Raw genomic sequence first — 144,179 nt, 5'->3', positions numbered from 1 at the left:
AACTCATAACACATTAGTGAATACTAATAAAATTTCCAAATAATAATTTCAGATGGTTGGCATAAACTTTATGTATTTTTACAGAGGACAAACAATAAACAAGCTTATAAGCAAAAGAAAGGAGGGTTTGAAAGAGGAGGAAAGCCAGAGTCAGAGAGAGGTAAGAGCAAATCAGGGCTGCAGGGAGATGTGCGCAGGAGGGGAAATATAGGGCAACATTTGCATTGAAGTACAACAGGAGAACGAGCCATGTGTGCATGCTAAAAGACAGCTCGGCCTGTGCCTTTTCTTATCTTCCATGTGTAGGACTGCATCTCTATGAGCGAGGGGATGGAAAGAGGGAAAACTGTTTTCCTGAAAATTTTGAGGGGAGCTGAAGGAGAAGAGGGTAGGGGTGCGTGTGAGTGACAAGAACTTCCTCACCTTTGGTTGAGGGTGTTTTTGCGAGATGCTATCTGTCTGAGAGAAAGATATGAGAGAGAGAGATAAACTATCCACCGTTCGCTTACTGATAAGGAGCTTCACAGGCTAAGATCAGAGGCTGCTGCTGCACCTGGTGCTGCTCGACCTGACACACACACTCGTACGCACACATGCACACACCCTCGCAGTGCCTCACTAACTCACTCATTCTCTCACAAACACATACACTCACATTTTTCTCATTAGCTAAATGTCTTCACTAAATGGGTGTAATTGGTAGCTCGGCTGAATAAATGACATTTTGTAATTAGGATGTAGAACATCATGTTAAGATATCCATCTGTGTGTGTTTGACTGATCCACTCTGTGTGCGTGTGTGTGTGTGTGTGTGCGTTTGTATGCGTGCCTTCTGTGTTTCTGCCCGCATTGATTAGTGCAGTGTGCCTCTCTCAGGGCTGAGTGTTGCTTGGCAGAGGTTTAAAGTCGTCTCACTCTGCATCAAATACATCCTGACACACACTTCTGCACTGGCTCTCTCTTGTTTGTCACTTCTGCACGTACTTGTCACACCATCTGACAGCCCTCTGCTCTCCCTAAATGCACTGGGGCAGCAGGGCACTGTGCTCTTGCTCAACATACAGCATTCAGCAACACCAAATTGACACGCACCGGTTGGCCAGTGGCTACCCCTGGACCCGATATGGGGTTATGTCTGTACAGCATTATAATCTATAGCTCTGTCCTGTATGATTTGTAAGTAGTGAGTAAAGGAGAGCACTTTCCTGTAGTTTATGCTGACCTTGACTCTTGACCTTCCTGTGGCAAGGGGGCAAGGTAAAATGTTTAATGCCCTACAGGGTTAGAGTTAGGGTTACACTAAACCATCAAAAAGAATCATCACTTTAAAGTTCATATCTCCTTTTCCATATCTTCATCCCTTAGCTTGGGGAAAAATCTACTTCAACTTTTTAGATCTCACCATTACTTATCCCTGACATTCCTCTCCTCTGAGATCACTGTGGACAATGAAATTGTCGTGCAACTGTTGCTATGGTTTTGATTTCTGCCCTTCTGTTCATTAGTCACCTCTCTCTGTCTCTGGTCTAGGACCTGAAGTTTGTTATGTTACCCTGAAGTAGCTCCTAAAGTAGCTCCTGGGTATTATTGTTGTAGTTGGGCTATCGTTCATATTGGTAATAGTAAGAATGCACTCACAAGGTAACTGCCGAGATTTGAGACACTGCAGCATCACTAAAAAGGAAGATTGGGCAAGAAACACAAGCAGCAATGATACAGGTTTTAAAGCAACCGATAGATGAGTCAAACTTATTTGGATAAGAAAACATACCTTTCTAAATACCGTAAATACCATTCTTACCATAATTACACACACTGTTCTTGTGTAACCCGATATTTCAGGTCCCTTAACGTTTCCATTTTATCTCCATTTACAGTAGATAATCTAAAAACCAAACTGTATTCTTGTTTACAACCTGCTCTGACAACTTGTTTCTCAACCATCATTGTAGCAATGTCTGTGTTGCTTAGTATTACTTTGAGAAACCTTGCTAATTCCTCAACAACACTAAATAAAGAAAAAAAAGGGAGGCTGTGGCTGAAGATAATTACCGTTTCTACCAGCCTGTACACTACATTTTATAATACAAACGGCCAGGTTTGAAATCTCCTGTTATGCCTTATGGCCCAAAGAGGGATTGTCCACTGGTGCAAAACAGGAAGACATAGATAAAGCTGTCAGAGCTTCTCACAATGGCCGATGAGTGAAAAAAAATCCACTGAAATGTGAGTCTTAGTGAAAATTGAGAAGAAGAAAAAATGCATATGGAACAAGTACTGTGGGCAAATATTTATAACTCTACAGCAGTAAATCCCAGGACTGAATAGAAAATGTAGCACTAAAAATGATGAATACCACCAGTATCAGAGGTGTGGGATGAGCCTGCCAATCATTGTGACCCTCAGCTCAGTTGTTCTCAGACTCACAGTCAAATTTAACATGGACATAAATCACTGTTTAAAAACACTTCATACCACTTGTGCTCTGTTGATTTTAATGACTGATAGAAGCAGGAGGACACAAGAAAACAGAGGGACCACCCTCAGTTTCCTCTTGTGGTTATTTCTGTTTAACGCAGAACAATATGCTGTATACACTCTGTGTTTGTCTGTGTGTCTAAATGGCTGCCAGAGTTTCCCCCCTTGTGTTGTCTGTGAAGCCAAATCAACCCGCTGGCTCTGCTCGGGTTACTGCGCTCCTCATGGGATACCTAACTCATGCCTGTCTGTTTTTCTCATAGAAATCATACTACATGTTTTTATGTGTTTTCGCCATCTCTCTTGTGCTCTTCTACACCACTCCTGCCTCTTTATTTGCATGTTTCCATGTTAGTTTTATCGTCTCTTCATCTATCTGTCCCTCTGCTCTTCAGATTCCCTTCCCTCTGCTTGCCATTTCCTCGTCTGCGTTTCTTGTGAATGTCTCTTTTTATGTCAGCTCCTACTCTTTGTTTTATTGTCAGAGCCTTTTCTCTCGGTCTCTGTCCGTCCCCTGTTTCCATTACCCTACCTCTGTTGTGTCCATGCAGTTTTATTAGCTCCCTCTTGCATTCTCTGGCCTTACTTCTCTCTCCCAGAGCGTTACTTACCAAACCTTGGCTCCCTGATAGTGTTTGTTAATGATGATACTTCAGTGCCTCGGGTGGCTGCCGCCCCCCCCCCAAAAAAAAAAAAAACCCACCTCTGAGAGTGTATAGAAGTCATTATCAAGCTGTATTGCTGCAATGTAGAGGACCAGGTTGCTCTATATGGTTCTTTCTGGGCTTTTTATACAGTAAAATTGCTTTATTTGTTTGTTTGTTTCATTAAGGCAAATGTTGTTTTCTTTGCTTGGTTTTAAGGAGCTCTACAGTACTTCCTGTAGGTTATAGGTTGGTGTTAGATTCTGTGGCGTCATATTGTTTTTTGTTCGGTTAAAAAGCTAATAACAGAGGACTATAACAATACTTTTTCTGTATGCCACATGACTTTTCTTCAGTCTTCCCCTGGGCAGCAGTAAAGTGTATCCATTTGTCACTCCCTCATGTATAATTCAGATCTGGTTGCAACGCTCTGGATGTCTTTCCAAGACCATGCCGTTTTTAACTTGGCCTGACCAGATTGAGGGTTAGCATAGTTGTTTTTCCTCTTCCCCCTCAGCCATTTCTCCAACCTGTTCTTCTGAAAAGCTTCAGCCGTGCAGCATTGATTTCCTCCCATTATTCCAAAAATGTCGTTCTTGTATGAAAGAAGGACAATTAGTCCCACAGCCTCTGACAGATGACCTTAGTCCTGCCCAACTTATCTTAGCTTAACTTAGCTCAGCTGTCATGTGTTGATTTGCTTTGGGGGAAATTGAAATCAGCCAATTAGGACACCAATGTAATGTGAGCCCAAGGGAGGGTGATTAGTGGTTTCTAATAGGTTTAGTGCTCCGTAATGATGATTGCGACTGTTTGAGTGATGATGTCAGTGTCGGTTTTGATTGCGATAATGATGAGATGGAGTCAAATGCTAATCATTGCCTTCATCAGAGACATGGGAGAAAATGAGAGTGTGTAGGTGGAAGTGTATGTGAGCCAAGGGAGCATACAACCAGGGAGCAACAAGCATAACTTTCGTCCTCCGTATCCATTACACACCTCGCACACATAGTGTACATTTATCACATATTCCACAGGGAACCTGACGAAATAACAATGACTTCTCATCTTCCCCTCTGTCTTCCCCTCCCTCTCCATCCTCCCATCCTTCCCTCAGTGTCTCTTCAGGATATTACCATGAGAAAGGCTTTCAGGAGTTCCACTATTCAGGACCAGCAGCTGTTCGACCGCACGTCGCTGCCCATCCCACTGCAGGAGACCTTCCAGACCTGCGAGCAGCCGCCGCCCCTCAACATCCTCACGCCCTACAGGTCTGACTCCAGTCACTGACTTTAAGTTACTGCAAAGAACTTTGAATCTACGGCTGTGCTGAGACATTTTAAGAACCTCACTCAGTGGTGTAGTGGTTAAGAAAACAAATGTGTTAGCAACATATTTTCTTTATGTTAAAATTACATTGTGATATTTTGAAAAGAGAAACCTCATGTCACTGCAACTGCAAGTTGACTGAATGACTGAGTAGCAGCCCAGCATGATGCTAACTACACTGACCCTCACATACATTAGCCCTTTTCCAATCTCTTGTCTTGGAGATGGGAAAAGTGAACACATTAGTATGTTATTGATACACACAAAGAAAGAATGATTGCTCCCCACTGTTTTAACAAAAAAATACCTAAATGGCCTTAAATTCTGGCTTTTATTCGACCTCTTGACAGTAGTGCACCATACGGAGGCAATACAAAAGCCTTTTTAGTGCATCTCTGAGAGCACCCAGATGTGTTTGGTTATATTATTACAGGCATACTTGTGCCTTTTTCACACCAGGCGTCTCTCTTGGCTCTTGAGGTTGAGCCGGGCGAGCAGAGCGATAGAAGGAGTCATCTGAAGATGAATAATCCATAAAAAGCTCTGCTGGCCAGCACCCCCCCCCCACTTTTATTTCTCTGCTTTCTCACCCTGCTGGTTTCTCACTCTTTTTTTTCCCTACTCTCACTTCGTTTTTTTCCCACCTCCAGCATCTTACATGACCCTTCTCTGGCTCATACTGTCATCCTGACCGAGCCACCTGAAGAAGGTTTCAGGCCAAACGCAATCTCTTTACTTTCTGTGTGTGTGTTTAGACACATACTCATGCACTGTACGGAGACAGATGCAGGTGTAGGCTGTGGTATTTAAATCTGTTGTGGGCATGTTTTTAACCTCTGGGCTTTGACATGGCCTCAACCAACCAAAAGGCAGGTGTGGGCGACGGACGATGATATCCGTGATCGACGATCATCAGAACAATCGCCGATTGGTCACGCCTTTTCAAATTTCAAGGCGATATTTGACTTGTTTTCCCATTGATATAATAACTTATTATATGTAGAATTAAATTAATACTAAGCTGAATTTGCCTGCCACAGTTTAACGTATATAACCACATATAACTGATGCTTGCAACATGCCTGCACACACTCTCTGATCGACTGATTGTAACGAAGCGTTTTTGCAAATACATGTTGAAACTTATTTTGTAAAAATTCATATTCGGTGTCTCTCCATACAGATACAACATAGGCCTACAACAGTGCTACTACAACACAGACCAAAACAACAACAACAATAACAAGGTCTATAAAACACAGAAACTCAGTAATACAAATGCATTGCAATAGCTCACAATAATGCCATAGCTTTGCAATACACACGTCCAAAAGCCCATTGCGCACGACACACAAGAACATATCCAATTATGCATATTTCTTTTCAACAAAGGTATATTGGTGATGTTTTAAATTATTAAATTGTTAACTGCTCAGCAGCAGCTTACAATACTGCACCATCAAATGTATGCTTCTAGACAATCATATCGTCTATGGGCATTTTCAAAAGCTGACAATAGGATTATCGGACTATGGTTAAGATTGTACCATCCCTGTTGAAATGTCCAAAACCCAAAGATATTTACATACCTACTTTTGTAAGACAGAAAAGTGGGAAATATTCACATTTCAGAAAAGCAGAACCAGCTAATTTTTTGAGACTTTTGAAACAATTAATTTGTTGCAATTAAATTTCTGTCAGTCAATTAAATGATTAAATGTTTCAGCTCTAACTTATATTCTGCCAGAGACCGTTGAAGAAGAACAAGCACAGCAAATCATCACTGGATTAAAAAGAAAAGGTCATAATGTGACATATTCTGCTCACTTTGCTGTTTCTTCTTCAATGAGTGAATGAATTTTAGTTTCCACTCCATGCAGTTCTGATCCCAGAGCTGATTTTGTTCATCAGCACTGAATGGCTGATTGGGATTATCATGGGTGATGGTTTCATTCTTATGATTCATAATTTAAGATACTGTACTTTGATCTTTTCACTTGCTTTGCCATTCATTCTCTCCCCATCTTACATCCTCACGCCTTCTTTTGCTTTTACTCTCTCTTCGAATTTTTTTTTCTCCTCTCTTTCCTATTGTATCTCCTCCCCTCACATCACAGCACATCACACCAGGAGGCTCCCTGGGATCGAGCACACACACAAACACACACCTCAAATATACACACCATGCATAATCATTTACACACTTGAACGCTTGAATACTACCCACAGCCCACACACACACACACACACACACACACACACACACACACACACACACACACACACACACTACAGTGGTTGTCTGTCCACCCTTGCCTTTTCCCATTATTTAATTCAGTTTTCTTCCCTTTGTTGTGTTGCATACCATTAAACTTTCCACTCCTGTCTTTTGAAGCTTTTCTTTTTCATGCTCTGTGTTCTTGCTCTTATCGGTGTCATCACCAAATAATTGCCTCCCAAAGCATCGCAGACACTGGATGAGGGCAGCTGCACACGAGTTCAAGTTGGGGTTCAAAGTTGAATTTAAACCACTGAATGGTCCGGATGCATCAAATATTTCTTTGTATTATTTTGAAGTTTAAAGGCAGACTTGAAACGTCCTTTTACGTGCAGATAAACACTCATGAAAAACTGTTTGTCTTCTGAGGGAGATGCTGTTAAAAATTTGCACCGCACAACTAAAGAGTTTATCCTTACTCATTTGCAGAAACTGTATATAAAGAGAGAGGTTGTTTAAATAGGAGAATTAGCATCACCAGTTGTTTATCTCTATACGCTCAACTCACACAGATTTATTTGCCTGTTCTTTTGGAAACTTTTGGGAAATTTGTTAAACTTGTTCTACATTTCAATGGGAAGCTAGATGTTGCTTATAGGTGATATGTGTGTGTTTGCACATGGAAAATATAATATTGTGTTGATCTGTGACTCAGATTTTTGGACTTTAGCAACTGAGATTTTTTCCATTTTGCATTCATTTGCAGTTCCATTGGAGGAACTAAGAACTAAATTAAATTTTTCTATAATGGTTAAAGCTGTAAAAAAGAAGTTATAAAAATAACTGCCCTACTCCGGAGTACTTAGAAAGGTGATTAATCAAACAGATCTGGCAGCTTCTGTACAGCTTTATTCACAAAATAAGCAAATTTGAATATAATTGGGTCCCAATGCTGCGGCCTTTGACAGACCTCTGATTTATTGCATACATCAATCTGTTTTAAATAATGTACATGGAAAGAAAGACGTTTAAAAACTGTCGAAGGAAGAGAATGACATCAGCGAGGCTTATGCCCATGTTGGTATGAAATGACATTTCCGGACAGCATGTGTGGGCATTTCTGCTTGATCATTTCATTGTCAAGATAACTTTCTTTGATGTGATAACTACCTGCATCTTTTTTTCGTTTCCCTCCCCATCATCATGGCGCCGTTCCCTCCAGTGAGCGCCAACCACAAAGGTCTCTGTAATGAAAGCAAGGAGGAAAGAGAACAGAGCAGAGTTCAGAGGGAATGAATGATAAAGCAGGACACTAGCTATTATTCATGACAAAGGGTAAACAGATATGATTTTATGAAGGAAAGCAGACTAAGACAGGCAAGGACAGGAGTCAGGAAAAGAAACCTGATTATTATCAAACAAGGCCTTTACTCCCAGTTTCTCAGTTGTCCATATTTTACAGCTGTCAGTCTGCTTCATTCATTTTAACTGACAAAGTAACCAATAGGTATAATAAAGAGGAAAGATGACGTTACCCTTCAAATGTCTTCAAATGTGAAATATGAAAACTAACATACTGTAAATGGTTTTTCTCCATAAAATATTAATAGTTCTAAATACCTGGTGGTGATATCTTCAAATGCCTTGTCTTGTTCGACCAACAGTCCAAAATCCAAAGATACTCAGCTTACTATGATGTAAAGAACAGCAGCAAATATTCATATTTTAGGAGCTGAGACAGCAAATGTTTGGCATTATTGCTTTAAAAATAACAAGAGCATTTATTTATCAAAACAGCTGCAGATTCATTTTCCACTAAATTAATTTCACTAATCATTATCACCCAAAGGTTTTTAGTTATTAGTTAATTTTTTTCACAACATGTATGTTTTTATTTGGTTGTAATTTAGCGTCTTTGAAGGAAGAGAACTACATCTCCAGAATACCAAGCAAAATGTAATGAGTTTCCTTTTGTCCGTCCACAGGGACGATGGGAAGGAGGGTCTTAAGTTCTACACCAATCCATCCTACTTCTTTGACCTGTGGAGAGAGAAGATGCTGCAGGACACGGAGGACAAGAGGAAGGAGAGGCGGAAACAGAAGGTAAGTCTTGAGAATTACCAGCACAGGGCCCTGACAGTGCACATTTTAGTTTTTGTTCATGCGTCAGTTGAGGACGGCGTCGACGAGTTGCAGCAATAGACCGAGCTGTTTGTGAGACACGAAGTGAGAGTGACCAAGAGGCTTCCTGAATTCTCTGTAGCTACAGATTGACGTGTCCTGCTTGAATAAACTGACAATGTGATTCACTGACAGATTCACAGGCCTGGCTTCGTACCATGTAGTCTAATGCATTAATTAGCCAGCACTCATAGATTAATCAACTCTTCCTCTAGTCAACCCTCTTAGTTATTACTTGTGCGATCATTACATCTAATTAATGGGAGCATCTGCTGTTCACTTGCCCCCGCACCGTGCGTCATCTCTCTGCCTCTTGACACACACACACACACATACACACACACACACACACACACGTACCCTCAAGAGGACGATCTGCACACACACATGCAGTCTGATGAGCTTGTGTGTGTTTAATTTTGATTAACACAGACACACACCAATTAGATTAAAAGAGCTCTTTCACATCCATAGAATGCTCCGCTCTGACCCAGCCCACACCAACCCCCGCCCCCCTATCCTACTCAAAATAGAGGGGTTTCCCACCCTCACAACCAGGAGCTCTAATCAGCACCAGCTTCCATTTCGCTGCATGGGAAGCAGGGCATGCTCCATATTTTGCCCCCTCGCAGTCAATCAAAGCTCATTACAGTCATGTCAATGAGGAATAAGGAGAGTGATTTTTGCACAGAGGGCTCATGTGAATGAAGAGGTTGGTTGTGAGTGTTTTAATGATGGTGGGAACAGTGCAGAGAGGGCAGAGGGCGAGTTTAGCCAAGAATTAGTTGGAAGGATGGAGAGAAATTAATGATATTTATATGTTGCTGTTTTGTAGCTTAGTATTCATCAGCTTTATAATAACAAAAGACACATACATGGGTTCTTTTGTTCTAAATGTAAAATAATACACAAAGCTCATTTGCAACAGTAAACAGACCTTATTTACTTCAGAGGGTTAGGTTGATGCGACCGCTTGTAGCCAAAGCTCATTCCAGTGATTTCATTCTAATTAAAGCCCCGGGTGGGCTCAGCTTGTAAAGCCTTGCTCATTTCCCTCTTCACCACACTGGCAGTTAGACAGACCCCATGGAAAGGCCTAGAAGACATTCACAGGGAGAGCAGGATGGATTAGAAGGATTATGCACACATATTTGTTGGTTTGTGTAACCATCATGGCAGATAAATGGTCTGAATGAGGATCAGGGTAAATACAGTGTGGAGAAGTTATGTGTGTGTTTATGGAAAGCATGCAGAATCAGTCACTGAAAGGGTGAGGAGTGGAAAATAAGAGTTATGCACACATACATGCACACGCACATATATACGCTCAAATGGGTGAAATTGAGTGTGTAAAGCATTGATAGATTTACACTTCATCAGTTCGCTCATTGAGTGATTCTGCCACATCATCTTAATGTGCTTCAGTCATGGTTTTCATGAAGTGTGTGTGTATGTGTGTGTGTGTGTGTGTGTGTGTGTGTGTGTGTTGCTGTAATTATGTATGCCCTTTGTACTCTGCCTTATTATTTCACTAGTAGATTACAGACATCCATATCATTCTTTGCCTTTAAACTTCTAAATATTTTTCACAATGACAGATTTACCATTGTGAACTTGGACACACACACACACACACACACACACACACACACACACACACACACACACACACACACACACACACACACACACACACAGGCACTGATATGGACAGACAAATGCTTAAAAGGATCCAAATCGACCATGATCTACCATGCAGCTGCGGCGTCGAGGGCCTGACAGGCCGCGCCAGCTGTCAGTCAGTGTGAAGCTATCTGAGATTGGCTGCCAACACATTTTGTGCCGTGACAGGCAATGTTCCAGCTCTCTCCCTCACTCTCTCTCCTCCTCAAAGTCTGTCCTTCAGCCTTCACTCTTACTTGTTCATCTCCTGCTCATGTTAATTTCGTTTTTTTTTTTGTTTGTTTGTTTTTTTTGCAGCTTCATATTATGAGTTAGAGAAATATGGTCAAAATTGATATTACAATCCTAATAAGAAGATTTTTTAGATATGATTAAATAAAAACAAAGGGAAAAATAAAGGATTCAAGGCTCAATGGGAAACATACATTGAAGCCTTAGCCTAGAAAATATATGTATGAACACATGCATGGCTGCAGCAATTTCTAATGTAGAAGAAAAGTAATGACACTTCAGATAGAAGTTCCTGTGTGTTCAATAAATATACATCAGCTCTTATCTGGAGAGAACTGAAGCTTTGTGTAGCTGACTCTAAAAGTTTTTCTAAATACATCACCCCTTGAATCCACTGGACCAGGAAAAGAGTTTTGGATGCCTTCCAGTGAGTAGCAGGAGCAATTGAATTCAGCCGATGCACAGGGAGGCACAGTCCAAGAGTTCAGGTCAAAGTTTCTTACACCACAGAGGAATGACCGCAAATCAAATATTTTAGCTCAGGGCATTGAAGGAACAGATATGATAGAGAGGTATAATTTACACACTTTGAACAGTACAAGTAGTTAGATGTACAATACCTCCTGTCCAACGGTTTTTCAGAGATTTACTCTAAAATAGATCCTCAAGTAACCTTGACATTTTCTTCATTTCCTTCCAAGTCTTAGTACACCTCCATTTATCTAGCTGTTTTTTAAATTTACATAATCCAATGTCTCTGTGTTTCTGATATGAAAGCGTAGAACAACTAAACAACTGGACTTGATTCGTCCAGCAGCCGAACAAACTTATGACGTTCTTTCTCCAATAGAAATGAAATATTGTTCAGAAAGTTTGTGCAAACACTCCTGCAGAAGTTGAATGGAGACTGTGCTGCTCTTCCATCATATGAAGTCTATTCTGCTTTCCTCTAATGTTTTGGATTTTAAGATGAGTCCCATGACCAACTCATCTTACTTCCAATAGATGAGTTTCTCACTGTTCTTGGGCCAACTGTTGCATTAGCTTTCAAGGCTCCATTTACTTCCACTGCAGCAGGAAAACTAACCAGTTTCTTTATCCCTGAAACAGTTTTTGGTGACCTATCTTCTGAACAGCTGAACTGCTGAAATTTCAATAAAAACTAGAGAAATGGGATTGTTCTAACACCTTTGACCGGTAGTGTATATTCTAATGGAGGGTTAGGGATTCAAAGTCTCGATGCAAAGTTGTATGAAAAAGTAAAAATGTTCCTCTCAGTATAAAAGCCTAGTATGAGAAGAAAAAAAGGCTTTCATCCATGGCAGAGTAAAAATGTGGAATCAGTGTGTGGAAATTGAAAGACGTGGTTGAAAGTAACAGCAGAGAAGCTGCTTGAATGCTGGCACTTTATCCTCTGCTTCATCTTATTCGACCAGCACACATTTTCTCAATGAGTCATGTCACTGATAGTTAGTTACACTACATTACAAACAGGCACACACACAGATTAGCAGCCGGTGATAAATGAAGAGCAGCACAGGATAGAGGGAGAGGGGAAAAGAAACCCGCAGTGTCCTAATCTGATTAGCTCCTGTGTTAGCCTCAGCCTCACTGGATTAGCAGTAGACTATGTGCTGAGCCAGTCAGGGAGAGACAGAGCAAATTAGAGAAAAGTCCCAGGGACACATGAGAAAAAGAAGACAGAAGAGAAAGTTGGCAAGATAGTGGGAAGAGAGAAACAAAACATCTCTATGAGATCAATGTTTGAGTCGACACTACATCAATGTTTGTCTTTAGCATTTGGCTCCCCTGTGGAGAATCCCCTATGGCTCTTCCTCTCCTATTCCCATCTCATTATAGCACTCACAAGCATCTTAATGGGTAACACTGACAATTAAATTTCAGCCTGTTTTTTTCTTACTTAATATACTAAATCAGGAATAAATGTTTTCGAATTTGCTTTGGCTAAAAAGTATCGGTGCTAGTCCTCATGCTAATGCATGCTAATGAAACAACTTGATTCATTGACGTACGACATTACCATACGTTAAAGTGTCATAAGATTACAGGAGCTTAAATCAACTAAATAATGAAGGAGAACAGCCCAAGTTGTTTGTTTGGGTCAGTAAAATCTGATTTTTTGTTTACAAGGAGTTAATTACAACAAAAAGCCTCTTGTTTGTGTTTTTTTGTAACGCTCATGGGATACACACATAATCTTCTTGTGAGTGCTTAAAATTAAGAAAGGCAAAATATCTTTGTGCTGTATGTATCTGCTGAGCATGAAAATTAAACATAACAAGAGAACTTTGAAACTTTTTAGTTATTAAGATTTTTGCTATAAAGCCCTTTTTGATCACATAACTGTGAAAGACTCTTCAGACTGTCGAATTAAGCCACACATGATGGTCATGAGTGTCGTTACAGACTCGTTTGTGCAGCTATTTTCACCACAGCTTTGAAAAAATTAATATACAGTATCCATTTCTGCCATATATGTCGTACCAGATGTCATTCAGCTTGTTCTTATGAAAGTTTCTAGGGTTGGATGCATCACAAAAAAGCCAGTTTTAGGTCTGACCTGACGGAGGTCTTTTTCACATCTAAAGCTTTTCAGTTCATCACTAAAAGCTTGTGTAGGTTGTGTTTTTTTTTTCTACTAGAGCCAAAAGCTGCTGTAAATACCATGAAATACCAAGAAGACGTCTCCCTGCATCCTCACTGCAAACGTACATGTGGTAGCAGTAAGCAACGAGCGTCACGTCTCCATCATTTAACAGCTTTCTGATACAAATTTACATTAAATTCCCCTCCCCACAAAAGTCACTCAATCCTTTTTACCCCACTTGCTGCGGTTGCCCTGGCAACCACTCCAGTCCATTCGAGAGAGTGAGACAGCAGGCTTGGAGCGGTGAGACGCAGAGATGGAGCGAGGCCGACACCCTGAACGGTGCCCTGCTACGGGCCACAGCAGCTGCACACATCCGAGGCTGCTCCGCTGTCAACACAGACACACTGAGCCGTTTGTGTGAGGCTGGGAACAGTTCACCTCTGGGGGATATTTGAAGTGGGAGATCGAAAGGGATCTGTGAACTACAGTAGACAGAAGAAAAAAAAAAGAATGACTTTTATCCAGACTATGGCAGACAGAGTGTTAGAGCTGAATGTGCAGATTCTTTATTGTTCAGACATTTCAGCATAATGCAATTAAATTGAGAAATTGATTTCATGTTAAATGCCGACATTTCAAATTGATGTTTTGGCAGAATATTGCACTGAGTACATATTGTTTACAAAAATCATTATCATCCAGCAACTGAATATGCATGTTAAGTATTTCAGCCTAGTCCACATCACACAGCACGTTTCAGACAGCTTTAATGACTGTGACTTAAACAGCAGATTTTTTCACTTAAACAACACCTTTTTACACACGTGGGACCGAGAAACATCTAATTATTAAAGCAGCAATTTGGATGTCAGCAAAGAAAGGTATTCACAAATCAACTTCTCCTACTTATTACTCTTGTAAACACAAACTTCGCCAGCTGCACAACAAGGCACAGAGATTTTGAGCTAGACAATCTGAATTGTGCATGGACACAATGGAAGGACACTACCTTGTCTTTGCAGTTATTGTTACACATGCCAAAGGGCCTGCATCATTCAGTTGCTTTTCTCCGAGAGACATGCATGAAAAAGTGATGACTTCAAAACCTGATTGCTGTCGAATCACATTTAGATGGTGCAGCGTGTCAGACAGTTTAAGAAGCTAAGAAAGTGGACGGGGTGCTGCATGTGCACACCTCAGGAGAGGGATTTCTCAAGCTGTGTGCCAACATTATCCGACCTCCTCGTGGCTTGTCGCGAGCGAATCATTGCAGGTGCAAGAGCAGCTCATGAAAGTGAACTACTGTGCTCGTCGTTTGGAAATGGCATTCAGCTAGCTAACGCTTTGGACTGATTCAGATCAAGCGTGACGAAGCCATATCCAGCCATTGCAGACAGTGCATTTACAGTAATATATGATAATACTACTCCTCTTTTTCACTACCTATATACGCGAACTCATGTATACGTTTACAAGTTACAGCTTGGATACAGTTTTTATGTCAATTAAAACAAAGAAAGTGGTAATGTCACCTATTTTTATCCACGCAAAGACAACAGAACATATGTGTGATATTTTCTTGTGTCTCAGTGGTAAATAGGTCAGTGCTAGTGCTGTACAATGTGTCATGGTAGAAGAAATATGTCTCTCTTCCTCTGACTTTGTTCCTCTCAACATTTTCTTTACATTCTCTTTTCTGGATCCTGGTCTAACTCTGTCTAACTCTGTGCAGCTGGAAATGCCTTATCTTGTGTGTCCCAAGGGCCCTATAAGAGTCCTCTCTGAAACCCCTCCTCCCCTCCTCAGTCCCCCAGAGGTAAGACCCCGTCCCACCCCACCCCACCCCTCCTCCCTGCCATCCACGAGAGCATCTGCTCCCAACGTGGCAGCCTGCAGCCCTCCCTCCCTCCTCTTCCTCCTCCCTCTTGGTTTGCTCTGGATAAGTGAGCTTCCCATCTCCAACCCGTTACTAACAACCCTCCAGTATTTACCTGTCCTGGCTGCATCCCAGGTCTACTTTAGGGGTAAGAGTCCAGGACTCCTAGTAAACCTCTGTCAGAGAAAGAAATCTTCCCAAAAAAAAGGGGGAAATCAATTTGACACCCCTCTAAATTTCATTTTATCCTAGCCTTAGACTTCTGACTAGACGTCTGATTAGGTCTTCGCTACTGAGTTTTAAATGTACTCAGTGGCCTCACCATGCACGGAATTCAAACACAAGGTAAACTGGTTCACTCTCAAAGTCAGAGTAATCTTTTCAAGTTCTCCAAAAATGCTGAAGAGTACCATGTATACAGAGAGTTGTGGCTTTAACACACTGCAGATGGTCGATGCTAAGTCTAAGTCGATGCTTCAGTCCATGGAGTTTTTTTTTGTTTTTTTTTTAATTGCTCAGCCTGAGGCAAAGCTGCATATTTATAAAAAAAAATCATAATAAACTCAGTCATGGTGTGTTTCAGCCACACCAGTCTGCATGTCTTAATGTCTATGAGGAAGAACTGGATTACTATGAAAATGAGAAATTTGGGACACAGCCATGGAGTAGACACTGCACTAACAACAAGACAACTCACATCCGTCACATTTTGTCCAGCTAATAGTTGTTTTGAGATAACTGCACCTTGCTGTGGAGTGAGACTCTTCTTCAGACGCCCTGTTTGTCTCGTTGGCTCTGGTTTAGTGGTCAAAACTAACTCTCTGACACACGTTTGAGCAGAGATATCTTCGAGTGGATTGTTGTTGCAGATAACAAATCATAATAGCTACATTTGCCTCTGCTCATGCAACATTTGTATTTTTTAATTGTCTAATGATTACTTTATTAGTGTCATTGGAAAAGTCTGTAGCTCCAGATAAATACAGTGCAAGTACAGAACAAATCCAATAGAACAGTGACAGCAGTAGTGTGTGTATTGTGTGTGTGTGTGTGTGTGTGTATTGTGGTGTGTGGGGGGGGTGGTTTGTCTTATTGTCAGCAGCAGGGGGGTACAGTGGCCGTGCGCCTCTGCGGGCCTCCCTGTGGGGGTTATTTACTGGGTAACAGAGATGCAGTTCTGCTGAGTCTGTCACATTGAACATGCACTCGAAATGCAGACACACACATGAGAACACACAAACTGCACATACACGGTTCACGGTTGTGTATATGAATATGGGCACAGACCATCACATGCGAATGCATTCTGTATATAACATAAATCTGTTACTGCTGTATTAGACACACTCACAGCGACACTTCCTCTGCCAGGACCAGTTCATTCAGATGAAGGATGACCACCCAGCACAGGCACACGCAACCTCTGAAATTAGACACATTTATAACAGCTGTGACAAACACGCACAAACACAGAGATGCACTGTTTCTCATTTTCTCTCATAAACAAACACAGTTTACCTCCCTCCCTTGTTTACTTTTTGCTTTTTTCCATCAACAAAGACTGTTTTCACCTTCACAGTGCTGTGAAGCTCTGTTGGACAGATGGTAGTTTGATGGCCTTATGAATCTGGATGCTTTACCTGTGTTTTATCTGTCTGCCACCTGTCCTTCCTGCCACTCCTAATTGTACTATCAATAAAGCCAAAATCCCATAATAATAGTCTATAAACCTCTGAGTAGTATTGTAGTATGTTCACTTGTTTTTTTTTTTGTTTTTTTTTTGCTGATGGTGTTCTTTAATACCTGTTTAAATAACTGCCAAGAGACGGTGCCTGCAAACCTGTCAGGAAGTCAGAGGTTAGTCAGAGTAAAACTAATCTTCCAAATTATATGGCAGACATGCAGCTGAGGCTCAGCACAGTTTGGAAAATAATAAGTTAAAATATCTGATCTTCTGATGCAACTCCTTCTGCCACAGCATACAGTGTTGTTAGGACACAGCGCTGTCTCACGTTTGTCAGTTCAGATATATGAATGTGTGGGAGAAGGTCATTTATCTGAGTGTGTGTGTGTGTGTGTGTGTGTGAGAGAGTGCAGAGGCTTCCCCTCAGCCAATGCCTCATCAGGGGTAATGGGCCATGATGAATCAGAACCTAATCAATGTGCATTACCATTAGGATTTATTCCCACGCTCGCTTTCAGCCGCCCCGCCACCGCAGTGGACGGGCGAAAATCAACATCATTTAGTCAAACCCGACCAGATGCTGTCCACATCCCATGTTGTGTTGAATCAGCCAGCATGTTTCATTTGAAGACCAGCATGTGGCGCACACACACACACACATACACACACACACACACACACACACACACGCACGCACGCACGCAGTGTGGTATAAGCAGGGTAGGCCACCCTGGAGGATCTATGGTACATAAAAGAGATCGATTAGTATTGGTTTTAATGGAGCGTACCGGTGTCGCAGGCACTGAAATTACATTTCAGAGGCCTTTTCTTTACCTCGCCTAGAAACTTTTCTGGGGGAAACGATACACGACAAATACGCACTCACACAAGTACACAACCTCTAGTGGTGTTTCTGCAACCAGAAATAGAATTGCAATAATTGTTTGATTCCTCAGAAGCTAGGAAGTCAACAGGGGAAAATGTTGTGTGTTTGTTTTTTTTGTAGAATAAGTTTTATTTCATCCAGTGTACCACAGTTTGCTTCATACCTGACTTATTAATAACCACAAGTCTTTCCTTTCTAAGCTAATAACCTACCCTTAAAGGATATGTCTGGCAATGTTATATATTTTGCTTCATATTAACAAATCACATGAAAAGACCAAAACCAGCAATGAATTCATTGAAAAGTATTGAGTCTGTAGCCAAAGCCTGACATGGCTTATTCCTCTGTGTGCCAGAGCTCTCACAAAAACTATTAAAAACACATAAACTAGCCACACTGTTGCACTGGGTGACATGGTTATTCATTATCACGAACATGGACACTGACAAGTGCACTATTTACTCCAGTTTTAGAAATCTACAATACCCAGCTGGTTTAGGAAATGTTTATGACCTTTACAAAAAAATGAAACCATAAATTTGTGACCTGTTTTTGAGGATTCACATCTTCAGTATGAAGCAGTGGGCTTGAAGCCGAGTGCCGCAGGCAGGCCAGGGAAGTCAGAGTATTGTTGATGCATTGCTGTTGTTAGTCTTGTCATGGATTTGTGGACATAAAGAAAAACATAGAATAACACCATCTCCATCCTTATCCTTAAAATATGTACTAATACAGGTAGACAATGTGTTTTCAAATGAACTGTTTATGCCAGGATTGCAAATCATTTACTAATATGAATGCATAAGGTGGTTCAGGATAACTCAACTGACTGAGAAGGCCTTTTCATGCATATCAGTATTTAGTTACACTGTGAAATGCCCCTAATTCATTTTAGTGTCTTCCTTGTGCCACAATCTGCCATGTGTTATTTTGGGTTAACTCTTGCATGTTGTGTGTTTGTTTTGCATTTCATTCTTCAGCGTGCGTTGTTGTCGTTGTAGGTTTGAAAGTCTTTCCCACATGTAGAAACACACCTTTGTAGTTTGTCCTCCCATTCCAGTGAGATCTCTCCCTTTCTACCTGAGTCTCCTTTCTTTTTGCGCGGTTGCCAGTGTGTGTGTGTGTGTGTGTGTGTGTGTGTGTGTGTGTGTGTGTGCACTAGACCATGTGCACCGCTGTGTCCCACCTGCATTGTGACGTCCCCGGGGCTGTGCACGTTGTCATTTTCTGTTTAACAGCACTTTTCTTTTCCCCTCTTTCCCTTTTGTCCCACTTGCTCTCACCGCCCACTCTGTTTTTGTCCCTGTTGACTGTGTGCAGCGGTGTTACGCTCAATCCTGTGCCGTGTTGATTTTTTTGAACCCCCCTCCCCTCACCCCTGGTGCTTCTCTTGTGGTTTTTGTTTTTGTTCTTGTAGTTGCAGGACCCCCGCATGTATGATCAGGTCTATAGGTACTTAGACCTTCCAGGGCAGGTATGTGAAAATACAGCGATTATTTCAAAACACTGTGTGTGATTTCTGCTACAGCAGCTTGCTGCTCAGTTTCTTTGCAACCCTGTAAAGTGTGTGTTGAAAGTCAGTCATGCTGAAGTCTGGGAGGCAGGGAGTGCTGTTTGATGATGGACATGAGATTATCGTTGTTGCAATATATAAAAAATGTTTTCAAATTGTCACTTTATTGCTTGTGCTACTTTTCCAAAGTTCCATGCTTTCGATAAAGTTACATGCACTACGATGATTTGATCAGTCACTGAGCACTCCCTGTTCCCAAGCTTGTATGACATATTTTCTTTTCTGTGAAATGCTTCTCCTTAAAAAAAAAAAAAAACTGTTGTGTCTTCAGAGAGCTAGTTCACTACACTGTCAAGTCCACATCCCCTAGTTTAAGATGGATAGACATCTCTCAGGCGATTTGATTATAGCTGCCAAATGAAAGTGAGTTGTTTAAGAGGAAGGCTTTGGTATATGGGTATTTATGTGGATGTAGCAGTATTTAGTAACAGAAAACAGCCAGAGGGGGCAACTGAGACCCATGTTTAAAATTTGGATTGGATTATATGTTTGGTGTTCTACTTGAAATAGTCAGTTTCTTTTACTCGTGTTTCTCATTTTACTTTTAAATCTGACTCACCTTTTCCTGTTGTTGTAGTGTAACAGGCAGTCACTGTATGTTTTTTTCATATAGGATGACATGAAATGTATTTAACAGCAGCTAATCTTACCTTCTCTCTCCTCCTCCTCCTCTCTCCCTTCACTATGTTCTCTCTCTCCATCCCCCAAACTATCTCTTGTGGGCTCGTCCTCCGTTTGACTCTCACCGTCTTCCGCCTCTTCCCTCTAACCCTCTCGTCCCGCACCATCATCACCGTCGTCTCATTCTGCCACCTCATCACCCTCCTCTGGCGAAGCTGAAGGCGATAGACCGTCCACAGGAGCCGGAGAAGGTACCGCGGGCGCCTCACGACCGTAAAAAGGAGTGGCAGAAACTGGCACTGGGTGCAGAGCTGGCCCAGGACATACCTGAAGACAAACACAGAGAGGCCAACGGATCTGCGGGTTACCACAACAACCGGTATGTGAAGGTGGAGGTTCGGTATTCATCACACATCTCATAGTCGGAAATGAGTGTTACCATGCTAAAATTCTTTAGGTGTGTTACAGGTGTGAAACTCACATGCGCATACTTCTTGGAAACCGTAGAACATCTAATTTAAAATCTCAATGAGCTTCAACAGTGCTGATTGGGTAAACATTGATTTGTCAGCAGGATGTCATCCCTCCATCGACAAAAATAAATTGTGCCCACTCCACCGAGAACGGGTTCTTGCAATTTACACTCCACTGGCACCGAGGAAAACGCAGCTACAACAGCAATGATTAAGGTCCCCCTCGCAGTTGTGATTGCATTTATTGTGCCTCAAAGCTCCAATGCCACTCATATTCAGTAATTTCCCTGCCAGTCAATGTGATGAATAAGAAAAGATTTTATGCAAATTGGTGGTTTTCTTGGGTTTGTCAGTGCCATGAACAGCTGTCACAAAATCCTTTCTCCAAGCGTAGATGAGGATGGATTTCTTGAATGCATGCTAAGGTTTGCATGATGGACAAATGCGCAGAGCAGCACTGCCATAGCAAAAAAAGTTGTTTTTTTTTTTTTTGTAGCTATGGCACATTTGCATTTATTCTTAGGTTAAAAAAAAATAAAAATATACAAAGCACCAGATCAAACCCAGCTGGTGTGAGCAATTAAAAATGAAGTAGTTTTTGATGAAGGCTAAAATAAAGCGTGTACAAGTGATGGATGGTGGGCTCAACTTCTTTTACATGCAACAATAAGCTGAAACAATTGGGAACCGTGGGCTCTATTCTTCACCACAATGTCTGATATTTTGTTTAGATTATTTATTTTGCTCATGTTTACCTTACGAGAGAAAAGGAGGATTCGTGCACCAGCATAAAAACAATCATTCAACCCAGAAAAACCAGAAGAATAAAAACATAAGACGAGTCAAGGACAAGTGAGAAAATGAAAACGTAACTCTCTGCTCAGGGCTCCCTTGTACATGGAGCATTTGGACGGGCATTTCTCGCTGGCGGCGCTGCCCTACAGCCAGATGAACGAGCTGCTGAACCGTACCGGGGACAGAATGTATTCGCGGCCCCACGACCCTCCACCGCCACCTCCTCCCATGCACCCACTGGGAGAGATCAAGCCACCCTCTGTGATCAGGTGGGACAGGAAACCACACACACACATTCACACACATAACCTCAGTTTCATGTCCCCTCAGAAACCTTAGTTATTACTTTATGGTTTTGCAAAGAAAAACTAAAAAGTTGTAATAGCGATGGGTGTTCTACAGAAAGTCGCTCTGAGATAAAAGAGTTCCAAGCAGATTCAAGTGTCAAGAGTCATTTGTAAATACTCTTTCACCTTGTCTCTGATTCACGAGCGCACACACAAAACTGCAATCCTCTTTGTTTCATTCATGTCTTGTTTTTTTTCCTCTTATGGATCGATTGGCCATATGTTTCTTTTTTGTGAGTGTTTATTTTGTTTAAGAAGATGAAGCTTTTTCGCTCTGTTAGAGCTTAACAGAGAAACACAGCGGAGGAGGGAGGAATAGAATGATAGATGGATGGATGGATAGATGGAGAAAAAAGAAAAGGCTCCAAGAAGGGCAGGATCAATAAAGTGTTAAGGCCACTGAGCGTATTATAGGTTGTTTTTCTGCTTCACACTTTTGCTGCATGTCACTGTTTGAAGGGATGGAGAGATCAGAGGGAATGATTAAGGCTGTGGCTGCAGCACTAGAGGAATATCATTGATTTTTTTTTCAGAAGTCCTTGCAGCTCTCGTCTCTTCTTACTCTCAAAATCCTGTCCATCCCCGTCTTTGCCTGTCCCCCGTTCTTCTTCTTCTTTACATTTACTTTTCAATCCTTTTCTGACCTTTTCATGCTGGTGTCTCTCTTCCTTTTATAACTCACTATCACCATGTTCCACATCTAATTTTCTCACTTTACCACCTCTCAAATCTTCTCCACATTTAATGTAGCACATTGTGTAGATATTGATACAGACACAGCCTCGAGCGTGCTCGGAGGAAATACTCAACACATTATTTTCCACACTCTTCTCTCTCTCGTTGCGCTTTTTGTCGGCAGCAATTTTCTCTGTAGGAAGAAAATTGTGTCGGCCTTTGTGTTGCAGTGTCCTGGTTAGGGGCTTGATACACCCACACAGCTTCAGCATCAGTGAACGGCCAATACTCTGTTTAATGTATGAGTTAGCTGCTCTGGGACTTCAATACTTCCCCCTGATATGCAGCATCTTTTCAGGCAGACATTCTTTGTCATACTAGGATTTCCTGTATATTACAAGGACAGGTGGAAGAGTTAAGGACCCCCTACGGCGCCATCATCACTCCAGCCAAACTTCTAAACCTCTCTGGCAACACTGCAATTTGAAAAAGCCACTGTGTGTATGATTATGACTTCCACCAGTCTCAGCCTGTGTGAACATGTTGCGCAGCGGCCGAGTCTGATGCACCGCTGCACATTTTTAATTGAAAAGAAACTATTTGTCTTATGAACTAATGGAGCACTTCATTTTTGATGTTGTTGAGCAAAACTGAAGAAAATCATCTTGATCTTCATTTGCACTCCTTGAATAATACTCGTGAGTTGACAGTCCACTGAGCCCTGCCCCCCTTTAGTCATTACACTTCAGACGTGATATCATACTGAGGCTAAAGCTGCATCCCCGGCAAAATGAAAGTACCCTCAGCCATTGATAATCCTCGTAGAAGCAGTGGAAATAAAGAGTCAGCATTGGTCTGTATAACAAGGAAATGTGTAACGTCACACTTTTCATTTATTTTAACTTTTTGTCTGACTAACTTTTCAGCTCTATTTCCCCATCATCATCTTTCTTTCTCTCTCTCTCTCCCTCTTCTTCCCTCCAGCTCCAGTTCGGGTTTTTCCGACAGCAGACCCCAGTCTCCAGCCCGGACAGCAGGCCTCAACTCCAACACTCCTCCTCCTCCGCCTCCCCCTCTTCCCCCTCCACCTCCTCCCTTGCCCTCCACAGGCCTGCGGGGTACCCCTCCTCCTCCAATTCCTCCCCTGCCAGTCCAGCAGCAGCCCCCAGCCATCCCGCCGCCCCCTGCTCCTCTCCAGATCGCCCCAGGGGTGCTCCACCCGGCCCCTCCGCCCGTGGCGCCTCCCCTCCACTCCTCCTCCCCGGCCCGTCTCCAGCAGGTCCTGGACAAGGGCCCACCCATGGGCTCTGGGACCCAGTCAGATGGCACCATCCTGCCTCCTCCCCCGCCGCCTCCCCCTCTGCCCCTCCCCGGAGCGCGGAGCTCCTCACCGTGTCCATCAGGCCCGCCACCTGTGCCGGCCTTCCCCTCAGCAGGAGCCATGGCCTCGCCGCCACCCCACGCCATCCACGATGTGGGGACCAAGAGGCACCATCCAGCCAATCTGCCGCCCATCAGCGATGCACGCAGTGTCCTGTTGGAGGCTATCAGAAAAGGTGGGTGATGTTTTACCAGAAATGTTTGAAACCTTCCCAAGCCAGAAGAGTCGTGGATGGGAGGCACATGCTGGCAGTTCAGGAGGAAGTTTGTATTTTGTTTGATTCTGCATGTGCCTTTTGGACGCCAAAATTAATTTAAAAAATACATCAAATCTATAAAATTACATCAGAAACAAGTAGTTGAAGAATCAGTTGGTTGATTGTCATTAAATTATTTTACAAAATTTCTTGATAATGACTTATTTGTCAAATTTCTTTTTTAAATCAAAAACACAAAAAATTCACTGGTTCCAGCTTCTCAAATCTGAATATTTGCAGATTTTCTGAGACATGTAGGATAGTAAATTGAATATGTTTGAGTTTGGGACCGATGTTCAGACAACTTGGGAGATTGAACTTGATCAGTGAATTTTCTCTGTCCTACTTTGTAATTTCAGCCGATAAGAAGGTTGTGTATGTTCAAGTTATACTTTTTCTGAACAATTAAATTATACTTTTGTAAGCCTTGATATTAGATCATCAGAAACTGAAGTCTTTGTCTCTATTTTCCTGCGCAGGCATACAGCTGCGAAAAGTGGAGGAGCAACGAGAGCAAGAGGCTAAACACGAGCGAGTTGGCAATGATGTGGCCACCATCCTGTCACGCCGCATCGCTGTGGAGTACTCCGACTCCGAGGACGAGTCTGAGTTTGACGAAGGAGACTGGATGGAGTGATGGAGATGGAAAAAAGCAGCCGTGGCAGGAGAGGACAAACATGTTCAGGTGCCCCCCACCCCCCAAAAAAAAAGCCTGCACTCCACACCTCGCCATCAAAGAGTCCTTTCTATTCCGGAAAGAAGAGGAACATCAGTGTTTCCCACTTTTTCTCTGTCAAGCTTTTTTATCTCATCATATCTCTGTCTCGTTGTGGTTTGTGATCAGACGAGTCTCCACGTCGCCCTCGTCCGTCTTTCTAGTGTTCCAAGTTCTTTGCATTCATTCTTTTCTGCACAACCACACAACCTTGTTTCAGCTGGATTTCCTACAATGGAATCCCCCATGTTTACTATTGTTATACATGAAAATAACTTTTTTGAAGAACCACTTGTTTTTGTTTTTCTTATCTGTACATCAATATTAAAAAAAAAGGAAAAAAATGGAGGCATGTTGCATCTATCTTTAGTTCTCCAACACAGTTTTGCCACCTGGTGGCTGAACATGGCATCGAATGAATGCTGTTTTATTTTATCGTCTTTCATTTACCCTTTTCTGCTGAAACATTTGCGGTTTTAATAGGCCAGTAGTTGCCGATAGTGACCTCTACACGAATGGTCACTCAGTATGAACACCAGCTGAGTCGTTTTTGTTTTCTCTCTCGTTATCAGGACTGACTTTACCACTAAGAACAAGCAAAAGATTGTGTTGGTATGTCATGTGATGATTGTTGTATGGTTGAAAATGAGGACGGGGAAGCATATGGCCGCCTTTGGCAACGTGTGTGCATATCCATCCACTTACATCTAACCTTTACCCCAGGGAAATGTATGCCAAGAGATTGAGCTTTTTCGTCTGTCCAGGTTCTAAGGAACCACGAACGCTCATGTTGACATCAGGCAATGTCTAAGATAAACACTGAGCCATGGGTTTTTAGTATGATGAGCTCGTTACGTTATTTGCCACAGATATGGACACTGGAAGTGATTAGATGCTGTAGATGTACATCAGATTTCCTGCCTCTCTTATTGTCCCTGATTAATATTCAGTGTGCCGAGGAAAAATTTTGAGAAGGTACCCATGATAAGGTACAAACCACTCAAAACTACAGAAGGCAGCTTTTCCCTCAGATCCCCCTTTACCGTGTACCTGCCCACTAACGAGAAGCCTTACCTCGTTTGGTTCTACAGCAGCAAAAGAATAAAATCTGCGTGATACTGCCTTTTCAGGCCTAAAAGAGGAGGATACATCATGCCTTGTTCTGGCTCATTTCAAAGAAAATGTCTGCCATCTTTTTCTGTTTGTTTGTTTGTTCGTTCTTTCTTCTACTTGCCTTATTGTTCGTACAAAACGTATCGTTGAGTTGATGAATGTATTGTGCTGTTACTACTTACTTGCCTGCGCTTGTATGGATTTGCTGTTTCTATGTTTGGGGGACAAAGGGACGGGGGGACAGAAACCCTGGTTTAAAAAAAGAATAAGATTAGATCAATACTGTATACCATGTAACTTATGTAACTGTTGACTGTAACAGTTTGCTTGAATTAATAAAAATCTAATGTTATGTTTCAGCTCTACATGTTATGGGTTTGTTGTTGTTGAGCTGAGTATGTCTCATCTCCTGTTCTTTGTAAATAACTGAACAAACCTGATCTGATTGTTGGGGATTTGACTCAAGTGTGGATTTTTCAGTTCAGCGTTGGCTACAAATGTATCTGTAGCTGTTTTCATAGCAACAAAGCCTAAACCTGCAAAAGTGCAGGTTCATTCGCAGTTGGCTGGATTCATGACCAAGTCTAGTCAACCCCATATATGAGCTCAATGAAAGTAAAATTAAAATAAAAAGGTTCATGCAATTATTATTATTGTAAATGCACATATTTAGGTTATTGTGAAACCCAATCAAGCTAAACTAAAAGTTTGTTATTAAACCAATGGAACCATTCATAAACCATTCATTTGAACACTAAAATGTCTTAAATGTATTTGCATTACAAGCACGAATTAAATATTTTGATGACTTTATTTGATTTTGACAGGGTAGCGTATTTGTGTGCATACATTATATTTTACACACACGCACGCACACACAATTAATTCATAGAATTAATTTAATTTAAATATTTAATTGTTTTAATACAACTGAATTAATTCAACTCAATTTAATTGGGTGAATTTCATTTAATTTAACTACACCTAATTTCATTCAGGAAATTTAATCTAATAGTCTAATAAACCTTATACCTTTTATTGAATTCCTTCAGTCTTCTCTCTCTCACACACACACACACACACACACACACACACACACACACACACACACACACACACACACTGCAACTTGACTGATTGGCAGAGATATACAACCACAAGGCAGCAATTCTAGCGTACTTTATCGGGTTTAACTTTTTATTGTTAAAGTTAAAATGCAATCATTCCACCAACAGATGGTAATGGTCACTTTCACCTAAAAACAACCTTGGTAATGAATCACATTAACTGTGAATAAACCTGTACTTTACAACGTGTTTGGGCCTAAGGACATTGGTATGAGAGCTACTACAAATATATATACACATTTCAAGCAAGAGTTATAGAACTGAAAAATCCAAACTTATATCTAATCATCAACAAGCAACAGCTAACTCTTAATCCAGGTAGAAAGAATGGGGCCTTTTCATTTATCTCGGGGGTTTTTCCCAAAAGAATCCACTTCTGGACCCAAGAACCATCCTGTTAGAAACTGTCTCAGATTTTATTTGTCAGATGTAGATAAAGAATGAAGATTAAAGTTACAAGTTCACTTTCACCTCCTTCTATTTGCATTTCTCTCGTCGTATTCTCATTCTACTCATCTTTCTCTACTCATTTCCTCGGCTCTTTCTTCCCTATTGTCTCTCTAAACAGAAGATGTTCCTGGACTTTTCATGTTTATTATCTTGTCACTCTTGTTATAATTTTTTTTTTTTTTTTTTTACCTGTCACTCTTTATCCTCTAAGCCTGCAGTTTCAAAGACGCTTCGGGCATTTCAGCTTTCATGTCAGGGTGGCACATGACATCATGTCAGCTTTGGGACTGCATGAAATAGAACTTCAATACATTGTGCAGAGCTCTCATCACAGTATGCAGCACACTGGTGGGAGGAGGCCTATTAAAAAGTGACTGTGTGTGTTTGTCTAAAGGGAACTGATGAAAAAGAGATTTAATTACCAGATACAGTGTGTTATTCTATTCATACTGGGAAGGTGTCCAACAGTTTCACCTTGGAGGAAATTGCCTGATTTGTTTTCTTCCCAACATTAAACTGTAGTCAACAGACCTGAAATAGATTTTGCAAATAATCATCAGCTGGTGTACTGAAGTGTGTACTGATGGGTATTGGCACGTTGGACAATTAGTTTTACAGCTTCGTACTTGATTTATGCTTGATGAATATCCACCTGCTCCTCATAATTTACTGTAAAACGGGGGGAAAAAAAACACTATGTTGCCCTAATGCTGAACTGTTTGTGTGTGTTCCTCTTTGTTGTAATCTATACTACAGCAGACAGTTCTTTGGAACAATTTCCAAAACTAGAAGAAGTTTATATAGAAAGTCTTCGGTGCAATAAACTGTATATGAATTGTTTACTTTTAGAAGACAGTGTAAGGGACTGCACAATGTACTCACATGCTGTCAGGCGCTGGGTGTATGGAACAGACCGATACAAAAAGGCATATATCTCAGCATATCATCTGTTTATTTTAAATGAATACTGACCACTTTCTATTGAGACTATTCTATCAAGGTGTTTGAAAGATGTGTAATATATAACAAAAAAGTGATGATTACAGAGACAGAATACATGGAAATGTGTATAAATACTGTATAAACACAGTTGCATCAAAACACTAAAAAGGAGAAGGCATAGCATGAGCATCGAGTGTTTCAATGATTACAGATGAATAAATAGACTACCTTACTCAAAAAGCCTTTGCTTTACAATTTGTAACAATTCAGTATTAGCATGATCTAGATCTTAAAAGTGGTGTGCATGAAAGGGAATTTAATAAAGTGGAATGTTATTGAAATCCTACCTGTCTATAATTTTAATGTTATGTATAGCTATTCAGCACCCTTAGTAATGCCAGGCTTAATTACACATTAACAATGTGTATTACAAAGTATCTGCAGCTTCAGCCTATTTATGACATTTAGTGCTACCAAGATCTATTGAAAAACAGAAATATAGCAACAATGCTGGCACAACCAACATATTTCCTAATTAAAATCACTACTAAAACCATCAAATCTGCAGAGTAAGGAAACTGATATTACATTATTACTACTATTATTTATATAGTTTAGGATTTTGATATTATATGCAGCACCAAGTAACCTGGTGATAAATTAAGATGTCTAATGACCACAATAAGTTAGTCTGATATTGTTTAAGGCCGTGAACTTTGATTGTCAATCTTTCAAGAGCCCAAAGATAGTCATACATTTAATACTAATGTAAAATAAAAACAAATTAGCAGGTATGCATCTTAAACTCTTAAATCTGCTCTATCGGCATCACTGTTAAAGGATATATTCTGCCACAGCAGCTGCTAAGGATGAAATCTTTCTCTGTCTCATCACTTAACTTTGAGGGTGTTATTCTTCTTCCGCGGTTGCTCCTTCTGCACCTGACGGGCTCGTGTGCCTAATCCCAGAGACTGCAGGGACTCGGTGATGAAGCGCTGCGTGGGAGAGACACACAGCATCACCAACAACTTGGCATCGCCACCTGATGGACAAGATGGGGAAAGACAAGAGGAGAAGTTAATATGAAAACATTAGATACGATAAACATAAATAACACACTTTGTACTTTTTTTTGGGGGGGTATGGACATTTACTCTGTATGTGTATGTTCAGGTATTTTAGTGTATGGGTTTGTTCATGTTTCTGCATGTTTGAGAGTACTGATGTGTGGAATCTCTAAACTGGATGGGAAGACACTGGATTTAAAGGAGACATACGAAGCATCTGTCCTACACAGAAGAAGGAAAGTTAGAGAGAGAGAGAGTGTGAGTGTGTGTGTGTGTGTTTGTACCTATGCTATCCTGAAGTAGATGAGTCAGTTTGCTGTTCCTGTATGGGACATGTGGCCTCTGTTCAGCCAAAGCTCCCAGGACATCAGACAGAGCAGAGAGGCTGCGATTTATACAGGACAACTCCCACAGAGCAGCACCCGAAACTCCAGACATACCTGAGACAAACACACAGTTTACTCATTTGATATTTCATGGTTCAGATGCTATAAAAACAGAAACAGGCTGTGTTTAAAGTCTTTCTGCACTAAGCAGCATATTTAGCTTGAAGTAACTACAAGTGGTGACAGAAAACTGTTCACATTTAACTACCAAACACTCACATAGCCAATCTGTCATGTCATCAATCTCAGATTTATGACACTTCATACCAAACAATAAAGATGTATTTTTTTATGAATCCAGCTTGCTTTTCATGGAGTACACTCTGGTGTTTAAGAGTCAGGCTCTGGCTTAAGAAAGATCTCATCAGAGCAGATGACAATTGAATTTTCATTTTTAGCAGCAGTCTATCTACAACATGGCTAAAGCCCCATTTTGCAATTTTTATATTCCAGTTAAACTCATGCTTTGTGTATCTTCAAACACTGAGGGACCAGTGTTCATCTGAAATCTACAAATTCAAAGAACCCGAAACATTGAGCCCCTCTTACCAACACACTCACTCCCTGCCAGGTCCACCAGCTGCAGCTTGGTCCTGAATGGAGCCTGTGTGATACTGTTCCTGGGGGATGGACATGGGGAATAGGAAGGTGAAGGGCAGGGAGAGGAGGCAGAGCTTGCAAAGAGTTCGTCAGATGAGTGGCGGGCAGCAGGATTGGCACGGCGACAGCGTGGACTCCACCACTCCTTCTGGTTGGATCGTTGCATGTCCTTCTTGGCACTCTGTAGCCTACGGGCTGAATGGAAGTGGAGTAGTAAAGTCACAATGCAGGAATATGTGGCCAACAGGTGTCATGTATGCTAATGTGAGTGTGTCTGTGAGGTCCGCAGGTCCTCCTGGCTCCACAGCTGCAGCTGTAGAGTCTGGATCTGCAACTGCGAACCACCTACTGCCCCCATGTTTAACACCTTGCTAATCCTGCTAAAATTTACTATAATTAATAATGATAATTATTAATTTTATTAGTTGTCATTACTATTTTTATCAGTAGGAGCACTACAGTTGCCATTACATTACTATTTCTGTCACTGCCACTAGTATCCCCTATTATTAATATTGTTATCATTGCACGTTCTTGCCCCTTGGTGGGAATTGTCTCTGTAAATAATATTATAAAAGAGAGGGTCTAGACCCTTCTCTATTTGGAAAGTACCTTCAGATAACTTATGTTGTGAATTGACTTGACTTGTGTGTATGAATGCATCTCACCCAGGGCCAATGCATTGGGGCTCTTGGAGGAAATGGTGAGGGTTACAATGAGATGAGAGCGTGAAGAGTCGGTATGGACAAGGGTGGGACAGTGAGCCCTGAGTTTCAGAACACTGCTGATGACCTGCATCACTTCAGAGGCGCTACACACAGGCCTGTTAGAGAAAGTGATTAAAAAATTAAACACACACCATTTCCTAGCACTTTACTAATCTGCTATAATCAATATTTTTTATATGAACACTGGATCAAATGACTAGGTGCGTGTGAAAGGTCTTGTTCATAGTGACAAAGCCACAGTGAATTATAGCCCAACTTTGCAGCTCTTCTCAGCTCTATGGAGTTTAGCGTCTTTTAACTTTTGATTTACTGGTCTTTACAGTTTGATTAAGTCTCACCACTGTCATAGTGTTGTTTTCAGCCACAGCTGTTCTCAGTGAAGAAGCTCTAAAAACCCACTGTACACTAGCGACTCAGCCCTAAATAACATACAAACTCTGTGACTAGCTGGTGAACACAGTGGAGCATTTAGCAGCCAATCCTGAAATATGACTGCACATGAATGCTAATGTTGCTCTATATTTGCTGATGTTCCAACAAGTTCACCATATCAACTTAAAAGTTGACATTAGGGTTGTTTTTACAGTTTTAGGATGAACTGATGATTATTTGTCCAATCCAGCAGCTGCAGCACAACATTAGTATTCAGTTGGACTTGTGTCTCTGGTCCTCTTAACAAAGTTAGGACATACCAAAATTCCCTCTCCATTAGTCATTTTTTGTCACCACCAACTACTGACTCTTTATTGTGTTTAATGCTCAGTAAACTTTGTCGATCAGCAGTTTGGTGCTGGGCAGGTTGCATACAGTGGCTTAATCTTAGCCATGTAATTTGCAAGCTGTACAACATAAAACAAAATAGTTAGAAAGCCCCATTGATCTGAAAGCAGCCCATTTCCAATTACACATCATTTGATAAATTTTTCATATAAAAAAAGTATTGATTAGCTTTAAAAATTTCCACCAAAACATATAATTTTTTCATGAACCTGGCAGTCTAGCTACAAAATGTCACATTTTAGGCTAAACTAAATTGAAGCACAAATAAACACTTTCTGCACACAGTCACCTAAGCTCTGGCATTACTCACACGTATGTAAGGGAGGTGACCTGGATGGCACCAGAGGAGGTGGTGATGACGTCCCTGCGCTGGCCGGCAGCGTTCCCCTGCTCATCTCTGGCCAGCAGGTCAAACACCTCATTGTTATACACTTCCATCACTGACACCTCCACCGTGTGGCTCTCTGCAGGCTTCTCAGAGATCAGCCTGGGTCACACACACGGGAACATATACGCAACATTGGACAGATAAAGAAAAGAAGGGGTAACAGTTCAAGACAATTACAGTCTATTTTAGCTTTCAGTGCACATTATAAATTAATAGACAGATTTTTTTCTTTTTTTTTTATGATGACCATCACCTATGGTTTTTATCATTGACACACATTAAAGGCAGGACCAGACTTTCTTCTTGAATTTAATCATTACCTGTTGTAAATTTTACACAAAACAAATGAAGAGTCTATTCTCACTCACCGAAACAGCTCAGCAGCAGCCTTAGGGATAATACCCTGCTGTGCCTCCTGCTGTGTCCTTGAGTGGTCATGTAGTGGCTGGGATCCCATCATGGTGTGAGTCTTCCCACTGCCTGTCTGTCCGTACGCCATGATACAAACATTGTAGCTGCAGGGTAGAGAAAGAAATGACATTCAATTAATGCTGAAGCCCTGCAGTCATATTATGCTGTTTGACATTTATTTCATTCAGTTTGTTCTTAATTTGAAATCCCACGTTGACACAGGACAGTGTTTAATGAAAACAGTTGAATGAATACACTTGAATGACATGTTATTTGATATAGTCCTGTTTGTATTGTTTAACACTTACCCGTCCAGCAGAGATGTAAGGAGTGGCTTGACTTCCTCAAACACGGCATCCTGGGAATCCTCTGGTCCATGCACCCTGGAAGAAACAAAATCACCACAGTGACCTATTGATGAAAAAACTGGAGAAAAAAAATCACGCTAATGTACACTGCATCATTTCAGTATTTTACCTCTCAAACTCAAACATCTTGTTTTGCATTGGCATCCCTGTTTTCAGGCCATTCACCATCACTGTGTCCTGAAAATACAAATAAGGAATAACGAAAAAGTGAGAACACTGAGGCAGGTTCACAGCAACCACATTAAATTTAAGAGTCAATTAAACTCACATCACTGATTGCATAAACCACTTCCTCTGATGACGCAGGCCTGATAGTGAAAAAGAGACAACTGTAACATTAGATCATCTTAACTTTTCAAGCACAGAGCAACTGTGCTCACACATCATTTATCATACAGTATTTCGTGGTGTGGACAGATGATGCATTGTGTTGTTGACCCACCCTGATCCAGATGTCGAGGACTGGATGTGGTCAAAGGGCAGAACTGGTCGCACCCTGCAGTGAACTCTGATGTTACCTCTCAGCTCCTGTAGCAAAACAAAGAATGACCAAAATCAAAAATTATATGATTTGCAGCAGTTTTTAATGTGCATATAATCACTCGAGGGTATAATACTTTGCTTCTGGCCAATATGGCGATAAAACATCTGTCCTCACCACCAGTGTGTTGTGAAGTTCTTTCCTCCTCTGGCGCTCTGCCCTGCACTTCTCTTTCTCCTCCTCCAGAGAGCGCTCCAGACCTGCAACATGGGCCTGTAAATCTGAGTCGGGAAGGCAGAAAATTAGTAGAAAATATTTTATTACATTATAATGTAATACATAAATATATTTATATTAAAAAAAAACTAATTTTTTTGAAGTCATTAATAGAGGTTATAAGGTGCATTTTTGACATTGTTGTGCTGATTGTAAGAAAAAAAAGAAAAAAAAACACTGAAAAGCCTCCACTGGCTTCTATGACTCATCAGACATTGTTAGCCACCAGCTCAGATTTGGTGGGGAATCTGGTGCAGTGCAGTATAAACTCTGACTTTTAAGCTGTAAAACAGTTTCGTGAATGAAAATCTGTGTCACAATCAACTGCAAAGCCAGAGGCATCTGTTCTCTGTTGTAAATCTTTGAATTCAGGCCAAGTCTTTAATCCTGCAGCATACATGCACACACACCTGGCACCAAACACCTCCATTCACACACAGGACAGGATGAGACATTCAAGAATAGGCTGGCCTGAAAATAAATAGAACAGAATAGTGTAGAATGACTAGGATTCTCTCTCTTCTCTCTCTCTCTCTCTCTCTCTCTCTCTCTCTCTCTCTCTCTCTCTCTCTCTCTCTCTCTCTCTCTCTCATGATTATTTGAAGCATTAATTATTCTCAAAAGTTTCAGCAAATTTAGTTTAATGCATCACACAAGAACATAAAAAATGGGTGCTGTTGCTACATCATAGTTTCCCAATCATGTGATTAAAAACAGCTCCAGGATTTGTCTCTTCATCTGGGTTTGAGATGATTTCTACCAATCATATACTTGTTGTTGATACTAACTTGGGGATGTACCAAAAAAGAAACCTGTCCAATTCTTACAAAAATTGACCAACTTGTTCAGTGTTTTGAAATGATAGATTTACACTTTAATAACCTGACAGAGGGTTTACCAACCTACCACACAGCCAGTGAATCTCTAGAAATCTTGAAATATTCAAAAGGATTATGGTAAAATAGCTGTTAAAAAATAAACGAAAAACAAATAATTATAAGTAAAGTAGCAAATAGTGTGCAAATAAAGTGCTGCATACGTGTAATGTAAGAAAAACCCGTTAACTCCCAGTAATTTAAACGACGACCCAGTGTGGTTGTTGCTAACAGGAAAGAAAATACTTTGTGCAGGTAAGTGGGTACATTTCTACATTCTTCCTCAGTTCTATCAGCTGACATCAAAAATAAAAGGTCAAGAAAAGCCACTATGGAGCAGCTTGTGTTATGCACTGAACAGCATGTGCTGAGGCTTACGTGTGCCAAAGCATTTGACAAGATCAGTTTCCACCTATCGTCAGAGCCCTGATGACCAGCTGACTTGCAAGACAGTGTACAACAGAACAGTCAACCTTGGACAACCTCGAAGGGAGGAGTAAGAGAGAAGAGGGAAGGAAGTCTGAGAGGATTACCAGCACACACACCCTAATGGAGATACAGCCATTACATAGCCTGTAAGACACTTCAGAATGGAGTGTGACACAAGGTAATCAGAAAAGAACAGTCAGAAGTAGTATGACGTAGAAAATGTGAGACCAGGAAGAAGGGATCAAAAAAAATGTTCCTGTAAAAAACATCTTCAAAGGTCATTCAAATAACATGCATGGTCAGGTGCACAGCTCACATGTTGTGCTCTTACTTCCACAGTACAAACTCATTGCAAAGGACATACGCCATTTGTTTTAATTTTGGTAGACCACCATAAAGTTGGATTTTCTAACTCCAACAACTGCCTAGATAATGCCAAACAGTAAATCTAAATCCCAACTTCAAAACATTCCCTCAGAAACCTATCGATGACGTCAAAGATGCTACTTACTCTGAATCTCGTCTCCACAGTGACTATTTAGGGAGGAGCTGACTTGCTCGACCTTCCCCATTAGCTGCTTGCTCTGTTCCTCCAGCTCTGTGGCAAAACTCACATAAACTGCAAACACCTCACTCAGGTCCTGCTTCACAGCCTGCCACAAACACACAGGGAGAAAAAATAAAATGTGTGAGTATACTCTTTGTTGTATATGTCTTTCTGTGTTTCCATATAACCTACTTATCTTGACTCTGGATGCCATTTGGTAAAACATCAACAAAATAGATATAAAGACAACTCAAAACCTGCCATGCGAACACACACGCATTCAATTCACTTCAGTGCATTTGTACCTGGACCTCAGACAGGAGTTTGGTGAGGGCTGACCGGGTTATATTCTGTGCATCCCGCTGGTGCTGATGATGGTTCAGGGCCTTGATCTCCTCTTCTCGCTCCCGACGTAGTTTCCCCAAACACTGAAAAAGGACATGACATCAACATACTTATTCTGCACTAACTTAATGGATAAAATTGTTTGTGAACTGTTAAGTAGTTAAGAACATAGAAATCAACAAACTGCTCCAATAGATGGTTTGGTCAAATGTGCCATATAACACACTAAATGTTGAGACCAATGTTGAGCTCAATCTAGCTATGTTCATTTTTTATGCATCAATTACTGGACATAACATTTTACAGACAACACAATAGATCTGCCATAGTATGAAAAGCACATTAATGATGGCCCTGTTCAATTCAATTAGTCCAACAAGTCATGTCAGTGAGACATCATACACAGCACTGGAGTTGGCATTGTTGATCATTATTATTGCATACAGTTGTGTTTTCCCTGCTATATTTCCAACTGTTCAAGGTAAAACAAGCCTATAAAACCCAATTAAACATCTCAACTTTTGTGTATCATAATTTAACAGAGACACACAGACCCTTCAATGAAGTGGCAAAAGGCTTACACATGTGTCTTGATACATGAGAAAAACAGTTAGCAAAACAGTAGTCATCTGCTGTTTGCTAGCATTTCTGTCAAAAAATTTACTTACCATCTGCCCAATGCACCAAAAGAAAGTTATACCCGTACAACACTAATGTCATCAAATTTTGTGCTGCACTACTTCTGAACACATTCCATTGAAATCGTATCACATCATCCAACTGCCAGAGCTCTCAGCCAGGTGTAAAAAAAACTGTTGACATTAAGTCAAGTGCCTGCAACATGCACACACTTGGCACAAGCCATTCAGATAAAACAGTCATTCACACAAAAGCCTTCTTAAGCCATTCAGAAGGTCAAAGAATAAATATAACAGACATAGCTCATGGAGAGTAGATAGATAGAACAGAATAGAATAGAAAGGCATAGAATAAAATAAAATATTTAAGCCTGTACTGTAAATAATGAATGCCAGAAATGTTCAAACCTCTGCAAGTCTTAAATGAAGAATAGCATTCTCTGTCTCCAGCTCCAGTATTCGCTCTTCTTTACTCTGAAAACACAAATAAATATATCTTAAATGTGAATTACAAATATTGAGTGTGTTTAATTACTGAATAAAGCTAGAAGTCGCTATTCCAATTCTCTAATACTAATAAACATTCATAAAAATTTAATTCAACTGTAACTTACCCTCAGTTTGTGCTCCAGCAGATGTACCTGGTGCGCAAATATTTGATCCCGGTTTATAAAGAGAGGCATTTTCCAAAAAGAAAAGACGCTAGTAGAGATGAGAATCCGAAGCCTCGTCTCTTTCCTTCTCAGATGAACAAGTCGTGTCCTCTCATGTCAAATAATCCGATTAGGGACGGTCAACAACAACTCTGTCAACTCTGCTCACCTGTCTGCGTTTGTGTAGTGAGGCAGCCTCCTCCAGCCTGAAAGATAAGGAAACGCAGTCGGGCGAATTTTTTGACAACTTCTGACAGCGGAATACAGTCTAAAGGTCGCGTAATATTCATGATTTAAAGTGTCATTTCAGTGTGGCTGCTGTTGACGAAAGCCCGACTATCTTGGTCTAATTTAATTCAAAATGCATTATGTGAAACAGCATGACAGTAACTTAGTTTGCAGGAGGACGGGGCTTCAGCACACAGGTGGTGTTAATTAACCATCAACCACTTGTGACCATAGACTGTATTCTTCTTCTTCTAATGGATTTCCGGCAGGCTGTACACTGAAAAGATTGTGACTTTCAAAGTAACAGGCAGAGGGCAGCAAAGCCTCCGAGGAGTGATGTTTGCAAAAGGAAGACATAAACATTGCGAAGAAGAAAAACACTTCCGCACAGTCACAGTGTACATGCAGCCAGCCTGTCAACTGTAGGACCTGTTACAAAATGGCTAAACAAAAAGACAAAAGACGAGAGAAAATCAGCGTCGCCACTGAGGTCTGACTTAGCAAGACGTTTCTTTGCCTTTAGCTAGCTAGTAGCTCTTTAGCCAACGCTTGCCAAGTACTGTATGTAGTGTTAACCTCATGTTCACAGCTTGTATAAATGTCATTCCTTCACTCACTGTGCTGTCTGACCGCTCTCCTGGTGAAAAGTGTGTTTATCTCATCTAGTTAAGTAATCTTGTATGTCATCTGTAAATACTGTATCGCAGATTGACCGTTTGGAGGAGCGGAGGGCACGTTGCCAGGACAACTTGGAGAGGGCAGAGTTCAGGAGCAGAAAGGAGAAGCTCTCTGAGAAGGAGAGGTAAGGATAGCGATGATGATGGAGACAGTAAAAAAAAAAGAAAGAAAAGAAAAAAAGACCAGTTCTTAAAGGAAAATTTTTGAGTCAGTCCTAAAACAAGACCACACATATGTCTTTGATGTTTTAGCTCTGAGTGATTTCGCCAATATGAGCAGGAGGAATGATTAGAACAACCAAAAACTGATGTCTGATGTTGTTTTAAGACAATAATTGTGTACCTATCCTTTAGTTTCTACTTTTGGAAATTAAACCTAATGAATGATTTTCTCATTTTGTGGCTTATCCAAAAAATAAAACCCTCCTAATTGTGCTGTTTGTCTTTCCTATCCTCTCTCCTCCACAGGCAAGAACTGGAAGATGAAATGGTAATCCTGAATGAAAGGGTGCAAAAGCTAGGTGAGCTTATGTGCTTAAAATGCTTGTTCGTAGCTTTGAAGTCCCCCTTTACTCAAAGATGTGTTTTGCTGAAAATTTGGTTTGACCCAATACCAAGTAATACCAGTCCAGGACCAGGATCACCAATACAAATACCAAATTGATACTTTTTATTGTTAAAAGCAGCCATTATACAATCATGAAAGGGAGAGAAAATGGACTGATTAATGAGGTGAATGCTGCATCTGAATATGTTTTAATCATCTCCAAATTACCTCCCTACATGATGCTTTTGTTCTTATTCATTTCTGTTAAATACTTATTCAAATGCAGGTTTATACACACTTTTCTCAATGGTAAATAGTAGTATTCCTTATGTGAATTCTCTGAACTAAAGAGCTTAACACTGTGCCCATGCACATAGCACTATTCACTGTAATATTCAAACTCAAAACAGGACTATGTATCGGGAGTTGTGATACTTTCAGTATTGATTGTTACATAATTTGGATATGTGACCTTCACTGACACCTTTGTCTGCTAAATAAGTAAAGTTACTCTGTACTGTATAGAATTGAAACATGTAGTTGATCAACAGATACGAAGAATTGTATCCTAGTCAAGGGACATGAAAAGAAATATAATATTTTGCAGATGGAACCATATCAGATTTTACAAACAAGAATGTATATTTTACAGACTGCATGTACATATTGGTTTTCAGCTCTATATTGCAATTTACACAATTAACATAATGAAAACAGGAAGGATTCACATTGAATGCCGTCTAAGTGCACTGACTTACTTATGAACAGTGATAGATCTGGGTCGCTAATAATTTGTTCTGTTGCCTCCATACATCATTAGAAGAGGCAGGTTTTGTTTCTACCTGAGGTTTCATATTTGATGGGAACTGATTGAACTGCCACTACCACACAGTAACACCTACACAACAATCTTGTTTTACTTTTCTAGACAAGGAGCTGGTGATGTTAAGAGGAGAGAATCGCAAGAACATGCTACTGTCAGTCGCTCTGCTTGCTATCAGCGCTCTTTTCTACTATGTCTTCCTCTACAATGAAGAGGAATCATGATACCACACAATATCTTAAAGGGACCTACCACTCAAAGAGTGACAAACCTGCAGACACATGAAAAAGAACTGAGCTGTGTTGGTGAAATACCTCAGTTCTGCCTCCAGATGGCATCATTTCCTTTTGGTTCCATCTCATCTGGTCATCAAACTGTTTTTATCCTGCACAGTCCAAAACCCCACCACAGCTTCCACAACTGTGAAATTGGTGTTTTGACCATATTTGAATACTTAATAATGGCCTTCTGCGTTGATCAGTATACTCTGTCAGTGTACATAAATATGTGTTACTTCTCTTTAGTTTAGTTTTTTTCTGTCACTTTTGAAAGTACAATTATTTTGCAAATCTCAATACAAGCTGGAACTTGGTAGTATGACATAGTCACTACACATATTATGTGAACAGAAAAAAAAGACAAAAAAGGCTGTTGGCTATTTCACCAGCATTTTTGACACTGTTTGGATAGTTATACCTGGCTATCAGGTGACAATATTGAATATTCATCAGTGTGTGACTTGTCTGTTGTCCCATGATAGTCTCAACCCATGTGCTGGACATCTGCACACTACTGCAGGTGACTAGGATTGTACCACCTGTAAACCATCAGTTGTGTTATATTAAGGTAACGCAAGACAGCACCTTTAGTTTTTTTCTCAGTTTACGTATAGTCACATTTTTATTTTCATTGCTGTGTAAACGACCTTACTGTTTATCATGATATTCAACATGAAGAAGTACTGTATTTACAGACAGTTGTCACGTAAACAATCAGTAAACTACAAAGTTTGCCTCATGCCACAAATAAACCAATGTAATATTGCTATATTTTATATAATACATTGAATAGATTCTTTGTGCCAATCAAGACTGCTTTTCAGTGTCATAGGCTATAAATGAATATCCTATAGATAATAGTGCATGGTCCACATACTGTACATGCACATGTCAGACAGTGAAATGGATGGAAATGCTGCAATAAGGGGAATTAAGGCATTTACAGAGGACCTGAAGAATGTATTTAATGGCACAGTATTGCAGCCATTCATCCATCTCTTAATAAGAGCTTAAAGATGCCAAACATGTTCACAAATGTCTTTTTTTTAATACACTTAAGAAAAAAGGGTATGAGAAGTGGGTTTGTTCTTCATAATTGTTCTGTTTATCTGTTTGTTGGTCTTATATGTGTTTTTTTCATGAACATATTAAAAACTTTATATCAATTTTGGAAGCAAATTGTTTTCTTCTACCTGAAGATCATAGGTTTATTATCTGCAGTGCACTTTAAAAACACAGCATTTATTTTATATATAAAATGTAGAGTTCATTACATGACTCACAACTTTAATAGAGGCCCAAATTTGGAATAATTGGATGTTATTTTGGAATGAAACTCGTGGTTCTTCTTAAAAACATCAAACTGGACCAACAAATGATGCAACAGAAAATTATCCATGGTAAGGGACAACACTGTTTTATGTGATTTCAGTGGGTGAGAAAAGTTTATTGAGAAGTTTATTGTTCAACACCGGAGGTTAGTGTGGCACTAGAGGGTAGTCCCCGTCTAGTCCGCTCACACACACATTATTGTGAGACACTCCTCTAAAACTCTGGCTTGTCAGTCAAAAAACAAAAATTCTTTTAAGTCAGTTTCCAGCTGAAAGTATGAATGTGCATAAGGGGTTGAAAAATGCATGAAAAGTTGTAATGGAATGGAGTTTCTATATTGAAGCATCTAGGAGGAGATACAAATCCAAAAACTGGAATAATAAAGAAATTTTGAACATGAGAAGAACACAGTGGGGTTGCTTTCACAGCAATCATTGTTTGTGTGCCTTCCCTCCTACACACACTATTATCACCAACACAGTGCGCATCACGCCTACACACACTCATTCTCTCATCCCCAGACAAAACAAATGTAAACAAGCCCATTATGCAACAATTCTGTGGGATTTAAATGCTGATTAGGGACACTGAACACGTTTTAATATTCATTTTCACGTTGCATTTGATACTATTGCTCAATTAAAACTTAAAAAGTAACAAATCTGCAAATTGGTCTGAATATTTTGATTCATGGTTTTGTTTCAATTATAGACTTAAAAGTAATAAACTAATAGTCCTTCTGCTTGAGTGTGTTCTCCTGAACAGTCAGACGCTGACCTTCTGTCCAGTTTTGTCTTTCATGACACAGTGTGTTAGTGGCCTCAAGTTATGAAAGTACATGACTCACAAATAAATTGATTAGGTCTGTCTGAGCACCAAAATGCCAGATGTCACTTTGAATTCTTTTGGTTCTTAAGCAGGAGGATGTTTGAGTTCACCCACAGCAGGTGGAGGTTCAGTGTCTGCACTCAGGTCAGATGTAATTATGTAAGTTTTTCAGAAGTTGTTTGGTTATGTCTTCAGGTACTGAACCTTCCTTGCTGCCCTTTTTGGTCCAGTGCACTTGAGTCAAATGACATAATGAAGTTTTTATATCAGATGCTTCATCATATATCAGTTGAATTTCATATTTGTGTCCTGTGAGGTACACAGCTAAATGTGTATGCAGTGCCAATGCATTATGTATATTTATTGTATTATCTATCAGTGGTGGGAGAAGTCTTCTGATCTTCTGCTTTAGTAAAAATAGCAATACCAAAATGCTTAATATACTAAATGCCTGTATTTGACATTTTACTTAAGTAGAGATGTACTATAAGCAAAATGTACTTACAGTATTGCATTAATTATTACTAAGTTGGTCAAGGCAGAGGTAGAGTTTGGCTGTCAAATCTAAAACAATATATTATTTTTTGTAAGCTTCAATGTATGATTTTCATGGCCAAAAGAATTCACAATAACGACATTATCACGATATCTACAGAAAATTTGAAAAGAAAAAGAATCCTTTCAGTCAAATGAATCTTTAACCTTGTTTGTTGTATTTCCTGTCTCTTTTCTGGCAAATGAATTAGACTGAAAGGCCAGTGCAGTGAGGTGGAGGGAGAGTATATAACTATGACTGTACAAAAGCGTACAAATATAACAGTTACACTTAATGGATAGTGAAAAGGCAACCAGATGAACTGAAGTTCCACAAGGCCTAACATCTGCCATCACGATGTTATCATATGTGTCTTATTAACCCAATTTAAATATTAGATTTTTTAAATATCACAGTCATTCTCAATAATGGTATATCACAACACCTGTGTTCTTATGTGCAGTAAAGTCCATAATTAATCAAAACCATGACACATCATTTTCACTGAGCACAACCGTATTGAATCCCTCTCTGCACTTTCCATAAGTGTAAAAATATCTTAAGCTTAGTCCTCTGTAAGTTCAAGCATTAAAAACAGCTAATAGTGAGGAGTTAAGTCAGCATGCCCAGACACTAAGTCATATTCCTGAGTCCTTAGGCTGGTCATGGCTGGATTGATCCACTCCACACCTAATTTCTACATTAGTCATCATCGCTGCAGACAGAGTGGTGATGAATCTCTTAATAAGTAAATGGGAGATGAGAACAGAAAAGATGAGGATAGGGTCAAGTAGAGGGGGAAGATAGGAGTTTGAGAGGTGTAATTCGTGGTGAGGGGGAGAGTTCATTTGTTACAGGAGTGGCTGTTAAGAATTGAGCTGTCAGGTTATGAAGGTTACACTACTCTGTATTGTCCTGGAGTATGAAGGCTAAGTGACTGTGTGGGAGAGGAGAGGAGCATCAGACAAGGCGAGCTGATGGTAGGTAATGAGGCCGAATGAAGGTGTTAGTCATGGAGAGCCAGGCCTGCAGAAGAGTGAACTGGCTGCAGCCACATTCAGACAAAACAGACACTTTCAGCTTCAGCAGTTTTACTTGCCTTCTTAACCTTCTTATTGACCTATCACCCAGGAAAGTATGAAAGACATTTCATTCATTGTTAAAAAAAAAAAAAAAAATCACTCTGAAATGGGGTTAAAAACTGCTTATTACTTTCTATAAGTATGTCTGCAATTACTGTCAATTAAGGACAATTAAGTGACATCCTGCTCTCTTTCTGTGTTGTTTAACTTGTAAAATAAACATAATTAGGTGGTGCAAGTACAAAGCTTAAATTTCAAACAGTGTGATGTTGCTCACAACACTTATTAAGCTCATTGTCCTTTGAAATATGTCTCTCATGCACACTCACCACATCACACATTGATTTTCTGAGAAGCCAGAGGGGAAGGAGGAAATGTCCCCTGAGCCAGGTTTAGGGCCTCTCTCTCTCTCTCTCTCTCTCTCTCACACTCACACCAAGGTGTATATGCACATACACACACACACACAAGCATATACAGTTCACAATATAGACATCACAGCAAATCACACCCACCAACAATCTGGTAAGTTACCCATGACAAATTGTGGTAGCAGCCAGGCTACTGACAAGCACACTCATACAGTACAGTCCTGTGTCAACACGTGCACACACACACTGTCTTACACAGACACACACACACACACAGACACACACACACACACACACACACACACACACACACATACAACACACACACACACACACACACACACACACACACACACACACAAACACACACACACACACACACACACACACACACACACACACACACACACACACACACTGGTGTTTGAACAGGCCACAGCCAGAGAGACAAAGGCAAATGATGACAGCTTTTATTGCAAAGCAGATTTTATGCAGCTGATAGTGGCTTGTCTGTGCATTTCCAAGAGATAAAGTGTGTGTTTGTGTCTGTGCTTGTGTGTGTGTGTGTGTGTGTGTGTGTGTGTGTGTGTGTGTGTGTGTGTGTGTGTGTGTATGTGAGTGTGTGTCTGTGTGTGTGTGCGTGTTCATCATGGTAAACCCCAGTGTCTAATAATCAGAGTGTAGGCAGTTCTGAGGTTTTCCCTCAACACCACTGCACTCTCCACAGGGAGTCAGATCAGAAGTGAATGCCACTATTGATCTCTTTGGGTCCGTCTATCCCTCTTCCATCTCTATCTCAAACATTCTTTTCCTTTGAATATGAAAAGACAACCCAGGAGGGAAGCGAAAACCAGCAATTTGTGTGATTACACAATCAATAACACCAAAGTCTTTTCCATCGAGCTAATGGCTACTCAGTAATAGTAATGTTCCTATTGAGAGCATTTGCTACACCACTGTAATTAATGTTATTAATGAGGGAATCATTGGACTGTGTACTTTGGTAATTGCCTGGAGAGCTGCTCAGGTCCGCACTGATCAAGCATTACATAATTCAAACACTGCTGCCAGCCCCTATTTAGTCTAATGGATGTAACATCAAAAGTGAAGGTCTACAGGTGAATTTCAGCGTTGTTAATATTAACATCTGCTATAATAGAGAGTCCACTTTGCTGCTGAGAACAGATGACACAGAGTTGATAAAAATAAATGAATTTCATAATTTTTGTTATCGTTTGCATTTTCAAATATCAGATGTGCATTACTGGAACTTCTGAAATGTAAATCATGAAACCAAACTCTGGTAATGCCAACAGATACAAGAAAATAAGTAAGTAAATACAAGTGTAGAGGCAAGAAGAAAAAGTAACACGTGTTTCTTGCCTCCACAGGTAATAAGGTGGTTGGGAGCAATAATGTTTTGCTCCAATAACAGCTGCCCCCTGTCATGGAAGAGATTCAACAGGCAGCATGTAACGTCGTGTTACATGTTAACATGTTAAAGCTGGCAACACAGACAGCTATGGGTTGGATGGTTACATGATCAACTGATCCTACGTACAAGTTAACCCACAGTTGTTCATTAAGAGTAATTTAGTCAAAGGGTACTCCAGCTATGTAGAATTGATAATGTTGGTGGACTAGAAAGAATATTAGAACAGCAAATAAATGGACTAGACTCTCTAGTTCCTCTCAACTCTTTTCCTGTATTTTAGCTCATTGTTTTGGTTTTTGTCCCACGATGTTACTGTTTTGATAGTGGAGCACTTAGCAGCTACAGAGCCTGATATTTTCATCAGGTGTGGGCGATGGAGAGTAAAACGCACAACTCCATGAACATTGGTCAAAAAAGTTAATGTTGCTCTGTATTTGCTGAATGAGTAAATAGGCAATGTTTGCCCCAAAATGTTCCACATCAACTTAAAAGGTCAGTACTGTGTTCACACCTTGTTTCCACTGCCCTGAAAAGTGGCCATAAAATCAATTATTGCAGGTGTGAGTTGAGATTGTTTCACCAACTGTAGTTTCCAAGATCTAGAATAAATAATGAAGCCAAACTTTTAAGTCAAAAGCTATTAAATGGACCTTGACATTGCTTTGTCAATTTTTAGTTCTCAGGTCAAGAAAGATCTTTGAAGATCACGATTTTTTTTTAGCCTTTTATACCTTTATTTGACAGCAGCAGAGAAGAGAGCAGGGGAGTGACACAAAGTCCCACCGACCGGTACTTTGCTGCTTAGGGCTTTTACACCTGCGTGGTATGTGACCACTCAGCTATCAGGTCACCCTGAACATTAGGAATATTTTTGTTGAAAGCACATTAGGGTCTGCTCTGGCATCAAGAGGTGAATTTACAACCGTACATAGTATATGACTATGAATGGCAACCTAAAATCTCCTGATCTGACTTGCATAACTGTTTATGACAAGTCCATAACCCATAGTCAGAGTTGTGCTGAAAGAACTAGGGTTCATCAACATTTTTCCAACCAATGGTTGAGCCCTGAGTTTCTTTTTTTCTAGTTACTGGTTGTAATGATTGTGTGGTGTTGCAATATCTATCAACTGGCTTTACCAAAAAAAAGAAGTCACAAATAAACACACGAATCTCAGCTTCATCCTTCTATTGCAATTATAAATAAATGTGACACTTAATAAATTTGAGCTCTAAACACGATATACTGTGGCCATTTGCCATGAGTTACCTGCTATGTACAAACAGGTGGTTGCCTGCTCTGGAGGGTGACCAAAAGCAACATCTGTTAAGGTGGAGAAAAAAACAACATGAACAAACATGTCCTGCTCTCACAGCGTGCAGTCCATTAGTGGTATTCAGCATCCCTCACCTTTCCCCCACTTTGTGATCAGCCGTAAACTGACTGAAGGCTTCACAGCAAACTGGAGATCATTACGGTTGATAGTACACATGAGGGGCAAGTGCAGTGACCCCTATTCTGCTGTTGTGTGTGTATATATATATATTTATATATATATGTATATGTATATTAGTATATGTATATTAATCCAGTTCAAAGCCATCACACTGAAGCACACACACCTGTATAAATATTGCATAAAAGCTGTCTTGTTACACTGAAAGAAACAGACATGTTTCTTGTTATTTTAACAATAAAAAGGCATTCCCTTGCTATACAAATGTTGTATTACATTAAATACATTACCATATACTTCATATTTCCATACTAATCTTTATCAATTATAGTTTGGAGTCTTTCAGTTTACAAAACATTTAATTGCATGCATGGATTTGTCCTGAGCACTCAATCCAATAATTCCTTCCTATTTGTTTTTATACTCCATCATTTCATAACCATGCTCATGAAGCAACAACACTGTTAGTATACACAGGCCATGTTCAAAGTAGGATTGAGCAAGCTGATACAGTCTGGCTTGCATTAGGTAAAAACTGGCTGTTGCACATTGTAGGATGTTAAAATATGAGTAAGAGGGAATACACTGTGTGGGAACATAATTGCAATGGATTGCAAAACAGATTGTGAGAGAGTGGAAAAGTTAAAGGAGGCGCAAAAGAGAAAGCAATAAAAACCCTGCCACTGTGGCATTGGGTGCTGTAGCTGTTATGTAAATGTCTGTGTTGGAAAGTTGTGCTTGCTCTTTAACTGAAACACAAAGGAATCAAAAAGCACGTTTTCATATTCATGGTGGGTGTATTTAACATTTATGGTCGGGTTCTGATGTCACTTCTGAGCAGCAGTAACAGTCTGGCATGTAAAAGCTTTTACTAGGAGAAGAAATGTCGCTATGTATCCCATCACACCTGCAGGTCTCCTGGTCGACAACAGTATCCTTGTTCCTGTGTGGCACTCTGATGCCCTCAACCAGAACCTGTTTAAACAGCCTGGCGGATAAGCCGCTGTGTTTGTGGCTCCCAGGTTCATTCAGAGTTGTTAACGCGCAGCTACCAAGGAGAGCTCTTCTTGCTCTGTCACACACACGTACACGTGCCTGCAGCTGCCTCACTCCTGAATCATAATTATAGATGCTGATGAGACAAGTTGAGATAAGGCAACAATCTAAACAACCTTTTTAATTTCCTGCACTTTATATCTTATCAATGTAACCATATACTAAAGCCAATATGGAATTACATAGTTAATTGCGAGAAGACAAAAAAACAAAAAAATGCTCATTTGATTTCTGCAGCATTAATAGTTGGCGTATATTAGATTACATTTCCCCTGCTCATCCTGAAGGGGAGGAAATCAAAGCTGCTAAACACACTTGACTTCATTGCACATGTTTTCACATGTTTGTGGTATCTCCCTTTATCTGTCTGTCTGACTCACTCGCTCTCTTTTCCTCTGTCAAACAAACACACACACACACACACACACACACACACACACACACACACACACACACACACACACACACACACACACACACACACACACACACACACACACACACACACGCACAAACGCACACACACTCACACCTCACACACAATGTGTCTAGGTGTAAATTGAAGCTATTTTCTGGGGCAAAGTATTTGCTTTCTCAATGTGCCATTAGTCTCTTTAAACAGACCCACCTGCGCTCTGCAGGAAGAGGCTGGAACGAGGTGAAGAGGATGTAAAAAAAACAAACAAAAACAAGTCAGGTGTGACACAAGGACCCTGTCAAAGTAACGTGCTACAGTAAGGAGACGTGATGGAGCCACAGCCGGATTTTCATCCCTTTATTCCTCTTGTAGAAAATGTACATCAAAGACAATACAATACAAAATAGAAAAATGGCACACAGCACTCACAGGTTCAAACGTTTAAACACAATAAGGGCTATACAATACTGCTTTGGCATTTCAAAAAACATTTAATAAAGTGCAAGATTTTCCATTCCTTTTCTCATTTAAGTACATTCTCAAGTTTGTTTCGTCTTTTTCACAGAAATTTGTTGTTCACAGCATTTCCAAAATCTCATCCTCACTTGTGTTGAGACATAGTAAAGTGCAGATACAGTATGCATGAGAGACACGATTCTAGCATCACACCCCCCTTTTGTGTTTGTAAAGCATTCACTGTCAACTGTAAGCAGATTGTCAATGGTCACTGAATGGTTTGTCTTTTTGCTCTCTTTTGGCACACACACACACACACACACACACACACACACACACACACACACACACACACACACACACAAAGAGCCCTTGCACCTTTTTAGACTTCACTTGGTGACCTGGACCGGTAGGCCCCGTTGGCCTGAAAGCAGCCACAGAGAAGCATGTAGATGGAGCGCTGGATCTCTGCATTTCTGTAGGCGTAGATGATGGGGTTGATCATAGAGTTGTAGGTGGCTGGCAGCAGTGTAGCATAGGTGTACACTGATGGATACTCCTTCTCGCCCACCAGGCAGTAGATGGCGAAGGGCAGCCAGCTGGCGCCAAACGTCCCCAAGATGATAGCAAGAGTGGAGACCCCCTTCTTAGTGGCGACATAATGCGACGTGGCAAAAAAGTGCTGCTGGAGGGCGATCTGGTGGGCGTGGTGGCACACGATCTTGCAGATCTTGAAGTAGAGGGTGAGCATGAGCACAAAGATGGCGAAGAAGGACGTGGCCAGGAGCGTGACGTTGCTCCGGGTCAAAGGGCGGACGATGCTGCAGGAGGCCGGCTCGTCCAGGCAGTTCCAACCCAGCACCGGCAGCAAGCCCAGGAACAGAGACACCCCCCAGGTCCCCAGTAACATCAGGTGTACGTACTGCAGCGTCTTCTCTGAGAAGTATGTCAAGGCGTTGTAGAGGGAGAAGTAACGGTCCACTGTTATGGCCAAGAGGCTGCTGATGGAGGCAGTGAAGGAGGCCACCAGGAAACCTACAGTGATAAGGCTGATAGTCTCAGAAGAGATCACATACTGAAACACAAAGTTCAGGATTAATCCCATGCCAGCCAGCAGGTCCGCTGTGGCCAGGCTCCCAATCAGCACAAACATGGGAGTCCTTAGTGTCGGCGTGTAGAAGATGATGGCTACCACTATGGCGTTTTCACAGGCGATGACAGTGCCTGACATGCAGAGCATAATGTCCCAGGGGTTGATGGGGAACTCTAACGGGGCGGTGGAGAACTCCAGGCTGCCGTTGCGGTCTAGGGACTCAGCCTCCATCCATGGCAGGGCTTCCCCAGCCGCAGGAGTTGCAGAGGAGTCATTCACCACCAGCGACTCATTCATAGCTCCTCTCTGCTGTCCCTTTGTCCTGTAGGCAGAGAAAGAACAAGTAGATTGGTTTGTTAATGATAATGTGAAGGAAAATTCTCTTTTGACTCCCCCCTTTTTAAGGTCAAAAGTCAGGGTTGTTACATGACAACACCAGCGGATCTATTAACGTTTCAGTGTCTTGCCTAATGACATTTGTGTAGAGTGTTTCCTTGCCATTAGTGACCAGTGAAACTTGAACTAACCGGCTACATTAATTAAGTCCACTAAGTCACTGAAATAGTGCCCAACACAAAATTTCATGTACAACAAAAGCAATTTACCATTCCCTATAAAATTAGGTATTTTAAATGAGAACGAAACAACCCTCAACTTATGCTGGATTCATTTGTAGAGTCATGCAATAGTTACCAAGAAGATCCACCTTAAAACTGATTTTTGTCATTTCTATAGTGTCCACTATAGAGCGCAGTTTTAATTTGTGAATTTGAGTTGAACAACAGAGAAAGAGATAGAAGTGATAAAGTCATCTTCAAATCCTGGAGCAGCTCCATAGTGAGTAAAAACTGAGACAACTTGTATTTCACAAAATGAAAGCCCTACATTCAACTAAAGATGGACTAAAAAACCTCTGTGTCAAAAGTGCTCCAGTTTCAATCTCAGAGCAACAGCTGTCTTTTAGATCTTACCATACAAAAACCAATCATTCATAGCATGGTTAAGTTTTAGGGTGGATCTTTTAAAAGATGTCACCACAGTTCAGCAACAAAAGCAGAGAAAAGCCTTGAAGCTGTCCATGGTGCTGAAGTCACAAACTAAACATCATTCATATCATTCGTTTCCTGGTCTAATTTCTTTCATAAATGGTCTTAAAACTTCTATAAGGACTTACAGGGTGATTGTGGTGTTTAATAACTATCTAGCCTAATTGGAATATATTTTGGTATTTTTTTACCCTAAGATTCCTCTAAATTGATTTTAGGCTTATTTCACTATAATTACAAGGAGTTCATTCTTGTAACTATCACTCTGCTATTTTGGAGAGACAAAAGAAAATCAAATATTTAAAACCGAGATAAATAATATTAATAATCATTATTATTATTATCATTTTGCTACCTAGAACAGCATTGATGATGAGTTTAGGATACCTACCTCCGTGACAAAACGGTATTAGCTGAGATTTTCGCTGAAATCAGAGCCCTTCGTCTGAAGACAAAATGTAAAAAAACAAGATAAAAAGGATGCAAAGATTGCCCCCTTTTTGTCGCTCCTTTGGACCCGCTGCAGTGAAGCCCTTGCTTTGGTTGTGCTTCCCACGCATGGGACAGACACCCAGGGCAGGGGTGGTGTGAAGCATTGGCCGGTGTTCAGCTCGGTGAGGAAGGTGAATGTGAAGAGGAGGAGGAGGAGGACGAGAGGGAACCGACCGAGGATACGCGAGGAGAGCTTTAAACCTGCGTGACGTCATGGCAGAACGAGAGAGAGAGAGAGAGAGAGAGAGAGAGAGAGAGAGAGAGAGAGAGACTCTCTCTATCAATAATATTAAACTACAGTTTCTTGCAGGGTCTTCTTGTCTTTGCCAAACCAGTACACCTCTCTCCTGAAGTGTGTGATGAATTTTGATTTCAGGCAAACCATTGGTGTGTTTGTTAAAGTCATAATATTTGTCAACAGTTATAACCTCTCAAATGTACATGTTATTAACTGTGTTTTAGCTACTATATTGTCATTCATTGTCTGTTTTACAAATACACTGATAAACACTGATATCTGCTTAAAACTACGTCACTACGTGACAGTGTTATCAGTGACTTTTTCATTTCATGCACACATGCTGTAGATTAATACCATGAAAGCATAGAGTATCCAAAAGATTAACAATGAATAGGTGGGGCGAGTCAACTTTTTTTAAACATATGCAAATTTTATCTCATTTCCAAGGTGTGGTTTAAGTGGAGAATCAGTGGAAAGTGTTGATCATCAGCTTCAATACAAATAAATATGAACAAGCCTAACATGGCTGATAGCCTACTTATAGTCTTACTTTTCTACAATTTAGCTAATGTTTAAGGAGTAGCTACAGTGTATCCCAGAGTTTCACCTAATAGATGGGATGAGTCAACTTGTCTTAAACGCCTCCTAATTCCACCCAATTTCAAAGTGTGCCTTCAGTGGAGAGTTTAGTGCCTAATGATGATGCTGTTTTATGCTGTTTTTTTCCTTACTGCCAGACGTAAACTGATCAAGTGCTTAAACATGGTATTTATCCATGTGAAGAAATGATTACTTAATCAGAACCAACATCAGCCTTGAAATATGTTTTATCTATTCTACAACCAGCAGGTGGGTTCCTTTCTGTTGCTATAGCAACCATTACTAGCAAAGTTCAATAAAATTTAGTTTAAGATCAGATCTGTGACTTCCTGTTTCTATACTCTCCAATATCGAGTGTCTGTATGTGATGTGATTTTTTTTTTTAAGTTTTTGTTTTGGGCTTTTTTTTCTATGCCTTTATTAGAGTAGCAGTGAGAGAGAGACAGGAAAGTTTGGGGTGAGAGAGGGGATGACATGCAGCAAAGGGCCATGGGTTGGATTTGAACCCAGGCCGCTGTGGTAAGGACTGAGTCCTAATGGTACACGCTCCACCAGGTGAGCCACAGAGGCACCCCAATTTTTAGCTATGCTGATGATGGGGCAACATGGGATGCCATGTTGGTCCTAACAGTCCTCCACTTTGATCCATCTTAAATAATATCAATCCAACATGGACTGTGGATACAATTTGCTCAAAATTCATAGTCCCCAGAGGATCAGTCCTAAAGACATGGTAAATATTAGTAAATAAAGCAACAGTAAATTCAGCAAAGGTCTGAATTTACTGTTGCTTTTCATGTTTTATTTTTCTTGTGGACTTGGAAACTGTATATCACTTACTGTGTTGTAGGTTCTTTCAGTTGTTACGAGTTATTCCTAGGATGTTTAATTGTTGAATTATACAAGGACAAAGCAACTAATTTGACTGTTAGCATATTGCTAAGCTTTCATGTTAAGTCAGTATTAATAATACCATTAGTCTTGATTTAGTTTATTGTATTGCATATTTTTGTGATTTGAAAACCATTATCATCAACCATTATCATTGCTGTATTTTTTTCAATGCTGTTTTCATATTTCAACAGCTGCTTCCAGATTAAACAGGTCTTCCTGGTCTCAAACCAATATTAGAAGTGCGTTTAGTTTGTGGCTGCATAATTGCAGACTCAAACATATATTGAGGGGAAATGATTATTAGTTAAGCAGTTGTATTGAAACACCAAATGTAGTAATTATTAACTGGTGTTAAATACTGCTGTCTAATAAAGGGTGATCATGTAGGTTTAACAGATGGTCTAAACAAAAAAACAAACTAACACACTCTGGGAGAAGGTTGCCTTAACATCCTATACATTGTGCAAAAAACCTAATCTAACTGTGGAGATGATAGACTAACCACCTCGGTTCAGCACATTGTACAGTACTGTGTGTATGTGTGTTTATGTACCTATGGTTGTTTCTGGAGCAAGTTGCCTTCCAGCCTGCGGAAACAGATCCAGCTCAATTTGATCAGTCTCTAAACACTGTATGTTCTATGTACTTGCAACAAGTTACAGTATCTCGAACACACACCACGACTCACTAAGCTGACACCAGTGATTCAGTATATTGGGTAAATGATGTTCATCTGGGAACAAACATGTTATACCCAATAGGTACTGATAGTACTACTGTTACTCTTGATATAGTGATAATCATCACTTCTTTTCCTCTGTTTGAAACATTTTGGATCTCTTTCTCATTTTCCTTTGATAGATTTACTCACCTTAAACTTCTTTTCTGACTTATTTCATGTGTTTCAGCAGCCTACAAAAAGTGAGCCCTGATAAACTTGATGTGATACAACACATTGAATGTGAAGTTCAAATGTATTACGTTGATTCAAATATGACAAAATGCTCAATTGTGTGTTAAGTGTTATGACCTTGGTTGGTCAGTAAAAATCAAATATTTTATATATAATATTTCTAAAACTCAACCATCTATTTGGCCAAAACTGTTACACTTACATATCAATAATTAAATGGCACATAACAATGGATGAAATGTAGGGAGACAGATACAAAGCAGCATAGCAATATGGTAACCAGTTTTGGTTTCCAGGCAACAGCTGTTGGGCCACCTTTTGTCAGTGGACCAGGAGCTGGAGAGGGGGTTGTCTTCATTCATAAGCTAGGCGGTCACATGAAGTGCCTAGTGACTCATGTCAAAGACCAAGGCAGACACCCAACAAACACACAGGACTAAAAATACATCTCAAAATCATTCTTGATTGTTTTTTATGATGGAATAAACTAAACTAATTGCATTTTCATCATATTAGAGGCACTGCAATGATGGTGCCACACACAAACATTCAGTCTTTGTTCTATCATTGTGAGGATTACCAAGAACAGATGCCCAAAAATATCAGTGACTAGATGCATTTATTCTTCCATATCCATGTTTGCTGAGAGGTTTCAGTGTAATGAGACACCTGCCATCAGGAACATAAAAACATGAGAAAAACAGGGCCTTGCATAAAAGACCTCTTTTTCCCTTCAAAACAGCCCCTTTCGGGAAACAGACCCTAACCATGTACAGTCCTCCTGTCTGCAAACACAGACAGCAGTGCTCTCATTTTCAAGAGTGAACACACACTATCACGTGATTGTACACAAACACACAAGCTCAGTGACTCACCCCTAAATGTAAGAATACCCTTTTGTAGACATTTACTCAGGAAAAACTGAGTATGTCTGCAATCAAACCAAGAAGAGGCTATTAACAACAGAGGTGAGACAAAGGAAATTTGAATAATGAAAGATGACAAAGCATGGGCGATGGATAGATTTTAGATGAGAATAGAATTACTGCCTCACAGGTGTATAGTTGCAGTTTACATCCAATGTCTGTCCAGGCTCATATGATATTTGTAGACTTTGAAATAATGCAATAAAAGGTATGAAGTGTATTTTTGGATTTGTGATATAGGAATATATAAACAAAATTGATTTGAGTCAACTTCCTTCATGTGTTCACATGCTTGGCCAATAAAGCTGATTCTGATAGAGCACAAAGTTGTAGCCATGACAGTAGATATTGCTTCAAATGTGGATGTTGCTGCAAAGCTAAGAATTCAAAAGCATAAATGCATTCATACACGTCTTCAACCAAGCTGCACAGAAGACCCATAAGATTACTGTCACCAGTTCAGTGCCCGACCAATTGTGAAATATGGTCACAGCCTCCACTTCTGCTCCTGAACTACAGCGTCGAATAATGGCCAAAAAAAGTGTTTTTGCACAACATTATGATGTCACAGTGAAGTTGACCTTCGACCTTTTGGATATAAAATATCATCACTTCATTATTTTATCCAATTAGACATTTGTGTGAAATATTGTCAGAATTAGTGTGTGAATTCTTGAGTTATGGCCAAAAACATGTTTTGTGTGGTCACAGTGACCTTGATCCTTGACCTTTTTACCACCAAATTCTAGTCAGTTCATCCCTGAAGTGAAGTAAACTTTTGTGCCAAAATTTGAAGAAATTTAGATAAGAATGTAAGAAGGGAGGTATTGGGAGAAAATGGAGTGAGAAATATGTCTCTGACACCTAAACAGAGACGTAACAGAGACACATTTACCGTGAAGACATAACACTTCAATTTACTCACTAACTTGACCTACTTCTTACGAGAGAATTACTTGTATTCACACACTATCGCTCCTGGAAAACAAAATGAGCAGACCACTCACAAAAGGTGTCACGAAAGAAACGGTTATGTCATCTGATAAATGTGTCTGACCCACTACCTACCATACCTGCCTTGCTACAGATGTCATCATGACTTCGATTTTATGATAATCACATCTGCTAAAAACCTGCTAATGGCTAATGGCCCAAATCAAGTGAGTTCTGAACACTGTTAAGAAATTAAGTTGCTAGCTGTAAACACAGGTGATGGCTCATAAAGATGCCTTAAAATTTAAAAAAAATACGTTTTGGCTTTGATACATTACTGATAAAGCTTTGAAATCATACCCACAAAAGCTTGTTTTAGTTGTAAGGGCCACCACTGAGGAGACAGCGCTATTATCTTCAGTATTGTTTCTGAGAATTTGAGGAATTCAACAACTTGAAGAAAAGTTTATGTTCTACAATTACGGTTACAAATTAGACATAGTGAGTTTTTTTTTTAAGGTAGATCCAGATATTTTTAAGAGTCAACGTGACTGTGACTGATTTTAGAAAAAAAATAATGTAAAATTTTTTTATGTTTTCAATGTTTGTCCTCCAGATTTTTATTTCCCAGCAGTGTATTCAGATCTTCATGTAAGGAGATAAAATTTAGAGAAAATATTACAAGTAAATACAACAGTGAGATCTACTTTTTCTTTTTTAATCTTGGGGCCCAAGATTTAAATCTAGGTTATTCCAGGGACTTAAAAGTCATGAATATGTAATTAAACACTATCATGTCTACATTAGACAATCACAATCAGTAGAGGCAGAGACATTAAAAGGGCATATAACCTCTGGAAATCATCTCAGATCACAAACTTTTGTTTATGTTTTTGAGCCAACATAATTATGGAAAACATGTCAAGAGGTCATGTTGGAACCCACCCATAATGGGTCCTCAATCCAAATTGGGTCGGAAAACATAGACTTATGAAGACATATAAACTGAATGTCTAGTGAAAAATTTCTTGGGTGGTTGGGGTTCACACTGGGGGGTTTGGACTCAGTATTTCTACAATTCAACCTATGGTTTTATGTACTAGAGGCCCTTCCTTTAGTTGCCTGTTGTTTAAGCCTTTAAAAGCTGACCCCAGTGCAGAAGTTTCCTTGCCAAATAAAAAGGAACTAAATAGTATTAAAATACAGGCAATGCATGAGTTTTTCCTCCCCTTTGCAGCCATATGTGAGCAGAATTTTATCATAAGACTTGGTAAAGAGATACAAACCTGTAGGGTGATGGTAAACCAATACAGCGGAAACAATAGAAGCAATAATTGTCCGTGTACATGGTGTGTGCAGTGTAAGAACTTTTGCCAAATTTTCAGAAAATTTTAACTTCTGATGTTTTTTCTGGAATCACATGAAATTCCTTTATGGACAAAGACCCTTGATGGTCCCAAAACATTGAAGATTCATGGCACAAATTCTAGTAACTCCAAACAAAATCACTTCTCAGAAAACCACTAGAGTCACCTGAGTGGCTTTCCTCACTTTAGGTGACACGTGTCATTACAAGGTATCTGTAGTGCACTCTGAACACCTCTCAGCACTCCAGTTGTAATGATAGTGCTACAGGGTAGATGCCATATTCCCTCCTCTCCACTTGGTTTTATATACAGTGGAAACATTATTTTTCTTTAATTCCCCTGCCGTTCGGCATCACATCACATGCTGCAGCACCCCTCCCCTGCTCCCCGCCCTCCTCAGGCTCACGAGGCACTGATGCAGAGACCAGTGGTCAGTCGGTGTGCCGACTGAATGCGTGTGTGTGTGCATGGCAGGAAAGGCAGTCTTCATCACATTTCCTGACACTTGTGGGTGAAAGCTGAGTACTGAAAGAGGATGAGAGAGGAGAGAGGAAAGAGAAAGTGTGATAGACAGAGGGAAAGTGAATAGGGCGCATAATGGGTGAAAAGGGACTGAGAGAAAGAGGAACTGACAGCAGAGGAGAGATGGGAGAGATGACAAAACAATTACAGAGGCTAGATTCAATTTTTGCATGTACAAAAGAGCGAAGAACCACAAAGCTCAGACAGAGAAGAAGAAAGGCAAAGAGAGAGAAATAAAAGTAGAAAACTGCTTATAGGCAACAGCAATCAAACCTCTCACACCATGTTAATAAATAAATGTTTAATTCAGAAGTGTTATAAACAATAATTAGCTGACATTTAAAAACAAAATCAGTGTGCAGTTTTGTAAACTAAGAACGGGGTTTAATAAAAAGGTATCTGTGATGTGGTTTACTCAGGTTTAAAAATCCAGGTTTTAATCAAAGCGTGCAGTGCACTCCTCAAAATATGATCAGAAAAGTGAATGATCTTAAAAAAAAAAAAAAGACCTGGACGTGGATCGACAGTACATGTACGACTTGCATTTTGTAACACTGTTCAGCACTGTTTAGCACTGTTTCTGACCAATTAATATACAAGCAAACATGTATTCATGTCAAGACTTTTTTAAACAGATTTTAAAGGCTCAAATGACATGAAACGGATTTAACAAAATGAATAAAAGGACAATCAAAACTCACATCTGAGGTGGATTTTAGAGAAGTAGTCATTACAATCTTTGGACCTTCAATCTGACTAATGGTTCCAAACATTTGGGTCAAAAACAATTAACATTTTTGAAATATACTGTACATATATAGTTAAATAAACTTTTTAAAAAGATTTGCAATTAAAAATTTAAATTGATGGAAAATAACAAACAAAAAATAAAAAGAACCATAAAGGCAGCCTGTTAAGGCAAGTCTGAATGAGTAAAAAACTGATTAGATTTGAAGCTACTAAAACACACAAAGGACTTTGATTAATTACAAAAAAAAATAAAAAATAAAAAAATAAAATCAACCCATTTAGTTTAGTCCAAGTACAGGATACGTGGGTTGCTTATGAACCATTATCTTCATTATGGATAGTCTTCTCCAGAAATAAGGCAGAAATAAGAAACATTTGAAGAGGTGGGTAGATGAAGCAAAATGGATTTTTAGGCAAGACACTATCTATTTGCTCTGTCCTGTAGTTACAAAGAAAAAACTTGAATCCATAACCTTCAGAGTCTTAAAGTAGGAATGTCGTGTTGGACTACAGCTGATCATCCTAGACACGCATGATGGTAATAGAGATCTGGTTCATGTCAGCTGTGTCTCACATGTACCTGTTCTTGACGTACTCCCTGTACATCAACATGTCGTCCCTGCACAGCGCCCTCACCTGGCCCTGACCTGTCATCACGTGGCTCTCAAACACATCTCGGCTATCTCTGTCTGCATGCGGAGGAGAAACGGCGTAGATGCTGTCCTCTGCAAAGCAGGACACTGGCTCTCTGAGAGTGAGGGAAGAAGACAGAGGGAGAGAGGAATGTTTCAAATGGTGGATGTAGTGAAAAATTAGACAACTCGCGTAGCAGTAGAAAAACAAGCCATGAAGTTTAATTATTTTAACATCAGGGAAAAAATATTACTATCTATAGCTATCACAAGATAATCAAGAAGTGCACTAAGGAATAGAAAATTGTTTTAATCCAACTAACACCTTATGAAACGCTGCTAGGGAGAGCAGGTCATTAAGAGGGCTGTTAATGGAAACAATAAGAGGATGGCACAGATGGGGCTTTCTACAGCAGAATTACTCATATTTTCGCAGAAGCTACACTCTAAAGCATGTCTCATCATCTTAAGGGTGCATTATCAACCACATGCTTGTCTGGTCATCTATTCAGTCAGCCAGTTCAACAGCAGCTGAGGTCCCAGTGAAAAGCTGCTCTGACACATGGCTGCATTACAAGATGCACCTCCTTGATGATTGGCACAAGAGGCTGTGGTAGATCGAGGAAGCCTTGAAATGAATTACGAGCTCAGTAAGTGTCATTATGGAGTCTTCAACTACGGGTTTAATGTAAATTAAAGCTAGTATGACCGGGTTCAATCGACCCAATTTGGGCCCAAGGGACACCGACACGCAGCAACCGAGAAGCTGAGAGAACCACTCAAAAGGGCTTAAACATATCATTTATCACGTTTGTGTTTACATTTTCAGTATTTCAAGGGGATTTTCTGGGGAATTCGCAGTGTTTCCACTCAAGCTTTTTTATGCAGAAACTGAATATGCATATAAAACCAGGTGGATGGGAACCCACTTTGATGCTGCCGAGATCTACTCCAGCATTGGAGGAAGTAGAGTAGTGTGTTTCTGTGCCAAAACATTTTTCAATTTGCACCTCATTCAGAATGAGGCACAAATGATGTTGATTCACTGTCTCCTAGTTTCGGGACTTCACTCTGCAATACACATCAAACCTAAAAGGTGAAAACTTTGCTCTTTTCCTTTTAGCAGATTTGCAAGACACTCTAGAAAGACCTGAACTACACACAGCATATATACGTTTATTTCAGGAAGTAATAATGGAGTGGTCAACTAAGGGTCGAAGGGTCAATATAAATGAATCTATATGGAAAATAGGAGAAGAATTCATACCAGTTTGTTTTTTGTTTTTTGGGGTTTTTTTTTGCTCATGGTGAAATCTGAATATTAGGCACAATAGAATGCTTTACATATTGTGAAGAGTTGAAGATAAAATGGCTCGACAAAACCATGAAGGATCAATCATCAGAAATCAGGACATTTTTGATGGTTTCAAGTTGATGAACACTGACTGAGAAGATTGAAAAAGAAGACAAATAAATTAATTGAAGAAAATAATTAGTACTTACTTAAAAAAATACAACGCTTTACTAGTAATTAATGGATTTGGTTGTAGTTATTGTGAAAATGTGTGAGGTGAAAACATGTCTGACTCAAGCATAATTTGAAAGTTGCATTGCTAGCAAACAGATTTTATTGAGAAGGTCAATCTCCACACTACTATTTAAATAAGCACTTATGTAAATGTTGGAGCCAAAGTGTGCTCTGGTGAAACCACTTGAAAGAACATAAGAGCTGGAGTGCACAATGGACATTTTAAAGGCCAACTGGTGAGCAGGTCGTATCAGTACATGTGTGGGAGAGAATGATGCAAATGAGGGTACAATTTTAACTGTATGAACCCTGAAGGCCACATGTGCGTCTAATGTGTATTCTGCAGTTGCGCTCTGTATTTCAGTAAAATGGTCAGTGGGTCACGCTACATTGTCTGTTAAGCACACACAAGTCTCGTTTTGTGTCTGTTGACTAGTGGTGGCTCCTGACACACAGCTGACATCTCAGCAGCTCTGACAGACTATCATTACAGCCAGCCGACATCTCAAGTGATGTGAGCTGGAAAGCAGGGGATCCCTCAGCTCCAAAAATGTTTTCCCACAGGCTTACACTCGAAGAGGATGTGAAATGTTTGCAATTTCAGCTAGACAGACACTTTGATTACACACGAATACCTTAAAGAAAGCAACTGATCTTTTTTTTTTTTAACTGTCCATTAATTATAATTTAAGGAAGAATCAAATCACCACACCGCAATAATTCTTCTCAACAGGAATCTGCCACAGTGTTCATATCCTTTCCATTTTTACCTCCAACAATTAAGTACCCTCTGCCTTTGCCCAGTAGATCAATAGAGGAACTACACAGAGGGAGACAGACTTTCCTGTCAGTGAAACATGTTGAAACATGTGTTGTAACAGCACCTTAGAATAGCACCGTTACACAACAGACACACCTGCCAGACCCTGTGTACCTAACATGAGGACGACTGCAATGGATGACTGGACTAATGACTGGCCAGAGCGATGAGAGGTGAGGATGATAAAGGCGGACAAGGTTGCAAACAAGATGCAAACTGAAGAAGGATGAAAAGATGTTAAGATTCCCGGCTGACTGAGGTTGCTCTTGCTCTTGAATTTATGTCTGCCATCTTTGTGGGACGTAACCTAAATCAAAAATGGTATTTCTATTTAAAAATAACGTCATGTGTTCAAAGAGAACCACAAAGACTCATGTATTCACTCTAAAAAGGCAGCACTCTACAGAGAGTCAAAGGCTACAAAATACATCTGAGAGATTTCATCCAACATACAGTGCATTGGATTCCTTTAACCCACCCCAGAAAGCTGAGATATCTCACTGGCGTAAGTATTCAGACCCTTTACTGTGTCACATTTAGCTCAGGTTGCTCCCATTTCTCTTGATCACCTTTGAGATATTTTTTAAACCTTGATTGGAGTCCACCTGCGGTTAAATTCAATTGATTGGACATGATTTGGAAAGGCACACACCTGTCTATATAACATCTCACAGCTGACAATGCATATCAGAACAAAAACCAAGCTATGAGCTCAAAGGAACTGCCTGCAGAGCTCAGAAACAGATCTGGGGAATGCTACAAAAATGTCTGCTGTGTTGAAGGTTCCCAAGAGCACAGCGGCCTCCATAATAATAAATGGAAGAAGATCAGTATTCCTGGAGAGAAAGAGTCAGAAACACAACCTTCAACCTTTCCTCCTGTGACCTTTAGCTGTCTATGAAAACCTTCTGACCCGAATAGTCGTCTTGGTTTACACTGAAATCTTTTTTTATTCACCTGCACTCTCCCTCTCTCTCTCTCTCTCTCTCTCTCTCTTTAACCTGTGCTCTCACACTGCAAAGTGCAGCATGACATGAAGCAAAACACTGCCACGTGGATATATTTTTGCCGTCTATTTACCATTTTTCCATTCTGCAGAGGTATCATTTCGACAATTTCAGTTTCCGATCCATCCAGTTATGATGCACGCAGTTAAACTGCAAACTCCGTCTGGTAACCTGGATGTATTTTTAGAGCAAAACAATAAAACAAGCCCTTCAGTTTCCTCTTGTGCCACTGCTGCCTCTCCATGAAAAGCCCTCAATCATCTCTCATCTTGAGTAAGGGTTCAGAGCGTTATTTTTCTTGAGCAGTCTGGTTTGTTTTTTTTTTTTTGAGAAGATGAGTTATCTGTACACTATTCTTGTGCAGAATATCTCTGTTGAAAGAAGTGCGAAGAAATAAATATTACAAAATAATACACTTTAAAGAGAAATCCCAATGAGGCATCTTGTCACTAAAACGCTGTCTTTGTGTACGCGTCAGAAAGTTGAAGCTAGAAAAAAAGAAAAAAACTGCTCAGACGTCATTTTGGCTGCACATTGCCTTCGGACATATGGTTGAATTTTGATTTTGACTGAAGAGAAAAAAACTGTCTGTTACTTGCTAGGTCACGGCTGCAGAGAGCAGCAGGGTTTCGAGTGGACTGACTGGGAAACAGCAGGGGTGACAAGAAGTAAGGAAAGAGTGGTTGGTTACAAGAGATGAAGATTAAACTGCGCACAGCTAGAAGCCTCCCTGGAGACCACTTAGTTCAAGCAACTGTGTTCACTTGTCCCAAGGCTGCTGGAAATGTTGAGTGGTATTTAAAAGGGGCTGGATTATAACAATAAACCGATATTGCATTGTAGCGCTCAACATGTGAGTGAGGATTATTGAGTTTAGGTATATGTTTTTTTTTTTAATTTCATTGTGTGTTTGGGTGAATTTATCACGTTTTACTCACAAACAGATGATGTTTGTCAGGTTTATGTGTTCAGTTCTCTCCACTTTGTGCTGGCTCTCACCCAGATGTGCAAACCTGCAGAAAAAAAAACAACAAACAAAAAACATGAAAAATATTCCTGAAAAAAAGCCAATACTCTAGATGCGATTGTCTCTGCCACTTCCTCCTGCCACCGTCATCATAAGAAGAGCAATTAACAGAATATAATTGTGTAACAGTGTAATTTATTCCTAAAGCACCCGTTAAATTTGTTCTTTGAGACAAATGCTCAGAGATGAGCTAAACATGTCTGGTGAGAACTCTAATGTTCGGAGCACATCATCATCAAATCTCAAATCTTCCCATAGGTCTTTTTATTTTTTTTTTAAAGACACAAGAAATAGTTGAGAGTTCCCCTCTGGCTCTTGCTTATGATTTTTAATATTAATGCAATGATTAGTGACACTATGGCTGCAGCTAACATATTTGGAGCTGTTCCAAATTCTAGCCTCAATAATGAATGCAGTTTCATTTTCATTATGTGCCACTACAGTGGGAGGATATGAACAACATTGTTCACTGCAGGTTGAATTTTTTTTTTTTGTCGACTCCTCTGTGCCTGCTATCAAAGTCAGATGAGACACAAACCCAAGAAATAAAAGTCTTTATATTGCAGCATTAATTCCTTTGCAGGAGCAAACAACCAGTATTAAACAGAGACATCTCAGGGCGATACAAGCGAATCCAAAAAGCTGCTTTTAATAAATTCATTTATTGTTGTTGCGTAGAACACTAACTCTCTTTGAGTTGACAGGAATTCTTTTTTTTTTTTTTTTTTGCTGGAACACATTTTGGCAGTTGTTAAAACTGCAATTTTCAGAGCCCATGAATGGATCCCAGGATAAGTCTGAGGCAACACAAGATAATTAAAGGCATAAAGAAAGAAAAAGAACATTTTTGTTACCCATAACTATGTTTATTTTGACTGACTTTATTATAATTTTTGCTTTTTTCTTGTGAAAAACTGAATATTGAACTGAATCATGCCACGTTTTAAGTAGTATATCAACTGATATGTGCATTTGCAAAAACAAAAAGTTCACTTGGACAAATGGACAAATATTGCTTGAAAGACATGGCCAAACATTTGCCACTGAAATAATACACTGGGCCAGTTATCCTCTGTGGGTTTAGGACAGCTGCGTGGGAGAAAAAAAGCTATTCAAGCTTCATCAAATGCATCATACTGTATCACATCAGCGGTTCGTATCCAAAGAACAGATAGTTGTGTTCAGTCTCAGCGCCTGATAAGGGCTATTCACTGTGGCTCATCAACATGGTTGGGAGCATACAGAGAGAAAGGACAGAATGAAACCGAAAGGACAGAGACAAAATGAAATCTCAGGGGTGGCGGGAAGGGAGAGGTGGACAAAGAGCAGTGAGGTCAGAAGTGTGATGCACACAGCAGGGTAGAGATGGCAATGTCCCTTTTGTAAAATGACCTAATGTCAACTTGAGGGGGCTGCTGACAATGACTGCTTCTTCCTCCCCTTTCTGTCTTGGGCACTGGGTAAAGTTGTCAATAACAATAAAAGGAAAGTATTTTCCTCAGGACCAGTTGGTAGGTCTGAGAAATGACAAAAAATGAACCCAGAATTGTGTGTGTGTTTCTTTTTCTAAATTATCAATCACCTTCCTCATATTTCATGCAGCCTATACAGTAGACTTTAATGCATGAAAATGTGGTGTGGATCTCAACAACTAGTGGATGGATGTTCTAATACTTTGGTTTTTGACTAAATACCTGCAAAACTCATCAACTTCAGCTGTACTTTGTATTTACTACTAATCGTATGTCATTAAATATGTTTCTCATCCCTTAGAGCTGTACTGTAAAGGTCAATTACTACTACATTATCTATGGTGGTAACTTAAATGTCCTAACTCAAAAGACCATAAAAAGCCCTATACACTGTCGTTAACCATTCTAAGGTGTGTGCATTCATTCTAATATCGACGTAATATATGCGTGCATGTGTGTGCCATATTACCTTTGGTAAATGAGCAGGTCTTTTTCAGCAGGAAACTTGGCCAGATTGAGTCCATAGGGCTCCTTCACGGTCTGCTGCTGCTGCTCCTGAAGAGGTGAGAGGGAAAAGGTAAGAAGCTACAGGTCCATGTGAGCAAGACAGAAAAACACAAAAAGGTTTTACAGGAGATTTAACAATGACCTCAAAAGCACTGTTAAGAATTATACAAAGTGAAACACTTCAGGTAAAGCTCCTTGTTAACAGCCAGCTTCAGCAAATCAAGTAGCTGCGACTCAGGTCATCAGGTTCAGCTGCTTCTCTACCACTAATTCGCTAATTAGGACGGCCAAAGCAGTGTAATTTAAGCAACTTTGAATATAATTTGATTGTTGGTGTCTGATGAGGTGGTTTCATGTGGAGGGGTAGTGCCCTCCTGGGGTTTCTGCACACAGTGTCCAGGGTTAGTAGAGATATGACAATCATAATAAACAAAAGATCAGATTAAAAAGGTCAGACAATTCAAGATGACAGATTCAAAAAAGGCTTAGTATCAGAGGCAAAAGAGCATGATGTTCACAATATCATATTAAATTAATACTAAACTGAGCACTTATAATGGATTAATACCAAAAAAGTAGCAATGGCAAACTATACCTCTACTTCATAGAGAAGAAAAGGTTAAAGATTATGTAATCAGAACCTTTTCTGTCATTAAAAATTAGTGAGTTTGGAAATTACAAATAAATCATGAGTCAAAAATAATCAGTGGCTAAATCAAGTCAGATAATTATGAAATTATGACCAGGGGCGGCACACTATCATTAGGACTCTGATCTGGTAAAAAAGAAACACACTATTGCACAATATATGAAACAGTAGAATAATTTCCTATTGCATTTTCAATAGAAAATACAATTAATTAATTAAATGAAAATTATTATCAAGGATAATTCGTGACGAGGCCATGTTATGATTACAACAGCATCATTTCCTCAGCAGGACATGCTATGATTTATGTTAAATTTTTCGTTTTCTTAGAAAACAAGTTATCAAACTGCAATAAGACAAAATTTATAAAAATTATTTCCGATTTTTTTTTTTATACTGGTTTGTGTGTGATCTTCATGTGGGAATATACTCCTACATCCTTGCCCTTCATCCTTGAGCTGTTTCCTACCAAGCACAAGGCTGATGATGATCTGGTGTACGGGAAGACTACTCTGAAAAGACAACTTGTTGAACCTTGAAGCAGAGAATGGTGAACTGAACTCCTGTAAGATAAGAACAAGATACTGAGGCCACAGTGGACACGTGCTCACCAAAACCAGACAGCTGAATTAGTGGGTAAACGTTATCTGGTCTGATGAATCTCATGTAAACAGCATGAATCCGTCTTCCCTTGTGTCTAGGTGAGAGATTGTGGGGATGGTGTCATGTTGTGGTTGTGAGTGTTTTCTTGGCATGGGACCATCTCAGAACAACTGAGCATGATCTGAATACTGCAGTGTCAACCATGAACACTGGAAAAAAATGAAACCTTCTTTATTATAGTTTATTTTTTTATTATATTATATATTATTATATTATATATAGTATATAAATAAATAAATATATATAATATAATATATACTTGGTATCTATGATGATGTACCAGTCATACAACTGATCAATGGACCGGATGTAAGGAAACTGAAAACAGCCTCAGACACCAACCTGATGAAGGCAAGATAACTGAAAATGTTTGATGAATAAAGCACGGGGTAGTGGCGAAGAGAGTCTGTAAATGCATGTTATTTGTTCTCAAACCTGTTGTCTCACAGTATATATTGTCATTTTTTCCTGCCCTACATGTAATGGCTCATAGTTGTAGACTAACCTTACTATTAGTAACTTATTACTGTCCAAGTTGTTGAAAAGGCTCTGCAAGTACTCTTCAGAAAAAGGAGTTCTTGAACAAATCTAGGAAACCTGGACGTCTATTTTACGTCTTTCCATAAACCTAAAGAGAAGCTTGTTACGTAACGGCACGGCCATTAGTGTAGTCAGCTGTGCCATTCTTCTCTTTGAATATTTTCTGACGCCGCAGCAATAAGCTCGACATTATGCATTGAATTTTCCCTGAATTTGTATTGATCTGAGATGCAGGGAGGGAAGAACGAATGAGGGCTCGCTATGAACACACACACACAGCATCACAAAAACACTTGGTTCAAACTGAGATTACATGGGAACACACACACACACACGTAACATATACACATTCATATGGCATCTAGTGCACAGACGAGTGTATAAACACATACACCCACACACATTGCAAATCTGTCCATGTTTAAGCAGGCACACGTATGCCCGTATTGAGGAGGAATATGAAATGTGTATGTGTAATTACATGGCAAACGTGGTAATGATCTGATGTTTAAATATTTCAACAGTTTTGTGTTGTGCCGGCACCCTGGCAATCCATTCTCAGGGACAGGCTCGGAGGCTGCAACACGAGACGCATGAGAGTGAGTGTGTGCACCCGACACGTGAGCTAGCTGTCCAGCTCAAAATATTCATGATCAGCTCAGTGCTCAAGGAGAAGAACAGAGAAGAGAAAACCTATGGAAAATACACCATAAATCAGGAGGGGAAAGAGATGGATGGAGCAAGAAGGAAGAGGGAATCAAAACGGTCCTTTTAAAATTGCTCATCCAGATTCTCTTCTCAGTTTAAATCAAGCTAAACTGGGTTTTTGAAAAATGATACTTTGGAAACAGTTCTGGCAATTTAAACTATTTTTTCTGACTGTCTAAAATTATAAAGCCAATTAATAGTGTCTTCATCACCCGTCTATGTGATGAATGCCAGCTGCAAAGTACGTTAAGTTCTGGCTGGCAAAACATACAGTAGTCACAGAGATGGGAACCGAGAAATGATTCTATTCCAAACTCAAGATAGGAAGAAGAAGTAGAAGAGGAAGTACCACTACCAAAACAATACTATTTTTGAATAAAAGTGTTTTCTACAACACACATTTTATTCACTGAAACGCATTGGGAGAACATTTATGTTATTTGTTTTGAGATTGTAGCAGTTCTCCCTGCTTCTTTTCAATCATGGATTGTGCGTTATGTTGTTTCAGATTGTAACTCATATTTAGTGTAAAATTTCACATCTGAGGTGTAATAATGAAAATAAGTGACACCCCTAAAACCAAATTTCCCATGTGGCTAAAAAAACTATCCATTTGATAGAGGGGTGAGCATGAACAGCTTTTAAAATTTCACCTCTCACTGCCATCATTACAGAAGATGAAGTCCCTCCATCAAAGCACTGAAGGGGATTGTGTTTGAACAGCAGGAGCTGAACAAGCCTTCAAGTGATGCCAAGCAAAGAGTTGACACCATCTGATGCACAAAGAACTGATTTACCCACAATCCCCTGGTGTTTTTGGGACTGCGAGTAATTCTTTCACTGATCTGCTTGGTTGTACGACAACTGCCAACAAGGCACTTGGTCAAGTCATCTTTGGAATTGTTTCTGATTGAGGCTGATGTAAATTAGGACACAGAGTGCGGGCAGGGAGGGAGCCACCTCACTCCTGCTGATGTGAAAATGGCTGTAAATGATGCCTGTAACCACAGTAACATTATGGTTGCTGTGACCAACAGTTTACTCATCACTGGGGCCTCCTTGTGCACTATCTAAGACGGTTCTTATAAACTGACAAATTCCAAGAGGAAGCCATTTCCTGGTGCTTTTGATAGATCCTCTTGACACACTGACCTAATATCTGTGCTGATTAATGTGCTCCTTCTCACCACTGTGGAACTGAATCTGGGTCAAAAGGAGATGCAAACGTGCGACCAGTCCACCTGGGGCATGAAATAGATACTGATATAGTGATGACTGACCCTGGGCATTCTTCATGCCTATACTGTACTCTACATATAAATTACAGCATGTGGTGAGCTATATGATCAGAGGTGTCAGTTATGAAAGCAGAAATAAGATCTGATAGTTGTGGGTGGTTAAAAAAATGACATCCAGAGGAGTGTAGAATTTTTTTCCTACATTACTCTGTGACACTCAAAATCAGTAAAAAGAATCCTTGTCATATGCAAAGAGACTGAGGCCACTAGTTTGATGCCAGGGAACTTTAATGCTCCACTAATATATATTTTCGTATTAACAATATATCAAATAACTATGTGTAATATGAAAGACAACGCTCATAAGAGTGTTTCAGTGTCTTCTAGCTCATTTGTTTTGCAGCCACAACTTTACTGTTGTGTTCACTCTCACTGCTCTCATCAACCTAGTTTCTAGACGTAGCAGGCAAGCTGCTAGCGGCTAGCTGGTGAACATAGTGGCCGATCAACTGCTCAAAGGCCAGATATTTCCCTCAGCAGCTGGTGGAGATTAAAACCGGCTGACAATGGAGAGTAAATATTTGACTTTATACTCAGTGGGCTGTCAGGATATCAGATTTTCACTACACGACTATAGTGGCCAAAAGAATTCATAATAATGATATTATTGTGACATCTAAAGCAAATTAAAAATAATATATATCAATGGTATCAGTCAAATTCAACTTTAACTTTGTTTATTGTGTGATTTGTCTTGCTCTCTCTTTTTGGCAAATGAATTAGACTGTAGGGAGTGTGGAGAGAGAGAGAGTCTGAAACCATAACTGTACAAAAGCATATTGTAAATCTCTTCCCATAAATATGTCTTCACATTGTAGAGGCAGACTTGGACCTTACCATCAACCTTGGCAAGAAAACCCAAAGAGGACATTCAATGAGCAATCAAAAAATCACAGCAGGCATGACACCTGCAGGTGACCACATATCCCCTGATGCCCTAAAAGCAGACAAATCCCACAGGACATGTCCTACATACAGGCTTTAATGATACCTGGGCCTTGGGGGAGGAAGCCATAGAAGAACAGACCATTCTGCTACATTTCCCATGAAAGTAACACAGAATAAGTAATGTTTCTATCAATTCCCACCAAAATCCTGATCATGCCGGACACAGGATACAAGGCATGCTTTTTAAGAATCTCCAGAAAGGGCATGTTGATTTCAGGAAAAATGCTTATGTTTCAGATGGTGTTTTTACTTTCATTCATTCACTAGCATTCAAAAATCAAGACAGAAAGACGTGATAGAGATCAAAACTGAATTAAACAAAGAAAGTTAATTTAGTTCGTTAATTCTCCTCCTCCTGCTCTAGGCAGGCAGAAACTGGATCTTGAAAGGGAAGCAGTATAACAGAACAAAATTTGCACAAATCTCAATAATAGCCACCACACAGATGGATAAAATGATATATTTATAAAAGATTGTGGATTTTAGTTTTAATATTTTACATAAGGACAGATCTACCGGTGAAGGTAACTCAGGCTAGATCAAGAAGTCACACAGGGAACACCTATGAAGCTGCTCTCTGCATGCTATGTGTACATTATGTGTATAGAATAAGGTTTATTTTCGACCACTGATGCCGTCTACACATCATCCACAAGAGCATCAAAATCGTGGACTACATTCAACCAGCATGTAGGCATCGATAATTCCTTTCCTGATGAAATATTTGATGAGGAGATGATATTAGAGTACTGACAGAGGAAATTGAGAAAGGAAGGAATAATGGCATAAGGCACCTTTTATTTTAATCACCCTGAAACCAGCATTAACACAAAGCCATGCTGGTGATGAGGCTGATTAGGTTGATGTCTTTTCTTCTGTCTGACGCAAACAGAAACACAGAACTAATTTCTTGTGGGAGACTCAGGCCGGGAGGTGGAGAGGAGAAAAAAAAAACAATCAGGGTGACATACTCCAACTGGAAAGGAAAATGCTTCTGAGGCCCAAAATACAAGCAGGTGGCATGATCACATGTGATGACATTTCCCTGAGGTCCTTAGAGGAGGTTATATAACCTTGACTCATTAGAGGATCTGATTGGATAGGCTGCTGTTTTCCCTCCACGTTAAACAATAAGTCTCTGAGGTGATACAAATTTTTATTTGGTTTTACTTGTCTTTTCAATTCCTCCTTGAAACGTTAAACTTCGTGTTTTCATACCTCCTGTGTACGAGTGCTCTCTCCAGACTCTGTTAGCAGTTTGATCGGGGTGGAGCGCTGGGACACAGATCCGTCATCGTCACGGTCTTCCTCGGAGTCGTCCTCTGATGTGCTGGAGATGGCCTCTTCACTCGGGGGAGGAGGTGCACTGGCAGCAGTCTTCCTCTGGAGCAGTGTCTCCTCCTTATTGCTCTTGTTGCTGCCAACATCCACACACATGCAGACGGATTAACATATGCACAAACACACACAATTAGCTCATAGATTTAGTTCAATTAATTAATTCAAATGTAAACTTAGAGAATGTTTGTATTTCTCCTTGAAGAGACCACACTTCATCATTTAAAATAATACATCACAGCAGTAATGGCACCATGTCCTTTCACAACTCCACCCTAAAAAAACTAGACTAATTACTGACACTAGCTTTCTGGTACCCAATAATCAGAGAGAACTTAGATCTTTCTACAGACAACTTCTGAGTGCACCCTTGATTCTTCTAACATAATCTTACTTGAGCTCAGTTTTTCCCACCTCTACCAAGAAAAGCCTGGTTGAATCACCAAATGGTGACTCAATATCTCCATAACCAGTCCATACTCTCCAGGGTGTTTGCTTCTGCATGACAGTGTGGGCATGTACCCTGCTGTTTTGATACTAATGATCATTTCTAGGCAGTGCTCACTTCAGTGGAATAAGGCAGTTAATGTGAAAGCTAATATGTTGGCTTATAATATCCTATTGAAATCTAATAAGTAACAAGAAAATGTGGAACAGCAATGCCAAAGATATGTTTGAGGTCTAGCAGAGGCCACTAAAAAATGTACTTTTCAAATGCAGTCACTACACACCTGAGTCACAATTCTTTAATATACATATTTAAATTATCCTTATCAAGATTGTTGATTTTTTTGTTTTGATGTAAAAAAGAAAAAAAAAGAGAAGAGGAACAGCCAATATATATCAATAAAGATTGTTTTAAGCTCTTGATATGGAGGTTGGTATTGGCAAATCCAGTATCAGGCTATTCACTCATATACACTGTGATGGTGAGTCACACAGACAAGATGAAGACTAGTACCTCAATGATTGAGGCCATGGTTCTGTCTCAGAAAATATTTTCATCTCATCCATGTGCTGGTAAGCAACTGTCCACACTAGGGCTGCAACTAATGCTCATTTCCATTATCGATTATTCTGAAAATGTATTTCTTTTGACTATCACATAAAAACACAAACAAAAAGCTGAAACCAGAAAATATGTGACATTTTAACTTGAAAAATGTCCAAAAAATGTATCAATTATCAGAATAGTTGCAGATTATTTTTCTGTTGATCAACTAATCGATTAATCAACTAATTGTTGTAGGGAGAGTTGAACCGAAGAGCACAACGAAACTTAGCAGTCAAGCTCAAATAAGGTTCTGTACAGGTTAGCTAGTCTACTGCTCCCTCACATCGAAAAGAGCACCTCATAATAACGGAGCCTCTGCTGCCCTGGCATAACCAGAGGAGAGGAGACCGAAAAGAACTGCATCTTTCACAGGGCCTGAAAGAACCTGGTGATACTCCAGGAGCCTGAAAATGTTGAGGGGAAAAAGGACCTTTGGTTTTCTCTACTCACCATGTTGCCATAGTCACCTGACCAAGATACGTGGCTTAAAAAGATGGATGAATAGATGGCTGTGTGTGTATGTGTAAGCACACGTGATGTGGTTCAAAGCCAGTGAGTCAAATCAGTCGTAAATGCCACATACTGTATTTTTCACAAGGCGAACAGACAAATACAATAGCAGAAGGCTCCCTCAAGAGTTAAGTACTCAAGCAAAACATTGAAGCAGTATAGAACATTAGGGTGGTCAGGTGTAGTGTTGTGGTGGTCACGTTTTGCTGTGCATTAAAGAGCCACCAGTGCATGAGGTTTCTAACCAAGAGAAATAACTCATTTTATAATAGTATGTGTGTGCAGGAGTGATTCAAAAAAAAAAAAAGAAAAAAGAAATATGCGAACACACACGCATGGACGCACGCACAGACGCACACAGGCACGGTTGCTCGCTGGTGAATTCAGTGCCGTGTGTTATAAACAAAGACAGGAAAAATGGACAAAGTGCTGTGAGAACAGAGTGAGAACACAGTGTCAAATGAGGTTGTGTGTATGAGGTCGCAGTGACACAGGATTTATTGCATCAAAAAAATGAAAAAATATATATATATATATACCTACGAAAACATAGCAAATGTGGACATGTGTATTGGCTTAGATTTAGATTTACTCACCCCAGCACTGATTTCCCTGTTTCCTCTGGCTTACGAACTGTGAATGGGCTTGGATCCACCCCTACAGTCTTGGGCATAAATTCCCTTTATGAACACAAAATAGAAGGAAACCCATTAGCAGACATCCTGCAGTACCATCGCAATAATAGCTAATGAATGTTTGCTACATCCTTTAAGTGAGGCGTTATTCATTGACAGAAACGTTTCAGCCACGCTTAAGCAATAACTTCACTGTAGTTAGCTGTAAAAACATGCCTTTGCTTGTATATTACAATCACCAACCTTTGTTTTTTTTATGTCCCTAAACAAAATCTTGGATTGCCAGAATTTCTGTCTAAAGGGGTTTTGTATTTGTGTTTTCACCTTGCGGAGTTGGTCATGGCGATGCAGAACGTGTCATCAAAGGAGGTGATTTCATAAGGTTTGAAGAATTCTGTGTAGAGGTCGGTACTCTCATCAAAACGGCTCACTCTTTTCACTTCGACTTTCTTCATGTTGTCCTCGCAGGGGACTGCATCCATACAGCAACAAACAGGGAAAACAAGCTTTACAGGGTATTAATCCATATAAATAAAATATATGGCTGGTGATATTTTATCAACATGTCCCATGAAAAAGCCTGTGTTGCAAAAGCCTGATGTAGCTTATTCCTCTGTGCCTGAGCTCCATTGTTGAACAAACACTACTTAAAACAATCATCAGAGAGCCACAATATTGCACTGTGAGACATATCTTTTTTTTTTTTTTTTTTGGCCATTTTATGTCTTTTTTGGGATAGCGGAGGCATTTGAGCCCATGTGGAAGTCGCCCTAACCATTCAGCCATTAGGTCACACAAAGGGAGACATATCTTTTAATTGTTGGTCCACCATTGGTCTAGACAGAAGTAGTTATTATAACAGAATTACTGGATGGATTTCCATGAAAGTTTGCAGAGATACCAATGATGCCCTGAGAATGAATTCTTATGACTTCTCATGTAGAGGCACAGGTTAAAAAATTATTATTATTACAATTAAAATATTTTTTTTATGATCAAACACCCATTCCTGTTAGCCTCAGCTGTTCTTTGTTTTGTGCTAATTAGCAAATGTAAGCACACTTACACGCTAAACAAAGAAGGCGAAGTAGTAAATGTAATTTCAACATTTTCATGTAAGTTACTAAGGCTCAGCTGTGCTGTAAGTACGACTGACGCTGATGTTAGCATTCAGCTTAAAGCACAGCTGAGCCTAAGTTCCTCACAGGGCTGCTAGCCAGCATGGCTATAGACTAAAGATTTATCTCTTCAGTAGAAATGAATGGCCTTGGGACTGAGAGCCACAGGCTGAGGAGGTTAAAAAGTACTGTGACACAGACTGATAGGACCATTAAGAGTGCCTTTTAAGCGCCGGATTGATAAGCAGTATCAATAAAAGTAGTAGTACCCTTAAAATCTTGTCCATGCCTGATTATGGATGTTTACAATTTTACATTTATTACAGATATTATATAATAAAGAGATACCTTCATCATAGGGAACAGGAAGATAAGACAGGATTCCCTCTGACCACCACAGTGTGTAGCTGGAAACAGACAAGATACATAAATGTATTGAAACCTTACAGAAAACTTTGCACTGACTCAGGTATTATTCTGCAGTCTGCAATGTCTCTTCTGCGACTTCACATAACCTAGATATAAAAATTGACTTGGCTGGACCACCTACTGTACAACTCCTGAATACATCAGCGTTTTATTCAATATGACCAATTTGAGTGTATGCACTGATTATGATTTAGTGTGTGATGTGCTACTTAGACGGGTTTGAGAGCAAAAGCACAGTGTGTGGCTGCCGAATTGAATTCAGTTCCGCCCATGATAATTTCTTGGAATAACGGCTGAGGTACATAGGCCCATTGTTGCTAAATAAACTAGTGGCCTGTATCAGAAAACTGGGTCTACTTTTATGTAAGTATTGAGACTATGGAAAGCAAACAACATGCATACTAGTATGCTCCCACACACATGCAGAAAATGCTCAGAGCTACTGTGGGTCAGACCAAACCAAACAATGTGCATTTCACAGACAACGCATCATCTTGAAGTAAAAAACAGCTTCATGAATAGACTGGAAGCTTAGTCTTTTCATGATGACATATGTGACATAGAGAAAAAAACAGTAATATTTTTCTTAATACTACTGTCAGGGAGGAGGAAGGCAACACTGGAAGTCTTTCCATCTCCTCTGTGGAATTGTTTTTTTTTTCTTAAACCTCACCTACATCATTCAGTGTAGACTGAGCAGCTACACGAAATCAGGAGTTTAATGCAAGGAATTACCATCTCATATTAGATGCAGTGGTGCAGTGTAATGTAGACACTGTATTGAGCTGGAACGGTAAGCAATGAAGCCTCAGGGCCTCAAGAGCATGACACATATAATTATACCTTGAGGCCAAAAGTCTGTGACCCTCGTCCAGGTAACGAGGAGGCTCGATCGTAACTACATGGACTGACCACAAAAGCAATCAAATGAAAATCCAGCCACATGCTTATGTGAACAACCTCAGCACTCATGGCACACTTGTATAGCTTGGGCTTAAAGAAAAAAAAATCCTATTGAGAAACAACAGAGCAGATGCTAATCTTCTGTGAGCGATTTCCCCACCGAGCTATTCAATCAGCACAAAAAAAAACACAAAGAAACTTTCACAACATTCCGAGCAACTGAAAGAGTTTAGGGTTAGGGTTTATTTGTGATGGTTAAGGTTTGGTTAAGGTGCTCATTATGTCAATGAGTGTCCTCACAAATACAGAAACCAACCTCTGTGTGTGTCTCTGTGTTTGGCTGTGTGTATACCTGCAGTTGTATATTCAGATGTAAGCATGCTTATGTAAGTAGGTTCTTAGATTTGTGCATGTATGTACAGTAGGTGGTTGTGTATTTGTAAGTGTATGAGTGTTTACCTGCGTCTGTCTTGGGGGAGGGCCATAGTGCTCTTCTGATGCAGGTAGAAGTCAGTGGGCAGCTCCCATAGGTGCGGCTTGGACTCTGATGGCTGGTAGACTTGGAGAAACAGGTTGATGGCATCCTGTCTGTCGGCATCTGGAGAAGCAAGATGGAAACAATAATGACAAAGACATTGTGAAACACAAAGGTGAAGGTAAAAAAAAAAAATCTAGATTTCTACATCATCATTTGTCGCTTGTGATGTTAAAACAATTAGTCAGTGAATCTTTTTTAATTGCATTTATTGTGAAAATACCACATTGTCCAAATTTCCAGCTTCTCAGGTTGTGAATTTTTGCTGTTTTTCTTAGTTTTATGTGATATTAAATTGATTGTTTTAGTGTTTTAGACCATTGATCAGACAAAACAAGTCATCTGAAAACATCTTGGTTTTAGGAAATTTTAACAAGCATATCCCACTGTTTTCTGACATTTTATGAATCAAATCATTAATTGGTTAAGCAAGAAAATACACAGAAAATTACTTAGTAATGAAAATAATTGTTAGTTGCAGCCCAACACATATCAAGTCTGTGCCGTGAATAAACCAATTCATCTGACTAAACCGACAGAAGCATTCTGTTCGTATTCCACAAAGTAACACAAAGTCCTTTTATTAGCTTTTTCCTGAGCTTTCAGCTAGCTATCAGAGTCATCATGGGTGGACAGAATTTGCTCAGTTGTCATGGAGATGGTGGAGATGGAGGTGGATGCATCCACCTCTTATTATGTGTTGTGTCACATGATGACAATGACCAAACTCTGTCTACTGATGTAGGTGTAGAAGAGATGTGACTGAAAGCTCCAGAAAATGTCAGTAAGTGGAGCAGTGTTAAGAGAAGACACTGCAAAGGCGCCAAATAATGAAATACAGGTAAATTTGAACTCCCTCAATCGTCGACTTTATGTTAACTGAAAACACACCAATGAAAAGTCTCTACAGCATGTTTGGCTATGAGAGCGTGCTGAGATAATCTCTGTGTGTGTTTGTGTGCTCAGCGTGTGGCACGTGTTTTGCATGTTGCCCAGTTTGGTGCCATTTAATCCATCCTCCAGCTGTGTAGCCACGTGAACGCTGCTCCAGCAGTCACGTTAGATAATTAGAAACTAAATTGGGTTCTATTAAAGCCTTCTATCAAGCCTTTTCTCTAGGTAATTTTCAGCCAGAGATTCAGTCAATACATCATGAGATAAGAGTTATGGATGAACATAATATACACGTGCAACAGAAGACATTGACACAAAGCCTTGTCTCATAACATGTATTATGAATGAAATGCACACAGTAAAAATCGGTCTACAGGTCTGTTCATTTTCAGCACACTTTTGCCACCTCTTCACTGGTCTCATCAAAACAGTCATTCAAAGTTGCTTCTACAATTCAAGAGGCTGCAAAACACCTCTTAGTGTGTTCTGAACGTTTGTCTGTCCAAACACAGACCAAACAGCAAATAATTTTAGTTTATTTGTTTGCAGCTGTGTTCCTCCACAACAGAGTGAATAGTTAAATAATATTAACAAGTGGCACATGGTTACCTTAATTGGTAAAGTCAAATATTATGTTCAAGCACATCTCTCTTTCAGATTACAGAGCATGAATGTGTTCAGAGGTGTGGAAATGCCTTAATGATAACTGTGTAAGGATATCCAGAGAGTGAGCTATGACTGAGTAGAGATCCTGGGCAACACACAGCCCAGAGGCAGGATTTCAAATGAGTATATGTACTCTACACATCTAGGTATTTTACAGAAGTGGCTTTGATCAGATATCAAGTAATATGGGGTTAATATTCTTTGCAGGAAGTCTTTGTGTTGATCCTAAAATTAGAGTTCAGTTTTATGGTTAAACCATCAAAAGAACAATTTAGTAGAGAGCCTGAAATTGCAGGCTTCCACAGAGATACAGGGTCAAACTTAGATTATTTCAATTTAATAACATCACCGTGACCAAGGGGAAGTGACTGAGGAGATATGAAAATCTGGCAAGTCTAGTAGGACATGAAAATGTAATCATGGGTAAATGTATGAAAATGGCTGTGCCCTGGTAAAAGGGCAGGTTGACAGCAGACAGTAGTTGGCCCTCAGATCACTGAATAGATTTTTCAGCTTTTCTTTGCCCTGATATCGACTTTTTCAGTGTCTTGAAGGGAGTGGAGATGCATAACTTGTGCAACAGTCATCTTGGTCAGCCACTTCATACTATAAGACCAGATATATTGTAGATCAAGGCATTATAGCTCATAGATTATTGAGCACTTGTATGTAAGATTGTCTGTGTGTGTGTTGCATCATATGAGCTCCTCTCTCTTGACATTTCAGTCTGAATAAACAACCTGCTACTCTCCGGGCTTTGCTCTGCAACCAGCCAGTGATCCCATTTTTCAAAAGACACGGAGAGGAGGTTGACTTAGGTCAAGTAGTACAGCTCTGTAACTCCTGGCTCAATACATAATGCAAAATCTTCCTCTTCATTTCTCGGGACACAAGTACCACCCTTGATGTGGAACAGTCACTGGTATGTTGTGAAAAGACATGTGTACACCCAGGTACATTTTCTTAGACACACTTTTGTCTAACTACAAGCTAGGGTGTCATTATAAATTATTAGAAATCTGAAATGCAGGAATTTGATGGCCATATTGTCAAGCATTGTTTGGCAATTATGCCCTGCTAATCAGAAGACAAAGAAAAACATCAATACAGGGAATTTAAAGATTTCTCCAGATAACAATATCAGAAATCACATGTCTAAAAAATCTCCTTTTTCCTAGGTTTTGGCAATAAAAGTTTCTATAAAAACATTGTAGTTGCCATTAAAATTGTTTACCAGCATCTACAGTACTCGGGGAGCTAGGATGGATCTGTGTATGTCTAAATTTTAAATCAGGAGTTGCATCACAATCTGGATATATAGAAAAGGTTTGCACTTGGTCTTATTGTAGTGAAACAATAAGATTTTTATGATGTGGAGCTCTGGGTGTGTAACATGCTCGATGTGATGTGCTGGATATCTTTTTCCACTTTTAAAACTACTATCTTTTAGAGAAGGAGCAACCAAACAACAGTGGAATTATACAGTAGCACTGGTCAGTCGAAAAAAGCTGAAATTAGTTTACCTGTGAATGTAGTACTTTTTAGCTTTATGTCAGACAATTTCTTGATCTCATAACATGTTGTGTCAAACTCAAATGATAAGTTACATCAGCTCCAATAACATGTGCTGATGGCAGAGCAGGGTTGCACAGTCTGAAAAGTTCCAAGTAGTCTTCTGAATGTTTTGTGAAAGACTGAGAAGACTCAAAATACTGAGAAAATACTTGAGAGGTTTGACTTAGGAATGCATTATGAAGCCTTTTTTCATGTAAATATCTTTTGTGTGTTTTGATTTCTTTATATATTACCTGAATGTACTGTATCCGTATAGTCTATAAGTGTATGAGAAGTCTAAGTTCAAAGTCTATGTCTAAAGTTGCTATGGTAACTTGAGATGTGAAGATGATTTGTGTAAGGCTCATGCAAATAAAAGACTTTACGAGCCGGTGTAACACATACCTGAGAAAGCATTGCTGTAGTAGCGAGATAGGGTCTGCATGATGTCTTTGGAGTGCTGAGTCCAGGGGGCGATCTTGCGGTAGGTCTTGACCCTATGGACCAGCTGGGAGCCGCCATACTGCAGAGACAGAGTGTCTCCATGGTCCTCGTACAGCTCTTCAAACAACCTGCACACACATGCACACAGACACACACACATGAACATACAAGCGATGGACAGGCACATACGCATAAGGTTGTGGCTTTCAGCGGACACAATCAGACATGTAATACACACACAAACACACATACATTTTCTGCTTCTATAGGACAACAGAGTGATGTGTATGTGTACATGTGTATCACATGTATGACTCATGTATGATTGCTGCAAGAAGCAATTTCAGCGTCCAATCAGAACTGGACATAGGTAGTAGAGGGCACAGAACCACAGATACCTGCTGCAAATACATCTGAATATAGTAAAAGTGCTGCAACTATGTGGAATTGGATTTTGTGCTGGAAACAGTGGGATAAAGGACTGGCGTAACTGTTCATTTGCTAATCGCTTTCCTAATAATTAAGACAACATAAATTACCTTGAGTTTTCAGACACATATTGATATAAGGCTGTAGCGATTACAATTCTTCATTTCGTTCGATGCAAGTATACACAACTGGTTCAGTCAAAGGAGTTTTACCTCACACAGTCAGTATCAAACTGCAGTTTCGGCTTGTCAATCATTCCGAGCGCATAAAGCTGATAGGCCAGTGCACACTTCCCCACCATGAACTGGGCAGTATTGGTTCGGTCCAGACAGTCCACACAGTTGGTCCGCAACACACCAGTCTACAGTGACAAAGACTTATGAAACTTCCTACACCACTTCACTAATCTACAAGATGTTTATGTATTATGTATTATGTATTAATATGTGTTTCTATTTGTTTACTCTGCTCTGTTTTTGTTTTTGCCTTTTTATATTCATATGTGCAAAAACTGCAAAGGAAACACTGAGGTGGAAGAGAAAATTATATTTTTAATGACTTAAGACTAAAGTTATACCAAAACAGATCTCTATGTGGCATACCTGCACTCGTCCACTGCCTGTGATGTGTCCACCTACATCTCCCCACCTGCAAAAATGACATTTAATTCAAATGAGAGGATAGAAAACTGGAAACAGACAAAACTTCCTTGTATGTATGCAATGCATATGTGTGGAAAAATAAGAAAATCAGGAACATAATTACAATACCATGTGTACTTTCACATCACTTATTCTCATTGTACTATAAAAATCCATAGACTAAAAAATATATATTACACATTTTAATTTCTTTTTCAGGAATAGTTTGACATTTTTTGGAAATACATTTATTTGCTTTCTTGCTGAGAGTTAGATGGGTAACTGGATACCACTCTCATGTCTGTATAGCAAATACAAACCTACAGCTGCTGGCTAGTTAACAACTTAGCATTAGACTGGAAACAAAACAAAAACTACAGGTTGTCCAGCACATAACCACCTGTCAAACCAAAAACACTTTGCTTTTACTCCAAATTAAACAAGGTAGATATAGTGTTTTAATTAATAAGCTTTTGAGGTCCTGGTAAACAGAATTTGTTACCTTTGGACAGAGCCAGGCTGTTATTTTACCCTGATTCTAGTCTTTATGCTATGCTAAGATAACTGGCTGCTGGTTGTAGCTTCATATTCAATGGAAAGATATGACAGAGGTAACAATTTTCTCATCTAAAAAAAAAAAAGAATATAAAAATGTTAAACTATTCCTTTAAAACAAAAGTAGGAGGAATTTTAGGTTTAGGTAAGTCCAAGAAAAGTCAGATACTGAGCAAGTTCCACCTTTGGCCATTTGCCTTCAGTTGTTATTGGTCTTTTTTTCCACCAATTCAATACACTACTCGCTATTCATCACTTTCTGTTTAAAGTGTTCTCCAAAAAACAGCAATAGGCAAAGAAGAATAAACTTGTGAGAAAAAAAACTGCCTTTAATTTGCTGAAAGGAGAAGCTCTGAAAACAGAATTCAATAGTTGGTGAAGGGTGAGTTTTAAAGCAAAGTGTTTCTCTACAGGGCATGAACTCAATGAACTGACTGAGACCAATGTAACTGTCTGAGAAAATGTAAGTGTAAATGTAGTGAGGTGGAGAGGATACACAAAGGCAGTAAGATAAAGATAGACACTGTTAAATCATCTGTGATCCTCTTGATTATTCATGAGCTAACTTATGCACGTGATCAAAGCTACAGATGTCATAATCATTAGTACATCTACATAAAAGCTTGTGAGTGTTTTCTTTGTGTTTGAACATTAGAGCAGGGGACTGTGTGCATTAGTGTGAAGTGAGTGTGTATTACAGAGAAAGTGAGGCAGTGCTGGGTAACGCAAAAGAAAGGGTAATAAATACTGAGCATGCTGTAGTCGTTGGGTTATGTAACAGAATGGTAATGTTGGATGAAAGTGATTAAAACATGCAGACAATGGAAGAGGCATGCGTTAAGAACACGGACGGCAATCTACTCCGCTCGTTAGCATAAAACTCTCTGCGGCACAACTGCCATCAGGCATAATTTCCATTAAGAATTCATATCAGAGAGGTTCCAAATTAAGCCGTGTGGATTAATGTATGATTCTGGATAGGTATGAATACAAAAATGGATAATACACTTGTTCTTCGAAAAAAATTGAGTCTGATATGCAAATGCACATGGGCCATCTTACAGTTTTCTTAACATCAATCATGCATAATCTGTTACTTCATTTTGATCCAGTGTGACCTCTGATCATTTTAACAGTGCTCTTGCTTTCTTGTAAAACAAGTATTATTGTGTTTCATGAACAAAGCTTGAAATCTGGTCGGAAAGTGTGTGTATCAGTTTCCTCTATTTTTACGAGACACGGCAGGGATAGTGTAGGATTGGGAAAGGCCCACCTGTCATCCGGTCTGAGGGTATGACAGTAGAAGTTGGATCGATTAATGAAGAAGCCTGTTCTCTTGACCACGTTCTCCGCGATCATACTCAGACGGTCCAGAACGTTGCACAACTTACTGAGAAAAAGAATGATAAAGAGCAAGGTCATATTAGTAGTTTCTCAAGAAATCAACCTGTTTCTGTGTCTCTGTAGCTGAGTTACAGTGATGATGTGCAATACTTCTAACTTTTGTGATATGCTTATTTAACTTTTTAACACAAGTCAAAAAAGGCAAAATTCTGGGGATAGTTGTCCTAACATGACTCTGGCACAAAAAGCAAATGTGCGTCATTCCTCGAGCAAGGCTAATATTTCACATGGAGAAAGCAGCTGCATGTCTTATTTTTACACCAGGCTTTTTAAAATACTTAATTTAAAAAACCTGAATTGATCCCAAATGGGATTCTGACATTGATGGAAGGCTGCAACAATTTTACTTTAAAGAAGAAATGTCAAAAGTTAATTTTGTGTCAAAGAATTACATAACTCTACTCTTCAATCCTAATGAAATTTGAATAATAATCTCAAGCATAATAGAAAATACCAAGAAGTATTGTATTTTAATTGTAATTATTTCCATAAAGATGTTGTCCATAGCATCCTAGTTAGCCAATTTGTGCTCCTATTTTATCTCCACACTAGCTCACTCGCGCTTTATGTGCTGTTGCACATTTTGTCTGAAACCATAAGTCAAAGTATTTTATTGGTAGACACAACTAAAATATCTTCTTTTGTACTGCAAAGGCTGCATTATGTCGAATTCAGGCAAAAAAAAAAGACTTATTTTACTACTTATAATACTACATTAACAAAGCTGGGTTTAAAGCAAATTTAAGCTCACTACATAAGCACATTTGTTATTTCAACCTCTTGGTGTAGCGGGCCATGTCCCAGGCAATGTAGTCGATCCAGTGGTCTGGAGGGAGGAACTGATTTAGGTTGATCACAGCTGGGTAGAGCTCTTCACTCAGGATCTTCTCATGTTTCCTTTTTTCCCGTTTCTGTAGCACAAGAGAGACGTGAAATATATCACATGTGTATGACCTTGGTTCTATAACAAAAAAACAAAAAAAAATCCTATTTAAAGGTGTTGATGTACAGTTATAATAGAATTCTAGTTGCTTAAAGGTCTCATGAGTACACAAACAGATATAGTCAGACATGTGACGGATTTTTTCTCTCTTTGATGCATTCACCAGTGACCTCAGAGAAAAATAGACCTGCAAGAAGCAATTTACAGGAAGAGATGGATATATGTAGTGCTGAGGACTGATGCTGCAGATATAAGTGGTGCAGCTATCTGAGATTTTTATGCTGCAGAGAGAGGGATTAAGGGCTGGAATAGCTGGTGCCTTTGGAATCCAATTATAGTAAAACATTTTAAATTTAAATAAAATAATTATGATCCAACTCAGGTTAAAAAAATAATAATAATAATTTGTGAAAAATATTTCTCACCAGAAAATTGGTGTGGTTAGTATATTAGTTAGTTAGTAGTTAGAGTATCAACTGACTGACTAGATTAACATTATTGTTTCTGAGGCCCAGATAGTTTTAATTAATCGACAAAGGGAAAATATAATAATAAAAAATTGAAACAAAAAACATTTGTTAATGAAAATGAGTGCACACAATCATAGTCCTTCTCTGTGACCTGTAGTCACACTGTCTATTAAGTTATTACTTCATGTACTCCTCCACCCCTCACTGTGGCTTTTTGACTGATCACCCTGAGTGATAATTGGCTTGGATGCATCATTTAGCAGCTCACATCTCCGTCCACACATCCAGCAATGGCAAAGAAACACAGCAACCAGTCAATTTATGAGTGCATTTCCTACATACATTTCCTCCTGCTCACTCACACTCACACACTCACACACTCACTCACTCACTCACACACTCACACACTCACACACTCACACACTCACACACTCACAAGACCAGAGACACATTTCACCTACAAAAGCGCACGTGCACTGTTCACAGGTATAAACCAGCATACAAATGCCACAGTAATAATCATGGTTGTAGATGTATGAAGGTGCAGTCACAGATCATAAATGAATCCACACATGCACTTGTACATACAGGGGGAGGCTGTTCATGTACATTTTAATGGACGGAAATGAGCTCTGTAATTATTTGTAATTATTATCTGTATATATAGTACAGTTTTACACAGTAAAGGGTTTACAGGATGACTTGTTTTATGTCTCTCATCTTTATTCCTCCTCCTCCTTTTGTGTGTGTTGGTTGGATGATGGGTGGTTGCTGCAATTTTGGACAGAAAAAAAAAAAAAGATTTTTGTTCTTTAGAAATCATCCTGATTAAATTAAAGTTAATAGATGAAATTTTTTTTTTTTTTTTTTTTTTTAGAAATGTCTATGTGAGGAGAGTAAAAGTTATCTCCCACAGTTGGAACAAATTGACTCTAATTAAGTTAGCCAGTTAGGAAAGTGATTCACATGCTTGGCCATGTGCACTCTCACTCTCCCTCTCTTATCATGCACACTGAGGAACATGCACTAACCCATGACAAAACCATGCACCCATCCCGAAGTTAACACAGCCACGCCAACCCCAGTCACCACCATGGAGAGATGGGCTGTCATGATTTTATGGTAAATTGCCATCCCCTTCCTCTCCCTGTCTCACTTGGATAAGCTAGAGGGTGTAGTCTATAAGCAGGGGGGTCCCCTCCCTTATTGCCCACAGTCTGCAACTGTCACATGGCTGCAGCTTGTGCGGACCTCTGAGGCCTGTGATTGGTCCCTTGCCTCACGGCTCCCCTTGTGAGTGACAATGTGAGCTTGCAAACCAAGCTACAGAGTGTATTGCTGCGTGCCCCAATGCGTCCATGTGATCGATGCGAAAAGGCATTGCAAAACTACTACTAGAGCACTGGCTTAAATGGAAAAATGTCTAACAGTCTAAGAAGGAAGAAGAAAATGGGGTGGGCGGGGGGGACTTTGTTTGTGTTACCTTTCATCAGGGCTGTGTCTGTTTGTGTGTTTCCCATGCAATGCATAGGGAGATCAATATTCAAGGGAGCATTTCAACTGCTAGTAATCACCAGCCACCAGGAAATTCTCTCGTGACTGTTGAAGTGAGTGCTCGGACTATTACACACTCGTATCCTTATTAGATAACTATCTGTTGAGTGATTCCACAGGCCTGTTATATTTTATCCAAAGACAACCACATCAACAATTCACAAATATCCACATCTGGATCTTACATAATCCTCACACTGAGAAGCCGGTCTTCTAAAAGACAATGCCAGCATTTTACAACATGGATCTTATTAAGATCATTTATGATAATGTACTGTAACTATAGGTTAGCAGTTTCGAGTAGATCACTCTTGCTTGCCATAATACAACATATAGTTCCCCAGAAAACAATTCCTAAATAAAAATATTCTTCCACTGGTATCCTGTCTTCTCGTCTTGTCATCATTTCTTTTCTTTCTGACATGTAAGCAAAACAGAAAGGGCCACAAATTCAATTAGAGAAGGAGTGAGGTAACAAGTGAGGTCTAAGCACTTAAATAAGTAAAATAAAAAAACAATAGTGCATCCCTTCTCTCATAACCTTTAGGTCTCCTCTAACATATGATCCTAAATCACTGTAGATACTATTAGTGACCCATTGAGTGGGACAACATCAGGTGTAGCTCCATATTTACAATTGCAAAAACTGTCCTGAATGAATTCTTTAGAAGTGTCTTCAAGCAGGATGTTGCATGATCTCTGCTAAATCACTGTAATTCATTCTGGGTAGATGTTTTAAATGTACGAACTCAAAGCACTGTAACTATTTCACAGTTTCACAGCCACGGTCAAAGAATTAAATAACTTCAAGGCACTTATAAAGAATGTATACTTACATAACTGTCTTCAAGTTCAAATGAATCGAAATTGACACATTGTGTATTGTGATGTAGTTTACACAATATATACAGGCAATGGGCTATAATTTTATTAGTTAGTTAGTAAAAGTTTTATTAGTATTAAGACTCAAAATGATGATGATTTGTGTAGATGTAGTATGTGAATGTAACATTTGTTTCTAAAAAAGACAATGCCTATGCAAATATTCTCTTGATGAATGTTTGAAAATGTCAGTTGACCCTTTTTTCAACATTTGCCAGTTACTGTTTTTTAGTGGGATATCCGTTTTGTTCTTGTTATTCCCATTGTTCATGGGTTCATGTTCATTCAGCCAAAATGGGGAAAGGGTGTGTGCATGTGTGTTACCTTGACCAGGTTGAGGATGATAATAGGGGAGCCAAACCGCTGTAGCATCTGGTCAAAATGGAGGGCAGCTACATGGGCGTATGGGTCAGCTTGATCCACTGCAAGAGAGGGCAAACTGGTTGCTTAACATTTAAGGCATTGAGGTCACCACATGTTACTGAGTAGCTAAAAATGATACAATATCTTATCAGGATGTCCCTGTTGAAAGTAAGGACACAGATAGTTCATTTATCGGCTAAATTTAAGAAATTATGAGCAAAATCTGAAATTCTCAAGGCATTTCTGAGCCCACTGGTTCAGATCAGATAAATGTGTGTAACATCACCAACACAGAACACGTTGGACTTTGGGCTGTGTCATTTTGAGGATGAACTTTTCATCAAAATCCAAGGATTAAACAAAAAAATGTTTTTTAACTGAATCCAGCTTCTTCTCAAAATTCAAGCTTCAACTAAAACACAGGGAGACGAGGTAATGCGCGGTAACACGGCCAAGTCTGTTTCATAAAGCCGTTCCGGCTTATTGTCCCACTGTTTCATGCGTTCACTTCCATTTTCATTCTTCTATCCATTCTTTATTTTAAAATCATATTTAATGCCTCCATTTGCCACTCATGCACAGTACCACACCTGCAGCCCGCCGGCAAATTGGACCAGTGAAGCAGCCAGAAGGCAGATTAGAGGAAATAGGTCAACTTGTTCCACAGTTTATTCCACCCAGTCTTCTGCAAGTGTCTCAAAAACAGACAGTACAAACAAAAGCTTGGGCACATAGTTTTCAACTTCACTCCACTACTGCTACTGAGGCCTCTGCGGGGACGAGGGTTTAGGTAAACATAAAGAGATGGCACCCGATAACATTCTTATTGCACCTTGGGAAGGGAGCGTTGATAGTGATAATGATGATGAAGAAGAGACGCCCATTCAGGTCATCTCCATCACAACCAAGACATCTGACCACTTCAGGCCAGTCATAAAGACATTTTATGTATACTTATGTAACAATTAGTCTCGACAGGCATGGCAAAGACAGGCAAGGGGCAGTGCATCCTGGGATATGGATGAATGTACTCAACATGCATAGACACTGAGCTCAAAGCCACGTCGCTGACCTAGATTCGTCTGATGTCATTCTATGCAGCCCACATCCAAATCAAATGTTACAATTGTATTGAACGTGGGCTGATTATTGGTCTGGTTCACGCTGTACCTACTTTTGCATACTTGATGCTTCATGTCAGTTTCACAATAGTCAAGGCTGTGGTAGAAAAAATAGATGTAAAATGTACTACATTAAAGTCCAAATGATTTGAGTTGCATCAAATAAATTTGTCATTCCCCTTATTTAGAAATAATGTCGAGGTGATTTTTGAAAATATTTTTAAATTATTTTTTAATAATCAAAAACAAAGGGGTGGATATTTGAGAAAATTTCAAATATGTTTCTTTTTCTCTCAGCCTCTGTATGTGTCTCCCAGTGGTGCCCTGACCGGGGCACAGGCAGACACAATATTCAAACTCTATTATGGTGCTGGTTTTGGGAAACATGCTTATTCCCTTTCTTGAAGAAAGTTAGATGAAAAGATCGATACTGGAAACAGGGAAACACTTAGCCAGACCATGCACTACATATGCGAGCTACAGACATGAGAGTGGTATTGATCATCCAAACTAATTCTGAGCAGGAAAGCAAATAAGCTAACTTCACCAATGTCAAATTATTCCTTTAGGCTGTTTAATGTGCTGCAGCTGAGAAGCTAATTAGTTATCAAGCCTGCAAACTGATAGTAGTGCACTTTTTCATTGTAGATGTTGCTTTGGTTGTGGCTATTATTGTGCCCATGGACAGTTATGGACAGTTGTGATGTTAATGCAAATACAGCTTAAAATAAACACAATTTGATAAGCTGTATGAAAGCAAGCTGTCCATTAACACGGACAACCGAAGGCACTTTGACTGGTTAATGCACAGAAAAGGGTGCAATCATGAAACCAAAAAATATCAAATAAATTTCTTTCGTTTTTGATTTCTGTCCCCAAAATGTCCCTTGTACGTGAAAGCCACAGATGGTTAGCTTAGCTTAGCACAGAGAGTAGAAACAGCTACAGGGCTCTCTCCAAAAGCAACAAAAAACTGCCTACCATAATGCCTACAGCTCAGAACAGAAACTGAAGTGTACTAGGAACACAATATGGTTTTATAGGGGCTATGTGCAGGATTATTTCTTGGCCAGGCTGCTGGTCGTAGCTTCATATGTACTGTAATGACACAAGAGTGCAATTGATCTTTGCATCTGACTCTTGGAAAGAAAGCAAATAAGCAGATTTCCCAAAATGTTATTATCATATATAATATAATTTTACCTTTAATATATATACAGACATGATGACAGTATTATCATTAAAACACTGTACATAAACCACTACTACAGACAAAGTAAACCAAACCCAACATGAATAATTTTGTGGTTCTCTCTTGGTGTTTTCTTTATCTGCTCAAATATGTATTAGTGAATGACAAATTAAATAAATCTTAATTGGAGACAAACATATCATGTAACAAAGAAACATATGCCAATACCAAGGGCATACTGTGTCAGACTACACACACACAGATCAAAAGATAAACTGATGGTGCAACAATTGGGCAACAATTGGGAAATGTAAAATAAAGACTGTCTTTAAAGATCAAAATGGGCCCAGGATGATGAGGTAAGTTGATACACAGAGGGATCTTAGGGACAGGCTCAGTGTCTCTATCTCACACAGGTAAATGTCATCCAAGTATGAATTAAAGGGCAAACTAGGGGGGGAAAGATTATGATTTAATACAGGCATTGTACACATGCAAGCACCAATGTCTTCCAGGCTATACACACACAGCAGTCTCCAGTGTCATCATTCTCAGAGACCTAATCACCTCCCTCTGGCCCTGGTTTTGTGTATTTATCTAGTTCATAATGAGATGGGAGAATGGATACAAAGATGAATACCAAGGGGGGGTGTCCTGCATTCACCTATTTCTTTTATTTTTTTTTTATCTTGAGAAGAATGGCCCTGGTAGAAAGCCACTGTCTTGTTTTAATGCATTTTTTCTGATTACATTCTTCTTCTGTCCCTGCAAGGTTATTTGTGGTCCTAGAATGAATACAGTGAGCATTATAAATATAAATAGTTAAATACCCATTCAAGAAGATATATTTGTGTCCATCATTTGTTATCTGTCCTTATGTATAATGGCAAAGTGGATATAAGAAAAAAAATGTATCAAAGCCTGGGCAGCTTTGCTAGCTCTCTACCATTTCAGTTATAAAGCCATGATACAATTTGCTCATGATACTGGACAACAAAGAGGCTGCTGCTGCACACAATAAGACATATATCAAAAATAAACGGGTGTCTTACGTCGTATGGGGGGTTTTGGCATCATGGTGGAAATGTCCTGGGACCAGTAGAGCGGGACTGAACCTCGCACTTGGACGTATGAGGAGTAACTTCCAGCTGTGAAAGACATAACTGAGGCGTCATGGACGATCTGCTCTGTCTCTACTTCATTAGCAACATCCCCCTGAAACAAAAGAAAAGCACGAAGAAAATTTAAATAAGGTTGATAAAAAAGAAAGTGGGGCCTAATTAGTAGCTGGCCTGGAGCTTTAGATCCTATCACATGAACTTTATCAACAGATGGAGTTTAGTCAGTTGTCACAGAATTGCAAACGTTCAAATTTCCATTTTTTGATGATTGACTTTTCATTTTTCAGCGTTACACCGGAGATCCGGCACAGTGGCGGAATACTTTAAGCCCTGCATATCTGTGCATTTTCTGCTATAATGAGTGAAAATGTCGATTGTGAAAAAAGCTGTGTTAGAATGAAAAACAGTTTGAAAACTCTATGTGGCAAAGCACATAACAGCAGGAAATGGTGAAAATAGTGTCCAACCTAATCACGGTGGAATAGTCCAAATAGAAAGAGGAAATCTGTGTTTGTTCCTAAAGTTCCTCCCTCCTCCCGCCACTCACCCACACAGACACTCATGCATACTCAAGGAAGAGGCAGCAGGTCAAATTAACCCCCTGTGATCACTCTGAGTCATCTCAATCATCCTGGTGCCTCTAAGCCCGCCTCCACTATCTATTCTTCCCTGTTGCCTCGACAACCGCTGTACCTCACAGTTGGCTCCTCTTTTGAGGAAGCGGGTCCCGGCGAATTTGCTGGATCTCCTGGCAATGAGAGTGATGTGAACTGGTCGGCCATAGATGAGAAGCTCTGTAGTTGGTGGGTAAAGGAGGAATACTAATCATAATAATATGACACTAACAGCATTACACAATCATCTGTTGGTGAACACACATATACAAATTTACAGTTTTAAATTTGTGGTTTTTGTAATCCCCTATTATTATTTTTTTTACCCTAACTACACACTTAAATCAGAGGAAAACTACCATTAGAAATATTACAATTATTCATATTTATGACATCATTATTATTATAATCACAGATCAACTCAAAAGTACAGTAAATCTTAAACTACAAGCGAAAAGATGCTTGCTGGCTGTTGAAGTATTACGGTCAAGGGAAATGGAGTGTAGTGGGTCTAAAATATCACTTATGTTTATTGCAATCACTGATTTGCTTAAAAGTAAGTTAGCCATAGGAAATAAAAGTTCTGACTTATTTCTAAACAACTAATCTACTATCTGACTCAATATCAGTTGTGTTTTATATGCTATGTCATGTCCTGTCACAAAACATAAAAACAGTTTGCGACCAAAACAGGACTAAATCATATACTGAGGAATGTTTGAATGAGGCCAAAATGTCTCCCTTTTCTTCACCCACTGTCTTATTGCATCTTTTCAAAAATGTATTTTCTCCTGCCTGTTTCAGTGTCTCCTCATCAGCTACAAATTTCTGCATTTATCGTATCCACTGAATCTCCCACTATTGCACCCACCAGCCCTCTTATACTGGCAAGAAAAAACAGCACTGAAGGCCAGTTTACAGGAACTGTATAACATCAAAACACTCATACAGTGTCTCTGTGGCAACATGCTGCTCAATAACAAACGCTGACTGATAAGAGATGGCAGCACTAACTGTAAAGTGCATCCTAACTTATCTACCTGCTGCCTTTTAATGTGCAATACAATGGCATTAGGCAAGCATAGAAACACAAAATAAAGCGTTCGAAAATACTTCATTAAAAAATAACCACTGAAATGCAAAAAGGAAACACATTTACACAGCTTTGTATGATTTATGTAAAGGGGACCTAATGGAAAATTATTGAAATCTTTAGTATAGATAACCTAAGGCAGCCTTTTACTATAATAAATCAAACTGTTTATTCAGCTCTAGTCTAGCCCAAAGCCCCTCTGCAGCAGTAACCCATGCATCAATACTACAAAAGCTTCTCAAAAAAATGCAGAAGAAATTATTAATGTAGAGCCAAATACAAATTCCTGGTCCACAGCTTCTGTCTAGTCAAGACTTAAAAGCAAAAACTACTGAAGCGCTGAGATGCAAAACAAAAAAACCCCCAAAACAAATGAACAAAAAATATGTGTGTATGCATGTACAAAATAAAAGCCATGTATCACATTTGATTAAATATGCAGAATATTGCTGCTTTCTCCCTGCAGATAACAGATGAAGAGATTATGCAAGTGGCAGTGTTTACATACTTGATAATCATTGCTTAATTGCCATCATACTTGTTCTGCTAAAGCCCTAAAAACAAACAAAAATTGATTCTGCAGTTCTGTGCTGAATCACACACTCTCGCTCACAGTGTAATCCACGTGCTTTGATGGAGGTGGAGCACAGTTCAACAAGTGATGGTGAGAAATGAGGGGGAGTGTTGACAAAGGATGACAGACTTGTGTCTTCTACAAGTGTTTCTTCTACACTGATTCTGACAGATGTTTTCTGTGTATTTCATATAGTGTTACAATCTATTGAAAAGCACTGTGCAGTTTGTAAAGCAGATTTTTTACATGGGCACATTTTTTTAAGTTTGTTTTAGAACACAAAGCAAAAAGTTGTTGATGCCAAATTTTTTTTGAAAAGCACACACAGGGATGATGATAATAATGATAATTCTGTCATGCACAACTGAAATTGACTGACAGTTCTCAAAGGATACTGGACTGGCCACAAAAGCCATGGATTATATACATGAGCCAGTCATGATGCACTATGTCCTTGACTCGTTCCAGCAGCCTCCCGTTCCACACGTACTTGTAGTAGGGCTCATTCTGGAGGCCGTAAACAACTGTGGCGGAAGAGTAGGAACACATAAAACCTCTGGATTATTTTACCGACCTGGAATCAGACCATCATCACCACCATCAGTTAGAAAGCAACAAATGGAAAAAACGATTAGCTGAGGTGACACTGGCCTTGGAACAAGATTATATTTAGAGACATTAGTAAATTGCTGAAACTGGAATTAAGCTTATATTATTGTATTACAATACACATCATAAATGACAGAATACATCGGCCAAGGCAAATCAAGTTATTTTCCAATGGACTTCAGTGGCTTCAATAAGGTTAAGGCAAACCTGCTATAGAACAGATTTAAATTAAAGCATCTGGCCGTGACTTATACATCAGTAACTCTACACTTTTTATGGGCACCAATGACAAGAGGAAAAAACAACAAATATGCTGACATTATCTTTCATTGTTGTTTTAAAAGGCTTATTCACCAAAAAGGTAAAACCCAGTCGTTTAACTAAAGCTGCATATTTGGAAAAAACCGACATCAGATTTTTTCTGATTTTTATGACAGCAGTTTTACGGTATAAAGAATTATAGGAATGCATAATTTCTGTCAAAACAGCTTTTTAAATTTGCACCTAAAATGGACAACAAAAGGTATTTAGGATTTATGTGAATTCTATGGCAATAATAAGTGGGGAATAAAATAATAGGATATAAATAATAGAAAAAACAACCTTTCAATATGTTACACAGGCACACAACAGTCAACCTGAAAACTGTAACCTCTTCTTCTCATCTTCACTGCTTCTGTAGACACTACTCTCTGCCTTTGTGTACCAAAGCATCTCATTTGGAGGTTTACTGAACTATAGTAATAACACTGAGAGAAGGCTATTATCCATATACTCTGTTCACTGTGCACAACCTTCTCCTCTCTCTCTCCTCCTACTGCCATTCAGTCACTACCAAGGTCTCTGGTTCACTACTATGCCTCTTTCCATTCAAAACTTGTCTCCTTTAACTTCTCTGTGTTAGTCACCTTACAAGCACACACCAGTATGAGTATGGAGCTCTGGCAGATTGGTCTGCCAAGGTCTTCTCCAGCCAATAGAATAAAATAAAGGACTATAAGCTACTGATTGATATATTAAATATATATTGATATATTGATCATCTTCTGCTTACCTTGTGTAGGCAAACCCTCATCTTCAAAGATGTCAAAACTGTCCTGCTTGCTCTGCGTGTGTACCTCTTCCTCAGTGGAGGAAGCTGCTGACGACCACAGTTCATAAGGCCTCTGCAGCAAAGTCAGGTTGTACTGCAACGAGTGGCTCAGGTCATAGCTGTAGCTGCAGGGTATAACAGCAGTGTCATTTCATCTTTTGTCAGTTATTAACATTTTTACCACATGTCAACGTGACACATGCAAAATGAAAGCCAAATGTTTTTTTCTGATATGAACTACTCACACTGTGTTATCACTCTTTCATATATTTTTTTTTACTTATTAAGTAGCTGCTTGCTTAAAACTGCAATAAACAGACATAGAGGCAATAGGAACCTTTGCATTAACTGTCACTGAAAAAGCTGACATATTCAATCAAATCTTCAAGCTGTGTGCAAACTCCTTGTAGCAACCAGGGGCACATTGGTCAAGATAGAACTAAATTAAAGCCTTTTTAGATGTTACAAGGCTTTATCTGACCTTCATCATCACATATTGTTAGCCTTGTGTTGAGTTTATAACAGCTTCAAAAATTAAAAAATTGAAATCTTGGCAATTTCATCTAGATTCCAGTAAGCCTTAAAGACATGACATAAACAGACATGTACAAGCCAATCATGGATTCATATCTTAGATTTTGTTCATTCAATTCATTATAGTTTGTGTGAAAATAAAATTATATATTTTTTAGAAATGTCCCATATCACAATTGTTCACATCTCCTAACCTTTTACCAGGTTCCCCTGAAATGTGTTCATCAGTTTATTAGATAACCTGCTAACATTGCAAACAAATGGGGCAAAAAAAAAAAGACCTACTTTAAGAAGCTGGGCAGGTGTTGAAAGCCCCCTCAAAGCTGAGTGTACTTGATGTGTATTATTATTGATATGTGATGCTTTGCCTAAAAATGTATTTTTTCCACAGAGAATTTGAAGTAAGAATTTGCCTTACCTGAAGTAGAAGTTGCTGGAGAGGTCCACGTTCTGAAAGATCCGCACATACCTATAAAAGGTCATGAGCAAGAAAACAAGAGTTAGACTGATGCAGATAGGCATGAGTAAGCATAGGCACCAATTGTGTTTCTACCTTTTCTTATTCATCATCTATAAATTTTCTTCTTCTTTCCCTTGAAACCTATGGTAAAAATTGATTGGGGATGATGCTTTTCACTAAGTTGGAATTTTTTTTTTTTTCCCTGCTGAATCCTGCTGTATTGGCTAAAAACATTTTATCTTATCGTTTTCGTCCTTGAAAGCTACAGTGTGTGTGTTTGGGAAACAAAAGCGCATTCACAATCCTCCAAATGGCGCCCTTACAAATCTAAAAAGGGAAGGGGAGAGAGAGGGGAGAAGTAGACATTACCTTGCTTCATCGGGGTGTGTAACCCTGACCGAGTCATTGGGGATGTAGATCATGCTGGTGTCTTCAATTTTATAGATGGAGTGGCCACCGATGTCAGCCATTTTTCTGCGCTTGGTGATCAACACAATGTAGTACCCCTCCAGGAAACGTACAAACCCTGTTAAGGTAACACAAAAAAAATTACAAAATTATTCTCTTTCAGAATAAACTAATTTTCTTTCCAGGAACATTTTTTTCCACCTTTCCAATGACATAAAAAAAACTGAGCAAGCTGATATGTAGGTCAACCTCTTTGTTGCCTGCAAATCAGCTACAACTTTGATAATACAAACAAGTGAACTACTGTGTTTGTGGAGGTGGGTCATGAGTATTTGTGTGTCATATTACCTATACACTCCAATCCATTTAGTCTTACATAATTAAAATCTGACCCAGAAAGTATCATGCAGCATAGTCAATGATTTGATTTTAGCTTTTGATGAGCTATTTTGTAATCTGTGGCATTCAATAAATAATAGATGGATGGGCATGATGTCTGTGTGTTTTTATAATAGTCTGAATATTATTAGCAATATTTGCCTCATCAAGGCCAGTGGTTTATGTAAGTGTGCCAGTGTGCTAGACATGCACCTTCATTATATTACTACTAAGATTAATTTGTGGACAGCTCAATAGTGTGAATAACAAGTCCTTGTACATTTGGACCATTTACGATAACAGAAGCCCCAGTACGATTGTGATGTAAGCTGACTAGTAAGGATGATGAGGTTCATATTGTGTTTCCAAATAAAATAATACATACGTAATGCTACAAAAGCAGACACAAGTTATCAGACAACTCAAGAAAGTTGTATGATATTGCCAATATCACACTCTATTTGTGTTTAATTACCTTGAACAACAAACTCTGACTTGCGCGAGGCATCTATGACTCAAAGTCATGCTGCTGCATCTATTTTAACCTCTTAATTTCGACCTGCTTCCCCCTTTATGAAAGTATGATACAATATTACTGGAGTATTCTGAAGTTTACCAGTATCTACCAAGGCCATCAAGTTGTCCTATGTAGTAAAACTTTTGATCTAAAGCATTTATTGCACATACAGTATGACATACAGTCATTTTATTTGTTATAGTACAATACCACTGTCTTTTTGATGATGGTTTTAATTATACAACAAACCACACCTTTATTCTGTTAGTCTATCTATTTGCCAAAGAGTGACAGTGTTCACCAACAGAAAACAAAGAAAAGCAGCATGTTCAAGTCTATGAAAAACACATAATGTTGCATTACAGCATTTTGTTGTGAGCTTTTCTGACGCCTCTGCTAAATAACTTGACTCATGACCACTGGGCATTCATCTGAAGAATTTACATTAAGAAGGGCAGGTATGTCCAAACTTGCACATATGAGGTATTTTTCCCTGTGTAATGACAGTTAACTAAGTGTGTGAGGCACAGCCATGTATGAAAGCAAAATATCCTTCCATAGCCCACTTAATATTTTCTCACTTGTGGCTTTGCTGCTTTACAATTCCTGTGTCAGTTCATTGTGTTCCTTCTTGCCAGAGACGGGTCAGACTGACAAAACTGCCAGATGAAAGTGAATAAAAATATACTTAAAATAATGGTATTCATTACATACTGTATTAAGAAAGGTGCCAGGCAAAAGGGCTCTCAGGATACACTGTACCCAACGTGGCTGCATCACTCTTTTATTCCATATGACACAGTGACTTTGACAAAAAGCAGCTTGTCAAAGATGGCACAGTGGAAAAAAGCGTCTCACTTATTTGCGCAGACGCTGAAGTCTGTGTCAGTGTGACCAACCCTTCTAAAGCCTCAAAGATAATGCTGAATTTAATCTCAAAAATATACTATTACGGCACTTATTTAAACGGGAGTAGGACTGAATTTTATCTTTGATGTATTACTGTTATGCCCTGAAAGAGCCTCTGCAATATTAGTTAAGAACAGCTGGTATGTTCCTTGGCCAGAAATGGATACATATACACACACACATACACACACACACACACAGGAACAGGATGAACTGGAAAGTAGAATTTAAGACCGTTGCAATTGTGACATATTTTTAGCAGCATGACTCAGTGGATGGCAATATCAATCAGTCAATCAGTCAGTGAATCGGTCACTAAAATATCTCCAAAACTATTGGATAGATTGCTGTTAAATTTTGTACAGACAGTCATAGCCCACTGAGGATGAATGCTAGTGACCAAAGCAACAAAAGGCAAACATTAATGCCCAAGTGAAACCAGATATCACCTAATTTATATAAATTAATTATAAATACAAAACAAGTTTAATATAGGGGTACAGTTGTGCAGTGGTTAGCGCTGTTGCCTCACAGTAAGAGGGTTCTGGTTTCGGCTAGGGCCTTTCCGTGTGGAGTTTGCATATTCTCCTTGTGCCTGTATGGGTTTCCTCCATGTACTCTGGCTTCCTCCCACAGTCCACAGAAGCAGGTTAGGTTAAATGGCAACTCTAAATTACCCACAGGTGTGAATGTGAACGTGAATGATTGTTGTTCTCTGTATGTTAGTCCTGTAATAGACTGGGAACCTGTCTAGGGTGCACACCAGGTTTACAAGCGCACACACACACACACACACACACACACACACACACACACACACACACACACACACACACACACACACACACACACTCTGACAGGAACGGACAAACATCATCTCCACGAATTGGATTAACCTCCAAAATAAAAGTCTCAACATGGTAAGAGGGAATTATTGGCTCTGTTGTACAAAACCTTATGCCAGTCTCAAAAAGGTAGGAGGTAAAGTAGGTCATAAAAGTTCGATCTTAGAAGCTATTGTCTATTTGGGGATATAGTGGTATAGCTTTATTGCAGATCAACTTCTGTTAGGGCATGTACATGTGTGTATACAGCGACTGAGGGCAGTGTCCAGATAAGTCTCTACGACATGAATGAAATTGAAAGTAACATCCTTTGTACAGATTGAAATGAGTGGAGTGAAGTACACGCACCAAGCAGCAAGCACATTCAAAATATCTCCAGGAATTTTCTAGTTTGAAATCACAATTTGAAATCACACATTATAAGCTTCACAAAGGTAGCAGTAGTGGAGGTGGTAGCAGGGTTATATTATTGTGAATTTCATTATACCGTCAGGGGCTCCTTTTATTTCATGTTTTCCATCTGCTGCTCTCAATAAGTAAAACCAGGTCAATACCTGTAGTTTAAAACTAATGCTTTGGAGATGAGTTACATGTTGCCATCATTGTTCCCCACAATGGCTGTTGCTATGTCAACAAGAAAAAGAGTAGAGGGACTATACTCACCGACAATCCCAAAGGCTGAAACAGCCCTGGACAGACCTGAGGAACCCTTTTGGCCAATTTTGGTGCGGTTGCCCAGGTCAAGGCGGCCCAGCAATTCCCGAACCTCTTGCTGGTTGTACACATGCTTTGGAAAAATACACACACACAGATATAGTATATACATGAATACAGCTGTAAGCAGTTTCTGTTTCTTCATTTATGTGCACAGTTTCCATATTGTAGGAGACCACAAACATAGCTTTTCTCAAAAGAAAAGCTGCTGCTTGTGGACAGCTAATTTTCAACTTAATTCAGAGCCCTGTACTATAAAATTCTTTTCTGTGCAATAATAAGTAAATGACAAACAGGCCTTGTTTAATCAATGGCCCTACATTTTGTACAAAGGGGTTTAGACTGATCCTCAGTGAGGCTATTAAGCCAGAAATAGATTAGCTGCTCTCCAAATTCTTTTGGCAATATTGTAATGACTAAACAGTAACTGTGCTTCTTATTATTCACTTCTAAAGAACAAATTCAAGCAGACCAACTACTCTGCAAACAAGTCATCTGCACAGGAAGTTTCTCAATTCATACAGTAGCAAGAAAAAGTAAGTGAACCCTTTGGAATTACCTCAACTTATGTATTTATTATACATTATATTCTAATTCTATTCTTATTATATCCTAAAATATGGTGAAATCATCATACTAGTTACAATTATGAACAAACACAATCTATTTTAACTATTAACAAACAAATTATGAATATAATATTTTATTGTTCATGTCCATATTGAAAACATCACTGGAACAATCAGAGTGTAGGTTGGAACCTCTCCACTAATGGCATTAATAAAAGCTAATTGGAGTCAGGAGTTAACAAACCTGAAGTCTAGTCAATGAAACCCGATTGGAGGTGTGTTTCAGAGCTACTTTGACTGATAAAAAAAACACTTAACACACACTGCTGATGTGAACCAGGCCTCGCAAAAAAAGAAAAAAAAAAAACTTTTGATCAAGAATTGTTGATTTGCATAAAGTTGAAAGGGTTACAAAGACTCAAAGAGTTTAAAACACTGATCAGTCCACAGTCAGACAAACTGTCTATAAATGGAGACGATTTAGTTCTGTGGCTACTCTCCCTAGAAGTTGGCGCCCAGCTGAGATTACTCCAAAAGCACAACAGAGAAGGATCAGTGAGGTAACGAAGAACCTCAGCGTAACAGCTTAAGGCTTAAAGGAATCATTGGAGCTGGCTAACATCTCTGTTCATGAGTCTACCATACACAAATCATGGTACATGGTTGCATGGAGCATGGTGTCGCGCCATGGACACCACGGAGGAAGCCACTGCTCTCCAGAAAAAACATCACTGCGCCCCTGCAGTTTGCCAAAGAGCAGCTTGACATTCCACAACACTACTGGGAAAATATTTTATGGACTGATGGAACTAAGGTTGACTTGTTTGGGAAGAACATGCAGCACCATGTATGGCGTAAAAAGGCCACTGCATACCAACGTGAAAACATCATCCCAAAGGTGAAGTAGGGTGGAGGGGTTTTGCTGCCTCTGAATCTGGACAGCTCAACATCACTAAGGATAAAATCAATTCCCAAGTTTATCAAGGTGTCTTACAGGATAATGTCAGGGTGGCTGTCCACCTGCTCAAGCTCAGTAGGAGTTGGGTGATGCAGCAGGACAATGACCAAAAACATCAAAGTAAATCTACAACAGCATGACTTCAAATAAAGAAAATCCACTTTTTGGAGTGGCCCAGTCCTAAACCAGACCTTAATCCAGAAGAGATGCTGTGGAATGACAGGAAGAGACCTGTTCACACCAGACATCCTAACAATATGTCTGAGCTGAAGCAGTTCTATAAAGAAGAATGGTTCAAAATTCCTCCTGAACATTGTGCAGATGTGACCACCAGCTACTGGATGAGCTTATTAGAGGTTATTACTGCCAAAGGAGGTTCCACCAGATATTAAATTCAAAGGTTCAGTTACTTTTTCCACCAGCACTGTGAATGTTTAATGGTTGTGTTCGAAATGGACAAAAAAGAGAATTGTTTATGCGATATTAGCTTAAGAACACTGTGGTGATCTACATTTGTGACATAGCGAAAGATTAGATCACATTAATGCAGAAAACCAGGTCATTCCAAAGGGTTCAAATACTCTCACCACTGTATAATACATTTTACCTCTTCTACACTACGTATTTGTGTGTGCATTTCCTGTTTATTTGTAAAATTATATGCTTTCCACTGTAAAATACATCAATCTAGGAGGTGCCCACTATCCAATTATTTAGGTTCTTCAACTCACTGTATAATCTTTATTCATCTCAGTATCATAAAGAGGTTCTATGGAGCTCTTTATTTCATTATATGTGTGTCAGCTTTCCTCACATACAGTATGAACTGAGAGAAAGTGAAAGATGAGGCTGTTTCCTGCTTTAAACCTGCTCACCTCCATCTCTTCACCACATTCTCAAGCATCCACACTGTTTATAAAATACTACACTATGCCAATCAAATAAACACGGTTTCCCGAGGTCAGCGCAATATCTGCAGGAATGAGAGCGTGGGGTAATGGATATTTAGTCATGGATGCTTCATAATAACAAACACATCATCAGCATAATCACCCGCAACACGAACAAACAAATCAACTCCCAGCTCATAGATCCTAGTAATGAGCAATGGAGAAGAAAAGGAGGCGCACTCAGCACTCATCAGCTAAGCTGTCATCCACAATACACTTGGGACAAGCTGAGTGATTGTACAATTTTCCCCCAGGCGTACTGTACTGTATTACATAAGCATATACATTTGCACTGTACCAACTCTGGTGGAAATTCAGAGCTTACCTTATCATCAATTATGACCAGGTCCTTGGGTTCTGTGCGGTCAATCTTCAGGACTCGATGTTTGGTTTGTGCCTGATTGCTCCCCACCAAAAAATACCTCTGGAAAGAAGAAAAAATCATGATTGCACTGTGGGTTATAAGTCATTTGGTGCAGATTATCACCAGTGCCTTTGCAATGTATCCTACATAGTTGGTTCTGGTAATAAGTGCATACTGCAGACAACCAATTTATGATTGTGTAATATTTTGTGCATATAGGTTTTCAACGCAAGAAGCTTTCTTATGGATGATATTCAGTTCAGACTTGTCTCTACCAACCAATTTCGAGAGAACACAATAGAATACACATTTCCAAATTCCAATAGACATGGACAGTCTCTGTTATTACAAGTATGGTATAGTGGATGTGGACTCTCTGTGGACACAACACAAGGAAGCTTCATAGAGTCCCATTGTTATAGTCTTAGTTTCTTCAGGCTTTTTTCTTACAACATTTTCTCTCCACAATAAGCTTCAAAGGTAGAAATGAATGCATCAGAAACCTGTGAAATGATACAAGAACTTCAATCCAGATATGTATCATATAAACTCCATGACTTTGAATGGAAGTGGAATTAGAGTAGCTACAGTCCAGAGTACATTTGGGCACAGCACATATTTGATCACAAAGCTCCATTCTAATATGCCCCTTGTTAAAATCAGTGTCTTCCCTGTATGTCTCTTTTTTTCATGTCATTATTTCTCTCATACTGGGCTGCAAGATGGCGAAAGAACGTTAAATTGGAACACCATGTATCAGTACAGTCCGCAACCATTAAAGTCATCTCTTCATGTTCCACACTTCCCAGTATCCTATGGAGCTCTATTTGTCCACAATAGTTAGACCACTGTTATCCAAGTGGGCTGAAAGGGGTTCAATAAGAAATTGTGATAACTCAACTGTGAAAAATGTTTTCCTGCTTTATTTTCTAAATGTTTGTGACTAGTGATGATGGACAGTAATCACACTTTCATTTTAACACCCGTGTACGTTTGGTTGTTGACAACATTTTTTAAAATGCATTGGAAAAACAAAGCAACACACTATTAGTAAAGTAGGAAGGAGGGATGCATAATAAATTGCCTTTCAAGTGCACATATTCATACTCAATGTGTAGAAACCTAATCCACCCTAGCGTAATATGTACAAATAATTTTGTCTGGTGAAAAGTAATTATTCTGACTGTCTAGACAACTGTATTCCCTGTAATTTACTTAAAATGGTTCATGGTAAATCAAAGTAGACTGGGCTATACTTGGAGCAGCAAGTCATCACAAACACTCTTTTGCTGCCATCTAGTGTTTGCTGACGGGCATGTGCAATTCCACAGGAGTTCTCCATCCTTTTCCACCCTCATGTTTACATACATTAACTTTTTTTAATGTCTGACAAGAACCTGTGAATTATATCAGATTGAAAACCCAGAATGTCTGGGATAATTTGTTCTGAATGTCCTGAGTAAATACTTGTGCCACAGTGTCTTTATAAGGCACTCCCATTAGAGCTGAGTAGTTCCTAGCTCCATTTTGCATTTCCAAAATGCAAATACGGGGAACTGTATGAAAATCAAGCAGGTTGCTGCTGATAGGCAGCAGGCATACTGAATCATCTATTCTTTGTCTCAAAGAAGTGTAAAAAATAAACTATATTGCTATAATCAGTACATTGCTCTATGTACTAATACTTACTGGTACGTATCAGGGCAACCAAAATGCAATCCGGAATAAGTGTTAAATGAGTTGCACTGTAATTAATTTGTTGCCTACTTGTACCCTACAAAGTGGAACTCAAACAGAGACTGAACAGACGTTTTTTGAATCATGATGAGACAGTCACAATGACAGCGAAAAGATTATGTCAAACGTACAGCTCTGGTTTCATACAGAACCATCCTCTGGATCCCACTGATGATAGCCGCTGACTGAGGCATCTTTATGTCTGTTTTCTCCAGTCACAATCCAGAAGAGACAACACAAGAGCTGCGGAGTGAATGTAAACACAATATGTAAGTCCATTACACTACATCATAAAACACCACAAGTGTTGCACATACCGTAATCAACGTTGATACTTATAGCTACGGTATGTGCATCTTTTTATTTTTGTCCCTCAGCATTTCCTAGCTAACGTTACTCACCAATAATTTAGCTAGCTAGCTGTGTTAGCCACAAATCGTCTCCAGTGATGATAGTATGCATCTTCCCTGGCAGTCAAAACAACAACTTTGCACGTTTTCAATGAATTAAATATGTCTGTAAGCCGCCAAAGTATTTTCGGCTAGCACTCAGGAGCATGCAACATTAATTTGTTTTAGTCAGGTGACTCATGTATGACTTGTGTTATCTCACGTCAGCTGATACGGTGCTTCGCAGAGCCAAAAAGTTCGAAAAACCGAAAATGCGATTAAAAAATAGAGGGTCCTCCTCCTTGACTTTTTGTCTATTCATACATAGATAACAACTATACGCGTTAATTATTGTGTACAACTAGGAATACACACACACCTCTTAACGCGGCAAACTTAAAGTAGAAAGCTTTAACTAGCTACAATATGGAAAGCCTCCCCTCCCTCACTTTTGTTTGTTAGTTGCTATGGTAATCGTGCTTGGTGACTGTTGACCCTGGATAACAAGGGGTTATATAAAGCTTGGTAGATTAATGTAGTAAATACTTGTTAACAAGCGATGATAAAAGTTTAAACTGGTAAAAATGGATGACGGAATGCCCCAAAGTAACGGTAAATAAACTTCTACTGAAATATAACAGCAGTTACTGTACCTAAATACCTTTTTTATCGGCACTTGAACCTTAGGTCGTAAAATAAGTTACAACTGACAGTTTGTTTTTAGTGTCTGACTTTTAATTCTACCTCTCTACTGATATTTAATAAGCTCATATGGACCGTTTAGTGGACAACCTAATAGAAGATGAAGCTGAGAGAGAGAACCTTTTTGCCAAACCCATCTGCTTCATCATAGTTGGAAGACCGGTAATTTACCTTTTTTCACCCTTTTAATTTAATATTATACTGGAGATTTAGAAACAAATGAAGTCATGTTTTGGCGATAAGAACGTATGAACATTGCTGGATGCAGTGTAAGTCTGAGTATCCACTCCTCAACCACATCCTGGAGTTTGCTGTCACCAGTCCTCAAAATTGAACCAAGACACACCCGAACACCGGAAATGTTTTTTCTAACACCTTTCATGTCATGTGACTTAATGACTCAATTTCAATTGTGTGGCATTTTATGTGACAGGGTGTTGGCAAATCCACCTTGGCCAAAAAAATTGCACAGTCTTGGAAGTGTATCTTGATTGATGGTAAGGAATTTCCTTTTCATACCAACATAATGTCTATGCACATCATGTGATATTTCCTATCTGCTTTTACAAAATTTCAGATACAGATCTGCTCAACACACACATAAAAAATAAAACAAAGCAAGGCATAGAGGTGAGTGATATCCTATTCTGTATCATGGTACAGGACGGTTAATTGTTCCTCTTGTGCGTCATATGTTTTCATGTATTCTTCATAGCCATTAATGCCTCTAATTTGCATGTCTGACAATTTTAGCTCCTAAATATCTTATCTGAGGGGAAAAGTATACCAGAGGACAATGTGCTGGAGCTGATTCTTGCCAGGCTTAACTCACCAGATGTGGACCACTATGGTAAATCATGTACTCAGGATGTATTTAATCAGGCATGCAAATAAACCTCTGGCTTTCCAAATTGTTTGTAGTTTGTAGAATGTGGTTAACTTAAAAAAAAAAAATTGATGTGTACTATGACCACCAACAGCAAGATGTCCTTCAAAACAGCAGTATTGGAGCTCTGCCACTGCTTGTATTTGATTAATCTATGTGTTGTAATACAGGATATGTGCTGAGCTGCCTGCCATTCATGTCGGAAGAGTGTCTGAAGATTCATGAGCAGATTGAACTGATCAAAAACCTCAAGCTAACACCTGATTTCATCATTAATATCAAGGTTAACATCATATCATATTTATAGCTATATTTACAGCTCAAGTTAGCAATATCTGTTTTTTTGAATGAAATGTGTCAGTGTGTCATTGGTTTAATTATGAACGTAGCACCCTCATCTTCCACTAGTGTGCAGACAAGGACCTGGCCCAGAGGCTGTCAGGTTTGAAACAGTATCCAGAGACAGGGCAGCTGTACAACAGGGAACAGTGGAGGCGTGATGAGGTGTACATCAACACGAAAGAGAACAAGGATGAGGAAGTGGAGGATGAAGAGGAGAAGGTATGGTTCAAGGGAAAACACCTCATGCCACTGTGTTTAACCTTTCCTGTCTTTAGAGTAATTTGGTTGTGATTGTATTCCAGTAATGCATATATAAATATTCTTAATTTCCCATTCTGTTGTATTATTTGGAAACATTTGGGTTTTGCACATTTTAGAGGACTCTTTTTCATTCTAATCAAGCTTATCACACCTATAAACTTTAAACCTTAAACAAGACAGCTGCCAAGCCATGATTTTCTATCATACTTGTAGGATTTGTTTTGTCTGTAGGCTGTTGAAGAGGAACTCCAAAAGGATATTATTGATCAAATGGTGTGGATACCAGAGAATCTGGCCAGAAATGCTTTTATCAGAATCAACATGTACAAGGATACCATGCTCAGACCACTGGAGGTGAGTTACCTGGGACTGCACAACCTCTGAGTGGCTCACAAATGAATTAAGAAGTTAAATAAACTACTCATCAGTCATCAGTGCTGTCAGAGATATTGACTCAAAAGTCAGTATTATTTTTCAAATGCCAAATCAGAGTGATGATATGTATCATCCCTCTATGTTTGGTGAAAATGGAGCCAGTGTCTCTGAGATATTAAAAAGAATTTACTATCCAGCATAGAGATGTAAAACCATTTCCTGTTTTTTCATAATCCGAACTGTGGCATCATCTGAGATATTACCACTGATGCAAAGATGCTTAATACTGCTTAATCCAAAGGTCTTTTGTTACAAACCAAGTTTACTGTAATGTTCTGTTATAATAATAATAAAATCAGATCAGGGTTTAAATGAATTGCCCTACTGACAAAAATATATTTTTTAAAACTCACACTAAAACTTTTAGTTAATTTTTTTTTTTTCAGGACTACATGACAGACCACAACCCCATCTACTTGTTGGAGCTGGATGGAAACAACACACCTGAACAGCTACACTTGGTAAAAACACTAAGGATGAATTAACTGTCTTTGGCAAACACATGCTACAATATCACAAACTATATAATAAGTAACAAAATTTTGCATATCATATTCTGTTGAATTGATTTTGTCACCATAATAAGTTTTTAATTAGTAGCCAATATTAGTCTGGTTCTGGCTTAAATGGGTGAAGCATGTGTGTGAGCATAAATGTGCATGTATTCACTGGATTGATGTGAATTGTTTTGTCTGTAGTCTGTAATGTCCCGTCTTGGATCCATGGCAATAAAGCGTGTCTCCATTCCCATACTCCTCCGCCAGGCTGATGACGAAGAATTGCCAGAAGATGTTGACACGGTCTGACATTAATGATCATATTTTTTATTTTTCATCAAAACACAGTCAGTTATGTAAATGCTTTGAAACCACCAGTATTTCAAACAACTTTGAACAATAAACACGCATGTGATTCTCATTTAACTAGAAGTAGTTCAATCCTGAGTTCATCTCTTTTCCAGGAGGACCTGCTGAGAATTATGTCGTCTTCCAGGGAAGTGGCCCCTGGCTTTAGGTGGAGAAGGAGCCGCTGGGGCCGAACCTGTCCTGTTGCTCTGAAGGAGGGCAAGATCATTCCTGGCAAGCCTGAATATTCTGTAGGGTGGGTGCTTTTTATAGGCTGTGGCCTTGTGAAGAAAGTTTACAGTGAGACTGTGCAATACTGTCAGCCAACTCTCATGTCAACCCCAATATAGCTTCCAGGACAAACTGTACATCCTCTCATCTCAAGAGGCCTGCCAGAAGTTTGTCAAAAACCCCAGGCGGTATTTACTTCCTCCAATGCCCAGGCCCCCTTGTAGGGTTTCCATCATTGGGCCCCCTCAAGCAGGAAAGAGCACCCTATGTAAGCTTCTAGCCCAGCACTACAACACATCAGTGCTTGACATGGAGGAACTGGTGCAGCCAGTTCTGGCCAAGGTTGAACAGGAGAGGCTTGACAAAATCAAAGAGGAGACTACACAGGTCGCTATAGAGAAAATCAAGATGAAGATGGAGCAGGATAGTGGACAGAGTTCAGGCAAGGATCTTTTACAGTCTTTATTTTTATACTGTCATAGAGTGGTCTAATGATGCTAGATTGTTACAAGCTGGGCATTTAGTATTAAATGTCAGAGTTTTTGTGCTAATGTCTTCTATTGTTCTCAGTGACAGAGGATCATCCAGAGGTGAAGGTCATGGTGCTTAGTGCACTGGAGGAAGCCAAAAAACTAAGCACATCTCCCCTTGGCCTGTATGCTGAGGCACTGGCCAACTGTATAAAAGAGGTATGTCAAACATCTAAACATGGCAGCTGCATTAACACAAACTTTTTATTCTTAAAATTTTTTATGTAGACATTAAGATCCAGGATAGCCAGGATTTGAGACTATTGTTAGAATGTTTTAATTTATTGAATTTATTTTTTAGAAACCATTGACAATATTAAACATAAATGTTGCCATTTGATGTTAATAAGGTTGATGTTACAGATGGAAGAGGCAGACACAGGTGCAGAGGTCAGTACTGGCTGGGTGCTTGACAACTTTCCCATGAACTTCTCCCAAATGGATGCCTTACAGCAAGGTGAAATCCTGCCAGACATCCTCTTTTGTCTCAAAGACAGTGGTGGAAATCAAGGTAGGAGACACAGAGACAAAGCATCACAAACAAGTTGCTGTTTTATTTAAATATATAGACTTGTGTCATTGTTCATGCATCACCGCACTTCAAAGTGTTGTTCAATGTGAACAGTTTTGAAGAGATTGTATGAGATGAACAAGGAGAGCGTGGACAAAGCTATAAGGAGGAGGTTGCAGGACGAACAGTCTGAGAAGGAGAAACAGGTCCCGTAAGTGCAGATAAAATGATGCGGTGACATTTTGCAGTTTGTTATATCAGAGCAGGATTGTTCACGCATCAGTTCTTTTTCTGCTTCATTTCTCTCATTAGAAACCAAAAGGAGCAAGAATCAGAGGTGCTTTCAAATCTAGAGACAGTAGATGAGGAAACTGATGGTATGTATTATCTGTCTATGAAGCAGCTTAAATGCCCATACCCTCCATGAGCCTGTAAAGTGAAATCAGCATTATTTTTGTTGTATTCTTTTTCTATGCAGAAAATCCTAAGCAATCTGAAACCACCAGGCCTATATGTCCTGACATAATCAAAAAGGAAGGTGAGACATTTTTATTAAATGAAATTTAATAAACACAAATTCTGACTCATCTCTCAGTATTTACAAACTTCTATTCTCACTCTCTCTCTCCTTCTCCCTCTGTTTGCTCAAGCTGTGATACTACCTGGTCATTGGGAGTTGGGTTATCCAGATGGCCCAGAGATGAATGACTATAAACTGCAACTGCAACAGTTTGTGTCTGAATGGGAACAAATGCAGTCAGCTCTAAATGTTACCTGCTCAGTACTGGAGATTGATGGCAAAAGCCCTGAGGATTTGCTTCAAGAGATGGTCTTTCAGATGGAGAGTGAGTGTAACCTCAATCGCGGTCTTTCATTTTTGTTACATTACACACCTCATGTCTTTCAGTTTATGAAAATATACAGTGAATAAATGTATACATTTAAAAAAAAAAAAATTGTATTGAAAAGGGAAGAATACTAGTTTCCAAGACTGTTGGTATGCAGCATTATTTTTGATAGGCCTTTTAAGTGAGAGGGGAATAGAAAGACGAGGAGAATGCAAAGGCAGAGAGTGGAGTTGATGCCTTGGTGATAATTACAATTTTTCTTATGTTACTCTCTTGGGGAAGCAAATAGTCAATATCAGTTAGAGATTAGGTTTTAAGGTTTTGTAGAGTGAACTTATTTTGGAGATTTTAGATTGTTAGTCCTACAATTTTCTTTGTGTCCATTTGTTTTTTTTTTATTCTTTTAGTCCTTTGTCATAAATCAGCCTTGTTCTGGGAGTACTAGACCATTTTGTCTCTGTTTCATGTCTGTGTGATAGTTTTAGTGGGATAGAGAGAGCTTAGGTAGATCCTTGGTTCGACAGAAAAACAGAATGTCCCTACCATCACCTCTTTGATGATGTGCCAACTATGCTGCTGTGTCCGCTACAGAGCCCTTCAAGTATGTGCCCTGGGAGCTGTCAGCGGTGGATCTGGACGAGGAGGCAGAGGATTTGGAGGCCCTAGCAGAGCTTGAGAGAGCCGAGGAAGGCAGCAGTGACAATGATGCAGCAGAGGAGGATGAAGTCAGTAAACTGAGAGTTCTTTTCATTTTAAAGCCCCAATAAGTGACTTTATCTGAATTTATATGCTACGGGTTTATAAGTGAAGGGACTGAAGATACAGGGCTGTTTTACTGCTTTGTTGACAGATGTTTATAATATAAACAAACCTTAAACGGGATCTCCTCCCTCTCAATGAAACCAGGGGGACACAACAGCCAAGAGATTATTAGGTGATACTCATCATTTCTGCCCTGTGGCCTTAAAAAATCAAAACGTCCTGTTGCCCTGTACGGAGGAAATTGCAGCCAAGTACCGCGAGAAGACCTTCTACTTCTCCAGCCCAGAAGCAAGAGACGCCTTCCTTCAAAACGCTGCACAATTTGTTGCAAAGACTGAGCCTCTCAAGGTAAAAGCTGACATGAGACAAGAAAGAAAATAGTAAAATAAACAAAAAAAAAATCCTCACAATATCTTATCTTCTTCTATCTAAGCCTCCTGCCCTGCGGGTCTTTTTGCTTGGCCCCCGTGGGTCAGGCAAGACCTCTAATGGTGAGTGGCTCGCCCAGCAGCTCGGTCTCTTCCATATTCAGTTCAGGGAGCAGCTCCAAATGCTCATCATGGCCAAGACAAAGAAGCGAGTGCCTCATACTGATGAGGAAGAGTCTCAAGAGGAGTCTCCTGAGGACTTGGAGGCCCTGATACAAGAAGCCAGGGGGGAGGGCGAAGAGGAGGAGATGGAAGATACCTCTGCCAATATGAATGACATGGAGGTCAGCCTCAATAAACTGTATCTCTAGCAAGATTTCCAATATTATGATGCCTCAGATCACTTTCTCGTTAGAACCAAGAGTTGATGAATTATGATATCTTCTGAGTCTGGATTATTGTGTATTTGCTTTTGTGTGTCTGCAGCAGGAAGTGGTACTGACTGATGAGGAAATGGCCATCAAAGCCTACCTCTCTGATGGAGAACCTCTGACTCCACAGATTCTGGACATGGTTATTGCACCATACTGGAAACAAGAACCATACATGTAGCTGTACACACGCACAAAACCACATTTGCTGTCTTAATGAGTTAGATGAGAAGATTGGTACCACCCTCATATCTATGTGCTAAATATGAAGCTATTAGGTTTATGCTAAGTTACCTTAACTTATACATATACATTACATGTATTCATTATATATGCATTTTCTGTATATTTATGTGCATTGTTTTTACGTAGTTATGGTGTGTGTTTGTGTTTTTTTTTTTTGTGAATACCTGACAGCACAAGCTATTTGCTGACCTTAAAATTCTATCTCTTTCTTGCAGGTCCACAGGTTTTATTTTGGAGGGCTTCCCCCATCATCCTGATGAGGTGCAGTACATGTTTCAGCAACAGCTTTTCCCTGACATTGTGGTAATCATATCGGTAGATGTCAGAGATGTTCAGAAACGTCTGTTGCCGACATACCTGGAGAAGTGGCGTGAGCGCCGCAACCACCGTGAAGCACAGCTGAACCTACTTCGCGATCTGCATAAGAAAAACAGGGTAAGCAAGTTGGTAATAGTATTTTTCGGCCAACTTTATTATGAAGCATTAATTGTACTGTCTTGTGTAAATATGTAACACAATTACTTTGATGTCATTGGTACAGGAGGAGAACATTGTCAAGAGAAGGGCTGAGCTCATGGCAGAGAAAGGTGCTACGGCAGCCAAAACAAAGGTAAGCGATCTCATCATAACCACAACAGTGATTCCCTCTCCTTCACTAATTAACCGCTCCATCTACTCTTTATCCCCTAATCGAGTAGTTTAGGTATCACGAGGCTGAGGAGGAGGACGATGAGGAGGAAGAAGAGGAGGAAAAAACTGCAGACAACATAGAGGATGAGATAGAGGCCATGCTGGAGGAGGAGTTTCCCTCAGAAGAGGATAACGAAGACAAAGAGAACGAGGAGACTGAGGAAGCTGCTGCTGAGAGGCTGGAAGTGGAGATAGAAGAGCGTTTTGTGACAGATGAAAACAACCTTGTTACTATAACGGTACAAAGACAACCACACAAACCCATGATGGCACTTAACTAGCCAAACAACGATATGGTTACCACACCCTTACCATTTCTGCTATTATTTCATGTTAAGGACAAACTACACTGTAAAGAAGTTGTACTTTACTTACCCTCATATATTGTGCTTTGTGTTTTCTATAATCAGGAGCTGTTGAGTGAGCAAAACATACCCAGTGTCTCAATCAGTGCATCTCGCAAGCTTCAAATCGTCCGGCAGCAGCTGCTCCAGAAAATGCAGCCTCTGCTGACTAACAGGGAGTCACTCTTCCAAAAATGTCAACCCATCTCATACAGCCTGGCACAGAAGCTGCTGCTCTCCACTTACAAGTTACACAGCGCCTTTGGCTGCTGGGATCCCATCAAGGTATTTATAATCCAAGAATGGCCCCGTCACCAGTGGGATCAGTCCGTGATTTTTGTCATGAATAAAAGTTCCAGAAGTTATTTCAGATATAAGTACACCTAGTTTCTCAGCAGAAGTCTCAAATTTCCTTTACATAGTGTAATGTATTGTAACATGTTGTTTATCCACACACAACCCCCTCTACAGCAATACAAGGAGAGAGACTTAATCCAGCCCCTGCAGTGGCCTCTCAATACCACATATCCCCTGATCTTCCATCAGTATATCTACTTCTTTGCGTCTAAGGAGAACCGCAACACATTTATGGTCAACCCCTTAAAGTACCTTAGGCAGTCCAAGCCCACCCCATCCCTCCCTGTTAAGATGGCAGTCCTTGGACCACCCAAATCTGGTAAAACGGCTGGTAAGACTCACAGCAGTTGCAAAGTTTCCACTTTCTCATTTGCATATCCCTTTCTTTTTTTTTCTTAATTTTTGGTCTTCTCTCCATCTCTCCAGTGGCAAAGATGTTTGCTCAAAAATATGGCTTGGTACAGCTGTCCATTGGCAGTGTTATGCGTATGGTGCTCAACACTCAGGAGCACACTGATCTGGCTGTCCAGATGAAAAAGCACCTCTTCCAGGGCCTTGTTGTACCCGATGAACTGGCCATTCAGTGTCTGGAGGTGGCGCTCATGAGCTCGGTCTGCAGCACTCAAGGGTAAGACAGGTTCCATTCTTATGTTTATTAAAACTCAAGGCCTGAAAAGGTCCTAACTTTTACCTTAGTAACATCACTGCCATGTGCCATGTTATGACTGTCATGAAACCTGCATAGACTTGAGGATGTTTTTTCCAGGTACGTGTTGGATGGCTTTCCGATGACACTTAAGCAGGCAGAGCTTATGAGTTCTCGGAGCATCATCCCCATGATAGTAGCTGAGCTTGAGCTGGACACAGTGGAGGTCCTGAAGAGAGGCCTTGAGGACAAGATAAAGTCCAACAAGTGAGACAACACTTACACACAACAAAAGGAATAATAAATACACAGAAATCGTGTGTATTTTCAAAATCACAAGCCTTCAAAGTGAATGTAATAAAAATGTCTCTTCCTCTCATTATAGGCCTCACCTGATGCATGACAGCTCTGAGATCCTCCACATTCGTAACTCCTGTTACAAGCAGGAGGTGGAGCTGGTGAAGAAACACTTCCAGCAACAATATCAGAACTGGATTCTGCTTGATGGCTTGAAGAGCAAATGGTGGATCTGGAACAGTATTATAAAAGAAGTCAGTATCAGCATGAGATACATCCACAGTTACCTGGATAGGGTACGCAGCGGTAAGTATTAGAAACTCAACCAGGTATCAGCTCAGCAGAGCTTTTTATACCTGAAGTAAGATAACAAATAAATATATAGCATAGCAGTTTGCAATAAATAACTTATAAATGCAGCTGTGGCAATTAAATGAACAAAATAAAACTTAAAAAGTTTTTTAAAAAGAGATAAATTAATTTAAAAAGTCAAACAAAAAGTGAGTAAATAATAAACTTAAATCTAGATCACTCTCATGATGACAAACAATAGATCCTCTTCCACATGCATTTTAATTTTGCAGGTCAAGCAGCCTGCATCAACAGGCTGTGCATCACACCCAAGGAGCTGCACCATCGGCTTGGAGAGTTTGGCCATTACTGCCCAGTCTGCCTGGCTCTACATCACCACCTGGGAGACTGCTCAGAAATTTCAGTTTTGATTCATGCAGCTGAGCACAGGGGACAATATTACAAGATGTGTGGCGAAAACCATTTAAAGGTCAGTGTAGTGGAGCTTTAGGACACTTTACAACACACAGATATCAAATGTTCGAAGGTGGAAAGTTGTTGTCTGCTTTTAAGATATTTTAAATTCTGTGTGTGATTCCTGTCATTACTCAAGGGATTTCATTATGTCTATATCATGCTCTGCGATTATAAAGGATAACATTTATGTTAACTGTGACTGAATCTGAATGAATGTATTGCTTTCTCAACCACAGAAGTTCCTGTCCACTCCAGATCAATTTGTGACTCCTGGCTGCCCAAACACTCTCCCAGAGCCCCACCTGCTCCCAAGAAAGCTAACTGAGATTCAGGTCAAGAACAGGTTCCCACAGCAAGTTGAGATGAAGGGCTTTTGTCCCGTTACTTACCTGGATGGAAAACAAAGGTACAGTATTCACCCGTATAAAGTCTAACTCTAACCATATCTCACATATGTCTAAATACAAAAAAATGTGTACACCACTAGATTCATTATTTTGGCAATTGTTTCTCCTCAAGTTCCAGCTCCACATAAATAGTTAATTGTGAAATATGGATAATAAGCCACGGTTTCTTATGTCTTTTCTTAGACACGTCTAGGACCCAAAATAAAACAACAAATTTATAAGGGGTCCCTGGTCCAAGACTGAAGATTCTACATAAACTGCATTTTGCAAGCACATAATGTAAACCTAATGTGAATAATAATGACACAAAATAGTTAAAATCATACATTCAGAAAACACTACATGCCAACACAAACAAAACATGTTAAGAAAACTTAATTAGTGTCAGATCTCTTCTTACTGCCCTCAACTCTTTACTATATTTGTTAGTTTTCTATTCATGGAAGGCTACTTTGTTCCCAGGTATGAAGCCCTGGTTCGAGGAAAAATGGAATATGCTGTGGAATACAGAGAACGGATCTACATTTTTGAGACAAAGCAGAAACAGGACAAGTTTTTGAGGTTTGGTGCTATCTCTGCATATGCGAATCTCCACTCTACTGCTACTAAAATAATGAAGATAGTCAACATTAATTTGCTTCGCTGAACTTTGGTCTATTCAGTAAAACTTCATGTTCACACATTATTTATCAAGGACTCCTGAAACCTACTGGGACCAGAGGCTGCCCAGTAAAGTTCCTCCTCTTTGTGAGCCTGTAGCCCTCACCTCCCTCCCAACGTTGGGTTACTTGGAGCAGGTCAAACACACTCAAACACACCTAAAAAAAATGCTGTATTAGTCCCATCGGCATAGATTTTATAATATCAACATTTGATATAAGTGCATTTCTGAAGTGTTTCCCTGAGGTATCTGCTCTGCTTTGAGTGAAGTCTGTATTTTTTAGGGTGTGGCAGTAGCAGTCATCAAGGCCATGACAGCTGTTGGGTGTCTCAAACCAAAGCATCCCTTCCTCTGTATACAAAGATCAGCACTCCTATATGTGGCCTTCTATCTGAAAGGTAAACAAAATTCAAGAAAATTAAACATATGTGTACTGCTGAATTTGAATTAGAAGGATGTTAGGTGCTCTTTTCTTAGATATGTGTTTGTGTTTTGTTTTTTGCAAGACCTTTCTTCAAAATGAATAGTTTTAATAAAAAAACATTTTTCTGTTGCAAGTAATTCTTTACTTTTGCTTCAGTAACTTTTAAAATCCAGATCTTTCAATTGTGATACTGCATTTTTCCACATGTATCGTTTCTTTTATTTGTGTAATAAGTGAAAGCTCACATTTTTACAGCTTTCAACCACAAGAGCACAGACTACACTCGCCAGAAGTACAAAAAAAAGCTGGCCTTGTTTGAAGAGAACTGTGCGCTCATTCCCTACCTGAGCTCAACAATGAGAGGGAACTACAGGCCCCCCAGTGAACGTCCCATTGACTTTGAGTTCAAACTTAACAGGTTCCTGGCCTTGGAAGACTTGCCAAGAGCCAACTGTGTGCTGTAACTGTGCCTGTTTTGCACTTTTGACAATCACAGTATGTATGCTTTGATGACCTGTGTGACAAAAAAGTAATTTGAAATATATTTTAAATGTAACCTCTTTTAAGAGTTTATTTTATTGAGAGTTATCTGTAATAAAGCATCCTTCATTGTCATCAGGGCTAGAAAAATTATTTTGCCTGGGTGAATCTTGCTTCTTCGTAGCTTGGCCATATACTCTTGTAAACACTGAACCTTACTTTTCATGCATTGCATTTTACATGAAAATTAAATATATATTATGCAAGCAAGTTATGAAGAATATGATGGACTGAATATTGTCCTCTTTCAGTAGTCAGTAGCTCTGTTGCAGTGTTCAGTGTCTGCCATCTGCACGTCAGGCTTCCCTAAAGGTTGGAGAGTCCACACATTTCACAGTTCAGTTATTAGCAAGCGTTCAAAAGTACACATGAAACGGCTAAGATCGATTGGTTATTTCATTTTCATTCATTTTCATATATATATTAGACAAACAGTGATTACATTCATTAATGTTTACTACATATATAAAAAGTCTAACTTTTAAATAAATAAATACATAAATAAATAATTAAGTAAAACATTCATCTCGTTTATTCGCGCGAGATTTCCAGGGGAATAGTGAGCGCGAATTCGATGAAAAATCCAGTGGTCCTTCCCATCGTCAGCTGTTGTGCCTGACTGCTGTAAAGAAGGTAAGTAGTGACACCATAACCATATGATATCACTCCTCTCAGTTTCTTAAAACGACGCAAAACCTGCCACAAAATACTCAGCTGCTCTCCGGCTATATAGTAACTTTCTGTTTAGCGTGTTGCGTTAGTTAGCCTGCTAAGCTAGTTCTGCAACGTAGCTAACCTACTATTGTTGTTTTCTTTAACTTAACTTGCAGCCACTACTACTATTACTAAGTCTCAATCACATTAAGGTCCCCGAAAGACGTTACGCCGGTTAACAAAGCCAAAAAATGTGACTATAGTGTCTTACACGGAGAATGAGACTCGCCTTTTGAAGTTGAACTATCAACTAACATGAGTCTGTGCTAGTTATATAGTGTGTGTTTTCTTTCACTTTCCTTTCTCCCGAAAAGTGGATTGGTGAAGATGTCTAAAAGAAAAAGCAGCTCTGTCAGTGAGAACCCCAACAAACGGGTCAGACCTGAGCAAGCGGAGGAAGAGGAAGATAAAGATGCCGCTGATGGTGACCAGGATGATCCTCTAATGAAACAGGTACATGTATGTTCACTCACTGTCAGGCTGTAAGCATTCAAGTTTTCGTCTCTATAAAGACATTTTATAATTTTTTTGTTTCCTTTTTCTTCTTTTCCTTATTTCATGAGAAAAAAATAAGAGCAGTGTAGCTTTATTACGTTTGTATCATACTCCATATGTTGCATGCATGGGAGTGAAGTGACAGCAATAACTTCTGTCTAGTTGCAAAGTGCTGGTGAGGTGGTGAGTGATGCAGGGATTGTGGAGAGCATCACGTTGAAAAACTTCATGTGCCACTCACTCCTCGGCCCGTTCACTTTTGGTTCCAATGTCAACTTCGTCGTCGGCAACAATGGAAGTAAGTGAAACAATTTAACAAGTGTGGTATTCCAGTAAAGAGAATTGGCAAGGTATCTAGATGTTTTGAACTGAAAATAAGAGAAATCCTTGTTTGCCACCCCAGAAACTAGGTTTTGCAGAATTGTCTGTTACAATGGCAACTGATGCCCAAATATAACCTAACTTGTTATGTAGGAGGTTGAAATGATCATACCTCTTTTACCTATTTTTTCTATTTACCAGGAAGCAGAAACGATCTCTCCTCACAAAAAATTTTTTAGTAGTTTCACATTTATCTCAGACCCATGTTACCAAGATTCTAAGAGATGAGCACTGATAGAATTAACTAATTAGTTATTACCCACAGTGTGAGTTTCGTCTCATTAATTCCACAGTGAACAAAAATGAAGAATGAAATATTGGTTTTGGTTTTGTTTTGTGATTCTTGATTGTTAAATGTTTTCTTCATTCATATTTGTTTAATATGTGCTGCTCTGTGGCCATTAAATTCACAAGTGTATCTGTAAATAGCCATTATTAATTGATGTGATCTGTGCTTGACCTCTTGTATCTGCAGTTTTAAGTTGTGCAAGTGCATTTATTTTGAATGATCATGTCAGCTTAAACCTAAATCATGTATTTATGTAAATTTAGGTATACTACAGGTTTTACTACAGATTACCATTTTGCTGTGATACCCTCTGTTTTGTGTCTGTCTTATCTTCCATTTAGTTCTTCTGTTTATTACACTGGTTACATTTTCTTTTTTTTTTTTACAAACTGCTTGTGTGACAGGTGGAAAGAGTGCCGTCCTGACAGCTCTCATAGTTGCTTTAGGTGGGAATGCGCAGGCCACAAACAGAGGATCATCCCTCAAGGGTTTTGTGAAAGAAGGTGAAAGGTAAACGTTGTGTCAGTTATTATTCTACGAATATGTCCTTGTGGTTCTTTCCACTCAAACTCCCAACTTCCTTGTTTACAATGTTGGGCGCGGCACACTGACTATTCTTAGGAAAAGAAGGCACTATAAAATTGACTGCATCTGTTGTCTTTAGAGTGTGTAGGACTCTCATATCCCATCATAAATGTGAAATTGTATGATGTGTAGTAACGCTCAACAGATTTAAAGTATGTCACTGTGTCACCTGTGTTTCCGCAGCTCAGCTGATGTATCGATTACCCTGCGTAACAAAGGACGGGATGCTTACAAACCTGAGGTGTACGGTGCAGCCATCATTGTAGATCTGAGAATAACACGTGAAGGGTTGAGAACCTATAAACTGAGGAGCAAATCAGGTAAAGACCATGAAAGTTTATGGATTTCTCATTTACAGTATTTTGTGAAGAGAACACTGCTATAACTTGGTACAACAAAATACAGTTTCATATTTCCACCAAGTAAATTTAAGGTTGAACATCTTTTAACAAACAACAAAAAGGAGTTTCATTTATTTAATTTATTTCACAATTACAAAACACTGCTGAAGAGTAAGAGTATAAAAGGAATAAAAGGACAAGACAAAGTTTGCAATATTAGTGTGCAAGTGTAACACTTCCATTCGCTCGCTGAATAATTCTCATAAAGTGTTAAGGATTCATAAGCTTTTTTTCTCCTCTTGTAGGTCAAATTGTTTCAACCAAAAAGGAAGAGCTCCTGTCCATCCTGGATAACTTTAATATTCAGGTATGAGCAATGCAAGTCTTGTTCAGTACAATGTTGTTTAAACTTTATTATGACAAAATGAAACCATGTGGAATAAACCTGTGTTTCTGTGTTGGTGAGAAGGGGTCATTGTTCAATTGTTTTCATCCAAAGGTCAATAATCCTGTGTCAGTTCTGACTCAAGAGATGAGCAAATACTTCCTACACTCTAAAGGAGAGGGGGACAAGTATAAGGTTTGTCTAGTAATTACATATGACTACATTTTTAAGTGAGAATCTGATGTTCTTGTGAACTTTGTTTTTTTTTAATTTTCATTCCTTCTGCTCAGTTTTTCATGAAAGCTACACAACTGGACCAGATGAGAGAGGACTTCGTCTACATCAAAACCACCAAGCATGTCACAGAGGATAAAGTGGGGCAACATAGTGAAGTAAGAATTAGTCTGCCTAACATTTTCACTTTAACTATATTAATACTATAAGTTTAAGAGTTTAATGAATACATGCTTAGGCATCATTGTGGATAGAATTTGTAATTTTTAATTATTAATTCAGTAGTTTAGCTAGACAACCTAGCTAGTTTTATTTGACCATGTATGTTTTTGTGACTGTTACAGTGCTTGAAAGACTTGAAGCGGAAATACCTGGAGAAAGAGGACCGTTACAAGAACCTATCATCACTTGATGAAATGCATACCAAACTGGAGGAGTTGCAGAAGCAGATGGCCTGGGCTTTAGTAAGATCATTTTGCCTTTTTTTTTTTTTTCTCTGTCTCAGTGATGTCGGATTAGTGCAAAAATTATTTAAAAGATGATTCATCTAAATATTAATGGCTGCGAGTGCCTGTGTAAAATTGTACAGGTGACAGAGATGGAGAAGGAGTTGGAGCCGATGAAGGAGAAGCTGCGGTCAGACAGACAGTCCACTGAGAAGTATGATGAGAAGGTGGACGAATGGAAGGTATAACACTTCTTTAGTATTCACCATAAAATCAAGGGTTCAAGCAGCATATGTTTGATTCTCATCATCACAAATATTTTTCATTTTTTAAAGATAACACCAGAATCATTAAGTGTGCATTTTTAGTATAACCTACAATTACTAGTAAATAAAGAACTACTACTTTTGTTTGATAGCTCACACCATAATTGGCACATGTATAGCCTTTAACCCCCTACTTCACTGATCTGTTTTTATGTTATCACGCAGAACAAGGTGGAGGAGGCTGAGAAGAAGTACAAGCAGATCCAGGAACAGTTGGAGGGGATCACCCAGCAAGTCCAGGAGCTCCAGCCCAAATGTGCTGAACTCAAGGCTGAGGCCCAGAGACGCAATACTCTTCTCAAGACCAGTGAGGTCAGGTTCTTACGATTTGTCTGTAATGATACTTATCTCTTGCACTGCCTCACTTCTTGTTATCAGCCACATCAGTTTGCAGTTTCAGTTGCTAACAACTACAGTTGAGTAATGTAATCCAGGTAAACCTAATATTTTTGAGCGACGGTGTCTACAAAAGAAAAATCTGTCTCCGTCTAACTTTTTATCTTTTATTGTTATCATAGTGACACTTGGTTTGCAACTCTGTCATTGTTTCTGCTCTTCATTTATGTGTGCACTCTAGGTCACTGTCCACCGATGCAAAGCTAACCTTAGAGACCTGGAAAAGGACAAGGTTCAGTTGTCCTCTAGGATAAATGATCTCAAACTTAGGTACGACTTCATCCTGTTTTCATGTGTTGCATGCAAGCTGATATATGTTTTAATTCTATGCTTTTCCTCCTTCTAATATTTGTTGTCACATTTTTATTTAAATCTCTCTAGCATCAGTCAGACAACAGGAGCAGAGAGTCAGGCCAGGACGGAGCGTATGGAGCAGATCCAGGCCGAGCTGGAGAACATGACGCACCAGATTTCCACTCTGGGCCAGCAGATTGACCAGTATCAGAACGCCTCTAGCCGTGCCAAGGAAGAACAAGGAAAGATGAGGTAAGGAAATAGAAATTGGACAAAAAAACAGTTAATCGTGTACAAATCATAAACTGGGGCAAGAAAATTGTTCACAAAACAATTTTATGTGAATCCATCCCTCAGTGCTTCTGTTCTGTCAACTCCTCTAATTAATTCTACCAGTGAGTTAATATGCAAATAAAACTGAATTTGGGATTCTCCTGTCTTATAGTCCAGGTAGGCAGCAATTCCCTAAAGAATCTTCTCAGCAGTCCAAATTAAAAATAGCAAATAGGGCAATCATTAAAATATAATTATCTTCTAACATAATAAAGCCTACCTCCTTCTGTCTTCAGGAGAGAGCAGGAAGTGCTCAGGAAGTCCATCGAAGTCAATAGAAGGAACTTGCAGACTATGGAGAGCAGTCGTTCCAATCGGCTGCGGCGTTTTGGAGAACACATGCCAGCACTCCTCACTGCCATCCAGGAAGCTCACAAAAGAGGCCAGTTCAAGCACAAACCCCGAGGACCTCTGGGTGAGAATCGGTGTCCATTTGTGAACCCTTTGAATAACGACTATAATATCACACAAATGGGGCAGCACATTTTTACAGTAACACTAGTAAGAATATGTACTCGCTTTATTTATAGATATTTAAAATGAGACCAAGCCTCACAAAACTTGCTCAGTAATTAATTGTCTTTGTCACTGGCAGAGAGCAAAGCCTGATTAATGAATGTTGAAAATGAGTGCCTGTTTTAAATATCTAATCACAGAGCAAGCGGTCCAAGTTCAAATTCTTGTTTGGACATTTATGGTGGCAGGAGAGATCTGTCTCTAAGTAAACACAACAAGGGATATTCTGGTTTATACAGCCACTGTCAAGTTTATTTGTATTCTGGTTTTCAAAAATTAAGAACACCAAACAGAGTAATGAAACAGCCAAGGTTACATATTTTTGTCTAGCAGTGCAGGCAAAGTTATCTAAATAGAATATTGTAGAACATATTCCCCTTAATATCCTTCAGTGGGAATCTATAAGACTGAGAAGAGCAGAATTTATGGCTGTGACTCTGTGTCTTCTGTGTATTCCATGTTAACTATTTTACTCTGCTGTTTTATGACTTCTTGGTAAATAATTAAGTATAAATAAATGACTGTGAGAGCCATGTCTACTATAAAGTGATAGGAATATTAACAAAAGAGGGAGATATTTTCTTGCTTCAGTGGGAAGCTGAGCAATGTTAGACCCTTGTTTTACTCAGGTTTAAGATCCAGAAGATGTCATTTTGTCCTTCTGAAAGTGACAAAAATACACTACTAACTTTGTCGTTTCTTCTTATATTTCCTTTCCTTTTACAGGTTACCTTATTAGCCCAAAGGACCCAGAGCTGGCCCTGGCTATAGAAGTTTGTCTTAAAGGTCAGCTGCAGGCCTTCACCTGTGACAACCACGAGGACGAGAAGGTGCTGCAGGGCCTCATGGCCAGAGTGTTCCCCGGAGGCCGCAGACCTACCATCATTACCAGCCAGTTCCTCCCAAGAATCCATGATACAAGAAAAAAGTGAGGACATGCACATTATTCACAGAGACATTTATTAAAAGCTCGTTTAAAGTTTAGCAGTACATTGACTGGAAAGAAAGCATGAGGCTTTAGGGCTTTCTCCACAGAGAATGATAACATTGGTCAAGTAATTACACCAGTGATAAGTTGTTTTCACTATTACAAAGTTTACACAGGTTCCTGATGACTATGACAGGCCTATAAATGAAAGACCGAATGGCAGAGCATTATATTCAGCCATGTTTGTTGCTATGGCAGCTATGACAGTTTGAAACTCACAATACAATACAGAAATTTATCATGCTGGTTTGAGAAATGTCAGGGTGTTTTTGATGCTTTTATTCTGCTGTGACGCATTGTTACTGTACTGTACTACTGTACTGAGTGTACATATTAATTCAGGATGACCGCAGGTGAGATTAAGTCTGTGATACATATACATTTTGTGTGAAATATCACTTTAACAGTGCAAGTATATCTGAAGAGTTACAATAAAGTGACCTTGGTCTGTTTTGTCTGTCAGGGCCGTGAATCACCCTGAATACCCCTCCGTGCTTCAAGCTCTAGAGATTGAGGACCCAGTTGTGGCCAACTGCTTGATTGATCAAAGGGGTATAGAGAGCATTCTACTCATTAAGGTAACAAGCAGGTTCTTCACAAGAAAAGTCCCAGTAACATCATAAGCTATGTAGCCATGTATTTTAAGCAGATGTGAAATCTCGGCAAGGACAAGTCTTTTGAATATGATAATGAACCGGTTTACTTGTTTTTATAGGTGTGTAAATTCATCCATGATCTGATCATGTAATCCATTTAATCATATCTCTTAAAACCCAGTCCTCATATTTAACACTTATGATAGCAGATGTTGCATTTAAGAGACATGTTTAACCACAGCTTTTGTTTTTAGTGTTCTATAGGTGTGGTGTATTAACAGGGATTTTGTTTTTGTTGCGCGTGTATGTGTAGAATCGCACAGAAGCTCGGAGAGTGATGCAGGGCAGAAACCCTCCTCAGAACTGTGTCCAGGCTTTCTCTAAGGAGGGAGACCAGATCTTCAATAACCGTAATTACACTGCTGAGCAGACCAGAGCCAACTACCTCACGGGAGATGTTGAGGAGGAGATTAGGTGTGTGTCTATTTGAAGTTAAGACTTTATTACTTCACTCCTGGGTACCTCTGGCCACCAGGGGCACCCTCTGCTGACATTGTGGTGTGGTGGTACCGTGTTTGATACAAGCAATCCTGAGTATATCTTGAAACAATAAAACAGTTGAAAAAAAATGAATATGTATTGCAACAGTGAGTGGTTGTATAAACCTGTGCTCTTGTCTTCTATCCTACTACCTTCTCTATCTCTGTCACTCCGTCTGTTATCCCCTCTCTTGTTCACTCTCCGTCCTCTCAGGCATTTGCATAGGGAGATAGAGAACCAGAAAGCTCAGGCAAACCGCTTCGAGCAACAGATGAGAAAATTAGATGAAGACATCAAACAGAATGAAGGGCTGCTGAGAAGAGCTCACATAGAGCAGAAGACTACCAAAGTAAAGATTTTTACCTCTTACAAATCAGTATTCATCTCTCTCTCTCTGAACCAGGGATATTATGAAATGTTGACACGGTGAATTCACCAATGACGTTTGTGTAATTGATTTAGGATAAGGCCATGAAACTACAGCTGGAGCTGACAGACCTGCAGAATGTGGAAGAGCCTCAGTCAGAGGACCTCAAGCCCCTGGTTTGTGCAGAACACATCAATACAATACAATGCATTCAAATGTTATTTAAAAAAAAAATCTGAATAGTTGTGATTTGTTACCACTCTACTACAGGAGGAGGATCTTCAGGAGATTGTTTCCAAGTTTTCGTCCAAGCGTACTGAGTGCGACGACGCACGACTTCAGATGGCCGACCTTAAGGCCTCCTATGATAAGGCAGAGCGGGAGTACAAGCAGCACAAAGAGCAGATCAACACTGTCGCTGAGGAAGCTGACTCGATCAAGGTAATGTAATACCTGATCAATCTAAAGAAATACTCAGATTAGCACCGTTGTCTTATTGTGCTCATTATGGAATTAGAAGGGAGTTAGAGGAAGAAGAAGAGTTAGAAAGTTAAAATCGGAGTCTTTGAGCATGTGACCAGACTTCATCAACTAGCATATGTGGTGATTTGTTGTTTTGCTTGTCCTGCTACAGGAGGAGCTGAGTAAGGCTGACCAGGAGGTGATGAAGTGCAAGCATCACAAGAAACACTATGACGAGAAGCGCAGCACCCATCTTCGCAACATCCAGACCCTCAAAGCCAACCTTGACAGCAAGGATCAGGAACTTCAGGTATGCCTTACGTTGATGTGTGGGGTGACATGAGACAGGAGTCATCAATTTATTAATGCCGTAGATTTTGCACCTTGTAGTTTTGTGTCAGAAATTGATGGTTTGCTTTGCTCTCGGGTTCAGACGTCTGTGTCCAAGGCTACAGAGATCTGTCCTGAGCGCGTAGAAGTGCGTCGGACAGCCAGGAGTCTCGATAGTGAAATCAACCGTCTCAAGGTTAAGATCTCTACCCAGCGGGAACAACAGGGGGACCGCGAGGAGGTTGTGAGGTATGTTACCTCAACCCCTGTGATAAATGATAGTAAAATAACCATGACCATGTAGCGTCATAATCGAAGTGCAGCTAAGTTTTCCTTTCATTGACACTACGATGATACCCCCCCCCCCCCAGGCAGTACCATGAAGCTCTGGAGAACTACAAAAACCTTGCACAGCAAATGAAGAACCTCAACACCTTCATCAAAAGCCTCGACAGTGTTATGAACCACAGACTCCAGGTTTACGCTGAGCTCAGGAGGCAAGTTGTCAAATCAAAAAAATAAACCCTTGGCTGAAACCCCCCCCCCCCCCCGTTTATTCTGTTTTTGTTATGCCCTCCCTTCCCTTCTCGTCCATTTGATCCCTTTTCTCTGCATCTCTCGCTGTCTTAGGTTCCTCTCGGCCCGGTGTAAATACTACTTTGACAGCATGCTGGCCCAGAGAGGCTACACTGGAAGTATGACCTTTGACCACAAGAATGAAACCCTCTCCATCACAGTAAGAGGAACATGTGCTTCATTAGTTGGACAACACATTAAGCCTCATTTTCCCTCTAAAAATTAAAAAAGTTTTTTTGGGTGGATTGTGTAACGCCAGTGAACTGAAGGTCAGAATGCACATTCCTGGGTTCAGTTCAAATGAACTTGTAACCTGGACTGTGAGAGGCAGCTATTAGAAAACCGACTAAACGATATAGCAGCAAAGTTAAAGTCTAAATTACAGCACACTGAATTTTTTCATTAATTATTGCTACTCATAATAAAATGAGACATGACAGCTACAGCTTTTTACCAGGTGGTGTCAAGTGAAATGCTGACAACAAAGCTTTCTTGTACAACATTGACTTCTCATCCACTGCTGTGTAGGTGCAGCCAGGCCAAGGAAACAAGGCTCACTTGAGCGACATGCGCACTCTGTCTGGAGGCGAGCGCTCCTTCTCCACTGTTTGCTTTGTGCTCTCTCTTTGGGCCATCACAGAGGCGCCTTTCCGCTGCCTCGACGAGTTTGATGTTTACATGGTAATCAGAGATTGTTCTTATTGGTATTGTGAAGTATGTCTGGATATGAAATGCCTAAACTGTGGAGTGAAATGATCTCTAAAGGGGAAGTTATGAGAAAGTTCATATGCAAGGTCCTTGACAATTGAAGAACTGTCCTCTCACTGTGTTTAGCCTCACTTATCAAAATATAACATGAACCTTGGGTTTTGTTTTGTTCAATTAGGACATGGTGAACAGGAGGATTTCAATGGACATGATGCTGAAGGTGGCTGCTGGTCAACGCTACAGACAATTCATTTTCCTCACCCCACAGACCATGTGTGTAACCACTGATGCATCAGTTTGTTTATATATTTGTATATTAAAGCTGTTTGACCACCCAGATAGTGATTTATTGACTTAGTGACTGTATATTAAATTAGTGAATGAGTTATGCTAAACTAATCTGTTCAGGATTAATAAATGTGATTTTTAGTCCACTGCATGGTTTCCTCTTAACCTCAAAGATACAACCACATTGTTATTTTTGTTGTTTTTCTCCTGTTTTTTGTTTCTCAGTAATCTTCCCATGAGCGAAATCATCCGCATCCTGCGACTGAAAGATCCTGACCGGGGCCAAAACAACACGCAAAGAGGTCAAGACGAGGACCAGTAGTATTGCTAGCTGAATTTATCATCAAATGAGGTGATGAGACCACCAGCAGGTGCTAAGACCCTCCATAAGTATGGTACCAGGACAGGCTGGAGTCGGAAGAGAGTTTACTTCTGTATAACTGTTCAAGCTGTGTTTCAGGGGTAGCGTTTTAAATGTTTTGTAAGATGTAATTGAATTAGATTGAGGGGTTTGTACAGGGGGGAAAGCATTTTTATAGCCTTTGTCAAAATAACTTAAATGGCTTAAATGAAAACTGTTATGTTGGTTAAGTGTTATTCATTAAACCAAACAAGTTAGTCGACACATGCAGTGTTGTGAGTTTTTTTTATGCATGGAAATATATTTCAGGACTAAGGCTGGATTGTAGTGGAGAGTTTTTCCACTTTTGACTTGAGTGCATGATAATTTAGATTCTCCATTGTGTGTTTCTAAATAAAATTGCTATAATTCATGTTTTTCTTTTCTTTTTGACCAAAATGTCACAGGACACAGTAAAGATGACTGGTCAGATAGACATCTAAATTCATCACTTACACAAAGCTATCTAGTCTAGTTATGTTCATTAAATCCATCAGAAAATGTTTGCCTTTTGGATGGCTTCCTGAGTAACAAGTACATTTTGCTGAGAAAATTCATACCTGTATTCATACCTATGCAGACCTGTAGCCGAGCTGAGATTCTGTGCCATCTGTAAAAACCCTTTACCTTCTCATTGCTTGCTCCACAACATTGTTAGAAAACCACAAATTCTGAGTTATTTTTTTGTCATTTGATGCCACTGGTTGGAAGGTGTTGCTGACCATGGAAACATGGCTCTTAATTGTAAGTTAGCCAATCATATGCCAGTACTTGTTTTTTACAATAAAGGTGCAGTCCAACAGCAGACAGATCCAGATATAGGACACTGAAGTGGGAGAAGGTGCATTTCAAGATTGTAAAAAAACAACACCCCTTAGAGCAATAAAGGATGGCTTCCTTTATTGCTCTAAGGTGTTATACAAATATACCACTGAGATTATTACTTGTATTATCACCTTAGAACAAGCCACCTTGATTGAGAGGTGTTGAATCCATAGCACTGGATAAAAGCAGCCATTTCCATCTGGTTATTTACATCACAATAGTAAAAATATCCCAAAATAGAATCCATTTCCCACCCCAGCTTTCATACTTTTAATGTCCGTCGAAATTTTTGTTACTATTCTTACACTGAAGCTTAACAGGGAAAAGTTATTTGTGGAAACAGAAAGGAGTGTGGACTTTGTCACTTACACTTAAGAATAATTACAGCCAGCAAAACTTGTTTTAATATCCATATGGGGACCTGACTATTGTGTGTAACATTTACTGTACGCTAGTGCAGTGCCCATTCAAAATGTGCATGCTGGTATGGGGCTGATTGCTTGACCTGCATTAACCCAACTTGCAGATTTCTCAAAAGCATCATCCAAATAACTTCTCATTTGACACTGCACTTCTTCGGATCCTCAGCGATGCAACTGTAAAATTTGAGGACGGTCGGATGAACGTTGATCGAGAAAATCAATAGACAAACAGAAAGAGATTCTTCCATTTATAGTAGGTTAAAAGTTGATTTGATTTACATCTGCATAAAAACATTCAACCTGAAACCCTGAGACCTATTAGGGTCAGTTTAGTGAGGAGGAAGGATTTGCACCTTTAAGGGCTCTGTGCCAAATCTCCCACACAAGGCGGTCCACTGGAATGCACTTCCACTCATGCACATAATGTCTGTTGACAACATACCTAACCTCCTGAGGAAAGTGGCATTTTTTCATTACATCCCTGAGAACTGCAACAAGCAGGTAACATGAAGCCTAAATCTCTTCCATCTAGGTTCTTCAACAGAAATTCAGCAGCAGCGTCAGGTGAGACTCTGAGTATAGGAGCAACAAAGTATCAGCGACATGTGGACTGTATGGATCCCCCAGAGAGTGAGGAGAACCCTGACTGCAATGACAACCAGCCAGTGGAAGACAACAGCAGACAAAATGAGAAGAGCCACAGAGAAATACACTTTGCCTTTCTGTCAGAGAGGTATGAGCCACTGACGGATGATGAGGCACAAGTCAAGACAGAGGAAGAGAAGAAGAAAAAGAAGAAAGAAAAATACAAAAAAGTAAAGAAGGTTGGTGTTCCTTTTTCACATTTTTCTTAAAATGTTCATTACCAATAACTATGAACTTGCAAATGCAGTGTGCGCATTCTGATGGTATGGTAGTAGCCTTATGAAAATCCAACATCCCCTGACCTTTTGTCTTTTCTTTGTAGCTTCGACCTGGGTAAGTTAAAATGTGAATCACAATTGTTTTTAATATGGCATTAATCAGCCTCAAATTGTTTAATAGATTCTTAATTACTGGGAAAACTGCAAAACTGTCAGTCACCACCATGCTATAAATTATCCTGAAAAATGTGATTCACACACATGTACTGTTTTGGTTCTGAGTTCTGTGCTCTAATTGCATAATCATCTCAATTTTCCCATAAAAATCAGGCTTAGGTTTCTGATTATTGAGGTAATTACTGATCAAATGTATTTATTTTCACAACAGTTTTAGAGTTCAAAGATCACCAAAAAGTCATTAACCTAAAATTACACATGATCGGCTTCTATCCCAGTCTATCCCAATTATCACAAATATTACAGCTTTGTTCTTTTTGGCAACCCAGCACCATCTTGGACTGCTGGCCTAAATTCTGGGCTCATGTTGACCCAGCCAGACTAAAGCCAGCGATTCATATGTGTCACATCTCTGGTCTCTGTCTGCTGGTGCATGGCAGAGGAGACAGAGGTCAACACAGTGCTACTCAAAGGTGCTTTCCAGTTTCCTGGACTGTCCTAACTCTTTCCTGCACCGATCACTTTACACTGTACCTGGACGTATGTTTGTGATCCAGCTTTACCTGATCACTTCTTCTATTGATTAAGATGAAATATAATAAAGTCTGTAGGGTATAAGGTGATTCCTCTGTGAACATCAGTGGTCTGTTTACAACACAGTTTCTGTTGTAACCCATACACCCACGTGATTGATAAGGAAATGGCTCATTGTGTGACCTCAAACAACATTAAGTGTTTATATCGAACACTAACAGAATCTTTATCAGTTTATCAGATTTCCTTGTGAATAAATGCTGTTAAAAGTCAGGTAAACAAATCATAAACTGCTGCTGTTAATCATTAACTATATTTATACTATTTATATTATACTAGTTTGGTATTAGACTCAACTGCCAAACTGATGCATATCCACATGGGTGTATAGGAATAATATTCAGTTCCACTGGTGAGTCATATTATCCACAGATAAAGGAAGTACGATTGTATTTAAATATAAAAGTAGAAAAAATAAACAAGGTTTTTCTCTGCACTGCTTATTTCATTGATTTTGTTTGAAATGCTTAATATTCAGTGAATATAATATTGTGATACTTGTGATAATATGATCCTGACGAGATGAGACTTTTAAAGTTTTTAACTGAAACGTGTGTCTTTTCTTGCAGTTTCATTGAGGGTAAGTTGAACTATGTACTGCAGTTGTTGTTTTTTCTTGTTTTTTAAATATGACATCAATCAGCCTCATTGAAATGACACACTGCATACACTGTTAATTATTGAAAAACTGCAAAGCTACTGGGCCACTGAAACTGCTGATTCAAAATAATTCAGATACAAAGCTTTATCTAAAGTGATCAAGATAAATTACTGAAAGTTAATCATCATTTTCGGGTAATTACTGTCATGAGCAGGTGGGTCCCCTTGACAACATGTTTACCGGATGAACTGCTTTATAACCCATACACACGTGAGATATATAAGGAAATAGCTCATGGAATGTGACCTCAAACAACATTACTACAGTACGTTTATCAGTGTCCAGGCACGTGTGTTTATACTGGACATTACCAGATTCTCATCAGTCAGTCGTGGCCTACATAAATCTGTGAAAACACGCTGAAGAATTTCAGGTAAACAAATCATAAAAGAGCGACAGGCTGCTATTGACACTTGAGTGTTAAAGTTCATTCTTGACTTTGAAATATTTTTTCAAAATATTCTTAACTCAAGGTCCACTTACTAGCTTTTTTTCAAAGCTCTTATTATGCCTATATACAGTATCCTGTTTCAAATTAGCATTATAGTTGGTTCAGTAATCAGTTTAAATAAATCAGTTCAAGTGGTGCACAGAGTCATATTTACATACTGTATTGAGGAAGTGGGATTGTTTCTGCTTTATTTTTCTAAAACACCTGACTTCCTGTATCCGCTTCAGCCGGACAGCCCTTTCCTGTTCCGAGAGCACAGGAGACAATAGTGTTCACGGGACTCCTTATTTACATCTTAGGGTTAAAGACAGACTGTACCTCTCCCCCTGCTGTGCTATTGTTCTAAAACTATTAAATATGCAGGCTTTACTTTGAACTGATTTGAACTGATTCTGTCTCAGATCATGTCCGGTCAAATCATGAAAAAATATTTCTTTGACCTAATTCTGTTACAATCATTGAAAAAGCTTTGGAGCATTATTTATCACTTGAATATTATATGAATAAAAATGATTATGACATGATTGTGTGCGAGTTTTGAAAAGTAAATGATCACATCTGGTGCAAAACACACTTGGTGACTCAGCTTTGATCCATGTTAATTTACATCCTGCACTGAATGACTGAACAGATTTGTAATAATTACTGTTAAAATCTACAGAATTCATAATTAATCTAAGGCTGTTTGGTTGTCTTTCAGAATGTTGGCAAGACACTGCGCTCCACCTGGAAGTGTCTAATGCTTGGCCTATACCATTTTGCCCTGGGCTACTCTACTCCAATCACGGTGGCAGCTACTTTTGTCCCTGACTTTCACCCAGGCAGAAACAGGACCTGAGCTGATCTGCATGAATCTCCTCCACTTTCTTTACAAGTGTAAACAAGGACACTGGCCAAAGCCTTTTGATATTTATAATGTTTGTGTATTTGAAATTCAATTTTTTTTTTACATGTCTCCACAAGATTTAATCAAAAAATGTACTCATATGTTGATTTTGATGTATACAAATATGTTATAAAGGTATTTCTTTGCAAAATAGGGCTTTTTCACTGCAGACATTTTGACTTGCCATAGTAGGAATAGGACAGGTGTTACCCATAACACTAAGGATGGCTCATTTCTATTAAACTGTTTCACACCTGTGCTTTTCCTGCTGTGATATATTAAAATGTCTTCTGTGAATAAAAGACATATTTCTGATCTTATTAATTGTTGATATTGAAATCTTAAAGTTGTTGATGATCATAATGTGTGGTCATGATATATATACTATGGCCCAATTTTTAACCATATTTGCAGAAAGAATGCATTTTTAATATCATATTATTAGAGACAGAGGCTGTAAAATTGCTCTGTGCTCCGCTAGCTTAGATACTGAAAAATGCATGTGCCTTTTTTCATTTAGAGAATGTTTTTATTTTTATTTTTTTACTAAGCATCTAGTTGGTGTTTGCATGTGTGCAGAGGGATAATGTGTTAACGTGGCATCTACAGCACAACAGGAAGGGCTATGTTGGAGTATTTACTGTAGCTGCAGATGAAGTGAATCGGGGCAGATACTGCTTAAAGGGGTTTACAGGCAGAAAAGACTGAAATGATCATCAGTGAAGCACCAAGGCTGAAAGGATGTGGGCGCACACAGTGAGAAACAAACCAGGCCACCCCCTGCCCCTCCTCTCAGAGTGGAACAACTGAACCACTGATCTCATCTCAAGAGTATTTCTCAATTCTCAAACTGTCAAAACAAGGCATTGAGATGAACAACAGACTTCAAATGACTGGATAATGATGATTATGGCTAAATTACTGTGGACTGCAAGTTTAAGAGGGTTCTCTGTTCAGAATATAAATAATAGTGAGGTTCCAAGTGATTCGAGTGATTTTGTACATCTGAGAGCTTGTTGAGTTGTAAAGATATTGTATGTGATGATAATACTAATTTGGAGTATAATGTAAAATGTGCTGCAGAACAAAGCTAATTTGGAATACTGTAGCTTTATAAAAAAAAATAAAAAACAAGATGTCAAACACACAGACAAGATCAGTCCATACTTGAAAGATTTCAAATTAATTTGGATCGCAGGTGTGATTGTTGTGGACTGGATTAGGAAATAATCACCCGCTTATTCATTTACTATGTTTAGTCCAGGATGTTTTCGACATATTTAGAGACAGACACCTGGGATTGTTATAAATGTAAGAAAAATCTATAATGTTGTTTTATCTTTAAGACGACATAAAAGATAGAAGACCTATTATATGTAGTTCATTTGTGCATTTTAGTTGAAAAATATCATATTCATAAAGAAAAATGGTCAAATGCTAAGCAATTTTTTCAAGGCTTTCTTTATGATTTTAAATGAACAGTAGACTTTGTAAAATGAATATTAAATAAGCATTTTAGTTAACTATGTTATTGTAGTTTGAGACCCGTTTGTCTCTGTGATGAAAATAAAAATGTAGAGTCGTGTTCTTGCTGACGTATTTCGACTGCGACAGAAGAGCTACTTCCGCAGTCTTGTCTTGTTTACCTGAGAGCTGAGCTGAAGTACAGTCAGCCGTCAGTTCAGTGTTTTCTGAAGATGACGGACCTGAAAGCAGAAAATATTAGCTCCATCCCCGTCGACGGCTTCAGCAACTTACGAATCACGTCAATATGGACGTTTCTCATGTCTGTAAGTAGAAAGTTTAATCATTGATTCTAAGGGCTAGCAAGATATGACCCGAAGCGTAGCGTTAGCTCCCACAGCTAGCAGATCGACCCCCGTTGGTTTTTAGAAGAGGTAGACGTCTGTAGCGTTTTATTTCATGGAACAGTAACAGTAAACACTTCTTCTAACAGCTACTGACTGTGTTGCTGTTTTTTTACTGTTTGTAGGTGCAATGGTCGGAGCCTTGGCTTATCGGGCTGTTGGTGTTTCATGTTGTGTGTTTGTTTCTGACGGTGGTGACCTGCAGGTTCTACAGAGCTCAGATCTGTCACTTCCTGCTCATGGGTACGTTTACCAATATAAACTGCTGATTGACAATACCATCATTAGACATTATTAGACTTTGTCATTTGCACAGACTCTTTGCACTCACTTTTCATCTGCAGAGTTTTCATGTTGACATGGCAACATATATTTTTCTTGCAGTGTCGTTGCATTTTGTTATTCATGTCCTGTGTCTTCTACTTACAGTATGTAATGATTGGTGATTGATGATGAGGTTTTGCAGATTAAGAATTTCATTGTACTATGCACATGTAGAAAGCTACATACAGTATGCTAGCCTACACTAAAATGCATAAAAGAAATGCATTTGCAAATCAATTAATTTGAATTAGATGCTACTTATCAAATTTGGCATATGCTTTCAGAGAGACCTACTAACTAAAACACAGAAACACATTTTTCTTTTATGCCAGTTTCAAGTGATATTTAGATAGACCACCAGTGCATAGCTGTTTGTGTTATTTTAATGGTAATTTTGCATATGTACTCGATACTACGATGTCCACAGAGATTTTACAGATATTTTCTCTCATTGATTTTAGAGAAATAATGAGGATGAAAATATAAAGCTTTAAAAAAAAAAGAAAAAAAAAAAAAGTTTTTTTTTTTAAAAACCAGACATAACAAACAGATAAAAAACAGCAGTTAACTGAATTTGTAACAGTGCGTCCTGTATATCTTGTTTGGATCAGTCACCACAAGAGCTAATAAACAGTGGTAAATGAGACCTGATGCTGAGTGTGCATGATGATATGATCCAACTTCTCAGTGTTCCCAGACTGACATGACTTCTCTCCACAGTTGGCATGGTGTATAGTGCTGAATATCTGAATGAACTGGCAGCTATGAACTGGAGGTAAGACCATTGTTCAGCAGTATTTTAGGAAAATGTTTGAAATAATGTGTGTATAGAAGCTGTGCTTGCTTTGTTCACACACAAACACACACACACATATATATATATATATTTGTTTACACATGCTGTATTCAACAAATATTCATTAACTCTTATTGCTGTTTACAGGTCTTTTTCCAATTTCCAGTACTTTGATTCCAAGGGCATGTTCATATCTTTGGTTTACTCGATTCCTCTTCTGCTCAATACAGTCATCATTGTGGTAAGTTTTACTGTTTATTTTCCATCTTGTCAGATCAAAACAAATATTATATGCACTATTCAACAGCAGGTATGCCACACATAACATCTGTTCATGTGTATGTTTGTGTGTGTTACATAATTACAGATGGTGTGGGTGTACAGGACCTTTTCCACTATGACTGAGCTGAAGACCCTCCAGTTGAAGCGAAAGGCCCGCAGAGAGAAGAGAGAGAAGAGTGACTGATCCCTCTGCTTTTGTCCGTAAATGGACTTTACTGAGAGGAGCTTGAGAATCTCTCCTTTGCTAATCCTGAATTTTGGAGGTGGAAGGCAGATTCCTTCTTGAGACTGTATAAAGGATTGTCCGTTGATGTCAGGACTGGATGTCTTGTTTCTTGTGACGGCTGTTGGATGGTGCTGCTGAATTCGCTGTACACTATGAGGTTTACGAGGACCAAAGGACAGTTACTGTTTTCTAATTAAAGTTGTTTTAAAGTGAGTTAAAATGTACAAAAAAAAGATAAATCATTTTTGAATTACTTTTATCTGACTTGCCTTGCTTGTGTTAGGTAAAGTAATGTAAAGTAGGTTGCTCTTGAATCTTGCTGCAACTACATTAATTCACAGTAACAAAATATAGAATAGGCTGAACTTCTCTAACAGCTTCCTGCTGGGTGTGGTTGGGGGTGCGGGTTACTGGGCTGTAATACTGGGCTAACCTCTTTGTGCAAGGCAAGTTTGACCGCTTCACTTCTACCAGGTGACAGTTTAACTTGTCATAGTAGGAAAAGCACATGTCTTAGATTATCTGTTTATTAAATTTGTCATGGTTTGGCTCTATAATCTAGAATATACAATATGGAGATATGTATGAGGACAGGACCAATGGTGCATTTTAAGAAAATATTTTTTGCAAACTTTTTAAATTGGCAAACATTTAAGCAAGGCAAAATGCATGATAAAATTATAATACACAACATTCAGGAACACACAATAGCTGCTTAGGAAATATACACTGAAACAGCTACACAGTACGTCTGGAAAAGTCAAGTTCAGTCAGCTGAATTTTTAAGAACAGTGTCATTTCAAGTATGACTGCTGAGGTAAAATGTACAGGTCAATACTATTGACCTATACATTATAATATAGTGTTTTCTCTGTGGTTTAAATAAGTGCTAGTACACCACTAGAGGGCAGTACGGGCTAAATGACATGAGACAGGTGCTGCTCTCCATAAGATCTGTGCTTTGAGAGATTTTCCTCATATCACGCTGAAGTTTTTTTTTTTTTTTTAAATCCATTTTTAAACTTTTTTTATCACTGTAGAGAGTTGACAGGATGTGGTACCGCAACTTGTTTTACTTGTTTTCCCAGATGCATCTGATGTATGTTGGTATGCTTTGCCTCCATTAATCTAGCAGGACCCATTAAGTGTGGACATGAGTGATTAAATAGCGGTCTTGATTGGTTATTTAAGAAGATGGGGAGGAAGATAGATGGGTGTGTTGTATTGGTGGAAGTGGTGATGATGGTGAAGTAAGTGTGTGTGTGTGTGTGTGTGTGTGTGTGTGTGTGTGTGTGTGTGTGTGTGTGTGTGTGTGTGTGTGTGTGTGTGTGTGTGTGTGTGTGTGTGTGTGTCGTGAGTGTCGGGTGTGGGTCGTCGTGTGTCTGTGGGTGGGTGTCTGTGTGTCTGTGTGTCTGTGTGGGTGTAGATTGGACTCCATCTCTTGAGTAGGAGGCTCAGCTTGAAGAACTGACCACCTCTTAAGGGAATAAGCAGCACAGCAGTAGAGCCATTAGGGGTTGCACTCTGACCTTTCTTTAGTGAACAAGAGCAGGTGTTACAAACACACACACACACACATATTGCAATCAATGCAACCAGTTCAACGTCACTAGACACGAGTCATGTCTAAATGAAAGATTAAGTTCAAGAGGGTCATGTTTCTCAGATTTGAATGGACAGTATCCTTTAAATCCGTTTAAATCTCCGGGTCTGATTGGTGTAGACGTTGCGGCCAAATTCACCAGTTCATGTATTTCAGATATGGCTGCTTTCCCTGAGTTTGTCATGCAGAACAGAACATTGCACAACACCCAGTCAGCTGCAGTCCTGTGGGTGAAAACACTTTGGATAAAAGAAACACCACCTGTCAGATAGAGGTCTGATAAGATGACCGTAGTGCTCAAGCTGCAAGGTGGGGAACAGTGTACTTGACAAAAATGAGGCAACATTGATTAATGAAAGTCAACCCTGCCCTTTGTTAAACACTTCCATAACTATGTAGAAGGTTAATTAAGTGTAGGTTAATTGAAAGCTTAAGAGGGGTCTTATCACTAAAACTTAATCGATCAAGTGTATAGGCTGATATTGGAAAAAAAAATGTTATTTTTATGTATATTTTTTATAACAATAGGAATGTTATAATGGCGCTTTAAGAAACATTTGGAAACAATTGCCCAGAAACTGACATGAAGATGAATCATATCAATGTTTTATGGCATGTGAGCTGAGGCTGAGGCTCACACAGGTTTTGTGCAGTTAGGACTTTACAGATGAGAGTGTTCAGAATTATAGCCATGCTCCGTGTTAGACGTGTCTGATCTGGTATCAGCACAATAACATGGTACAAAACTAACTTAATATCCAGTTCTCCAGTTTTATTTCCCCTTAAGTACCTTTATGGATTCCACTCTATGACCTTGTGTACTGTGCATATGAAGTTGCATGTACCCAAGAATCCATGTGTTTTTAAGCATGCAGCATTCCATCAAACTGATGTTGCGTGCATCATTTTATATCCATTTCCCCAAAATGTCATCTGACATTTGGTATTTTTTGAAACTTTGGCATCTACACTACAGTTTAATATAAAGCTATGTAGGTTTGAACAGTGTTTGGCAGCACAGCATGAGTTTGTGGCCAAACAACCAACTCACCAGCAGACTGCTGCTTGTCAATGGGTCATCCCACCCGAGATCACATGCTCTAACACATGTTGGTAAAGTTTAATTTCCTCAATTAAAGAATTAAAAATATGAGAATTATGTCATGAAATGATTATTTAAAGAGACAATAAACGATCTTAGTGAATTGTTGGCCAGCATCCTAATGTATTAACAAATTATTTTCTCTATTCAACAGACATTTCAATTCTCATGACAGTGAGTGAAGCTTTGCCGTCAGGTTCAAACTGAACTAAAAATCCCAGAAATAAACACATGAGCTTTGTGTCTGACTTCTTGTGGATGTTTTTGTTTATGGAGCATGTCAAGACAACTGCCAGCTAATCCTGAAATGCATTTTTTTTTACTGAATATGAAAGAATGGATAAACACATGTTGTATAGGCTATAACGGGCGCTGTGAGTTTTTATCTCCAGCACAGAGAGGAAATGACCTCAAATGATGAGTGTTTTCGCCGTCTGTCACAGAGTTCTCTCTCACTCTTTCTATACAGTTTATGTTGGCTCCTGCTGTGATTCCCAACATCTGTGATTGTATAATCTACTGGTAAAAATGCATGACCAGGACTCCGTGTTTAATACTATATTATGCTAATTAAGACCTCTGTGAATATACATTCTTGCACGGCAACAGAGCTCAAATGATGATTAACGTACAGCAAAATCTTTTTTACATGAAGTCTGAGGTGAAAATATTTAATATATAACATGATTGGTTTTTCTCCTCTGCTTAAATGGGGTCAATGTTGTCATGAGACTTCATTGGTGATGACAAACCTGTTGTAGTTGCTGTTCAATTCCAGTCTGAATCATAATATTACATACAGCTGTTTTTTTGTACACCCACTATTTAAAATTTATAAGCAGAATATAAACACCCACACAGGTTTTTAATGACTGTGCCTGATTACACCTCTAGTCACCGTAAAACTAGGCTGAGCTACACTGGGAATTATTTGATGTAACAAAACTCTGTACCAGTAGGAATGATAGCAGGTGTAAACTGTTCAGGCTTAATGGGTGCAACAAAATTAACATTAGAATAAGGGAGATGTCAATCAAGCCTAGTTTGTACAGTCCTGTGAAGAACTCTAATCAGTATGTAACACCTGAATGTGGACTATGGGTGGGTATGGACTGTAATATAATTTATATTACAGTACAACATGCTGCAGTGTAGTTTTAAGATAATATAATGACATGTATTTGTCAACAGCTCCTCATATGAAGCATCTGCAACTGGTGTATAAACAGATAATGAATGCTTGAAAACATAATATTAAACACTTGTAATAATGAATACAACGGCTTTATGAGTGTCCAGTACATTTATAAAAGCAAAATGGCTCTAGTGATGACAATGTCTTTTGATCAGTCACTTTGGTCCAAACTGAAATAACACAGCAACTAATCCAACCGGATTACCATGAAATTTGGCACATTGTCATAACTTCTGTTATGATTTGGCACTAAATAAATAAAATGTTACTTTACATTCATGGTCCCCAGATGATGTGTCCTACGCACTTTGATCATCATCTGACTTTTCTTCTAGTGCCACTATGAACATGAAATCTCTCAAAAACTATTGGGTGAATTATTGGCACAGACATTCACGTTCCCCTCAGGACGAATTAAGTTAACTGTCATCTCCAGACCTGTCATCATAGCACCATTATCAGGTCAAAGTTTTAAGTTTGTCAGATACTTTGGTTTATGCAAAACTAATGATATGCTCATAGTTTAATTTAGTTTAGTTTTAGTTTTATTTCTGTGTAATGCCAAACATCTGGCCCAAACATCTGGTCCATTGTTTGCACTTTGAAAAATAAATTTCCAAATGGCCTGTTCACTGTTCCACAGTTTTTTCTTCTCCCAGGCTTTCTCCAAGTAAGTGGCTAATATAACTGTAAGGATTTATTCATACATCATTATGTATAATGATGTCAACAATGGTATACTGTGTTATCAAGAATGCATTAACTATTAATATGCTATTTAATGCATCCTTTATATGAGGGGCTGTTGACAAATACAAAAACAATAGTAATAAACACCTTATTTACTTACAACTAGAATAACATATGTTTTAAGCATTTATCAAGTGTTTATATACTGAAATAAAATGTAACCCAGTAGCTTTGGACATTGAAGGCAGCATACTTTGATCTGATGGTGTTGTCCTGTAGCAGCAGCAGCAGCAGCAGCAGCATCATCTCTCAGCTGGTTGAGTCACACTGTGACTGGGCATGCTCTGTAATGCGATAAAAAGAAACAACAGAGAGAGAGAGAGAGAGAGAGAGAGAGAGAGAGAGAGAAGCTGGTGTAACTGATTGATAGATGACTCACTCAGTGTGTGCTTATGAATGAGTCACTGTGATATACATGATTATATAGATTTATTTTATTAGACACATTCTGCATACTGGTGAGCTATAAAGCTACTGCTACTGACTGATAAAGATTGGAATAAAATCACCAGGAATTACAGTTGGATATAGGCCTACTCTTATTTATGATATAGACATAAGATAAATCAAACAAGTATAACGTGTATTAAATATAAATTATGTTAATGTAACTTTTATTGATGTATTTTCTGTTTTAGAAAGTACAGTATGTCTCCAGGATACAGACTTAAAGCCACAGAGGGCTTGAACTCGGTGACTCATTCTGTCTCACATCCAGTGAGTCACCGATCAACTTGTATCAATTACTAGACAGTCCAGATTGAGGATGATCACCTCCTAACATCATTGTTTGCTTTTAGCCTACTGAAAAATCAGTGAAAAACATTATTATTCCAACATGACAAAAATGATTATTATCTCACCTCTCAAAACTAAATCTTCTGTTGATGATATTTTGGTAATTTTGGCCTTAACAAGGCACAGACATACTGAACCTGAATATTATGACACTGTAAGCAGTCTCAGTTTTATTTTCAGTTTTAATATTAAACAAAAATACAATGTAGGGCCCTTCTAAAAACAAGTTACAAGATGTTTTTCAAAGCATAATGAAACAGAAGAACTTCAATAATGAACAAAGTAAAAGGAAAAACAAAACAGACACTATAGTAATTTTATGCTATTAGTAGGACAAAGCACATTTTAAAATGCAGGGTTTTCAAACAGCAATTCACTATTAGATACTGATTTAGTGAACCTTACTTAAATGATTGCTTTATACATTTTAGATACATTATATGTGTCTTCATTTAACCCTAAAATGTAAGTTACTACTAGTTGCACGATCAGTTTCTAGTTTCAAGAAGTGCTGTGGTATCACTTTATGCAACAACTATGTCTCAAAACAGATGTGTGTACTTTTTGGAAGAAAGGTAATTTGCAGCAATTCAGACCTTTTCAAAAGTCCAGATGTAGAAAAGTAAAAAAAAAAATCCCCCCAAAAAAAAACTTTAGTACAATCAGTTGACATTGTTAGATTTATATTTCAGGTGAGATCATTCCTAACATCATACCCCACAAGGTTCCTCCTTGACTTTCTCACCATTCCCTGTTTTTGCATATGCTGGCAGTCCACACAGTGAGCGGTTGCTCTCTGTTACAGATATCCAATGATATTGTGGGAAGCTGCAGATCATAACATGAACTCTATGACAAACAAGGTTGCTGCCAAATTGTCCCCTATGGGCCTTAAAATTCCACATCAAAATATGCAACACTTTCCATCATGCAGTTTAAATACAGACAGTAGCAATGAGATTGTAGACTAACAGACCTAGATCAATAGCACTTGCAAACACTGCTGGGAGTCTCACACAGATGTGTGGGCTTTGTCTTAGAAGCTATTCAGTGTGTGCAGAATCTTTTGACAGTCCCAAGAATGTATAAAAGTCAGTTAAACAGCTTATAGCATAATGATTTATCTTTCCGGGCAATCTGGTACCAAATAACTGGGAAATGGGACTTTCCTTGACAGACAAGCTCAATTTACACCCATGTAAATATTAATTCAGTGTAAATTAATTATTGGGAACTTGATTTTTATAAAGTTGACACTTTTGTTTAGATAAACTGCTGTATAACCGTTAATTGGAATTAATTACTTAGAGGCATATAACTCAACAAAGTCTCAATTTTCCCTGTACCTGGAAATAATTAGGAGATTTGTGTGAAGTTATGGAACCGTAATATAAAGCATTCCTGCCAAGAGTTTTTGGGTTAATGTCGGCTTTAGCTGGCAATTTCAGTTTTGAAATTTTTGAGATTTTCACCAGTGACCAAAATACTGGACTCTAATGTTTCACCAAGTCTTGCTGTGGTTGTAATCTCTTTTTCTTTCCATGTCTTGCACTAAATTCATCAACCAGAGCTGTCTCCATTTGACTTGAAAACTTGATTTAATGGTCTATCTGGAAAAAGGGTTTGGTCCATGGATGTACCCAGAACTCCAAACGCTAACCATCCCTCGGTGGTTAGCGGTGCTGGGGAGGGAAATGCGACCCAGCCTAAAAACAACCAGAGGTGCTGAGGTGATGGAGACGGAGTGACAGAAAGAACTGGAAAAAAAGGGGATGTTTTTTTACGAGTGAAATGTTGAAATTCAGAGAACACATAAACAAAACATTTCTCTTTTGCTAACAGAGTTCATTTTATAGTATGAGGAATTTAAGATGTCAAAGTTTAGATATTAAGTTCACAGAGCTACATTCACTCCCAGTTTATCAAACAGGCAAATTACTGTTAAGATGAATATCTTTCCAAAGAGATTCTGCCAAGTGTGTTAGACTCCCAACGTTATGTCAT

At 39.3% G+C, this 144,179-nt stretch overlaps 9 protein-coding genes across 13 annotated transcripts in view; 6 read left to right on the top strand and 3 right to left on the bottom strand.

Moving 5' to 3' along the window:
• wasf1 (WAS protein family member 1) overlaps positions 1-26,059 on the top strand; it is a 56,516-nt gene extending 30,457 nt beyond the window's left edge. For 2 of the 3 annotated variants that reach the window (XM_022768944.1, XM_022768936.1), the window contains 7 exons: positions 4,240-4,393; positions 8,655-8,772; positions 19,239-19,295; positions 20,231-20,394; positions 21,373-21,552; positions 23,290-23,861; positions 24,422-26,059. In XM_022768944.1, coding sequence (XP_022624665.1) covers positions 4,240-4,393; positions 8,655-8,772; positions 19,239-19,295; positions 20,231-20,394; positions 21,373-21,552; positions 23,290-23,861; positions 24,422-24,579 — 1,403 coding nt within the window. In that variant the 3' untranslated portion in view covers positions 24,580-26,059. The remainder of the gene's footprint in view (positions 1-4,239; positions 4,394-8,654; positions 8,773-19,238; positions 19,296-20,230; positions 20,395-21,372; positions 21,553-23,289; positions 23,862-24,421) is intronic. The other variant, XM_022768953.1, reaches the window with a different exon arrangement.
• A 2,205-nt stretch (positions 26,060-28,264) lies between these two features.
• On the bottom strand, positions 28,265-37,447 carry kif25 (kinesin family member 25). Of its 2 annotated transcripts, none has more exons than XM_022770425.1 (15): positions 37,223-37,447; positions 37,017-37,082; positions 35,931-36,053; positions 35,590-35,731; positions 33,676-33,779; positions 33,460-33,545; positions 33,286-33,325; positions 33,127-33,194; positions 32,958-33,032; positions 32,607-32,753; positions 32,161-32,337; positions 31,011-31,165; positions 30,292-30,537; positions 29,641-29,796; positions 28,265-29,331 (listed from the first exon to the last, which is right to left on the bottom strand). In XM_022770425.1, the coding sequence occupies exons 1-15, from the start codon at positions 37,289-37,291 to the stop codon at positions 29,180-29,182; spliced, it is 1,806 nt and encodes a 601-aa protein (XP_022626146.1). In that variant the 5' UTR covers positions 37,292-37,447; the 3' UTR covers positions 28,265-29,179. The 2 variants fall into 2 exon arrangements, with proteins under 2 accessions (XP_022626146.1, XP_022626147.1); XM_022770426.1 differs by having other exon boundaries at positions 30,304-30,537.
• A 424-nt stretch (positions 37,448-37,871) lies between these two features.
• Positions 37,872-41,726, top strand: ccdc167 (coiled-coil domain containing 167). Its single transcript, XM_022770377.1, has 4 exons — positions 37,872-37,979; positions 38,197-38,291; positions 38,635-38,687; positions 39,642-41,726. The coding sequence occupies exons 1-4, from the start codon at positions 37,929-37,931 to the stop codon at positions 39,758-39,760; spliced, it is 318 nt and encodes a 105-aa protein (XP_022626098.1). The 5' UTR covers positions 37,872-37,928; the 3' UTR covers positions 39,761-41,726.
• Positions 41,727-49,166: 7,440 nt separating this feature from the next.
• Positions 49,167-50,174, bottom strand: gpr6 (G protein-coupled receptor 6). Its single transcript, XM_022737917.1, has one exon. It carries the CDS (start codon positions 50,172-50,174, stop codon positions 49,167-49,169), a length of 1,008 nt encoding a protein of 335 aa, XP_022593638.1.
• Positions 50,175-58,226: 8,052 nt separating this feature from the next.
• fig4 (FIG4 phosphoinositide 5-phosphatase) lies at positions 58,227-105,009 on the bottom strand. Its single transcript, XM_022737928.1, has 24 exons — positions 104,843-105,009; positions 104,573-104,684; positions 102,666-102,764; positions 99,813-99,936; positions 96,462-96,618; positions 96,051-96,101; positions 95,060-95,223; positions 93,792-93,920; positions 91,809-91,909; positions 91,047-91,209; positions 87,643-87,740; positions 84,247-84,380; positions 83,339-83,455; positions 81,472-81,517; positions 81,082-81,230; positions 80,402-80,568; positions 76,807-76,945; positions 75,364-75,422; positions 74,222-74,369; positions 73,859-73,942; positions 71,579-71,777; positions 65,517-65,602; positions 63,487-63,561; positions 58,227-59,309 (listed from the first exon to the last, which is right to left on the bottom strand). The coding sequence occupies exons 2-24, from the start codon at positions 104,633-104,635 to the stop codon at positions 59,132-59,134; spliced, it is 2,730 nt and encodes a 909-aa protein (XP_022593649.1). The 5' UTR covers positions 104,636-104,684; positions 104,843-105,009; the 3' UTR covers positions 58,227-59,131.
• Positions 105,010-105,387: 378 nt separating this feature from the next.
• ak9 (adenylate kinase 9) lies at positions 105,388-117,335 on the top strand. The gene is made up of 36 exons (XM_022765561.1): positions 105,388-105,442; positions 105,597-105,694; positions 105,966-106,029; positions 106,110-106,162; positions 106,286-106,382; positions 106,589-106,701; positions 106,827-106,979; positions 107,253-107,375; positions 107,843-107,917; positions 108,155-108,256; positions 108,418-108,557; positions 108,652-108,974; positions 109,103-109,221; positions 109,426-109,573; positions 109,688-109,784; positions 109,886-109,950; positions 110,052-110,111; positions 110,224-110,418; positions 111,013-111,146; positions 111,328-111,531; positions 111,617-111,895; positions 112,038-112,159; positions 112,444-112,663; positions 112,770-112,865; positions 112,948-113,157; positions 113,329-113,547; positions 113,734-113,950; positions 114,046-114,247; positions 114,386-114,532; positions 114,651-114,868; positions 115,147-115,343; positions 115,567-115,736; positions 116,200-116,298; positions 116,432-116,534; positions 116,682-116,796; positions 117,078-117,335. Exons 1-36 carry the CDS (start codon positions 105,415-105,417, stop codon positions 117,284-117,286), a joined length of 5,214 nt encoding a protein of 1,737 aa, XP_022621282.1. The 5' UTR covers positions 105,388-105,414; the 3' UTR covers positions 117,287-117,335.
• Positions 117,336-117,926: 591 nt separating this feature from the next.
• On the top strand, positions 117,927-128,685 carry LOC111239753 (structural maintenance of chromosomes protein 6-like). Its single transcript, XM_022769662.1, has 27 exons — positions 117,927-117,995; positions 118,391-118,529; positions 118,734-118,869; positions 119,646-119,751; positions 120,010-120,146; positions 120,473-120,534; positions 120,667-120,747; positions 120,843-120,944; positions 121,131-121,250; positions 121,376-121,474; positions 121,724-121,870; positions 122,136-122,224; positions 122,336-122,500; positions 122,818-122,996; positions 123,824-124,025; positions 124,549-124,663; positions 124,995-125,155; positions 125,435-125,570; positions 125,684-125,764; positions 125,859-126,029; positions 126,223-126,360; positions 126,484-126,629; positions 126,752-126,877; positions 127,011-127,116; positions 127,485-127,637; positions 127,843-127,937; positions 128,178-128,685. Exons 2-27 carry the CDS (start codon positions 118,404-118,406, stop codon positions 128,272-128,274), a joined length of 3,276 nt encoding a protein of 1,091 aa, XP_022625383.1. The 5' UTR covers positions 117,927-117,995; positions 118,391-118,403; the 3' UTR covers positions 128,275-128,685.
• A 1,348-nt stretch (positions 128,686-130,033) lies between these two features.
• Positions 130,034-134,373, top strand: LOC111216301 (uncharacterized protein C1orf115-like). 2 transcript variants are annotated; one of them, XM_022737789.1, is made up of 4 exons: positions 130,034-130,423; positions 130,567-130,577; positions 131,803-131,813; positions 133,046-134,373. In XM_022737789.1, the coding sequence occupies exons 1-4, from the start codon at positions 130,106-130,108 to the stop codon at positions 133,153-133,155; spliced, it is 450 nt and encodes a 149-aa protein (XP_022593510.1). In that variant the 5' UTR covers positions 130,034-130,105; the 3' UTR covers positions 133,156-134,373. The 2 variants fall into 2 exon arrangements, with proteins under 2 accessions (XP_022593510.1, XP_022593509.1); XM_022737788.1 differs by lacking the exons at positions 130,567-130,577; positions 131,803-131,813.
• Positions 134,374-134,862: 489 nt separating this feature from the next.
• On the top strand, positions 134,863-136,986 carry tmem18 (transmembrane protein 18). Its single transcript, XM_022770393.1, has 5 exons — positions 134,863-135,021; positions 135,225-135,342; positions 136,144-136,198; positions 136,367-136,460; positions 136,587-136,986. The coding sequence occupies exons 1-5, from the start codon at positions 134,929-134,931 to the stop codon at positions 136,683-136,685; spliced, it is 459 nt and encodes a 152-aa protein (XP_022626114.1). The 5' UTR covers positions 134,863-134,928; the 3' UTR covers positions 136,686-136,986.
• Positions 136,987-144,179: the final 7,193 nt, after the last annotated feature.

Source organism: Seriola dumerili, unplaced genomic scaffold (assembly GCF_002260705.1).
Source record: "Seriola dumerili isolate Sdu_G_001 unplaced genomic scaffold, Sdu_1.0 BDQW01000025.1, whole genome shotgun sequence".
Taxonomy (NCBI): Eukaryota; Metazoa; Chordata; class Actinopteri; order Carangiformes; family Carangidae; genus Seriola; species Seriola dumerili.
Note: the sequence above shows the minus strand (reverse complement) of the source record. Positions and strands in the feature narration are given on the sequence as shown.

Coding starts and splice junctions, on each gene's coding strand:
- kif25 (XM_022770425.1), bottom strand. CDS start 37,291: ATGCCTCTCTTTATAAACCGGGATCAAATATTTGCGCACCAGGTACAT. Junction 33,195..33,285: donor TGGTTTATGCAATCAGTGAT/GTGAGTTTAATT, acceptor TTGTATTTTCAG/GACACAGTGATGGTGAATGG. Junction 29,797..30,291: donor GGCAGGGAGTGAGTGTGTTG/GTAAGAGGGGCT, acceptor TGTTTGTCTCAG/GTATGTCTGGAGTTTCGGGT.
- ccdc167 (XM_022770377.1), top strand. CDS start 37,929: ATGGCTAAACAAAAAGACAAAAGACGAGAGAAAATCAGCGTCGCCACT. Junction 37,980..38,196: donor AAATCAGCGTCGCCACTGAG/GTCTGACTTAGC, acceptor ACTGTATCGCAG/ATTGACCGTTTGGAGGAGCG. Junction 38,292..38,634: donor AAGCTCTCTGAGAAGGAGAG/GTAAGGATAGCG, acceptor TCTCCTCCACAG/GCAAGAACTGGAAGATGAAA.
- gpr6 (XM_022737917.1), bottom strand. CDS start 50,174: ATGAATGAGTCGCTGGTGGTGAATGACTCCTCTGCAACTCCTGCGGCT.
- fig4 (XM_022737928.1), bottom strand. CDS start 104,635: ATGCCTCAGTCAGCGGCTATCATCAGTGGGATCCAGAGGATGGTTCTG. Junction 99,937..102,665: donor TGGTCATAATTGATGATAAG/GTAAGCTCTGAA, acceptor ATTTTTCCAAAG/CATGTGTACAACCAGCAAGA. Junction 91,210..91,808: donor AAAGAGGAGCCAACTGTGAG/GTACAGCGGTTG, acceptor CTTTTGTTTCAG/GGGGATGTTGCTAATGAAGT.
- ak9 (XM_022765561.1), top strand. CDS start 105,415: ATGGATGACGGAATGCCCCAAAGTAACG. Junction 108,975..109,102: donor GGATAGTGGACAGAGTTCAG/GCAAGGATCTTT, acceptor TATTGTTCTCAG/TGACAGAGGATCATCCAGAG. Junction 114,869..115,146: donor CCTGGATAGGGTACGCAGCG/GTAAGTATTAGA, acceptor TTAATTTTGCAG/GTCAAGCAGCCTGCATCAAC.
- LOC111239753 (XM_022769662.1), top strand. CDS start 118,404: ATGTCTAAAAGAAAAAGCAGCTCTGTCAGTGAGAACCCCAACAAACGG. Junction 119,752..120,009: donor TTTGTGAAAGAAGGTGAAAG/GTAAACGTTGTG, acceptor GTGTTTCCGCAG/CTCAGCTGATGTATCGATTA. Junction 125,765..125,858: donor CAGAGGACCTCAAGCCCCTG/GTTTGTGCAGAA, acceptor ACTCTACTACAG/GAGGAGGATCTTCAGGAGAT.
- LOC111216301 (XM_022737788.1), top strand. CDS start 130,106: ATGAAGCCTAAATCTCTTCCATCTAGGTTCTTCAACAGAAATTCAGCA. Junction 130,424..133,045: donor AATACAAAAAAGTAAAGAAG/GTTGGTGTTCCT, acceptor GTTGTCTTTCAG/AATGTTGGCAAGACACTGCG.
- tmem18 (XM_022770393.1), top strand. CDS start 134,929: ATGACGGACCTGAAAGCAGAAAATATTAGCTCCATCCCCGTCGACGGC. Junction 135,343..136,143: donor CTGTCACTTCCTGCTCATGG/GTACGTTTACCA, acceptor TTCTCTCCACAG/TTGGCATGGTGTATAGTGCT. Junction 136,199..136,366: donor CTGGCAGCTATGAACTGGAG/GTAAGACCATTG, acceptor TGCTGTTTACAG/GTCTTTTTCCAATTTCCAGT.